Source organism: Homo sapiens, chromosome 1 (assembly GCF_000001405.40).
Source record: "Homo sapiens chromosome 1, GRCh38.p14 Primary Assembly".
NCBI classification, from domain to species: domain Eukaryota; kingdom Metazoa; phylum Chordata; class Mammalia; order Primates; family Hominidae; genus Homo; species Homo sapiens.
Window position 1 is genome coordinate 220,786,579 of NC_000001.11, and position 142,329 is coordinate 220,928,907.

Below are 142,329 nucleotides of genomic sequence, written 5' to 3' on the forward strand. Positions count from 1 at the left end.
TTCAAAATCACGCTTTGTCCTGCAAATGTTGTATATTGTTTATTTTAGGTCAAATAACCCCATAAATACGTAAGTAAATAAATTGGTCACTTGCAGCGATCGTGGGGTGGGGGAGGGCACAGCGCCCTGCAGCGCAGGCGACGGAAGGTTGCAGAGGCAGTGGGGCGCCGACCAAGTGGAAGCTGAGCCACCACCTCCCACTCCCCGCGCCGCCCCCCAGAAGGACGCACTGCTCTGATTGGCCCGGAAGGGTTCAGGAGCTGCCCAGCCTTTGGGCTCGGGGCCAAAGGCCGCACCTTCCCCCAGCGGCCCCGGGCGACCAGCGCGCTCCGGCCTTGCCGCCGCCACCTCGCGGAGAAGCCAGCCATGGGCGCCGCCGGCTCCTCCGCGCTGGCGCGCTTTGTCCTCCTCGCGCAATCCCGGCCCGGGTGGCTCGGGGTTGCCGCGCTGGGCCTGACCGCGGTGGCGCTGGGGGCTGTCGCCTGGCGCCGCGCATGGCCCACGCGGCGCCGGCGGCTGCTGCAGCAGGTGGGCACAGTGGCGCAGCTCTGGATCTACCCTGTGAAATCCTGCAAGGGGGTGCCGGTGAGCGAGGCGGAGTGCACGGCCATGGGGCTGCGCAGCGGCAACCTGCGGGACAGGTACGGCCAAGCGCCGGCGCGGGGCAGCGCTGATCCGGCTCGGGGCAAGGGGGTGAGAAGGGAGGAGCGCAGGGGAGGTCTGCAGAGTCTGCTAACAGGTCCTTCCTCCTATTACAAAGAAACTGGGAGTTGGGTGAGACAAGGCCAAAGAGAAAAAGGAACCCTCACCCCCCAGCATCAGACCCCAGGGCTCTGGGACTCTGAGCGCGTGGACCCGTTTTCCCGGGGTGGGCGGATCTCCACCTCCCACTGGCTCTTTGGCGTCATGTGCTCCTGCTGAGGTGTGGTATCGCTCCCAGGTGTCTGCCAGTGAGCAAACTTCTTAATCTCCATTTAGTGGAGGCGGCTAGCTTGAAGAGGTTGGTTCCCAGTCGCTATTTTGAGTGACTTTCTTGAGATCTTGGAGAAAGCTGAACTGTAGAGTCCAGCCCTCCAAGAGCGCACCAAGGCGGAGCTCATAATAGTAATGACAGCAGTTCAACGAATACCTTCGGGCGCGGTGGCTCACGCTTGTAATCCCAGCACTTTGGGAGGCCGAGGCGGGTGCATTACCTGAGGTCAGGAGTTCGAGACCAGCCTGACCAACATGGTGAAACCGCGTCTCTACTAAAAACAAACAAACAAACAAAAAAACAAAAATTAGCCGGGCGTAGTGGCGCGCACCTGTAATCCCAGCTACTCAGGAGGCTGAGGCAGGAGAATAGCTTGAACCCGGGAGGTGGAAGTTGCAGTGAGCCAGGATTGCGCCACTGCACTCCAGCCTGGGCAACAGAGCGAGACTCCGAATCAAAAAAAGAAAGAAAGAAAGAAAGAGTTGTGGGGGCATTGCAGATGCTATTTTCCCCAATTCTCTCCAATGCTCTCAAGCACTCTTGTGGATAAAGAAGTTGAATTCAGAGCCACACAGCAGCAGAACCAGGACTCTTATTTTCTTTAGCACACTGGGGCTTTGTAAAGAGTGACTTTGTTAATGTCCTGTCTGGGTTCTGAGAGCTGCGTGGATTCCTGGGGTTCAGCGAAGGCTGCAAAACCCGGGAGCCGGCAGCTTTGTCCTCTTTAGGGTCTGGCTTCAGGCCAGCCTCGGGTCTTATTGTGAGGCTGCACTTGAAACTCCTTTCCAGAGCAGCCCTCGCAGTTCAGCAAGTAACACAGGACTAATGGGAGCTGTAACCTTTCTCCTACCAGCTCCCCAGACAGAGGGCAATTCATGACATAGTTGAAAGGTGAGTGACGTATGCATCTTTGCTTCAGGAAGGAAGCCAAGAATCCTAAATATTCCATGTTTTGGGCCAGGCGCGGTGGCTCACTTCTGTAATCCCAGCACTTTGGGAGGCCGAGGCGGGTGGATCACAAGGTCAGGAGATTGAGACCATCCTGGCTAACAGGGTGAAACCCCTTCTCTACTAAAAAATACAAAAAATTAGCCGGGCTTGGTGGTGGGCGCCTGTAGTCCCAGCTACTCGGGAGACTGAGGCAGGAGAATGGCGTGAACCCGGGAGGCGGAGCTTGCAGAGCTCCACTGTGGCAGAGATCTCGCCACTGCACTCCAGTCTGAGCGACAGAGTGAGACTAAGTCTCAAAAAAAAAAAAAATCCATGTTTCGTATAGTAGGCTCTGAAAAGTGGTAGAGTTTTTGTAGGCCCCAGAGGCAAAGGGCACTGGAATTTTACTACTTAGATTCAAAAAGCAGTTTTTGAGCTCATATTACAATAGATGACAAGAAGAGCTGGCCTTTGTACCAGACACTATGATAAATTCTTTATTTTCGTTCATCACACACTCCCAGAAAGTGTGATCAAAAGAAGCCAACACTGGCTTACAGTCCTAGGTTGTGACTAGACTAAACAGAGGTTGTGACACGTGCCAGGGTGCCAGCATAGAGGATGCGACACGTGCCAGGGTGCCAGCATAGAGGATGCAGTGCTGGAAGCTGGCTGGGGCCGTCAGGGACAACATCAGAGAGAAAGTAACAGCTTGAGCTGAAAACTGGAAAACGATTCAGAACTTGCTGGGCAAGTAAATTGGGAGAAGAACTTTCTAGAGAGGGAATAAGCTGGGCAAAGACACTCGGCTTGTGAGGATGGGGTATGCTAGGGGAAAGGCTGGCATAGTCAATGCCAGAGGGGTCCAATCTTTTGGCTTCCCTGGGCCACATTGGAAGAAGAATTGTCTTGGGCCACACATAAAATACACTAACACTAACAACAGCTGATGAGCAAAAACAAAAACAAAAACAAAAAAAATCTCATAATGTTTTAAGAAAGTTTATGAATTTGTGTTGGGCCTCATTCAAAGCTGTCCTGGGCCACGGGTTGGACAAGCTTACTCTAAGGTATTTACCAAAAGGAACTGGGACATAAATAGGATGAATGTTCTTTGCAGCATTGAGTGTTGAATGTTCATTATGATGTTATTCACAGTAGCCAAAAGGTGGAAACAACTAAGTGTCCATTGATGGATGAGTAGATAAGCAAAATGTGGTATATACACACAATGGAATATTATTCAGCCATGAAAAGGAATGAAGTTCTGATATGTGCTACAACATGGATGGCCCTGGAAAACATAATACTAATTGAAATAAGCTAGACACAAAAGGACAAATATTGCATAATTCCAATTATATGAAATGTCTAGTGGATAAATTTATAGAGACAAAGTGGATTAGATGTTACTGGGGGCTGGGGGAAGGGGAAAACGAGGAGTTATTGCTTAATTGGTACAGAGTTTCTGTTTGGGGTGATGAAAAGGTTTTGCAAATAGTGGTGATGGTTGCACAACACTGTGAATGTACTTTACTGCCACTGAATTGCACACTTCAAAATGGTTAAAATCACATTTAAAAAATTCCATTCTCTGTTGATGGACACTCGGGCTGTTACTACTTTTTCAGCATTTTGATTAAAGCTGCAATAAACATTGATACACAAATGTCTGTTTGAGTTCCTGTTTTCAGTTCTTTGGGGTCTATACGTAGGAGTGTGCTAGGTATTTTATGTTTTATATATATTTTACTGCAATTAAAAAATAAATATATAAAAGACTGGCCTGTGTGAAGACCTCGGGAGGTAAGAATGGCTGGAGCAACAGCTGGATCATGAAGGGCTGGGCACGCCCTTGTTTAGGAGTTGGTTTTATCCTGAAAGCAGGAACCATGGAGGGATTTTGAATGAGGGGGTCATAAAGTTAGATTTGCATTTTAGAGCGATGTAAACTGCCATTACCAGGAAGAATATTAGACAGAATATTCACCTGCTAGTCCCAAGGATTTGGGTCAGGGCAGGCCTCTGTCTGTGCAGAAACAAAGTCTGGTAAAAGGGCAGTTACGGAAAGGGCTTATACTAAGCATATTTTTCTAGTGTAGCTGAACAACTCAACCATGATAACCTGCTGGAAGTGATGCAAGAAATATCTTGAACGACCTAAAGTACCGGCCATATTTTTTTCTTATGTCTGGAAATCTCAAAAGCACATGCTCACTTCTATAATTGTAATCATTTGATCAGTGTGTACTGTAAGGATTGAAATGCCAATATGTTTTGCTTCCTTGGTAGCTGAGAGATAACCTGCAAAAACATGTTGTTCTTGTTCTGGAAATGGCTCTTTCTATTACCTTTATTTCTCCATTTATCTTTTTTTCTAGGAAGTACCTGTAGACCAGGAATACTGGGCCAGAAGAAAAAAATACTGTCTAGTTTAGCAAATTGCAGAATGGACAGCACTGAATGTTGGAACATAAAATTTTTAAAAGGTGGGGGGCTGGAACTGGCAGAGTATAAGTGGCACTGTGTGTTGCTCAGCTGAACTCCATGCCCTGTGAACAATATAAGCAACAGTCCTGCTATTTCCACTGACAAGAGCCCGTTGCCTACCAGATGCCAGGCCCTGTGCTTCCTCCTGCCTTTGAGGTCTTCATGTAAAATAGATTCTTGTCATCTGCTTGGGGCATGTTTAATGAAAGTGATCAGGCTTTCTAGAGATTGAGATGAAAATATAATTAACATCTTTGATTTCTGTGCCATCAAAGAGCTCAAACTGTTCTCCAGATATATGTTGGATGCTTGAGTGGTTATGAAATCCTTTGAAATTAAGTGACAGACTCAGTCCTGTGTGCTGATGTTTAGGACAGACAGACACACACACTCAAACTCACACACACCAGGCTTATGGGGAAGAAATCAAAGATGACAACAGTGTCTAATTGAAGCTCCTCCAGGGTCTGGCTTCCTGCCATAATGGTTCACACATATCCTGTGTTTTGAAAACGGCAGGTTTTGGCTTGTGATCAACCAGGAGGGAAACATGGTTACTGCTCGCCAGGAACCTCGCCTGGTCCTGATTTCCCTGACCTGCGATGGTGACACCCTGACTCTCAGTGCAGCCTACACAAAGGACCTACTACTGCCTATCAAAACGCCCACCACAAATGCAGTGCACAAGTGCAGGTAAGGAAAGGGCAGGTCGTAGCCCTTGTGTGAATGAATAGTCATGCAATTTTGAGAAAGCATAAACTCTAGAGGGAATGCTGAGAAACATATCAATAATGAACCGTTGATTGCATGTGTACCATATACAGAATGAAGTCCTCAACATTATGAAGATCTAAAAGAAGGAGAAAGAAGGAAGCAGCTTCAGAAACTTGTGTTGTGGAGATGACAGACATGAAAGTGCTATGTAGAAACCCATGAGAACAAAAGCATATTGACATGTCAGCAAGAGAAAAATAACAGCACCCAAAGATCAAGCACAAAAATGGGGTGGGAGTGGTGGGGGCGAGTGTCCTAGCAGAGGTGAAACTCGATCTACGTATTCTCATAGAACTTTTTCTTCTTGGCTTAGAAAAACTGGGCACCTTCCAAGTCTGAGTTAGGAAAGGAGTTGCAAATGGCTATGTGACCCGTAAGATTTAGTTCTAATGAAAGGAAGTTCCAAAATAGAAAAGAACAACTCTAGCTAGAAGAGTGATCCAGCCAGCGGCTGCCCAGGGGTCAGTGTCAGAATGAGGCTGGGGATGTAACCCAGGAGGATGTTCTGTACACAAGCCCTTCCCTCAACATCAGAAGGGCTGCAATGAAGCAATTCTTCTAGGAAAACTAGTTTTGCCTCCAAGAAGTCATGTCTAGAGTTGATTTCTTATCTGATTATGGGAAAATTAGAGTTGGTCCAGTTATATTCTTGTTATAGTTTCTGCATTTGGAATAAAGATGCAGTGTGAATGTAGTTTATAGCCTATCATAAAAAAATAGCATCACCTCAAAAAATGTAGTTATCTGAACAACGTCTAAAGACCCAGAAAAGTTCACAAAATGCAATACTGATGTAATTTCTACATTTTAGAGTTTTAAACTTGATAATATACTTTTTTGAATTTGGTGGCTTTTCAGATTAGAAAAGTGGTACATATTCATTGTTGAAAATTTGGGAAATACCAAGAAAAAAAAAAAAAAGAAACAAAAACTATCTGTGATAACTAATTAATATTGCAGCATATTTTCTTTCGGTCTCTATGCCTACTACTTAAAAACTAAACTGAAATAATACAAAAAATCCTTTAATATTGTTTATATACTTAAATTGATATGTTGAGTATTTTTTCATATTGTTAAAAAATCTTTAAGGATACCATTTTTCATGTTGGCATAATATTTCATTTTGTGGGTGTCCTCTAATGCATTTTAATATGCCCCATGATTAAACATTTTGATTGTCTTAATTTTTTTCCAGGTATTAAGAAGAATGTGATGAATATCTTGGCATAAATCTTTGTTTATATCATTTGTTGTTTTCTTAGGGAAAAAATTCTAGCAGTGGTTTTGCTTGAAATAAGAATATGGATCCTGTAGGCTTTTGATACACCTTGCTAAATTGTTTGCAGAATGGTTTTACCAATTCCATTTTAACCATTATGTTAAAAAACATTTTGCCATTTTTATGGGCAAAAATGATAATTTCTTGTTAATTTAATTTGTATTTTTCCCTGAATGAGGTAAGCTTTTAAATACTTATATTGCAATCTGTATTTCATGTTTGTCCATGTCTTGATTTGTGTTTATTTGCCATGGTTAGATATTTACCCATATTTTCTTACAGTTAATTTTTTTGTTTAATTTTTAATTCATTTGAAATTGTGTTGAAACTTTTTTCACAGTCCCATATGGGCATTTGGTCCATGCCCAAAAGACTAAACAAGGGCATGCTTGCAAATTGCAAAATGAAAAGGCTTAGACATGCTACGGTAGTATACAGACTCTTCGAGCAAAGATTCCAAGAATCTTCTGGATTCAGGTTTCTTTTGACAGCCCAACCTATTCTCTTATGAGGGAGCTGTAACCTCAGCCCACAGTTTCCTAAAGATTTCGGATGAGTTCTTGGGGCGCTGGGGTCGTGATCACAGGCAGTACACCTGTTTTCATGGTCGAAGATGTTACTTGATTTTCTCACATGCCTTGCCTGCTATTAATAAGATACACAGAATTAGGGACTTTGGCTATGGATTATTCAGACAAACAGCCTCAAACCTCAAACCATCTCAAGCCATGCCTACATTATCTTTGTCAAAGGGTCAAAGGTTATAGGAGCATTTGGAATTTTATTTTAATTCTTCACTTGCACTTTTTGGGACAGTGTGCAGGTGGGGTGCTGGGGCCAAGATACAGCAGAGGCCAATCAGAACTCAGGAGAAATGTGGCAGGAGCAGGAAGAAGGCAGAACAAATTCTACTCGTTGAAAGGCCTCAAGTTCTGGGTGATTATGAACCTGAACCCCAGGATCTAGAAATAGATGTTGCAATGGAAATCAGTGTCAGATTAGCAGGGCAGATGTTTAAATGGCCCAAGATAGATGCAAATGCTTTGACTTTGTAAAAATAATTATTGCCAATTGAAGCCCCAAGGAGTCAAAGCAGCCTTCCTGTCTATATCCTCCACTGTGTGTGCCCTCCCACCCTCCTATAAAAGCAACTAAGGGAAGCCCTGGGCTGCCAAATGGCAAGTTGAGACTGAGAGGGTGCCTTGGTGGGCTGTAAGGGTTTGACTGGAGAAAGGAGGGTGATTTTTTTTTTTTTTCTCATAGGCACCAGCAAAGAGACATCTAACAAGGAGATGACCTTCAAGGCTGTCTCCATACCTAGATATTTGGTAATGCTGGCATTTCACAAGATGCTTCTGAAATTAGCATTTCAGACATTAAACTGCACACACACACACACAGATGCTAAGCCCCCCACATATATTCAGTTCTAGAACTGGTGGATTTGATTTTTTGGGAAAAGTAAAAAATTATTTGGAGCTAAAGCCTGTGAATAAGAAAACGATAGGATCTTTTTTTTTTTTGGTTAAAAAATGAGGTTAGGCTTAAAAGTAGAAATAAGTAGATATGATTAATACTAGGTTAGAATGATTACTTCCCAAGGTGACTGCTCTGAAAGGTAATATCCATTTGGGTGTATAAATTTGGGTATGTTTATTTTATTCATTTTATTTATTTTTCATCTTGATCCAGAAAAGAGTAAGGCAGACACTCCTGGTCTTTGTAAATGGTCTCATTACTTCATAGGCCTTGGGTGCATATTTCAGCCCTCTGATTCTCAGGAGTTAATTTAGAATGGGTGGGGTGACAGTGTGTGAAAAGGTATCAAGTCATATACTACAGCAGTGTACTTTTCTGCATGAGTGTTACGCTTCAATAAAAAGTTTTTAAAAATTTATGAAAACTTTGAATACACCAATCTACTGCTTAATGTAACCCAGACACTGTTAGTAATGACTTCTCATTTTAGATATAAAGCAATAAAATAAAATTATATACAATTATATAGGATACTATACTCAATATATTTTACAATATAAAAATCCATTTATACATTATTATTAGAGAATGGATGCTTTTGTTGGATTAAATGTTTGATTTATGGAGTAACTATACAAAGATAGCTTGAAATAACTTGGTTGGGGGACCCTGGGTCATTACTACCTACTGAGCATATCCCAGTCCTAAGAATTGTTTGGGGACTTCTTACGGATTGTTCCTAATCCTCACAACAAAGTTCTGCTTCTACCCCCATTTTATTGATGAAGAAACTGAGTCTCAGAATAAGAAACTATCACCAAGGCCATGGAGCTAGTCATTTGTGGAAATGGAATGCTCACCCAAGTAGATTTACTTGATCCACTAAGCTTTCTCAAACTTCCAGCATTTGCATAACACCACGATGATAGTAGGCCAAACCATAAACCACCTGTACTCTTGTTTACTTAATATTTCTCTTTAAATTGATTCAGCTTATAAACTAATCTTAAACACATTTATTTAAAAAAGAAACTTTATGTAGTTACCTATATAATTTGCCAAGTATACGGCTTTGTATGGCTACCTATATAATTTATATATATGGGTTTATATATAAATTTATGTGGCTACCTATAAACCTTATATGGCTACCTGTATACAAACTTTATATGGCTACCTATATAATTTGCCAGAAAGTAACCAACACTCAATATGCTAAAACATTACTAAATTCTAGCTAGAAGCTGTTGCCTACAGAGGTCTCTGGACCTAAGGTGTGTTCTTTCTTTGTTAAAAGAGGAGATTATCAAGTGTTGCTAAAAGGTAAAGATTTATTACCACTAAACTGAAATTTCTCTCTGTGCAATTCACTGTTATTTAATGCTATACCCAGGTGCCATCTACAGTTATCTTGAATGCCAGCAGTGGTAATGGTCTTGCATTTTGTGAAACACTGGCCTACACCATAGCATTTATTTTCCTCTCCATAGCTGTGAAATTCATATAACGCCAAACAGCCCTGCACAGGACTATGTGCTGGGGAGTGGGAACTTCAAATCCTACAAAGTTATAACTTGCAATCAAATCCAGTAGATTATTATTGTTATTATTAAATAAATATAATATTATTGTTAATGATTGTTATATATATAGTTATTATCTGTAATGTTTTAGGCTTTATAGAACATTTTCATATTGTTGCTGTACTATACTGGCAAAGCATAGCCAGGCCTGTGAATAAAGATTTCTGGTCGCTATTCAGCTGGGTGAACTAGATTTTGCAGTAATTCTAAGTTTACTTTATACTGATACATTAGTTTTCTTCTGGAGAACTCAGTACATTTTTAAATATATTATTTCATTTCATCCTCCCTGCATTCCTTCCAGGTAGGGAGACACAGTTGTACAAAACTTGATTTTTAAAATGAGGAAAGCAATGCTTAAAGGGGTGCTTTCATTTTCATTTGGCCTTACACAGGTTTGGAGTCAGGACCAGGACTAAAATTACATCTTCTGATAATTAAGAAATGACAGTAATGTTACAGCTAGGAGCAGCTTTTCTGATATAGCTGGCACATATTAGGGTGCATGGATTTTCAAAGCCATGTCTGCCCTTTGCTCCTGCTACCCCTGCAGAGTGCACGGCCTGGAGATAGAGGGCAGGGACTGTGGCGAGGCCACCGCCCAGTGGATAACCAGCTTCCTGAAGTCACAGCCCTACCGCCTGGTGCACTTCGAGCCTCACATGCGACCGAGACGTCCTCATCAAATAGCAGACTTGTTCCGACCCAAGGACCAGGTGAGAGGTTCTGCTGCCTCCATGGGTAGAAAGCAGTCACCCCCAGATCAGGGGGCTCAGGTGGCATCTCTGATGACCTCGGCTCTGTTGTTTTCTGGGGCAGCCCTCTGGTAGCTCAGATCACAAGCAGTAGGCAGAAATAAAGCCCTTCCCTTGGAAGCATTGTTTGTTTCTTTGTTTGGGGGACTCTTGAATTTTTGCCCTTGAGCATCTACCTTCCTATTTGTGTAAGCATTCTGATGCCAGTAGGGTTTCAAAACTGTTCTGCACCAGTGTCTTTTTTTCATTCCATTCTGTAATTGCACATGGAGTCCAGAATTTTTACAGTTTGCAGTTGTATGTCAGATTCCAATTGTGCAAGTTGGCATGGGTATGGAGATACACAGACTCAAATGATCAGCCTTAATGGCATAAAGCTCTAAGGATTCATCATAAAAGCAGGGTTTGTAGTACCATATACTGCTTTTACCATGGCCATAAAAAAAATAAATTATGCTGTAGTCCTTACTGCTAAGGAGGCTGAGGTGGGAGGATTGCTTGAGTCCAGAGAGTTGAGGCTGCAGTGATCTGTGATGGCACCATTGCACTACAGCCCAGGTGACAAGGAGTCTCTGTCTCAAAATATATAAATAAAGAAACAAGCAAATGCATAAATTATGGTCAACATAAATATTAATTTGTAAGTTGCATAAAATAAGTATTCATGGAATTAGTGAACATTTAAATCAAACATAATGAGGTCATCAAACTCAACCACCTTATTAAACATTTGAGAAATGGGAGGCTTAGAAAGGTTCAGTGATGTCCCCAAGGGCACATGCCTTGTGGCAGCTTAGGATTGATTCTGAGTCCTTGTTCCCTTCATTCCACCATGCAGTTTCTGCTATCTGCAAGGCTATTGAAAACTTCTGAGTCACTGTGACTTCTATTAAAAGAACAAGAGAACTACTTTGAAAGATTGTGTGTGGGGTGGGGTGGAGCATGGAGGCTATGTCTAGGAACTAGGCACACCTAACCACTGAAAAGTTGGTGTGCCATGTGTTATAACAATGTCTATTTCCTTATCAGATTGCTTACTCAGACACCAGCCCATTCTTGATCCTTTCTGAGGCGTCGCTGGCGGATCTCAACTCCAGGCTAGAGAAGAAAGTTAAAGCAACCAACTTCAGGCCCAATATTGTAATTTCAGGATGCGATGTCTATGCAGAGGTAACACTATGCCCCTTTGGATCTTTCCTTGGATTTGACTTCTTTTTTAAGGTATGAGAGTCTTTGACATTGGATTAGATTATTCTGAAGGGTGCATTATTTATCAACTCTGTAATACATAACAATTTGATTTTTAGATTTATTCAGCACTTAATAAGTGCAGACTTCTGTGTGGAGGATACAAATGTTGATGGGTCAGAGACTGTCATCAAGGAGGCAGTTCAGTATCTAAGGCTTCTAAGGAGAATTCTGAGTTGACAGGTTCGTTGTTGAGTCACATTTTCTTGCATAGACTACATGATCTGTGTGGGCCATGGAACAAAGAAAGTGTGTGCTCCTGTCTTGTTAAAGGATGGTCTTACTGTTTAGTAGACGGCTCTCTTGGAGAAGACAGGCATTTACTGCAAGGCTGCTGGGTGAGGGTTGGGAGAGGTTGTTGCCCCTAAGCTTCATGGCACTACCCTGAAATGCTTGCAGTGCCACCTTCCATCTGCCCTCAGATGTTTGCGTGGTGACTTAGCTTGAACAGCCCTGAGGCTTGGTTTCTGGGATTCCACAGGATTCTGGCAGCAAATTTACCTTTGTAATAAATGGCCTTTGGCTATTTAACTTGATTCTCTCCCTGGGCTTCCATGAAGGCAGAGGTTGGTGGCCTAGAGGCATGGTGAGTGGCCACCAGCTGTGGATACTCAACAGAAACCCTGACCCACAGCTAGGAATTCAGGAGCTCTGGTTGTGCCTCAAATTTATGTTGAGAAGGGAGAGGTAAAGGGGACCATATAGTGGTTCTTACGTCTGCCCATTTCCTCCATAACAGGGAAAAATGGAATCAAAGCAATTGAGTTTTAACCTTTTATCCTCAGAGGAGCCAATTATATTCTTCACTTTTGCTGTACGGAGGCAAAACTATGCTGAAAGAGAAATAATCTAAGAATTTGATTCCCACATTCAAACCAGAAGATGTGACGGCTGGTTTCAGCTTCTGCACTGGCTTCTGCATGACTTTGAGCAGCCCCGCTAAGTCCCATTTACCTTGCCTGAACAATGAGATGATCATATTTCTGCCTAGGGTTACCTTAAGGGTCTGTTGAAGGGTCAGTTTGGATAATGTAATTTATGAGATGTATAAAAGCAATATCAATCGATGGAGGATAATAAAAGTACGCCCAAATCCACTGCTAATGCTTCATATAAAATACTCATTGCTCCAAACTTCCAAGGGTAGCGTTTCTTCTAAAGATGGTGGAGAACTTCCTAGTGTGAGGCGGGTGGACTGTGTGCATGTCCCCCAAGGTCCTGGGTTGGGCATCTCTCAGTGCTTCTTTGTGACAAGAAATTTCTGCCTGTCCTGCTCCTGTGCACCATGGGCCAGCCTGACTTAGACAACAGGAAAATAATCAGTGTTTGGTTGCCTTTGACCATCTCCTTGATATTCATCTTCCACCAGCTATGGCTAGGAGAGCCATTTCTCCTGAGAACGTTCCTTCTCAGGAAAAGAGAAATGAGTGGGGAGGGTTTTGAATGAATACTTGTGTTGCGCTTAAGTATGTTGTCTCTTCTATGCCTCACGGCAGCCCAGCGGGATAAAGCTATCATTCCTATCTTACAGGAGAGAAGAGAGAGGCTTGGGGAGGTGAGGTGGCCTGCCCTAGGCTATACCACAGCAAGGAGGGGCTGGGTTTTGAACCCCAATTGTACAAGGCCAGAGGAACCCTGAGAATTCTAGGGCATATGTATGGGGCTGGGACAGCTGGATTCTAATCCACCTGCTTCCGCAAGTGACCGTACAAGCCTGGACAGGTCACCAAACTCGCCGAGGCATCTGCTTCTTGCAGTTGTAAAACACGGGCAGTTTCAATGACTCCCTCGCCTGATGGGAGCTGTGAGAATCAAGGTCGATGACAATTTGTGGAAAAGTTCTAGGACATTAAGTACCACAGGGAGGTAAGGAAGAGTTTCATTCCTGGGAGTTTGGCTCAGGTACCAGCTTTTTCCCTATGATCGACTTTAAGCTTTCTTTCTCCCCTGTGTGATTTGTGCACCGAGGGTCATGCTGAAGCCATTTCCACCCCAAAATTCTGTGACAGTAAGATTCGGATGACAGGAGAAGAGGAGATGGCCCAGAGTAGAACTTCAGATCTCGGAGATTTCTTTCAATTGAGTCTTACTCTAAAAACCCGTATCTCTCTCTCTATCTCTGAGTGTTCCCTAGTTGAGAACATTCTGTATGTGAAGCTGGGCGGTAACACAATGGTGGCTGAGCCGGCCTTGTTTTTAGTAATTCACCCATCATCGAGTGGGTTGCTGCCCCTGTGTGGCATGCGCTGTGAATAGACACATGAGAACAAGGGTTGAAGAAATGCACTTGCTTCTCCTAAGGAGCTCAGTGTGGTCAGATAGTGAAAAGTCACAGCACAGTGAGATATGGCCAGGAGGGTGGCGAGCAGCCAGACGTGGGGACGTGACTAACACCTGCATTGTGGGGTGAGCTGAAGCATGGGGCACCCAGGGCTCTGGTCTCAAACCCTTTCTCATTTGTCTGCACTCACTTTTCTGATCTGTTCTTTCTTTCCTTTTTTTTTTTTATTTAATCATCTGTTTTTAAGACCTTCTCTGCCCTGAGGACCCCTAACTATATCCTTCTGCCAGAGCTTTCCCCTGCTTCTCCATATCTCCATGTGGATGTCTAATCCAACGTCAGGATGTCTGAAATTGAGGGTCAGGTATCCACCCCAAAGCCTGCTGTGCTGTCTCGCCCATCTCAGCACACAACAGCTCTGACTTCCGCTGGCTCAGGCCCCAAACTGCGAACCACCCCTTGTTCTTCTCTTTCTCTCACATCCTAGGTTCCTACAGTTGACAGATCTTGGTGGCTGGGCCTTCCCCCCCACTCCCCTCTCTGCCCGGATGCAGTCACCACTGGTGCTGCAGCAGCCTGGCTTCACTGGCCTCCTTGCCCCACCCTTGACCCAGCCCTGCACCATCCATGGGCTGTTCTCAGCACATCCATCAAGGTAACCCTGTTGATGTAAGTCACATCATGTGATTTGTCTGCTCAAAGCCCTCTCATGGTTCTCCACCTTTCTTCAAGTAAAAGATGGGATCCTTATGGATTGCCTGGAAGGCCCAACATGACCTGCACCCCGCCAGCTCCCAGCCCCTTCTCCTCTCACTCCCCTCTGCTCTCTTACTCTGCCCCAGCCATACTGGCCTTTTTTCTGGGCCCCAGCTGTGTCCTCTGCCTGGCATATCTTCCCTCACAGGCCTCATGGCTCACTCCAGTGCCTCTTTCAGTCCCCTGCTGCGGGCTTCACTGACCCCGCTCACCCAGCCCCCCCCACAGCACACACCCCACCTAACAAGCCGTGTGTACTCAGGTATCAGTGTATTGTCTGTTTCCCCTATGCAAGCTCCTTGAGGACAGGGGCTGCTGTATCTCCAGCCCCTAGGAGAGCCCCTGGTACATAGAAGGTGTGCACTAATTATCTGTTAAATGAATGACCTGGACAAAGTATTGTCCAGGAGAAAGGGGGGCACTGAGGGAGGGGTACATACACAGGGCTATGAAGGTATGAGAGAATGGCCATCTTGCAGTGCTGGGGCTCAGGAGAGGAGGGGAGCTGAGAGCACAGGTACTTGGTGTCAGGTTTTGGGGAGTCTGGGAAGAATTTTTGGCCAGGGAGTGACTGAATCCGATTTGCATGATACACATTTGCCTCTGCCAGGAGCCTGGAGAAGGATTAGCGCAGGCGGGGCCAGGGTGCAGCTGGGAGAGCAGGCTAGCATGGAGGAAGGCCGAGGACCTGCATGGAAGTTTCTGGAAAGCAGACCCACTCCTCATCTCGGAAGCTACCTTCTCAGCAACTGTGGCTTTTCGCTGCCTCCCTTCATCATCGGCACTCCCCACACACATTTCTTACACCTCACTTCTCCCTGAAGCCACAGTAGAGACAACCACCCTACCTGCCACAGTCAGTGACCGTTTCTCAGTCACCACCACCCCGCTCTGAGGACACATGGACACTACTTACTGAAACGTTTCTCCTTTAGCTGTACTGCCCTTGCTTCTCTGCTGTTTGTCCTCATCCCTTACTTCCAAAAGTTCTGGCCTTGACCCTTTTCTCTCCCCTCCTTGGTGATCACACTGTCTCCTGCAGCATCGCCCTCTGTCACCTGACATAGGTCCCTCAAATGTCCACCCAGGACTCCCTCTGGAGTGCTGCACCACAGTTCCAACTCTTTGTTGGTTGACAGAGAAACTCAGACTTATGTGCTCCCACCCCAGCCCCTACACCCTCACCCCACCTCCCTAAACTCATTCTTTCTTTCTTTTTTGAAACAGAGTCTTGCTCTGTCACCTAGGCCAGAGTGCGCTGGCATGATCTCAGCTCACTGCAACCTCCGCCTCCCGGATTCAAGCGATTCTCCTGCCTCAGCCTCTTGAGTAGCTGGGATTACAGGCAGACGCCACCATGCCTGGCTAGTTTTTGTATTTTTAGTATAGACAGGGTTTTGCCATGTTGGCCAGGCTGGTCTCGAACTCCTAACCTCAGGTGATCCACCCGCCTTGGCCTCCCAAAGTGCTGGGATAACAGGCATGAGCCACTGCGCCTGGCCCCCAAACTCCTTCTGTTGACTTCACAGTTTCTATCCAGGGCAGCATGTTTTTTTCTTTCACCCAGGCTCAGAGCGTGACAGTCGGCCCTGGCTCCTCCCTCTGCTGTGTTCCTCCCAGCCCCAGCCATGTCGGCTCCCCTTTCTATCCTTAGCCACCAGCCAGATCCTACGTTTGTTACTTTAAGTTTGGACCACTGAGTGCTCCCTCCTGAATGTTGCCACAGCCAAGCCTCCTAGAGCTGATCAGCGTGATCTCTCCCGCTCTAAAAGTTTGTAACAAATCATCAGTGTTGCTGACTTGCTCAGAAGCCTTTAGTGGCTCTCCATGTCACAAAGGTCCAAACTTCCCACTCAATCATTACATTCCTCTGTAACCTTGCCACAGTCTGCTTTTCCAGCCTTTATTACCAACTGTATTAGTTTATTTTCATAGTGCTATGAAGAAATACCCGAGACTGGGTAATTTATAAAGAAAAAGAGGCTTAATGGACTCACAGTTCCACATGGCTGTGGAGCCCTCACAATCATGGCAGAAGGTGAAGGAGAAGCAAAGGCACGTCTTACATGGTGGCAGGCAAGAGAGTGCGTGCAGGGGAACTGCCCTTTATAAAACCATCAGATCTCATGAGATTTATTCACTATCACAAAAAAAGCATGGGAAAGACCCGCCCCCATGATTCAATTACCTCCAACTGGGTCCCTCCCATGACACATGGGGATTATGGGAGCTACAATTCAAGATGAGATTTGGGTGGAGACACAGCCAAACCATATCACGAACGAAAGCTCCAAACTGCAAACTGGTGTCTCCTGGTCACTGAGAATCTTACTCCCTTCCCTACTTAAAACTCTTGACATTCTCTAAAAGCCTGGATTAAAAGCCCCCTCCCCTGGGAAGCCTGCTCTGATTGCTGGACCTCAAAGCGCTCCCTCCCTTCTCTGAAGCTACCGTGTGCTCTGAGCCTCTCCCATACCAGGCTTGTCCTGTTTGAACTGGTCACCTCCAGGTGCTGTAGGAAGACTTTCCTGGGCTCATCAGTGCTTATGACTCAATCTCCAGTAGTTTTTTTTTTGGAATAGAAGGGGCTCTGGAAGTATTTCTTTAATTAATAATAACTTAATTTCCTAAGTGGAACCCTTATTTCTCTCCTTTTATACCCTTTTTATGTGTTTTTTTGTGACCATAGTGCCCCCTTGTGGAGAAATGTTCACAGGACAGGCTGTGGCTGTGCTAATCCGCTGTGCCCAGTTTTCTGGACTGTTGAAAATATGTGCTTGAGATCCATTTTATGATTTACGATAGAACAAAACCCCTGTGTCATATATATCAAGAATAACACACACTATTGGAGTTAAAATTCTGAGCTCATGATCATCCAAGGACAAGGCAGTTTGCTTTTTAACTCCAGGTCTTTGCCTTCCGCCCTCGTGTGGTGGGCAATTCTCTCCGAGGGTAAGAAGGTCAGGACTATAATCAAATGTCCTTTGCCTCCTCAGCGCCCTTCCTTCTTATTGCTGTCCCCTCTGCCTGGAGTCCCCTTACCCTTCTTTTGTGCCTCTCAAACTCTCTGCCCTTTTAGACTCAGCACCCATCTTACCTATTCCTTATAAAACTTCCTGTAACCAGACCAGCCTGGAGAGTCATGCCTCTGAATCCCCAGAGTAAGCATTGCCAGCACAGTTAAACCAACACATGACGTGCTGCCTTGGAGTGCTTTTTGTGAATATTTCTGGCATTTAAAAATAAAATATTTATCTTTAGAATTCCATGTATGGATGGCCTATCTTGGCTGCTGGATTGGAGGGCCTTGGTCCACTAATGCGGTTTGTCGTGGAAACTAGGCTCCACTGACCCAGCCCACAGCTCCCCTGGCTGCAGTGCTTCGTAAATACTTCAGCAAAAATCAAAGAGGAATGAGGCTGCTGGTCCTGCTCCTGATGTGTCCGTATCTGGCTAGGGGAGACATGCACATACTCAGTGACTTAAGGCTCTTGATCCATATAACTTCAGGCAGGCACTAAGGGATCTGATATAATCTGAAGTAATGAACAATGCCCCCATCTGTCCCCCTCCCCACTTTCACCCACCCCATTCACTTTGTGCACCCCACCCCCCACCACCAGTCAAAGTGGGATCATCAGGGAGCCTCCCTGAGCGAGGCGAGTTTCCATGACATTTTTACAAGTGAGAGGAGAGGGAAATCTCATCTCAGGGGAATCAACTGGCATATCAAAGCCAGAGAGAGGGAACGCCAAGGTGTGTGGGTATCACTTGGCAGAGCAGGGCTGGGGGAGAACAGAAGGCTGCCATCACTGATGTGGGTGACATCGTTAGGTGCGAGGGCTCCTGGGAAATCTCTACACACGTGTCAGGGGCAGGGCCCAGAGATGCTCATGGGAATTTGTGCTTTGTCCCCTAGGATTCTTGGGATGAGCTTCTTATTGGTGACGTGGAACTGAAAAGGGTGATGGCTTGTTCCAGGTAAGGTGCTTTCCTGTCCCTGTGGGGTGGAGGTGGGGATAAGTTCGCTCTGCTCTGTCCCCCTTATGATGCTCTGTGTGTGTGTCCAGATGCATTTTAACCACAGTGGACCCAGACACCGGTGTCATGAGCAGGAAGGAACCGCTGGAAACACTGAAGAGGTAGGACTGGGCAGACGGGGCTCATCCTCGGGTTTAGGTGCCGGGAACGGAAGCAATATTTGTTGCTTAATGTTTATAAGAGGAAGCAGTGAAAACACCACACACATAGTCTTGAAACTCAAGAGGGTCCCATTAACGAGATAATTTGGGAAACATTCCCTGGTGTTTTGGACACCAACATGTCTGCTTAAACAAGTACTTTTATTTTTCATTTAGAAATCATAATTCAAATAAATCAATGTTTAAAAATTGCTTATGCATTTTGACAAATTTTATTACGGGCTAAGTATTAGATGATACCAAAAAATGTACTAGGTGTCCTAATGGCATTGTGGTTGTATAAGAAATGTCAATATATTTTAGAGAAGCTGATTGAAATATGTGTGTAGGAGTGAAGTGATGTGACATCTGGAACTTGCCATATATTATTTTAGCAAAAAGAAAAAAAGGATAAATGAGTACATTTTAAAAATGTGTCACAATCTTCATAAATAGAATCTGGGTGATAATTACGTGGGGTTTATTGCACTATTCTACTTTTATGTTTACTTTAAAATTTCTTAAGGAAAAATTTTAGGTGAAAGACACAGTACCGAGAATCATTTTAAATTGTATATAAAGATAGTCAAGATGCTGTGTTGATTTTACAAAGTTGATTATAAAATAGCACTATTTACTTTTTCATTTTTATTTGATTTTACTTTTTAAAAAACATATAAATGCACATGAGTAGATAAAAGGCTGAAAGGATATAAAACAAAATGGAGATACTCTTTTGGTATAGTCATAGAATTATGGAAAAGGGTTATTCTCATATGCAGTCTCTAAACTTTCTATAATTACTCTGCATTACTTTCGTGAAAACAACAATAACAGTTTAGCATACAAGCACTTCAGAGCTGATATCTGCCAAATTTGGGACCCAGGAAATTGCTGAAACTCTGAAAATGAACTAAGGGTGCTTCTCTTCATTGGTCCCTTTGACATTGAATGCTGAGTCACAGGCCAGGTGTCAGGTCTCTTCTCTACAGCCCCTGAGACCCTTCCTTGGCTTTGTGTAAGACCCTTCCTTGGCTTTGGTCCTGACTTGGCCTCCCCAGGTGTATCTTGTAGAAGGGAGGGCCCTGGGAACCTTGAGGAAGGAATGCAGTTGAGATGTGACTATCTTGTATCCAAACCATCATGAACGAGCGCATGACAGAGAGGTTGCTCTAGGCTTTGTGGAGCAGGACTCATTCCCTGTAACGTGAGGTTGTCTGCCTCCCCTTCCTTCCACCTCTCACCAACCTCATGGCCTTTTTGGGGGCCAATGATTCAGTCATCTTTGATCAACAACCAATCCCTCCCTGACAATTCTACTGTCCCAGATCTGGCCCCATCTCTGGGCAAGCTGAAGCCCTGGGCTGGAGGGCTGTCATCCCCGCTGTCACCTCACCCCTGAGCATGAGGCTGTGGCCTGACCTCTCTGGCCAGCACCTGTCATCCTATAGGAGATAAGTCCCAGAGTGTGGGCCAGGCTGCAGCAAGGTTAGCAGGTGGCCATGAGGGCCTAGGCCACCTGGCAGAGAGACAGTGGTCAGCAGGGAAGTCAAACAGGGTGGGTGGAGGGAATTACGGAGAAGGGGGTTTGTGGTACTCAAGGAATCCTTAGGTGGATAGCAAGCAGCTGGTCTCTACCTGGCTCCAACAGCGTTGGGTGTGATTTGCATCAACATTCAAAGAGGGGGCTACAGACCAGCCTAAGGGAATCCCAACATTTTGAGAGATGTTTCTCAATACTCAAAACATTAACAACTTTTCTGTAAAAAGCTAATATTGTGGAGCATTTAAGATTGGTATATTTCATTCCATGTAACTTTCACCTCAAAAAAAAAAGCAAATAATGGTTTTTACTCTAGGTAATAATATTCAAGCTGAACTGTTCAGAGTTGAAATGTACTGGTGTCTGCAACTTACTTGGAAATGCAAAAAGACAATACAGTGGATTGATGGATAGATACATGTGTGATAAAGAAAACATAGTCAAGGGCAGGCACGATGGCTCATGCCTGTAATCCCAGCACTTTGGGAGGCTGAGGCTGGTGGATAACTTGAGGTCAGGAGTTCGAGACCAGCCTGGCCAACATAGTGAAACTCTGTTTCTACTAAAAATACAAAACTTAGCTGGGCATGGTGGTGGTCACTTGTATTTGCAGCTACTCGGGTGGCTGAGGTAGGAGAATCCTTTGAATCCGAGAGGTGGAGGTTGTAGTGAGCTGAGATTGTGCCACTGCACTCCAATTTGGATGACAGAGTGAGACTCTGTCTCACAAAAACAAACAAACAAACAAAAAAACAAATATATATAGTCAAGTGTTAAGCTCAGAATTCAAGCAGCGGGTAAATGGGTGTTTGCTGTAAAATTATTTCACCATTTGCCTGCTTGAGAATTTTCATAGTAAAATTTTGGGGGGAAATGTCACTATATGTGACAGAACATTGATGAGAGGACCAGGGTTATAGCTATTCTTTGAAATGCGCTCACTCACCATCAGAACAAACCAGAATTCAGTCTTCCTGTTTTCCATGGCCACAGAGGAGCTACTAGGGGCAGAAAGCAGGGTGGGCCAGCGGGAAGATCCCGGGCTGGGAGTCAGGAGACCTGGATGTGCAGCACACCGACTGCTGTGCTCCTACCCCTGCCCGCACTCAGACCCTGAGTGTTCTTCCCTATAAAATAAAGGAGGCAGGACAGAAATAGATGATTCTGTGTAAATCAGCCAAGTGGTTTGGGGAATTGGCTGTCATCCTTTTTTGTCCATCTTGTTCTTTCTCTTCCCCCTGTGTGTTGCTCGGTGTGGGGCATCCTTCCCTCTGGATTTAGAAGGTTTATGCTCTTGCAGAAACAGCCTCCGCAAAGCACTTCACGTGTTTGGGCTTGTTCTCTGCATCTTCAGTGCCCCCCTTCCTCCATTGGGAGCCTGTGTTTATAGAAGGAGGATAATTGACCCTAAACACAGAGTGAGGGTGGGAAGGCGGGGGGCGCAAGGAGCCAGCACACCCCCCTGATCTTCCGCAGGCTTTGTGAAGCCCAACAATCTGGCCCTAATTGCTTCTAATACCCCAGGAGACAGTGCGGCCAGCCTAGGTGTCTTCTCCTATCTCTTACTGAGATTTAAATTGCCATGGATGTGTAATTTATGTTCTTCCCAAGACAGGTGGTCATAAATCGGGAAGAGAAAGGCCTGGCCACATCCCATAAATCATGGGAAGGGAAGCAAACAGTGGTGTCCACAGCCTCTCTGCTATTGGGCAGGTTGCTCAGAGCTACACCACTTTCTGCCTCTGGGCACTCATGGTGCCCATGGCTGGGGTTGCTTCTGGAATGCCAGCGCTCAGCTGGGAGACCTCTGTGCCTGACCAGCCCTGCCTCCTGATGTTAGTCACCCACAGGCAGAGCCCGCGGTGGTACAGCAGTGGGAGGAAAAGAAATACAGAGGCATAGGGAAGCCTTTGTCTGTAAAATGCTCACAGCGGGAGGCACAGTGGAGGCATGTCTGCTAACAGGAAGATATGAAAATGGAATTTTTCTTTTCTTTCTTAAGGGAAAGTGACGTACACACTGATCCCCATGGTTGAAGGAATGGCTGGAGTCTGCCGTTGTTGCTTCCATGACATTTTGCCCCTAATGGAAAGAATATAGCACAGTTACTGCATGGGTACTCAAAAAAAAAAACGTTTTGCTGGATGCACGAATACTGTGACAGTAATGACATTTGCCAGCAGCCACTTGTGTCAGGCTGTGCTCTGCTGAGCTAAACACAGAATATATAGCAGTGGTAACTCCATGGGAGGAGGCAGACTCTCCACCCTAGTCTGGCTCTGTCACCTCCTAATTGTGTGACATTGGCAAGTCGCTTAGGCTCTTCAAGTCACAGTTTCTTTATTGGTATAAACTGGACTTGTAATACCTCTTCTGGTAGACTGGAATAAGGCAAGATATAGGATTTTTATAGATGATAAAATACTGTACACAGTGACCATGTAAGCTGCGGTCATTGAGAGTCACTGTTTATAAACTTGACACCTTCTGAGAGGAGGAGAAGCCTGACCACACTTCTTCCCATACTCAGAGGCTGCTTTAAATGAAACCTAACACGAACTTGCCCAGCGGCCAGCCTCTGGAGGTTCAGTGTGGCACCTCTCCCAGGAACGTTCACGATGCCGTCTAATTCTTCAATTTAATTTAATTTAATTTAATTTATTTATTTATTGAGACAGAGTCTTACTCTGTCACCCAGGCTGGAGCACAGTGGAGCAATCTCAGCTCTCTGCAACCTCCGCCTCCTGGGTTCAAGCAATCCTCATGCCTCAGTCTCCCAAGTAGCTGGGATTACAGGCATGCGCCTCTACGCCTGGCTAATTTTTGTATTTTTAGTAGAGACAGGGTTTCACCATGTTGACCAGTCTGGTCTCAAAGTCCTGACCTCAGGTGACGTGTCTGCCTTGGCTTCCCAAAGTATTGGGATTAACAATGCTGTTTAATTCTTAACCTGGCCATAGAGATAGGCAGTCATGAGGCCTCAGGAATGGCTTCTGCCGCTGGTGACTTATGGTCCCATGAACGCCAGTGGTGGGATCGGGCAGTGACCAGATACTCTGCCTGGAGTCATGGCCTGGACGTTGACCAGTGAATGCGTAAACCAGGCAGGGTAAACAAGGATCAGCCCTCTGTGGTGCACAGCACTTTAACGGTAACAAACTGTTTCCATTTACATTGCACCTTGTAAATAATAGAGACCTCGGTTTTAAGCTAAATAAAGTGTCTTGGGCTTCCTGCTCATTAGAATAGTTATGTTTCATGTTCATTTAAGGAGAAAGTGCACTAAGGAAGATTTTAAATGAGTTTTAATTTATTAATACCAACAGGAATACATATATGAAAAGTCACATATTTAAAAAATCGTAGAAGACCCATGTATGAAAGAATACTGTTTCAGAGTGTTGAACTTAGTGTGCGCACGAATTCATAGACTGCTTGCAATACCTCTTAGTGCCACAAGGCGCCGCTAGTGACCTCGTTGAGTCTTCCCACAGCCTGGAGGCGGGCTTCCGCAGCAGTAGCAAGAGGAGGTGGTGCAGGAGGCGGTGAGAGCCCGCAGCAAAACCAGGCAGCTGTAGGAAAGCCCTGGCAGGCCGGCCCACCGAGAACCCCTTTTCCACTCCCATAGCTCTTCCCGCTTCTACTCCTAGACAGCGGAGTGGACCGCCACCTGTGAGCCGGTGACCACACCTGCACTTTCACAAAGCAGCTCCCTCACCCCGACCTGTGCAGTTTAGGGAGGCTGTGCCGAGAGGGGCAGCCGCTCTTTACGGTCCTCTGCTCCTCATTACCTGGTGGGGGAGTGAGTGTGTCTGTGCTTGGTTGGCAGGAAGGGATAGGTGAAAAATGTAAGTGGCTAGAAATTGGTGTAGGTGACTAAATTGTGAGACCCCTCGGTTCTTCTCAGGCCTGTGGGTGTACTCAGGAGGATGTCGACGACCAGGGTTACATCCTGGGTGGGAAGAGTCCACTAGACTCTGAAGTCAGCCAGGCCTGGGCTCTGGCCCCAGCTGGATCCTTTAGATCTGTGATCTCAGGCAAGTCTGTTACTCCCCCTGAGACTTAACTGTAAAATGAAGAAAAGGCAAATTCCCACATAAGCAGGTTGTAAGGATTAAAAAAGAGAACATGTGTAAAGTTCCTTATAAACTATCCATGTGTGATGCGCAGAACTCCAACTCTCAATTTCTCCCCAAGATAATGAGAGTCTGGACTCTTAGACTGCAGAGCTTGGCAGCAACGGAAACACCCATACAAGCAGCTGATGTGTCCCCTGTTCCTGAAGAGGTCACCCTCTGACAGATAGATCTCAGAATGTCATGAATGTTGCATGCTGAAAGAGGAGAGCCAGGCTAGGAGAGATGCCTGGTTTGTCAGGTCCAAGGGCATTGCAGAAACCTGATTACAGAGAGAGGAAATACTCTTGGCAAGGCAGGGAAGCCTGCATCAGCAGCTTGTTATTTTCATTCATCCATTCATTTGTTCATTCATTGTTCAACCAACATTATTTTTGAGTGGTTACAGTGTATGTGTGAGGCACTGTTCCAGGCCATGAGAATGCAACAGAGAACAAAGTGGACACAGTGCTGCCTACAGGATGTTTACAGTCTGGGGAAGGAGCTGCAGGTCTCCAGAAGGTGGTTCTAGATTTGACTCTCTGTTTTCTCCTTAACAATTTCTGATTTGAAGAACAACATTAGAACCAAGTTGTTGCAGTCACTTTTTCACTTTTTTTTAAAGCAAGGCAGAATAAAATGAATGATTTATCTAAAATGTTTTAAATATAAAAATGATGTAAAATTAGGGTTAGATTAAATAAAAAACTGAAGGTTAACTTCTTCCCAGTGGGGAAGGTGGGGGAATCTTGCCATGTGAGTCCCACACATCTGCTCATGTACCCTCTCCCTGCGTCTTCTTTAATTTTCTGCTGGACAAAAATATTCATATTTATACTGCCTCTGACAGACGGTTTTACTCATGAGCATACTAATCCAGCCAGCAAACAATGGTGGGTCACAGGTGATGTAGGAGGCCCGGCATTGGGCGTGAGCAGTACAAGGGCATTAATCACAGTTCCTGTTCTCCAGGGACTCTGCCTTGTAGAACAGACAAACTTGTGCCCTGACATTACAGGACAAGATGTGTGAGTATTGGAGGGGCAAAGAGAATTGAGGAGGGGGAATTACTCGTAGCTGGGGGAACCTGGGCTTCCTTCCTGGGAGATGTGGTGTTTGATTTGGGCCTTGAGGCAGGTACAATTCTAAAGCATGGGGACCTGGAGGAGGAGCATCCCACAGGAATCACAGAGGACTTACCGAGTCAGTACAATGCAAAGCAAGGTGAAATCCAGCAGAGAGCTGCAGAGGCACAGGTAAGGAGCAGATGGCAACAGGTCTGAAAAAGCAGGCTGGGGCCAGGTAGAGCCCTACATACCAGGCTGAATAGTTGGAATGTTATTCTTTAGGCACTGGAGAGCCACGGAAGGTTTGTGAGCCTAGGAATGATAAGACCAGAACACAATTAAAACAGTGATATAGTGCAGTGTCAACAATGAATTGAAAACAGGTAGAGAATGAGGAAAAGAGGTTGGTTAAGAAGTTATTATGATAGTCTGAGCATGCTGGAAGCAAGATCGTGACAGTCGGAATGAGGAAAAGCAAGCCAAGTCAAATGATGTTGTACAGGAAGAACCTTGGAACTCGGCAGCTGCGGACAGGCTGTGGGAAGAGAGGACAGTGGTGTAAAGGATGGGCTCCCAGCCCAAGTGACGGCTAGGATGGTGGTTCAGGTGACAGACATGGAGGAGACAGGAGGAAAGATGCCTAGGGCAAAGGAAGATGATAAAGTATGTCTAGACACATTGAGTATCTAATTTTTTTTTTTTTTGAGACGGAGTCTTGCTCCATTGCCCAGGCTGGAGCGCAGTGGCACAATCTCCGCTCACTGCAAGCTCCGCCTCCCAAGTTGATGCCATTCTCCCACCTCAGCCTCCCGAGTAGCTGGGACTACAGGCACCTGCCACCACTCCTGGCTAATTTTTTGTATTTTTAGTAGAGATGAGGTTTCACCGTGTTAGTCAGGATGGTCTTGATCTCCATCCTGGTTGTGATCTGCCAGCCTCGGCCTCCCAAAGTGCTGGGATTACAGGCATGAGCCACCACACCTGGCCAAGTATCTAACGTCTTAATGCCGAAAGGGGGAACATGAAGGTAGAGAAAAGATGTGGGGATGTGGCCATTGCTTATGCTTCTGTCGTTGTTTGCTGGGCAGGCTGTTCACTGCCCCACTCCAGGAGGCGCTGTTCTGTTGAGCTTTGACGGGATGGTGCCCTCTCGAGCTGTGCGTGCGGAGGCCCTGTGTGGGATGGAAGCCACGTGCTGGTTGAGCTCTTGCATCCGCTTGGCTGTGACTCATCATGATCTTTTCCTATTGCAGTTATCGCCAGTGTGACCCTTCAGAACGAAAGTTATATGGAAAATCACCACTCTTTGGGCAGTATTTTGTGCTGGAAAACCCAGGGACCATCAAAGTGGGAGACCCTGTGTACCTGCTGGGCCAGTAATGGGAACCGTATGTCCTGGAATATTAGATGCCTTTTAAAAATGTTCTCAAAAATGACAACACTTGAAGCATGGTGTTTCAGAACTGAGACCTCTACATTTTCTTTAAATTTGTGATTTTCACATTTTTCGTCTTTTGGACTTCTGGTGTCTCAATGCTTCAATGTCCCAGTGCAAAAAGTAAAGAAATATAGTCTCAATAACTTAGTAGGACTTCAGTAAGTCACTTAAATGACAAGACAGGATTCTGAAAACTCCCCGTTTAACTGATTATGGAATAGTTCTTTCTCCTGCTTCTCCGTTTATCTACCAAGAGCGCAGACTTGCATCCTGTCACTACCACTCGTTAGAGAAAGAGAAGAAGAGAAAGAGGAAGAGTGGGTGGGCTGGAAGAATATCCTAGAATGTGTTATTGCCCCTGTTCATGAGGTACGCAATGAAAATTAAATTGCACCCCAAATATGGCTGGAATGCCACTTCCCTTTTCTTCTCAAGCCCCGGGCTAGCTTTTGAAATGGCATAAAGACTGAGGTGACCTTCAGGAAGCACTGCAGATATTAATTTTCCATAGATCTGGATCTGGCCCTGCTGCTTCTCAGACAGCATTGGATTTCCTAAAGGTGCTCAGGAGGATGGTTGTGTAGTCATGGAGGACCCCTGGATCCTTGCCATTCCCCTCAGCTAATGACGGAGTGCTCCTTCTCCAGTTCCGGGTGAAAAAGTTCTGAATTCTGTGGAGGAGAAGAAAAGTGATTCAGTGATTTCAGATAGACTACTGAAAACCTTTAAAGGGGGAAAAGGAAAGCATATGTCAGTTGTTTAAAACCCAATATCTATTTTTTAACTGATTGTATAACTCTAAGATCTGATGAAGTATATTTTTTATTGCCATTTTGTCCTTTGATTATATTGGGAAGTTGACTAAACTTGAAAAATGTTTTTAAAACTGTGAATAAATGGAAGCTACTTTGACTAGTTTCAGATCTTACTAACTTCTTGGCACAAAGTTAGACTGTGAAAGCTGACTGAGGCTGGGCACAGGGGCTCATGCCTGTAATTCCAGCACTTTGGGAGGCCAAGGTGGGAGAATGGCTTGAGCCCAGGAGTTTGAGACCAGCCCAGAAAATATAATGGGATCCTGTCGCTACAAAATGTTTTTAAAATGCACTCGGTGTGGTGGTGTGTGCCTGCAGTCCTGGCTATGGCTACTCGGGAGGATGAGGTAGAAGGATTGGTTGAGCCCAGGAGCGGGAGATTGAGGCTGCAGTGAGTTATGATTGCACCACTACACTCCAGCCTGAGTGATAGAGTGAGACCCTATCTCTAAAAAAGAAACAGGAAAAAAAAAGAAAGCTGACTGAGGTGAATGGGCAAAGCCAGTAATTCTGACACCTGACCACAGCTGGGTCTTCTGCATAATGGACCTCCTCACCCACAGCCTCCCAGGCAAGCACCCATGTTTGAAGGACTATCAAGTCAACATGCTTTTTACCAAAAGCTGCACATTTTTCACTTTGATTTTATAAAAGAGGTCAGTAATCGCTGAAATCTAGCTGAGCCCTGAAGTAAAGTTCTGAGCAAAGAGGTGCATGTGCTTGTTTTATGGTTGGTGAATTATTACAGTTTGTTTTCTGCATGCTTGGCATGAGGTGAATAATTACATCAATTTTCCAGAGAACCTGGGCCATCACCTTCCCCAACAAGTCCAGTTGATGTTGAAACTACAGATAGATTGAGACAAAGCGAAGTGTTCAGCAAGTAGCATTACTAATGGGACCGGGGGACCCGTGGGAGAGTGAGTGTACACAGGATTTAGGAAACCATGTGAATATGGGCTCTCTGGGAATAGCCAATAGGTAGGGAGCAATCAGAAACCCAAGGTTTGGTGGCTCTTCCTAGGTATTTATAATTAGTGGCAAGTGAAAGCCTTAGTCCTGAATTTCTAACCACTTGTAAGAACTAACAGCCACTTCTCTGTGCCCCGTCCGGGCAGTAACCATCATTCTCCATGGACAGGCTCTCGGGGTAGCTAGCTCTGCAGGGCAGCACCCACGTGGAAGGGAGCACCCAGAAACCCTCCTCACTGGGCAGACCTGTCCTTCTGTGCCTCACAGTGTGAGGAAGATTCCTGTTTGAAGAGAGAAGTTCCAGTGACCTCTAGAATCTCAGAGTAGTTGCCAAGCTTTCTGTCAGTGAGATTTAAAGGCCATTTACTTGTGTTTATTTTATATTTAATGAGTTGGTTAATGCCAGAGACAAAGCTGATATCCCATTTATTTTGGATACTGAGCATTTGCACACTATTCCACTTGAAATATAGAATCAGGAATGTAGGCCATCCCAGACTTTCAGATCTTACAACAGCAAATGACAGATGTTTGAGATCAGGCCAAAATATCCACCCTCGGTGGGCATCTCCTCTGTGTGGCAACTTATGCTGCAGCCACAGTGGGGAGTCACAAACTCAGAGCTGGAGGTCTTGAAAAGGACAATGTGGGCCAGGCTCCGGAGGGGCTGCCTAAAGGCTTGCTTTTGTGACTCTCCTGCAGAAAATGTTAGAAACTTCCAACCGAAAGACGAGGGCAGCAACTTATACACACGAAGGCAGAAAGAAATTGGGGAAGGGGAGGCTGTTGGAATTCAGGCCGTTGTCCTATAGGGAGAAATACTCCTCCTCTCCTTCTCCCTTTACTGATAACGGGGCATGGTGAGGAGATGAGCTTGTGAGGGTCTGCCAGTTTGGTAAGAGTGCATGGGGAGGTTGGGTAAATTAGACTAGCCAAATGGGACTTCGGGAAACCATTTATGAGGCTGTCACCAACAGTGATGGCAGGCTGAAATTCCAGGCAAGTGCTCCCAGCATTCCAAGAGTGTATCAAATTAAAGCAACCCATGATGGTGGAGAACAGATACATTAAAGTTCCTTGAAAATGACAGAGTGGCTCTCAGACCAGACCTTGATTGTGGGTATAATCGGAGTGTTGCTACCACACCCTAACACTGCATTTCCCGTGTTTTATTGGTCCATGGAATTCTGAAAGTTTGCCTTTCGGGATGCTTCTAAAAACAATTCCATGGACCAGTAAGTTTGGAAAGTCCTGCGTGCCTCACTTCTCTTCAAAGGCAAAAGGCTCTGGAGAGGCCTTCATGAAGACATCTGTGTTTAATGCTGCCCTTCCCAAAGGTCTGTTTTTGACTGTCTTTTGAGAAATGATCCTCTGATCTCTAGGCAGAATGCCAGTGAGCCAAGGAATCCCAGTTAGCAGGAGGGGTGCACTCATGGGAAGACTGAAGAAGTTAAAAGTTCCCGCCAAGTGAAGGAGACCTATCTTGGGACACTTCCCCTTGTCCTCTCCCTTGCCCCTCTTGCTGGAGTAAAAGGATGGAACTGGGACTTGATAGGTTAAAGGAGGTGTGGAGAAGTGTCTTAGACCAGCTCTCCTGTTGTGGGCCTTAGGGAGAAGCACTCTCTTTCTTCGGGATCATTTTCCAAACATGCATTTTTGGATGGATAGGGTGGATCAGGGTGAGGGAAGGGAAACCAAACTCTCTCTAACCTTGCCCTTACAGCAATACCTGTGATGTAAGTTACAAAACCACCTGTGATGAAAGTGCTCCAGGATGCTTCATGCACCAGGGAGGGGTGCCCTGTTTCTCTTCTGCTAGCTTCTCCTTTCTTTTTTTTTTTTCTTCTTTTTTTTGAGACAGTGTCTCACTCTGTTGCCAGGCTGGAGTGCAGTGGTGAGATCTCAGCTCACTGCAGCCTCTGCCTCCCAGGTTCAAGCAATTCTTCTGCCTCAGCCTCCCGAGTAGCTGGTGTGTCTGGAGTTGGTTCCTTCTGGTGGGTTCTTGGTCTCGCTGACTTCAAGAATGAAGCCACAGACCTTCGCAGTGAGTGTTACAGCTCTTAAAGGTGGCACGGACCCAAAGTGAGCAGTAGCAAGATTTATTGTGGAGAGCGAAAGAACAAAGCTTCGGAAGGGGACCCAAATGGGCTGCTGCTGCTGGCTGGGGTGGCCACCTTTTATTCCCTTATTTGTCCCTGCCCATGTCCTGCTGATTGCTCCATTTTACAGAGTGCTGATTGGTCCATTTTACAGAGTGCTGATTGGTGCATTTACAATCCTTTAGCTAGACACAGAGTGCCGATTGGTGAGTTTTTACAGTGCTGATTGGTGCATTTACAATCCTTTAGCTAGACACAGAACACTGACTGGTGCATTTATAATCCTCTAGCTAGAAAGAAAAGTTCTCCAAGTCCCCACTAGACCCAGGAAGTCCAGCTGGCTTCACCTCTCACTGGGACTACAGGTGCACACCACCACACCCAGCTAATTTTTGTATTTTTAGTAGAGACGGGGTTTCACCATGTTGTTCAGGATGGTCTCGAACTCTTGATCTCGTGATCTGCCCGCCTCGGCCTCCCAAAGTGCTGGGATTACAGTTGTGAGCCACCACGCCCGGCCCTAGCTTTTCCTTTCTGTTGCAAGTCCTCTCAACTAGTGTTGCCTTCCACCCTACAAAGCAGAATTACCTCAGAAGTCCTATGGCCCTGACTCTATCTATGTCTGCACAAAGCACTACTGTGCTTTGCTGTCTGCAAGAACAGAGATTGTTTGCTTCAACCACTTTCTCTGAATGGATGAATGAGTTATGATGATATCTAAAGTTACCCAATTTCAAGCAAGAGGAAGAATCTGGCTCGGTACCACAGATGTTCTTGGAATTGGGATAGTAAAAAAGTCCCTGAGGCATCCCTTGGTCTGCTCTGACCACACTCTCTTCACAGGAAGAGGCTTGGGCCACAGCTCTGACTATAACTCTGCTCTTCCTCCAAACACAGCTGAGGAATTGGGTGGTGGGGCACCTGCTCCCATGCTCTGTGGCCTGGCTCAGAGAGAAGAGTTGCCTTAATTACATTATTATTCTTCCTGGACAGGCTGTAGGTTGTGTAAAGTAACAAAAAGGACTGAGAAGTGACTTCCCATTCAGCCTCTTCCAAGGCCATTTTTGATAGGCAGGTCAAATTCACTCACATTTGGTTATTTGTTGGCCAGTCTAGTGCATTCACCCTTGCTGGTCCTCAGTCATGCTCCTTTACCTTTACAGAGCATCCTAGACTGCTCTTCCTCTTACCTTCCTTGTGAAACCCACAACCCCTAGTCCCTCCCCTTCCCTGGCATTTGTTATGCCCTCTACCAATCCCTGACCTGGTATTGGTCAGTCTCCAATCCTGGTGGATCCCTGTGGGAACTAAGTTAAGTCTAACTTTTGTCTCCCTCTTTAGAATTTACTGGGAGTACTGTAAATAAACTATTGTTGTTATAATTATTTCTGATTAACATTTTTACACCTAACAAAGTCTCAGAGAGATTGAATTTACTGGGTTGAAGGGAGGAGCACCTTCCACATGACCTGCCCAGCAATTAAAGCCGCTTGTTAGTCCGAGGCCCAGGACGGCCGAGGACAGCTGGAGAGCTCTTCGTTGCAGGCAGCTCTGGTTAACATCAACCGGGAAAGCTCTTTGTAAACACATGAATAATTGATCGTCCAGCGCTCACATAGCTACCGCGGATCTGAGCCCGTATGACTCATTTGCGAGCCATTCCTGTCGTCTGGATGCCATAACATTGGAGGAATGATGATCGTTTCTTGGAGGTTCTTCTGTGGCCAGAGTTGCCAAGACCAAGGCTGTAATGGTTTGTTATGATGACCTTTGTTATTCCATTAGGCTCAATTGCTTTAAAAAATGATGTGTGCATACTTTAGGAACGTTTTTACCCTTTATGTTGACCTGACATCATAGTTTATATTATAAAATGTATTAATGACAGAAGAGTGTTTTCATGTCCCAAGGACAAATTTTAACAACCATAATCTGCCCTCAGTCATCATAAATATAAATGTATTGGTCAAACAGATCTCGTTAATGTGGCCAAGATAAATGCAAGTCTATATTTTAAGGCAGTCGAAGTCCTAGAGAATATATCTGGAGCTTTTGTGGGGCTAAGAGATCTTGTATATATGCTATCAAAAGGCTGAGAAAATTAACATGTTCCCCCCTCTGATTTTGCATTGGACAGATATAAATGTCTTGGGGATGTCAAGTAAGATTGTTCACATAGTTTCTGGACACCATTAATGCCTGATGGGGTGAATCTTAGTTCTTAAAGCTATATTCTGCTCATTATGCTCACAGGGCTTTTGAAAAGAGAACAAAATAAAGATTTCAAGTCTTAGCAATGTGCTGCCCAGCCAACATTTTTCTGAGTTATACTGTGTCTTAAATTTCTAATTATATCATTCTCCCCATTCCCCAATAGCTTGTTTCCTGTGGGACGAGCCCCTTTTCCACAGATGTGGGTCTGACATTTGCATCATTCCAGTTGGCAAGCCACATGTTGGTAGACAGTGTTCTGGGCATGATCTGGAGGACAGGATGAGTGCTTTGTTTTCTCTTTGTTATGCCATACTCAGCAGCTTTGGTCATTATTTGTAGTGTCCACATTAAGCTTCTTAGGGAGAAAACAAATCCTTGTTGAAGAAACATTTTTTAATAGTGCTATTATTTTGAACCATGAAAATGCATTTAAAGCAGTAATGTCTCAAATGCTACTGTCAGAGCAGACTCTTTACAGGAATGAGTTCATTTCCCCCAGATATGGTAAAAAAAAAACAACAAAAAACAAACAAACAAACAAAAATGGTGCCATAATTAGCCTCTCCAAGGATTATGGTCACCTGGCAATGAATGAAGAGCACTTCATTTAAAACCATTTACCCTTTTTCCCTTTGAAGAATCTTCTAAAGCGATTTTCCCTTCTGAATCTGCTGTCGTTTTTGGCAACACCAAGTATTGGGCTTTAGGAATGAGTTTTGCCTGGATAAATTTTCTGGGACTGGGGACTGGATTATTTTCTAAATTTGTGCTGTGATCATCTCCTGTGTTGTTTGAACTTCTTGAGCAATTTAAAAAGTGAGGTACACGCACCCATTTTCATAGCAGCGTTATTTACAATAGTAAAAGAAAAAAAAATGGAAATAGCCCATGTCCACTGACAGATGAATGGATAAACAAAATGTAGCCTATACATACAATGGAATATTATTCAGCCTTGAAAAGGAAAGAAATTCTGACACATGCTATAACATGGATGAACCCTGAGGACATTATGCTAAGTGAAATAAGCCAGTCATATAAGGACAAATACTATATGATTCCATTAATATAAGGTACTTAGAGCAGTCACACTGTTCTAGACATAAAATAGAAACAGAAAGTAGAATGCTAGTTGCCAGTGGATGGGGGAATGGAGAATGAGGAGTAGTTGTTTCATGGGTATAGTGTTTCAGTTTTGCAAGATGAAAAGAATTCCAGAGATTGGTTGCAAAACAAAGTGAACGTGCTTAATACTCCTGAACTGTACACTTAAAAAAAAATGGTTATGGTGGCCAAGGCAAGAGGATCACTTGAGGCCAGGAGTTCAAGACCAGCCTGGGCAACATAGTGAGACCCTATGTCTACAAAAAATGAAAGTATTAGCCAGGCATGGTGGCGCATGCCTTTAGCCCTAGCTACTTGGAAGGTTGAGGTGGGTGGATAGCTTGAGCCAAGGAGTTCACAGTTACAGCGAGCTATGATCACACCACTGCACTCCAGCCTGGGTGGTAGAGTGAGGCCCTGTCTTTAAAAGAATAAAAAAGGAGGTTATGGTGGTACATTTTATGTTACATATATTTTACCACAATTAAAAAATAACTTAAAATGGTACAACACTTCAGAGACTTGGAGTTGCGTTAATCCCAACTCTAAAGTCCCTTCCTGGAAAGGCATCCTAGGCTACTGCTGCTGAAAGAACACCGATCCCACGCAGCCCATTCAGAACTCTTCTTGCTGACACCAAAAAGAATAAGAAATTGCAATGTAATGTTTTTGAACTTGAGAGTGAGATGATTTAACTTCAGATTTTAATTTCTCATTTTGCCTTTTTTGGCCCTTAACTTGGAATTTAATTTTGGACTTCAGACTCCTTGGTAATTTGGTGTTAGAGGGGTTTATGTTCAAATCTAGAGCATCTTATTGTCATTTTATTGTTGAGGTACCTTTGTGATATCACTTGATTTTGCTGCACAGTCTCTGATAGGTTCTGTTGGGCAGTGTGATGTCTGGACATAATTTGAGATGGAAAATAGAAAAGGATCGACAATTTTTATCTTGACTACAGAAAGGCCTTGAAGAACACAATGTACTGTACTGGCCCATCTCAGAACCTTATGGGGCAAAAACACACAGTACCTTTCTAGAAAGATCTACATGGAAGTGACACTGGAGATGGGGGTAGGAGTTTATTCCCTCTCTGAAGATGCTATCCCTATAATATATATACCTATATATGACTGGGTATAATGTGTAAGCACAATGGGCTCAAAGAACAAAAAATTGAGGAATTTGGGGATACAGATAACTTAGCTACAATAAATGTGTTATAATCACACTCATCCCTCGTATGTCCAAATGAAGAGACATTCCTTAGTCTTGGCCCCTCTCTGCCTCCTCACACTCTCTTGTTTGGGGGAGATCTGATTGGTAAATTTGGAAGCAGTGAGTTTGAGCTCTGCTCTTTCTCCTTCTCTTTTCTACTTGGGCTCTTGCTGCCTTCAAGGTGCTAGGACCCTGGTCCCTTTGGTCCAAGTGGTGATTTTGGCAGAAAAGACCCTTCCCTAGTTGGGAGATACCTGTAGTTCTCCAGTTTTGTGCAAGGCTGGGGAGATAAATTCAATATTGGGATTCAGTATTATTGATAAAACCTAGGCTGGAGGATGTAGTTTAGGAATACAAAAGCAATGGAATTTCTATCAGAAAAAAAGCAGATATTTTGATCTCAAAACAAAACAAAACAAAACTAAAACCTGCAAACAAAACCCAGTGTACCTTGCATTTGTAAAGTGCCATGAAACCTGCAGTGCACCTTCATCCACTCTATATGATTAGATCTTGCTGATGACCCAGTGAGGTAGGATAGATGTGAAAGTCTTTTGTAAGCTGCTTACGTATCATCATTCTTCTTCTGAATGCATAACGCATGTCACTGAGCTTTGGGGAGGTTAACTAACTTGTCCACATTATAGGTGATGGGCTAGAGTTAGAACTCAAGGCTTGTGCCTTCTGGCAATGCTACAAAATAAGTTGGCAAGAATGAATTCAAAGTGTGGTAGTACCTTCATCCGGAAACTGGTTTGATCCTACAATCTTGTTTTAAAACAATTGCTTATGACTTACTGAAAGGACCTTTAAGACTGGTGTGTGTATTTGTATCACCTGTGAACCATGGGTAGATTCCTGTGTCAGATTCTCAGATATCCTGATTTAGTAGTTCTGCAATGGAACCTAGAAATTCTCATTTTTATAAAGACTCCAAGCTCTTCAAAACTTTTACTTGATTTTCTGTAGACCAAGTTTCCATCACTCCTACTCACCCCACATTAATGTTGACATTCTTCTTAGTGGTATGTAAAGAAATACTGGAGGAACAAATTCTGGCTTTCTGAGAAAAATGGAACCCATTAGACTACTTCATGGTTAAGCATGGATGTGCTCATTTTGAGTGATGGGGTCACACTGATCCAAACACACCTCCCCCAGCCCTCAGGGGACCACAGCCCCACTTTTGGATGCAGCAGAGGATCGTGTATGCCCTGAAAGGGAGTGAAGCTCTGAAGGCACCAAACCCACAACCTGAGCCTCCACGCAACAAAGTCAATGACCACATCATTAACGAATCCTGAATTTGTCAGCCAAGCAGAGGCAATGCTTGGGGCTTAACGATTGTCCACATATCATGTAACAAATGACCGTGTGTGCATGCATGTGTGGGGGAGTAAATGAGAAAGCATGTTTTGTAAGAAAATTTAATTTCCTTATAACAACCAACCAGTTTCTTTTAGTGAATCAACAGATAAGGGGGTCCCAAATACAGCATTAACGATTTTAAAAGCATGAGTGCCAATGGTATTTTCTTTCTTTTTCTTTCTCTTTCTTTCTTTTTCTCTTTCTCTCTCTCTGTCTCTCTCTCTTTCTTCTTTCTTTCTCTCTTCCTCTCTTCCTTTCCTTTCTTTCTTTTTAAAGAAAGGCAAGGTAAAGATTGGGAATGTTGATGAACGATGGCCCCATTCTCTAAGAGCTCAGTGAGAGTCTGTGTCAACTTGTTTTCCTCTCTTCCTCCCTCCTAGCCAAGCTTCAGAGGAAACTCTTTTCATGTGAAATGTAAGGGATGAATTTCAAGCTCCACTGAGAGCTTTAAAACCTTAAATTCTTGAAATAACCTGCCTCTCAGGAATCATAGGTCCCAAAGAATTGTAAAGCTTTCCCTTAAGCTGTGGAATGGCTCCATTGCTAACTATGATTACTTAAGTCTCAGAATAGAAGGATGTAATAAATCTGACAGTATTTGTTCTGGTTTGTGACTAAGCAAAACTGTATAATATTAAATCAGATGTTGTTATAAACATATGAAATGGCACATTTTTTTCCAACTTGGGGCATTGTGGCATGAAGCATCCCCCCAAAAATGTTTTTGCATTCTTGGATACCAGCTCTGGTTTCTGCTAGATTTCCTTCTTTCTGAGCATGGATGCTAAATAACAGTGCTTCTTTTTAGCCATCTGTATTTCCTGTGAGTTAGCAGGGCTGAGGAGACCTATTCTCATTTCTTTGTGTGCTTCTCTATGGGGTGGAACTGGAGACTCAGGCAGAGCGTGTGGATTTCTGTGTGTGTGTGTGTGTCTGTATGTGTGTCAGGTGGAGGAATGAATGGCATCCTAACACCCTGGAATGTTTGGGTTGGAAAGGCTCTTGGATACAAACTAGTTAACTCACCTCCTCATTACCCAGGTCATATTTTTAAGCTTAGGTCCAAATGTGTGGGAGAGAGAATGCTGGAAAGATCTGGAGGTTGGAAGGTTGGAAGGAGTTTTGAAATGGGAGGGAATTCAGCCATTGCTTTCACTCCTCTTCCCGCCTGAGTCCTCAACAAAAGGGACATTTCCCCTTCTTTTAAAGACTTCCTGATAAAAGGAGTCTTCATGGACACCCCCATAAGCATAAGGCAGCACAAGGGAGGGAGCTCCGGTGGTGGCGGAGTTGGGACACTCAGGCACATGGTTGCAGAGGCGCAAAGGTGTGACCGTTCTAGGTGTATCTTCCACAGGGCCCTCGTGGAAGGGACCAACTGCATCCCCTAAAACTGCCAGGGCAGCTTCCCATGATGCTGGGCTGAGTCCAGATTTCTAGATTTGGCTGGTGCAAGCTCCTGGTTTGCTAGAAAATTGCTGATGAAATAGGAGGGTTGTCAGGCCATGGGACAAATCTGCCGCTGTCCTCAGGGGTCACCCTGCCTGGCTTTGTGTGCTGACAGTCATGACCCTTTGGACGTCTGCATGTTTGTCTCTGGGTGAGTGGCTGTGTTGGCATTTAGTTTTCATTTGCTATATGATGAGCAAAGAACCACAAAGAAGTCCTAAACACACCTGGTGCTAAAAAGTGATTACCCTTGCCCTTGTTTTAGGACTTACAGCTACTTTTTCTTTCTGTAGCTTCCAAATATTTTATTTTTTATAATTAAGAAAGTAAATTTATATTAAATTTCTTTTCTGAGACAGAGTCTCGCTCTGTCACCCAGGCTGGAGTGCTATGGTGCAATCTCAGTTCACTGCAACCTCCGCCTCCAGGACTCAAGCCATCCTCCCACCTCAGCCTCATGAGTAGCTGGGACCCAGCTCTGCCTGGCTAAATTTTGTATTTTTTGTGGAGATGAGGTTTTTTATGTTGCGCAGGCTGTTCTTGAACTCCTGGGCTCAAGTGATCCACGTGTCTTGGCCTCCCAAAATGCTGTGGGATTACAGTTTTGAACCACTGTGCCCAGCCTATGTTAAAATTAATTTTTCCATTTAAAATGTCGTTAATTAAAATTCATAAAATTTATATCAAAATCATAGCCTAGAATCTCTGCATATGTAAGAATCACTTTTTAAAAAGATGATTTAGGATGTTGATAGCATCTTATGAATTGTTTAGAGCTGCACTGTCTGACATGGTAGCCATTAACCACGTGTGGTCATCGAGTGCTTGACACGTGGCCAGTAGAAATTAAGATGCGCTGTGTATGTAAAATACACACCCAATTTCAAAAACTCAGTACAAGTGAAAATGTAAGCTATTTTCGTAATTTTTGTATAATGATTACATGTGAAATGATAATAGCTTATATAATATTAGGTTAAAGAAAGCATTAGAATTAATTTCATCTGTCTCTTTTCACCTCTTAATGTGGTTACTAAAAAATTTTAAATTACATATGTGAGTGTTGTATAAAGAAGAGAAGGTTAGCATTCCCCTTGACAAGGATGGAAGAGGCCTGTACAACACTCATATAACTTCGGCATTGCCACCTTCTTTGTAGCATCTAACCATGGTTTTGAGGATGGAAAATGATTGTGTAATTGGTACGAGGTTTCCTTTGTGATGATTAAAATGTTCTGGAACTAGATAGTGGTGTCAGTTACACAATATTGTGAATGCACTACATGCCACTAATAGTAAATGTTATGTATCTTTTACTGCAATAAAAAATTATGTGTGTCTCACATTATATTTCTATTGTGCAATGGGTGTTTAAAGAGGTAGAGGGTGTGGCTTTGCTTACAATAGTGTCTCTAGAATGGGGAAGAAATTGAAAGATACAATGATGGGATGAAGACTGCAGGAAGGGGTTGGAATTCTTTTCTCTCTCCTTTTGGTAAAAGTATGAGCATATATTTAAGTTTCCTGCCTTCTTTGCAGTCTGTCCCTGGGGGCCCCGACCTCTTGCAGCTCCTGACTCTTGACAATGCCTTCTTGTTGATCTCATCTCACTTTCCTCCACACTTGGCCGGCTGCCCACCGCTGTGTTTCTCTCTGAGATAATCCTGTCCCTATGATTCCTCTGGTTTACGTGGTGTTAAGGTGTTAGGGATCTTGACAGTTAAAAGTAACACAGAACACCCAGATCAGGCTCCACAAGCCTCCCCAGCCTCAGGCATTGCTGATGAAGAAAAAGTAAAGTCTTCTGTGCATCTCTGGAATCAGCTTCTAAAGAGTGACCCCTGGGAGGCAAGCCTGATGTGTGGTGCTCAAAGTCGGGACAGTGGTTACACTGGGTGGGAAGGAGGTGGGCGGTGATGGGGCCAGGTGCAGACAAGAGATTCTGGCCATGGGAAATACTCTGTTATTGATCTGGTGCTGATGACCCAAGTCTGTCCACTTTGTGAAAATGTATTGAGCTTGCGACTTGTGTACTTGTCTGAATGTGCATTACACATTAGTAGGAAGTTAAAAAACAGAACACATCACCCTGTAAGGCACATATGTTTCTGAGTGAAAAGCTAGCAGCCTGTGGTGAGCGAATGTGGTAGGGTGGGGACATGTTCTATGAGAATGGCCATCAAGGGTCCCCTTCCTGTGGGGACCTGGATTGACGATGCCTGTCAGAGTCCTGGAGGGGTGGGTTCTGCAGGTCCGTCCCACAATCCAGTCCCCAGATTAGAGATTTGTAAGTGGGTGACCCGCCTTGGAAAATTCCCCTCAGCACCTCTTATGTCTCTTGGCTCTCCATGTGGGGCACCCATACACATACAGAGCAGAACAGACCTGATTTTACATTTATCTTTTACTTTTTTTTAGAGACAGGGTCCTGCTCTGTCACCCACGCTGCTGCAGTGCAGTGGTGTGATCACAGCTCACTGTAGCCTCGATCTCCTGGGCTCAAGCAATCCTCCCGCCTCAGCCTCCCAAGTAGCACATGCCTGGCTAATTTTTAAAAATTTTTTTGTAGAGATGGAGTCTCCCTGTGTTGGCCAGGCTGGTCTCAAACTTGTGGCCTCAAACGATTCTCCCATCTCAGCCTCCCAAAGTGCTGGGATTACAGGCATGAGCCACTGTGCCCTGCCTTTTTAAAAAAATGTAAATTCTCAGTCCACAGTGTTGAGGATGTGAGAGTGAAGGGCTGCTCATCAAGAGGCTTGCTTAGTTGTTGAGTGTAGGTAAGACACTTAAAGAGAGTCACATTCTTGGGAGAAACTAAGATTCTTCCCTTGCTGTAAGAGGACACCATAAGAAGCCAAGGGTTGGCTCTGAACAGAGGGTCAAGCCAACCAGGCCCTGCTGTTATCACCTACGGAAATCCTGTGTGGCAGTAAATACAGTCCTCAGCAAAGCCTGGAGAAGAGATTACAGGGGGCACAGAGGGGCTGGGGATGCTAATGTGGAGGTTATTGGCCAGATAGTGGCCAGGAAACCAGAGACTAGGGGGGGTTCAGTTGGAGGAGCATAGGCGGAAATGGGAGAGAAAAATAAATAAATGAGATAAGCAACTTCATTTGCTTCCTCCCTTATTACTCTTTTGTTTTGTGTTTAGGACTCTGGTCTCCCCTGAGGTTGATCTCTTCTTCTGGGGACAACAGCCTGCAGGGTGATTTTGAAAAGCAGGCTCTGACTTCTACTTCCTTGTCCTGTACTCACCCCACCTGGTGTAATTCACCGTAATGCAGTGAACTTCCACATGGCTGCTGGGCATGCTTCCCAAAGCCAGCCCCTGGGCAGGGTTTCCCTTAATTTAGACCCCTGTCCCTACCTCTCCAAGTGCAAAGTGTACAAGGCTACACGCCCAGCTGCCCCCCACCCCCATACACACACTGGAGAGACCAAATGTTTGAGATCACTGTTGGGTAGCTGGGTCAAGAGAGCTTCATAACAATGTTGTTGGCATGTGGAGAGCTTTTCTTTTTCTTGGATCCCAACTGGAAATTATCAGCTTCGCCCCATGCTGACATGCGAATGTCCAGGCCTGCCTTTCTGCTGCAGGGCAATGCTCCAGGTTACAACATCGACACCAAGCAGTTTGTTGAGAAAACTTTGGACCTCATGAGCTGGGCAAGAGCGGCCTGGCAGGTGGTAGGAGAGCAGCCTGTCCATGCCTCAGCTGTGGCTCCACTGGCTCTGTGACTGTGCAGATTTTCTAACTTTTGAAGACCTCTGTTTGGATATCCATAAAATAGGTAAGATGGTGCTAATACCTACCTGTGATGTTGTGAAGATTTAATAGCATAATACTTAAAAGCACTTTGCATACATTAGCAAAGTGCCTAAATATTAGTTATTTGGCGGAGGCTATTAACCAGTGTGCTATGAGGTGCAAAGTAAGTTGTTACCAATAACTCAAAGAACTCCAGTTTGCAAATGTTTTACTTTTACTTAAGAGAATCTTTGCGGGAGAATTAAAACCAATTAATTCCCACCACTGGCCAAGAGCTCATGCTGTAATTATCCAAGACAGAATAGCTCAACAGAAAACCAAGTCATGCAATTCTGAGCACTTGTCCTTGGGATGCCACTTTGGGGCTCCCATATCTGAAATCATTTTGTTCTCAGTCCACCTGTGTGACATTTCTGTCCTGCTCAGCCACGGGTTCACAATAATCAAGGGAATGACCCAAGGGATTCACTTCTTCCAAGCAGCCGATGCCTTTGGAAGTTATGTTGACATTGCTTGTTTAAACCTAGGGCAAGAAATCCTTTCTCTGCCAGACCTGACTCTTCAGGCACACTCCTCAGTTTGGAGACGTGACTTGCCATGTAGTACTGAGAGGGAAAACAGGCCAGAAACAGCCTTGTTGAAAACTTCTTTTCTGCTTAGCTGCCCTCTGAACAGTCACCATAAAGATTGTGAGGTGCTGGAGCCAGGGATGACCTCATAAAGCCCTTTGCTAAATACTTAGTGAGCTGGTACTGTGGGCCAGGCACTGTGCTCATCATGAACAAAACCAAGGCAGACAACACTGTCATTAATGGAGCTTATCATGTAATACGGAAGCCTGGGATAAGCAACAAATTACACAAGTGACAAATGTGATGAGTGCTGTGAAGCAGAGTGCGGGGTGCCCAGGGAATCAGCAGAGCCCTGGAGGATAACAGCCTGAGCTCCAGGAAGGAAGGTTGTGGTGGTGCTTAGGGTCAGAGTGGGGACAAGCATTCCAAGCAAAGGGAAAAGCACATACACATGCTATATTAGTCAGGTTTCTCTAGAGGGACAGAACTAACAGGATAGATGTATAAATGAGGGGGAGCTTATTAAGTAGTATTGACTTGCATGAGCACAAGGTGAAGTCCCACAATAGGCTGTCTGCAAGCCGAAGAGCAGGGAAGCCAGTCCGAGTCCCCAAACCTCAAAAGTAGGGAAGCTGACAGTGCAGCCTTCTGAAGGCCCCAGAGCCCCCGGCAAACTGCTGGTGTAAATCCAAGAGTCCAAAAGCTGAAGAACTTGGAGTCTGTTGTTCGAGGGCAGGAAGTATCCAGCACGAGAGAATGATGAAGGCTGGAAGACTCAGCAAGTCTACTCCTTCCATGTTCCTCTGTGTGCTTTTATTCTGGCTGTGCTGGCAGCTGATTAGATGGTGCCCGCCCAGATTGAGGGTGGGTCTGCCTCTCCCAGTCCACTGACTCAAAAGTTAATATCTTTGGCAACACCCTCACAGACACATCCAGGAACAATAGTTTGCATCCTTCAATCTAATCAAGTTGACACCTAATATTAACCATCATACATCCCCTCCATGGGAAGGAGCATGATGCCTTATATAGTCTACTACCCTCAAACCAATCCTACTCCCTCATCCCCAACACCTTCTTCCCCTGGAACTCTAGATAGAGTTTCTTGACTAGACACATAAGCACAATTAGGCTATGCCTAATTATGAAGCCATCCCGGTTTATACATTTTCTTGTTATACTTGCCTATTTACAAGTTTTTCTTGTGAAAACTTGCCTATTCTTTTTGCTGCCTCCTCTCCACCCTAAAAGAGAAACTCTAAGGAAACACTCCCAGAGTTTATTATAGTTATTATGACTCAGATTTGAAGACTAGAATTTAATGGAGGTTTTCCTAACATTCCTTGGGGACTTGAAGGACTTTTTTTCCCACCAGCCACAGAAGTAAGATTATAAAACATTTATTTATTAAAAGAAAAGAAATCTTCTGGGCTCAAAGTTCTAGTTATTCTAAAAGCAGAGCACTTGTTCCATGTTTTCATATCGCCTCCCCACACCTACCTCTCCTCTCCCATTCTCTATTTCTTTATTTCTGTGCTGTAGTAATAAGCAAAACAGAGAAGCAATTGGTTTTAGTCTTGGATCTTGACCTTGCTGTGTGGCCTTGGCCAAGTCACTTCCCCTTTCTCAGCCTCAGTTTCTTCAAGTGTAAAATGAGAGATTGGATGGATCAGAAGATTCAGGCCTCCTTGAAAATCCCCATGGGTGAACCCCAACACACAGGCTATTCAGCCAGCAGCCCCAAGTCCTTTATGAAAAGCCAAGGTTGATTGAAACTCTCCCTTCTCAGGAGAGAAACTAGAGGCAAAGCTTCCTCATCAGCAGAGATAAACTTGGCAGGAGCCAATTCAGGTACCAGTAAAGGATATCTTCTTCTGCAGGCCAGCCTCCCTCTCTCCAGCTTGGTTCAATCCTGCATTCATTGACACTGCACTTCTATAAGCCCTTAGAACTCTGGGAATTCTCTCCTAGTTTTCCTAGGTATGCTTGCTGTTTCTACATGGGTTTCCTGTGAATGACCAGACCAATAATCAAATGCCTCCAGGACCCATAACACAAATGAGAAGAGTTCTCTCATTATGACAGGTAGGACCATGGCCAACTCAGGGCTCGTGCTTGATCGAAGGGGATCTGTGTTAGTCAGCATTCTCCAGAGAAATGGAACCCATTGGATAGATATGTAAAGAGATTTATTATGGGAGTTGGCTCATGCAATTGTGGAGTCCTAGAAGACCCACCACCTCCTGTCTGCAAGCTGGAGAAACAGCAAAGCCAGTGACGTAATTAAGTCTGAATCCAAAGGCATAAGATCAAGGAGAACTGATGGTGTAAGTCCCAAAGTCCAAAGGCTTGAGAACCAGGAGCTCTGATATCTAAGGGAAGATGTCCCAGCTCCGGAAGACAGAATTCACCCTTCCTCTGCCTTTTGTTTTATTTGAGCCCTCAATGGGCTGGATGATGCCTATTCACATTGGTGAGGGTGGATCTTCTTTACTCAGTCTACTGATTAACACCTGTTCCAGAAACGCCCTCACAGGCACACCCAGAGATATTGTTTTCCCAGCTATCTGGGCACCCCTTAGCCCAGTCAAATCAACACATAAAATTAATCATCATAGGCTCTAAGTTCTACTTAGCTCCAACCAGTTGGAGTCATTTTGGAATAAGTGTAAAGTGTTTTCAGATATTCTGATCTTACAAGTGAAGCTGGAAATTAGCATTTTTAAGTAAAGATGACTCAATTAAGAAAAAACAAAAACAAAAACCATGGCACGAGCAGAAGACGGTGCATCAGATTCAGGCCTGTGGTTGCTGGTTGGTTACCTGTGGGTGTAAGCAAAGTACTGGGTCCTTTCCCATTCTAGACTATATTTACAAAATCAGTAATGCTTAGCTATGCATTCTTTCATTTAACAATTATTTGTCAACTACCATGAGCTGGTATTATGTAGAATGCTGGTAAAATAGATAACTAAGACCCAACACATGTGTAAATGAGAATGAGTGTGATATAATCAATGTCTCCTGGGCTAGGTGTCTCTTTTTTGCTTCCACAGCACCTGTGTATACTTCCATTATGGCATGTAACATGCTGGCAAGAAATTGATTCATTGGGTTGTGTCTTCTCAGCTGCCTGAAGAATGAAATCATATACTCTAGTTTCATATGCCCAGCATTGTACACAACTTGACACATCACAGCAGCTCTAGGAAAGCACATAGGCTGACAACTGAGTGAACAACCCACTGACTGTGTGTCGTTCAGGGTTGGGAAAGCAAGGGCAGGTCTCTGTGCCCCATCTCTAGCTTTTCCTCAACTTAGGCTTTATAAACCCTTGCATCAAAAAATAAAAGCTAAGGCTAATTGTTTCAAATTAGGCTATCTTATTTCTACCCAGTAACTTCCCCACCACCAAGAAAGGAGTAATTTAAAGGAGCAAACTGTAGAAATAAATAGGAATAAAAGCATTACCTCTGAAAGCCAAGGCCATTAATTCATTAAAAAAAAAAAAAAAATCAAAGCCCGGGCGTGGTGGCTCATGCCTGTAATCCCAGCACTTTGGGAGGCTGAGGTGGGTGTATCACCTGAGGTTAAGAGTTTAGACCAGCCTGGCCAATGTGGTGAAACCCCATCTCTACTAAAAATACAAAAAAGTTAGCCAGGCGTGGTGGCAGGTGCCTGTAATCCCAGCTACTCGGGAGGCTGAGGCAGGAGAATCGCTTGAACCTGGGAGGCAGAGGTTGCAGTATGTCGAGATCACACTATTTACATTCCAGCCTGGGCAACGAGAGCAAAACTCCATCTAAAAAAAAAAAATCAAGATGAATAACATACTCTTATGTAACAGGTGAAAGTCTTAAAGGACTTAAAGGAAAGTCTTAAAGTAAAGTCTTAAAGGACTTCACTTCATGTGTGAATTCTCAGTGTAATGGAAAATCCATTGGTTTAGGAATCAGATCACCTGGCTTTTAGTCCACTTCTGCAACTGTGAGATCTCAAGTAACCTACTGACTCCATCTGGGCCTCAGTTTCCTTCACTGTAAAGTGAGAGGTAATTGGAGGATCTCCAGAGTTACTTCTGGGTCTCATAGACTGTGCTTCCTGGCAACCAGTTGCCTCTTCTGAGACCACCTGGCCTGGTAGGAAGAAAAACACAAAGAAATATATGAGTAAACATAATCATGCCTCCTTCTGCAACAGTAGCCATAACTCTGCTCTCCACAGGACAAAGGAATGAGTAATAGTGCAGTTGAAATCTCATCTACTTCCCTCTTCTTCAAGAACCAAGGGGCTGCTCCAAACATCTTGAAATGCAACATAAAACACAAACAGACCACACCAGAGACCAGATCCAGGTTTTAACAGCACTTTGATGCTTGGCAGATTTCTCTGGATTTGTTTTTTAGGCTGACACACAGCGCCTCTCCGTTCACCCTGCAGCATTCTCTAACTGGGACTTCAGAAACCCATTAGGAAAAGGAGTGCAGGGTGTGGAGTAAGGGAAGGTTTGGATGAAAGGCTAGGAAATGCTCCCTCAGGGGAAGGGAAATCTGGCACCATCAATAACTTTAAGTCTATAAAATTATTTTCTTCTGGGACTAAAAGCTCACATGATACACTATATTTATCACTCACTGAATCTCATTGTCTTATTCAAAATTTCCACTTCCTACAGTTAACTTCTTTTGGCCCATGACCTGTCACATTTCTTTTATGGCTAGTATATTGAATTTCAACTATCAGCAGTCATTTATTAAAAACAAAACACATCCACAGAAAACCAGGCAGACACAGCTTGATTAATAACAAGTCGGTGCTTTCCTCTCATACTTCTTTCAGGTTAGAGAAGTTGGAAAACTGCTAATGAGTCTTCTGTACCTTTTAAAGAAATGTCTTAGAGTAATCTTACAATTAGGAGTTTCCTATGTCAGGTAGAAATTAAATGCTTTGAAAGCTTCCAGTTTCAAAAAAGGTGGTGAGCTAGCACAGGATATTGGCTTCCTCCCAAAGCCCAATCTTGAAGTGAGAGGAAGTTGCCAGATCCTGAAAATGAAGAGAAAAGCTGTAGAGATTTTCATGGTGAGGGTGGGAGACATGGTAAGGGTGAGACTGGGGGAGGGCAAAATGTCACAGACACTTTGGGTGTGATGAGTAATTTTATGTCAGCTTGACTGGACCAAGGATGCCCTGACATTTGATCAAACATTATCCTGGGTTTGTCTGTGAGGTTGTTTCTGGATAAGGTTGGCATTTGAATTGGTAGACTGAGTAATGCAGATTGCCTTTCCTAATATGGGTGGGCCTCATCTAATCAGTTGAAGGCTTGGCTAGAACTGAAGACTGAGAAAGAGGAAAATTCTTCTGCCGGACTATTTGAGCAGGAACATCGGTCTTTTTCTACCTTTGGATTTGAACTAAAACATCAGCTCTTCCTGGGCTTTGAGCCTGCCACCTTTTGGACTGGAATTTACGCCATCAGCTCTCCTGTTTCTTAGGTGTTTGGACTCAGATTGGAATGACACTTCGGCTCTCCTGGGTCTTCAAGTTGCTGACTACTGACCTTGAGACTTCTTGGCCAGCCCCCATAATCCTGTGAGCCAATTAGTCTCCTGTTGGTTTTGTTTCTCTGGAGAACCTTGACTAACATACTGGAGTTATGCCTGGAAAGTGCTTGCCAGTTGGTTTCTTTCTTTCCTTCATATTTATCTGGATGGATCACTGCCCACCACATTGACCCTATAGGACAGGAAAATAGTTATGCCTCTCAAAGGCAACAGAATAAGATCCTAGATCCTGACCAGGATAGTCAATAGAGATTTGCTGGACAGGCCACTCTGAGGATTCCCTTACCAAAACCTTTTTAACATTCCATTTTACCTCCTCTACTGGTTACTTACCTCTTTCCATTTTTTTTTTAGCAATTGTTCTAGGGATTGCATATGCATCCTTAACTTATCACTTAGAGCTAATATTGCATGAAATATAAGAGCAATATGCAATATGATAGCAATGTCCTGCTGATGCTTTGGGCTTAGAGATTACCACAGAGAAAGACAGCCTCTGAAAAGAGCAGTGCCTGAGTGGAGGTTCTGGGCATTACTACATACCTAGGAATTATAGCAGAATGCAACATCATCCTGAAGTGCTTAGAAGCGTGCCCCTTTCCCAACTCACTTGGAGTCTATACAATCTAGGCATTTGACTCTCCTCCAAGGTATATACGAACAGTAATGGTAGCTGATAGGATTTCAGAAGAAAAAAAAAAAAAAAGAGAATTCTGAGGAACACAAACATCAGTAAAGAAAGGCCAAAAACTGAACAACATATACCAGAGGAAGCAGAGTTAAGGGTCTGGGAAGAACAGGAATATAAATAAATGTAATAAGTATTTTCAAAATTCTAATAAAGGATGTTGGAAACAAGAAGCAGATATAAATTATGAATAGGAGCCAAATGGAAATACAGGGTAGAAAAAATATAATAGTTGAAATAGAGAGTTCAGTGGGATGAAAGTATTTTTTCTTCCTTCCATTTCTTTAAAATATATGAGTGTTTAAAGCAAAAATTAGAGTACTCTCTTTGGGGTTTATAATGTATTGAGATATAATATGTATGTAACAATAGCACAAAGGCTGGGAGTGGACAAATGGAATTATACTGTTGCAATATGCTCTTATATTTCAGGCAATATTAGCTCTAAGTAATAAGTTAAGGATGCATATACAATCCCTAGAACAACTGCTAAACAAAAAATGCGAAGAGGTAAAGCTAAGTAGCCAGTAGAGGCGATAAAATGGAATGCTAAAAAATATTCAGTCATTCGGGTGCGGTGGCTCATGCCTGTAATCCCAGCCCGTTGGGAGGCCATATAAAACCCAAGTTTCTACTTTATGAAACTAGAAGAAGAAGAGCAATTAAACCCACAGTAAATATAAAGAAAGAAATGCTAGGGATAAGAGAAGAAATCAATCACATACAAAATAGAAAAATAATAGAGACAACTAACAAAATCAAAAATTGGTTATTTTGGAAGATTAATGAAGTGAAACATATGTCCACAAAAAGACTTTACAAGAATGTTTATAGCAACTTTATTCATAATAGACAATAACTGGAAACCAATGTCTATGAATAGAAGAATAGATAGATCAATGTGGTATAGTCATACAATGGTATACTACTGAACAATACAAAGGAAAGAACTGTTAGAACACACAACAGCATGGATCAATGTCTCAGACATGCTGAGCAAGAGGCAAAACAAAAGGGAGTAGATACTTTATGATCCCATTTATATGAGGCCAAGAACAGGAAAACAGACAAAAATCTATGGTGAAAAAAATAAAATATAAGAAATGGCTGCTGGTGGGAAGGTGGTTGACAAAAGAACTTTCTGGGATCATGGAAATGCTTTATATCTTGATAGCTGTGTGGTTAGATGGGTGATTTCATTTACCACTACTCATCAAACTGCAGTTAAAATCTGTGCATTTCACTTCTGAAGATTGTATATGAAGAAGAACTGTAAGCAAACATTAAACTTATTATGAAGTTTGCTTGTTGAAGTAGTAATGGTTAGCAAAAGAGTAAAAATATTGAGGATAATGGGAGCCAGATTTCCCATTGTTGGAGTTACAAACACAGCAAGAAGGATGAGTAGAATGTACTCTGTGTTGTTGAATTGAGATTAGGGGTATCAGTCTGAACATCAGTATAATAAAATACATGATATATTATATATATTTCCTAGCCATTGTCACCTGAAAAGACCTAAAAGCCATGCCACATCGGCGGCAATGGTTCTATCTAATGCCCAGATCCTGGTTTCTAAATACCACCTTCCATTAAAAGAAATCAGCGTTCTTTGGAGAAAAGGCTGATTCCAGGGCTGGGGCAGAAGTCAACAATGAGCCTAGAACATCTTGTTTGTGCTGGAAAGTCAGGAAGTGCTTGTCCAGTAACGAGGATATGTTAAAACCATATTGGAGCTAGCCTGAAGTGGCTGTCACAGGCCAAATCTATTATAATTTTATAATTGAATAGTAATAAATTAAACTCATTTGACAAAATGAAAATCCATTGATCCATATTGATATTGTCAGTCAATGAATAAATAAATAAATACGGGTAAAGAACAAGCTCTTCCTTACAGCAGAAGGAATGTTGGAGTTAGAAAATTATCAATGGGTGCTAAAACTGAAAAGTGAAAATTTAGGGAAGAAAAGAACATTTACATTGTCTCAAAGGATCTTGCAAAATATTACTTATTAGTTACGAAGGTGAAAATACTACCCTTACAGTGGAGAAATATGGCAGTTTTCACCTTACATCAAGAAGCTTTAGACAAACCCAAATTGAGGAATATTCTACAAAATAACTGATATGTCCTCTTCAGAAAAGTCAAGGTTAAGAAAAAAGGCTGAGAAACTGTTCCAAATTAAAGGAGGTTAAAGAGATAAGCCAACACAGCACAGTGCATGATCCTGGACTGGATACTGGTTTGGGAGAGCAGAATAGCTCTGTGCCCAGTACTGGGACAAATGTTACCATTTGAATATGCAATGTAGATTACATAATCATATTGTATTATGTCAGTGTTAAATATCCAGATTTTGATAATGGAACTGTGACATATAAAAGAATGTTTGTGTTTTTAAGGAAATAAACATTGAAATATTTAGGGATAAAGGGGCTGATATCTCCAGCTTACTCTCAAATGATTAAAAATGCCTACATATAAATAGATAGAAATAGGAAGTAAGGAAGCAAATGGGGCAAAATATGAAATGATTAATAAATCTAGGTAAAGAGTATATGGGCATTTCCTGCACTATTCTTTCAATTTTTCTTTAAATTTGAAATTGTATCAAAATTATAAGTTACCAACAAAATCCATGGGGAAAGGATTGTTTAGTAGAGGCAATCGAAATAGTGAGGAGTTAAAGGCAACCATAAATCTCTTCCCAAGGAACGAATAGTTATGTCAGACACAAATAATGGAATACAATGCAGAGTCAGAATTTTTAAATTATTTATCTGTCATCTATCTTATTTATCAATCAATCTTGAAAGGACAACATGACTAAATCTCAAAAATATATTTTTGCATGAAAAAGTAATGAATATAACGAGATCCACAGATAAATACGATTTGTGTACATTAATCACATATATGCAATAATATCATCATATTTACAGGTATGGACCTAACTAAGAACATAAAGTAGATACCCAGGAGTGGGTGCTTATGGGAGAGAAATGAATGAAAGTCAGGCTGGAAGAATAAAAGGAGAAAATAATAAAGTAAAATAACATAAGAAAGGAGCCTTGCAAGGGATGATGATGATGATATGACATGGACAGAAAAATATGATTAAGTTAAATATTTGCCACTGGTGTCCCAAAAATAGGAGGTGGTGGAAGAAAGGAAACAAAATGTGGAGTCCCTTTCAAGATGCCATTTAGACTCAGGTTTTTAGTTGATTCATTCATAAAACACATACTTGCCTGTGCACCAGGCACCTTGCTAGATGCTGGGAAAATAGTTTGAACGAGATAGGAACTAGGAACATCTTACAGTCCAGGAAACTAACCCCAGTGAGTGTTAGTATGTCACCGGAGAAGGCCAAGGATGGTATTTGCGATGAGGAAAGTTCAGAATAACTACCTTTTGCTGAGTTTGCCCAATTAATTCTGCTTCTATGAATGAATCATAGGAAGCCACTTTACCATTTCCCTTCAATTTATGCCTCCTTGCTATTTGGAGAATTTCCTTTAATTCCTGTTCTCTGTAATGTATTATCAATTTTGTTTTGACTAACTTGATCTGTTAAACTAGCCCTATGCACTGTTAAGAGTAATCCTCATAATCGTGAAGCCTGTCTATACCATTCATTGGTCCCTTGTTACTGTTCTTTTCCGTAATACTTGGTAGACATGTCGGGCCCTTCCTATGAAAAGCATAGGCTCTTTCTGCTCCCCTCAGGCCTATCATAATACTTTGCATTTGTTACACTCTCAGTTATATGGAATTAATAAATAAAGATATGCTAAATTAACTCAGGAGCAATCTAGTTGTGACATCTTGACTCTTGGGTTTCTACCCAAGTATCTAATCATTGCTATTGTATTTTAGAAGAAAAAAAATTTGTTAAGCATTTTTACAAACCTTAACATGAATTACTATACCTTTAGTCATTGGCAGTTCAGGATCCAACTAAGGAGAAATATATTTTCCCACAGATGGTCTAGGACGCAAACCACATTGTTTGTACTTTTGAAAAATAAAATAAAAATAAGATATTGCAAGAGCTTTGAAGTGCGTGGGTAACAATGGCAGGTTCCTTTGTTGAGCAGCGGATTTTCCTAATGCCACTCAGCTAGATTCTTATCAAACATTTCTGATCAGGAGACAATGAAAATGACCCAGCATGAATAAAAGAACAGATGAGAAATGTGCTGTGATAAAGGCTGAAAAGGAGGCAGGCAAGTGCCTGGGTCTTCATTGAAAACAAATAACCCGAGGTGGGGAGAGAGGCTCGCTTTATCTTTGGCATTCTTTTTATAGCTCTGATCCGGAATTGTTTTCCCTTGAAAATGAATGGAGTGCCAGGGAGAGCTGCTTGATCTTATTCTCTGGCCTTTTCATTGCACTGTGCAGCCATTTTAATGAGTTATTTCTCACAGTCGCCCTACCAGGCAGGTCATCATCAATATCCTTGTTTTCCAGGCAAAGCCTAAGTGAGGCAAGGGCTGAGGGTGATTCAGTAATGGGTCTTAATTATGTGAGGTTCATGTGGCTGAGGATGGCGAGCAGCTGTTTTGGGGAGTCTCTCCTGAGTTCAGAGGAGAAGGTATGAGCAGAGCTGGGGCAGGGGCAACATTACAGCAAAAGGAGTTCTGGACTAGGAGAGTGTTCCCTGCATTATCATGGAGGTTTCTGAGAAGAGGAATCTGGCTTCTGCCTCTTGGTTTGTACCACCAAAGCATCTACTAGATGCTATAGATGTACATCTCCCAGAAAATAAATGCTCAGTTGGTCGATTGATGAATGATATGAACAAGTCTTTATGTAGGGATATTTCGACCAAAGCTAGGGACAGATTGATCCGGTCCAACTTGACCTACCAAGAAGAAAAGACCAAAAGATTCTACGAGGTCACTGGCATTTCTTAGGATGCATAAGTAGTACTTATCTGCCATTAACACTGTTCAATTTAATTCAAAGTTCAGTCAAGTTAATGCTTTTGATCATCTGCTACATGGAAGGTGATAGACAAGGCTCTGGGTGGATTGCAGAAATAAATCAATTATGGCTCCTGCCTCATAAAGTGAAAGGTAGAGTGGGAGAGAAAGAAATGCATGCAACTTCTTACAATACAGGTATCTGAGAATATGAGAAGTGCTATCTTAGAAATTCAATTAGTTCATGAGACTATGGAAGAGGAAGTGAAGAATTCCAGTTTGGGCATTGGGAGTGAAGGGATAATAACTACACGTATTAACATTACTATGTGCCATGCAGATGATAAGTGCTTTACCTGAATTATTTTATTTAATGCTTACAACTGTATACAATAAGTACGAATGCGATTTTAATTTTCTTCATGATCATACGGAAGCAGAGAGCAGTTAAGTAACATACTAGCAAGCAGCAGAGGCAGAATTGAACTAAGGCTGTCTGACAGCGCTTAAGCTAAGTTTAAAGAAAATGCATGGATTTAGCACATGTTATATTCCAGTCTCTGGGTTAGGTGTTTAATATATATTATTTATTTACTTCTATAAATAACTCTAAAAATTATATTATCTCCCTTTGACACATCTGAGATTCAAAGAGTTTAAATGACTTGATCAAGTTACATGGTTAATAAATATCAAAAGGCACTTTCCTGCCCAGACTGGTGTGGCCTCATGCTGTGTCATTTCCACTCTCCACAAGGCTGCTTCAAGTAGAAAATAGTCAATGCTTCCTCAAGACCTCAGGAACCCCAGGCAGCTAGCCACGTCCAGCTGAAGGCAATTGACAGATCTCAGGCACGGTCTCTTAAAAGCCTCCAGCCCCCTGTAGGTTCAAGCCCATGGATAAACTGCCATCTGGAGCCCTGCAGCATCAACAGACTCAGGTAGAGCTTTCAGCCCTTCAGAACTGGTCATGTTGTCCCCAGGGTAGTTGTATTAGTTATCTATTGCAGTGTAAAAAATTACAGCAAGTTTAGTGGTGTAAAACATACATTACTATCTCATGGTTTCAGCATTCAAGCATCTGGCCATGGCTTAACTAGGTCCTCTGCTCAGAGTCTCACAAGGCACAAAGTATTGGCCAGTTGCATTTTCATCTGGAGCTTGGGCTCCACTTCCAAGCTCATGTAGGCTATTGGCAGAATTCAGTTCCTCCCAATGGTAGGACTAAGGTCCTCAAGTCCTAGATGCTGCCTCCCTCCAGAGGCAGTTGACAGCATGGCTGTTTGCTTTTTAAAAGCCTGCAGGAGAGCATCTGTTATGGACTGAATGTTTGTGTTCTCCCCCAAATCTGTATGTTGAAATCCTAACCCACAATGTGATCATATTAGGAGATGGGGCCTTTGAGAGATTATTAGGCCATGAGGATGGAGCCCTCATTAATGGGATTAGTGCCTCTATATAAGGAACTCCAGAGAGCTCTTTGGCTCTCTTTCTGTCATTTGAGAAGGCAGCTGTCTACAAAACAGGAAAAGAGCCCTCACCAGAACCTAAACATGCTGGCACTCTGATTTTGGTCTTCCAGCCTCCAGAACTGTGAGAAATAAGTTTCTATTGTTTACAAATCACTCTGTCTGTGGTAATTTGCCATAGCAGCTCCAAGGGACTAAGGCAGTGCCTCGTTCCTGAGGAAGGACACATGCCTCCTTTAAGGACTTTCATTTGATTAAGTCAAACCCTTGCAAAATAACCTCATTTTTGGTTCACTCAAAATCAAATGATTTGGGACCTCAATTACATCTGCAAAATCTCTTCATTTTTTGCAATATAATGTAGACAAATCACAGGAATGATATCCCACCCTATTCACAGGACTTGCCCACACTCATAGGGAGGGAATTATGTACAGCAAGTACACCATGGAGCAAGAATTTGAGGATCGTCTTAGAATTCCACCTGCCATGGGGCAAGAATTTGAGAATCGTCTTAGAATTCTGCCTGCCATGTGAAACTCATTCCTAGCACCGTGGATGCTTTGATCTCCTTCTGGCTAAAACAGGACCTCGTTATCTAGGCAGAGCCAGAGAAGAGTCTATATATGAGCCACATGCATTTTGGAATTGCCTGTCTCCATTTGCTTTTGTGCAGGGGTCACACACCACCATCAGTGAGGTTTGGCCATGGGTCAGCATTTCTGATGAAAGATTTCATGGGAAAAGGATGACATTTATGTCAAAAGTTGATTTGGTGGTTAGCTTTGGTGATTATCTTTTAATTATCTCTGCTTCCCCTCTCCCCCATTGTTGTTAACAGTCAAGACTTAGTTGTGCATATTATTTATTGAAAGAGCTAAAGAGGAAAAGGCCAAGGCTAAAGCCTAATAACTGAGAGGAAACAAGTCAGAAGACATCTAAATGTCAATTGATGGAATTGGCTTCTTGACTTGAAGATTATATCTTTAAACAGTCTTGGGAAACACCATTTTAATTCAACAAAGGAATTCTTATAAATACAATTTAATTGCTTTTTCAAGGATTGTCTATTGAGACCCCACATTAGGTTTTGTTTTGTCTTGTTGTGTTTACCATTTTCTTGCTTGCACACTTAGCCCCAAAGGGACTGGAGAATAAAAGAAGGCTAAGCCTGCAACACTAAGCACATTTGTAAGAAAGCAATTTAGGGAAAGCAGTTTTCAGTTTCATTCAAAAGTGTCCAATATTTCAATATTCCTAGACATTTCTTGCCATAGCAGTGCCAAAATAGAGACAACTTTTGCCCTGTAGTCAACTCTGATGATGAGCCATTTTTATTGAATCAAAAAGCCCCAAAACTCCCACCACAACTCTGATCAAAATCTGATCCTTAGAATGTCGTTAAGACTGAATAGGAGTTTTATTTCTACCATCTTCCACCGCTTTATTGATTAACTCTGCTCAGAACACAACCAGCTCACAAAGGCTCAGCTCCTAGAATTGGATGAGAAAGGTTTTTTACCAGAGAGAAGGGCAGAGGGATTTTTGTGGACTGACATCTGGGGCCCAGACTGGGACCACTGTGAGCCTGGAATATTCTTTCAGTCCTCCCCTCCTCATCATCCACCCATTTAAGACCGCCTCAAACTTGAAAGTCCTGATGACTTCACATATCTTGCTGGGTCTGTAATGAAGATGCTTATAAATATTACAAAAGATTTATCACTTTAGCGTGAAATTCTCTGATACCAGCAGGGAGTTTTTAAACACAACTGGCAACAAGAAGCATATGGTCAGAGATTCAAGTTACTGCTTTCTTTCTTTCTTTTTTTTTTTTTTAATTGTTGTCTGCCAAGGACAATATATTTTTTTCCCTTCTTCAAAATAAACATTGTGCAGGAATGTGCCTCAGCAAATGGCTGGGGCTCTATTATATTTCATGCAGCTTTCTAAACAATTTTCAACCCTGGGCTGGCCTGGTGTCAAACAGAAGGCAACCAACAATAGCAAAATCCCATTAAAGCCAAGAAGGTTCCTTCCTGAGGTGAACCTGGCCAGAAATAGTCATCTTGGCTCATTCTCCAGTTTGGCACTGGGGACTAATAATGCACGGTCTCCTAATGGAAATTATCTAATTTCATCCAAGAGCTCCTCCAGAGAGAGCCGGGCTGACGCACTAACAGTCAATATAACAACATTCTTCTTGAAGTGCTGAACAATAGGCCTTTGGAGAGACTGTGATAAACCACGTCAGACTCCGGACAAACACGAGTGTAAAAATAGGCATCAGAGGCATTGACACAGCCACCTAATTTCTCAGGAGGGAGGCCCACAGAGGAGGGATTGTTCAGAATGCTTGTTGAGAATACTTCATCAGAAGTAGTGGGAGAAGGATAGTGAAGAAAGAAAGAAAAGGGATGGGGAGAGAGATAAAAAGAAGACTGAATAAGATCAAGAATGGGGAAAAAATAAGAAAATGATAAATGAAAGAGAGGAGTTAATTCTTCATCTGTGGTACAACTGTCCATGGTCTGCTAATATAAATCAAACTTTGGGTGTGATTCCCATTAACATCATGGGGCTGTGTTTCAAATGCTCTGTGCGAAGAAAAGCCAGCAGGAAATAATGCTCCATTTAAGGAGATATATGTATGTATATGTGTATATATATATATATCTCACATATGTATATAGGAGTTCTGTGAATTTACCACTATTCTAAGACCAACAGGATCATCCTGAGGCATACATTTGGTTTTAAGTTTCCTCATGTTATTACTTGTTTTCTGAATATTTTTAACCTCCTCTAAATTTTAAGCTTCTGAAGAGTAGGAACTGGCTTGTGTCTATAACGATTATCCACATCAAGACAATAAGTATCAGTCAAAAGTGTTGATTGGTTGATTATTCATTGAGCCTAATAGTCTTGAAACATCAGAGAGTCTCTCATGAGTGGGTATTTCAAGAAATAAATTTCTCCAAAATGGGTAATTTCAAGGCCCAAATCCATGTCAACACCTCCCTGATTCTGCACCCACTACCACCTTCCTACTTCCCTTCCCCACCAACAAGCTAGAAAATGGCGTGGGTTCTGGAATACAGAATGGCTTCCCTAGACTACAGGGCCTAAGATAGACCATGGGACATTCTCCTTGGGCCCAACATGTGAATTTGCAACTCTAGGCTGATGCAAGAGAACGTATTCTAGCTATATTCACACCACTGGAATAATATTCACAGTCTGAATCAAGATGGTGGCTCAAGCACATGCCTGCTTTCCCTGCCCAAACCCCAATCCAGATATATATTCAACATACAGATAACACTGTGTCTTGGGAGGGAAATTCTGTGTCTGGGGGATACCAGAGTGAAGAGCCTACTTCTTTAGATATGCTTTTGTACATTTTCAAGGTTGAACTCTGTGAATATAACACTATTCAAAAATTTAAAATTAAGTTTAAATAAGCTAATTTTAGAGTATCAATATAAAATAAAATGGAATTTAAGGCCAAATGCATAAAAGGAAAAATGAGACATATTTATATTGATTAAAAGTATACTTCATGGCTGGATGTGCTGGCTCACGCCTGTAGTTCCAGCACTTTGGGAGGCTGAGGCAGGAGGATCACGAGGTCAGGAGTTCAAGACTAGCCTGGCCAACATGGTGAAACCCTGTCTCTACTAAAAAAACAAAAATTAGCCAGGCATGGTGGGCACCTGTAATCCCAGCTACTCAGGAGGCCATGGCAGGAGAATCACTTGAACTTGGGAGGCGGAGGTTGCAGTGAGCTGAGATGGCACCACTGAACTACAGCCTGGGCAACACGAGTGAAACTCCATCTCAAAAAAAAAAAAAAAGGACAGTTAACTAAGAAGTCACTTAACTTCATGAATCTAACAACTTCGAAATATACAAAACTGATAGAAATATAAGGAGAACCTAATGATGCATAAAAAATAAGACTACACAAAAAGAAGGTATTATATAGTAATAGCATTTGAATAACATACACATATCTCATAGATATATGTAAAAGTTGGTATTCAAAAAGACAACACATTTTAAAAAACATACAGAAATTTACAAAATCAGTTCATATGTTGAGCCACAGAGAAAATATCAACAAATTCCAAAGTAAACAGGGTCATGCAAGTTGCATTCTCCTAGTGCAAAGCAATAAAAATGGAAATTAATGAAAGTGCTAGCCACATAAACACACACATATAAATCTGTCCACTTGGAAGTATAAAATATCCCTCTATGTTCTTGGGTATAAAAGCAAAGCAAAACTATTTAGAAATAAATTATGAGAACTCTTATCAAAATAAATGGGACATAATCAAAGCAATACTCAGAAGAAATTTTGCAGTTTTAAAATGCATTTTTCTTAGAAAATAAAAGATTGAAAAATAATGAAAGCATTCAACTTAAGAATAATAGCAAAAACAAAATTAATAAAGTTAAAAAAGAAAAAATAGAAAATATTATGTGCACATATATTAAACCATTTTAAAAGGAAAATATTGTGTGTCCTTGGGATTTCTTTTGTAGAATACATTAAACTGGATAGATGTTGTCAAATATTTATTTAAATAAAGTATTGGCCAGGTGTGGTGGCTCATGCCTGTAATCCCAGCACTTTGGGAGGCCAAGGTGGGCAGATCACGAGGTCAGAAGATCGAGACCAGCCTGGCCAACATGGTGAAACACCACTTCCACTAAAAATACAAAAATTAGCTGTATGTGGTGGTGCATGCCTGTAATCCCAGCTACTCAGGAGGCTGAGGCAGGAGAATCGCTGGAACCTGGGAGATGGAGGCTTCAGTGAGCTGAGATTATACCACTGCATTCCAGCCCGGGCAACAGAATGAGACTCCATCTCCAAAAATAAAAATAAATAAGTATCAGTAAAGATGATTTCTGGTGTGTTTTGCATAAAATATTGCTAGGATTAAATTACAACACAAGTAAAGGATTTGATGCAGTGCTTGTACCAGAATAATTACTATTTAGCTGCTATTATTACCATTAAATATCTTTTTGTGACAGGAAAATCACAGAAGAAGTTCATTTTAGTGTTAAAAAATTTTTTTTTAAATTTACTGGACTAAAACCTGCTTTCATATTGTCTTTCTCTCATTCGCTCCGTTAATGGTTACCTTACTCCTTGTCTCTACTCCCCCAATCTTAAAACCTGAATCACGGTACTCTTTTTCATACAGGACACATTTTCAAATATACGGTGAAGAAGGATGGGCCATTACACATGTGCATAGTTTTCACTTCTCTTATCAGGTGAAACATTCCCAACTGTTTATTTTTCCTTACTTAAATGAAAAGGAATCTAGGTCTTCCACCTTCTTTTAAAAAATATTTTATTTTTTATGGATACATAATGGATATACATATGGATGTACATGTGGTAATGTAATACCTTAATATAATTTGTAAAGACCAAATCATTGTAATTAGGGTATCCATCACCTCAAATATTTGTCTTTTCTTTATGCTAATAACATTCAGATTATTCTCTTCTAGCTATTTGAAATATATAATGGGGTACTGTAAACTGTAGTCGTACTACTCACCTATCAAACACTAGGTCTTATTTCCTATGTCAAACTGCATATTTATACTCATTAATCAACCTCTCTTCATCTGCTCCTACTCACTACCTTTCCCAGCATCTGCTAATCACCAATTTACTCTCTATCTTCATGAAATTCACTGTTTTTGCTCCCACATATGAATGAGAACATGTGATATTTGTCTTTCTGTGCTTGACTTACTTCACTTCACTTCACATAATGACCTTCCATCCATGTTGCTGCAAATGACAGAATTTCATCTTTTTATGGCTGAATAGCATTCCACTGTTTATATATACCACATTTTTTTATCCATTCATTCACTGATGGGCACTTATGTTGATTCCATATTTTGGTTATTGTGAATAATGCTGCAATAGACATAAGAGTGCAAACATCTCTTCAATATACTGATTTCATTTCTTTTAGATATATACCCAGTAGTGGAATTGCTGTATCATATGGTAGTTCTATTTTTAGTTTTTTGAGGAAACTCAATACAATTGTTATACTGGCTGTACTAATTTACATTCCCAAACACAGTGTACGAAATTCCCATTTCTCCATATCCTTGCTAGCATTCATTATTCCTCGTATTTTTGATAAAAGCCATTTTAACTGGGGTGAGATGATATCATATTGTGGTTTTGGTTTGCATTTCTCTGATAATTAGTGATGTTAAGCATTTTTTCATATACCTGTTAGCCATTTGTATGTTTTCTTTTGAGATATTTGTGTTTAGGTCTTTTACCCATTTAAAAATTGGATTATTTGTTTTTTTGCTACTGTGTTGTTTGAGGTCTTTATATATTCTGGCTATTCAATCCCTTGTCAGATGGATAGTTTGCAAATATTTTCTCCCATTCTATGGGTTATGTCTTCACTTTGTTGATTATTTCCTTTGCTGTGCAGAAGCCTTTTAGCTTGATAATCCTATTTGTTGATTTTTGTTTTAGTTGCCTGTGCTTTTGAGGTCTTACACAAGTAATCTTTGCCCAGGCCAATGCCATTGGGCATTTCCCCAATATTTTCTTTGAGTAGTTTTATAGTTTCAAGTCTTAGATTTAAATCTTTAATGCATTTTGTTTGAGTTTTGTATATGAGGAGAGATAGGGCTCTAGTTTTTTTCTTCTACATATGGTTATTCAGTTTTCCCAGAACCATATATTGAAGAAATTGTCCTTGCCTCATTGCATGTTCTGGGCAACTTTGTTGAAAATGAGTTGGCCATAAATGCATGAATTTATATCTAGGTTCTTTATTGTGTTCCATTGGTCTACATATCTGTTTTTATGCCAATACCATGATGATTTACTTACTATAGCTTTGTAGCATATTTTGAAATCAGGTAGTGTGATGCTTCCAGCTTTCTTTTTTTCACTCAGGATTGCTTTGGGTATTGGGGGTCTTCTGTGGGTCCATATAAATTTTAGGATTCTTTTTTCTATTTTTGTGAAAAACGTCATTGGTATTTTGATAGGGATTGCATTGAATCGGTAAATTGCTTTGAGTAGAATAGTCATTTTAACAATACTAATTCTTCCAACCCATAAACTGGAATGTCTTTCCATTTTTGCATTTCCTTTTCCATTTATTTCTTCAGTATTTTATAGTTTTTCTTGTAGAGATCTTTACTTCTTTGATTAGATTGAGTCTTAAGTATTTTATATTCTTTGTAGCTATTGTAAATGGAATTACTTTCTTGACTTCTGGGGTATATAAGTGCTACTGATTTTTGTATGTTGATTTTGTATCCTGCAACTTTACTGAATTTGTTTATTAGTTCTAATCCTTTTTTGGTGGAGTCTTTAGGATTTTCTAAGTATAAGATCATGTCAACTGTGAACAAGGCTAATGTGACTTCTTTCTCTCAATTTAAATATGATTTATATTTCTTTTTTGCCTGATCGCTCTGGCCAGGATTTCCAGTACTACGTTGAATAAAAGTGGTGAAAGTTGGCATCCTTGACTTGAAGTTGGCATCCTTGACTTGTTGCAGATCTTAGAGGAACGGCTTTCAATTTTTCCCTGTTCAGTATGATCAGTTAGCTGTGGATTTGTCAATGTGACCTTAATTACTTTGAAATATGTTCCTTCTATACCCAGTTTGTGGGTTTTTTCCTCATGAAAGTATGCTGAATTTTATTACTTTTTCAGCATCTATTGAAATGACTATATGGTTTTAGTCCTTGGTTCTGTTAATGTGATGTATCATATTTATTGATTTGCATGTGTGGAACCGTTCTTCTATCACTGGGATGACTCCCACTTGATCACAGTGAATGTTCTTTTTGATGAGTTGCTGAATTCAGTTTGGTGGTTTTTGTTAAGAATTTTTGCATCTATTTTTATCAGTAATATTAGTCTACAGTTTTCTTTCTTTTTGTGTCCTTGTCTGATTTTAGTATCATTTTAGTATCAGGGTAATGCTGGCCTCACATAATGAGTTTAGAAGGATTCCCTCCTCTTCAACTTTTTTTGGAAGAATTTGAATAGAATGTTTGGTATTAGTTTTTCTTTAAATGTTTGGTTGAGTTTGGTAGTAAAGCCATCAGGTCATGGCTTTTTTAAAAAACATTTTTTTTAATAGAGGCAAATCCTTGCTCTTTTGCCCAGGCTGGAGTGCAGTGTTGTGATTATAGCTCACTGCAGCCTCGAATTCCTTGGCTGAAGTGATCCGCCTGTCTCAGCTTCCCAAGTAGCTAGGACTACAGGCATGCACCACCAAACCCAGCTACTTTTTTTTTTTATTTTTATGTTTTGTAGAGACGGGTTCTTGCTGTGTTGTGCATGCTGGTCTTGAACTCTTGGCCTTAAATGATCCTCCTGCCTTGGCCTCCCAAAGTGCTGGGATGACATGCATAAGCCACCACGCCTAGCCTGGGCTTTTCTTTGTTGGGAGACTTTTTTATTAAGCCCTCTATCTCATCACTTGTTATTAGTTTGCTGAGGTTTTCTCTTTCTTCATGGTTCGATCTTAGTAGGTTTTATGTGTCCAGGAATTTATCCAGTTCTTCTAGGTTTTCCAATTCATTGCTCTGTGGTTGTTCATAATAATCTCTAATGGTCTTTGTATTTCTGTGTTCTCAGCTATCATGTCTCCTTTTTCATTTATAATTTTATTTATTTGAGTCTTTTGTTTTTCCTTAGTCTGGCTAAAGATTTGTCATTTTTATCTTTTCAAAAAATAGACTTTTAATTTTGTTTATCTTCTGTATTTTTTTAGTCTCAATTTCATTTATTTTTACTCTGATCTTTAGTATTTTTTCCCTTCTATTAATCTTGAGTTTGGTTTGCTCTTGCATTTCTAGTTCTTTGAGGTGCATTGTTAGGTTATTTATTTGAAGTCTTTCTGCTTTTTTGACATAGGCTTTCATTGCTATAAAATTCCTTCTTACTATTGCTTTTGCTGCATCCCATATTTTGATATGTTATATTTCCATTTTCATTGTTTCAAGAAATTTAAAAATTTTGTAATTGACCCTTTGGTTCTTCAAGAGCACGTTGTTTAATTTTAATGTGTTTGTGCATTTACTGAGGTTCCTTTTATTATTAATTTCTAGTTTTATTTCATTGAGATAAGAAAAAATACTTGATATGATTTCTACTTTTTTGAATTTGTTGAGACTTGTTTTGTAGCCTAAGATATGTTTTTGTAGCCCAAGATACAGTCTGTTCTTCAGAATCTCCCCTGTGCTGATGAAAAGAATGTGAATCCTGCAGTCATTGGGTTAAATGATCTGTTATTGTCAGGCTTATTTGTCTAGTTTGTAGTTTAACTCTGATTTTCTTTGTTGATTTTCTGTTAATGATATCTCCATTACTGAGAGTGGGTTGTTGAAGTTGTATACTATTATTGTGTTGAAATCTATCTCTCCCTTTAGATCTATTAATGTTTGCTTTATATACTTGGGAGCTCCTATGTTGGGTGCATGCATATATTCTCTTGGTGAACTGTCTCCTTTATCATACATAGATTTTCAGTTTATATTCTCTTGCTGAATTGTCTCTTTTACCATATATGGTGACCTTCTTTGTCTCGTGGACTTGTAGTCTGTTTTGCATGATGTAAGTATACCTATTCCTGTTCTGTTTTGGTGTCCAGTAGCATGCAATATTTTTTTTCACTCTTTCACTTTCAGTCTATGCATGTCATTATAGGTGAAGTGGGTTTCCTGCAGGTAGCACAAATTTGGGTCATGTTTCTTTATCCATTTAGCCACTTTATGGCTTTTAATTGGAGAATTTGAGTCTATTTAAGTCAGTATTTTTATTGGGCAGTAAGGACTTACTAGTGCCATTTTGTTGCTTATTTTCTGGTTGTTTTGTGGCTTTTCTCTTTCTTATTGTCTTCATTATTGGTTATTTTCTCTGGTAGTATGTTTTAATTTGTTGCTTTTTTCAAAAAGTGGATCTATTATAGGTTTTCACATGTGGTTATCATGAGGCTTACAAAAATCATCTTATAGACATAACAAGTTATTTTAAAGAGATGATAACTTAGATTACAAAGAAAAGAATAGAAACAAACAAATCAAGAAAAAATGAAAAAACTCTCTAATATGTTAACTGCAAATGTGGGGACGTCTATATTTTGACTTTATGTTGTCTTCATTTACATATTCTTATGTTGCCTATCTCTTAACAGGTTGCTGTAGATATTATTATTTTTGATATATTTGTCTTTTAGGCTTCATACGAGAGCTATGAGTGGATTGCACACCAAATTACAGTAGTAGGGTATTCTGGGTTTGTCTGTGTCCTTAATTTTACCAGTGGATTTTATACCTTCAAATGTTTCCTTTTTGGACTTCAGTGTTTTTTGTTCTTTCAGCTTGTTTGAAGAGGTCCCTTTACCATTTCTTTCTTTTTTCTTTGAGACAGAGTTTCGCTCTTGTTGCCCAACCTGGAGTGCAGTGGTGTGATCTCGGCTCACTGCAACCTCTGCCTCCTGGGTTCAAGTGATTCTCCTGCCTCAGCCTCCTGAGTAGCTGGGACTACAGGTGTGCACCACCACACCCCGCTAATTTTTGTCTTTTTAGTAGAGACGGGTTTTCACCATGTTGGCCAGGATGGTCTCGATCTCCTGACCTTGTGATCTGCCCACCTTGGCCTCCCAAAGTGCTGGGATTACAGGCATAAGCCACCGTGCCCAGCCTCCCTTTAACATTTATTGTAAGATGAATTTATTGATTATGAATTATTTCCATTTTGTTTGTGTGGGAAAGACTTTTATTTCTCCTTCATATGTGAAAGTTATGTTTGCTAGATACAATATTCTTGGATGACAGTATTTTTCTTTGAGCACTCTGAACATATCTTACGTCCTCCTGGCCTATATGGTTTCCATTGAGAAGTCTATTGCCTGAGGAATTGAAGACTCTTTATATGCTATTTGTTTCTTTTCTCTTGTGGTTTTTAGGATTTTCTCCTTGACCTTGACAGTTTGATTATTATGTGGCTTTGAGTAGTCTTGCTCAAGTAGAATCTCTTTGGTGTTCTCTGATCTTCTGGTACCTGGATATTTATCTCTTAAGTTTTGAAAAATTTTCTATTATTATTTCTTTGAATAAGCTTTCTACCTCTTCTTGCTCAGCTCCCTCTTGAACACAAATAATTTTTAGATTTGGCCTTTTGAGATAATTTTCTATAACTTATAGATGATTTTCCTTCCTTTCATTTGTTTTTCTTCTCCTGTTTTTTCAAATAGCCTGTCTTTGAGGTTACTGATTCTTTCCTCTGCTTTATCCATTTTCCGTTGAGAGCCTCTAATAAAATTTTCAGTCCAGAAAATTTATTTCTCAGTTCCAAGATTTCTGTTTGGTTTTTAAAAATTATTTATGTCTCTTCATTAAATTTATCTGATAAATTTCCAAATTGCTTTTCTGTGTTATCTTGGAGACCACTGAATTTCCTTAACACTGCTATCTTGAATTCCTGGTCAGAGAGTTAACATATTGCCATATTGTTAGGGACAGTCACTGGTTCATTGCTCTGTCTGTTTGAGGAGGCCATGGTTCCCTGTTTGCTGGTGTTTCTTGTGGATGTGTATCTATGTCTTTGCATTGAATAATTAGTTATTTATTCCAATTTTCTCCATCTGGCTTGTTCTGTTTTTCATTAGATATATTTGCTTAGAGATTCTTTGCAATTTTCCTGTTAATTCCCTCCCACCCTCCTTCCCTCCTTCCCTCCCTCCTCCTTCCTTCCTTCCTTCCTTCCTTCCTCCTTTCCCTTTCCCATTCCTTTCTTTAATGCTAGGTCACTGCCTCTTTTCTGGCACCAGTTATGGTGCCTTAAACCCAGTTTGCCTCAGTTCTAGTAAATAACCAGAGTATTGCCAGTCCTGAATTGGAGTGTCAAATGGTATATCCCAGTCGTGTGGGAAGGCTGGTTAGGGGTTTGTGCCCAGGTCAGCTATGGAACAAATCTCCTACAGCATGGTGCTGCTGAACAGCCACTCTGATTTAGCATCTCCTTTGGCTGAGTTACAGAGCCAAGTTTCCCGGACTGGAGATGGTAGTCTTGCCTCCTCTTTTTGTCTCTGGCTGTCTTCAGGGATATTTCTCACTTCAGGCTTTCCTGGTTCTTCCTATGAGATGAGGCAGGGCAGGTGTTCTGCCAGGGAACTCAAGATGGTGTGGAATCTGGATGTCCATCTTGATCTCACTTTTTCCAGTGTAGAAACCATGAGTCATGGGAAATTTTGCATGCATTTGGTACTGGTCAGATTGGGAGGATGAGTGTCATGGATACAGAAGTCTCATTTTCTTACCATTTGCTCAGAGATTTTTCATTTCTCTGTGGCCCTGGGAACTGTTGCATCCTCATGTTTGGGTTCTGAGATATTGCTGGTGACAATCTTGGTGCTATATATTTGTCTTTTGTTTCCTGGGGGGTGAACAGGGGGAGGAATGAAGCCAGCTTTCTTCTAAATCACCATTTTTGAACTGCAAGTGTTTCTGTCCATATTCTGTGTTATTTCCCGGGTCCTCCATATTTGTTGTTGTTTTCCCATTTTTGTAGGAATTTATCTAATGGTTTGGTCAGTGTACAATCCAGGGAATCACTTTTTCACTCAATATTTTTAATGCAATCAGTTTTGTTTTTGTTTTTTGGGGGGATGCCGACTCCATTTTTTATCAGTTTGATGGGACTATTGCCTCAATAAGTCATTGAACAACTATTTACTCAGCATCACTCTTTGTCAGTCCATGTACTGGGTATGAAGGATACAGAATGAATAAGAGCCTCTGCTGGAAAGGACTCTTAGCTAGGAGTGTGTAACTTAGGGCAATTACAACATAGTATGCTAGGGGCTGTGACCAAGGTAAATATGGATTTCTCTGGGACTTCAGAGGAACTATCCAAGTATAAATTAAATAAAGAGTGAGTCAGGGAAGGCTTCCATGAAGAAATGTTATGTGGGATGGATTCTGAAGACTAGCAGGGTATAGCAAGGAACACAGAGTATTGGGTGAGGTGAAGGATGCTCCAAACAGTGAATACAGTATATACAAATGCAACAAAATGAGGAGAAAGAAACAATATGCTTTCAGGAATGTCACACAGTTGGCTTATTGTGGTTTTGGTTTATATTTCCCTAATGACTAATGATGTTGAACACATTTTTGTATAATTATTGGTTATATGTATACCTTTGGAGAAATGGTCTTTGGAGAAAATAATCCTTTGTTCATTTTTAAATTTGTTTAGCTTTTTATTGTTGAGTTGTAAGAGTTCTTTATGTAATCTTTTTCTAATTTTTAATTTCTGTGGGTACATAATAGGTGTATGTATTTATGGAGTTCCTGACATGTTTTGATACAGATATGCAATGCATAACAATCACATCAAGTAAAATGGGGTATCCATTTACCAAGCATTTATCCTTTGTGTTACAAAGAATCCAATTATAACCTTTTAGTTATTTTTAAATGTACAGTTAAATTATTACTGTCTATAGTTACCCTGTTGTGCTACCAAATACTATGTCTAATTCTTTCTTTCAATTTTTTTTTTTTTGAGACGGAGTTTCACTCTTGTTGCCCAGGCTGGAGTGCAATGGCGCGATCTCGGCTCACTGCAACCTCCACCTTCTGGGTTCAAGCAATTCTCCTGCCTCAGCCTCCGGAGTAGCTGGGATTACAGGCATGTGCCACCACACCTGGCTAATTTTGTATTTTTAGTAGAGACGGGGCTTCTCCATGTTAGTCAGGCTGGTCTCGAACTCTCGACCTCAGGTGATCCTCACCCGCCTTGGCCTCCCAAAGTGCTGGGATTACAGGCATGAGCCACCATGCCCAGCCTCTATTTTTTTAATACCCCATCTCCCACTCACCCTCCCATTACCCTTCCCAGCCTCTGTTAACCATCTTTCTACTCTCTATGTCCATGAGTTCAATTGTTTTGGTTTTTAGATCCCACATATAAGTGAGAACTTGTGATGTTTGCTTTCTGTGCCTGGCTTATTTCACTTAGCACAATCACCTCCAGTTCCATCCATGTTGCTACAAATGATAGAATCTCATTCTTTTTAATGGCTGAATAGTACTCCATTGTGTGTAAGAACCACATTTTTTTTTATTCATTCATCTGTTGACGGACACTTAGGTTGCTTCCAAATTTTAGCTATTCTGAACTGTACTACAACAAATAAGGGAGTGCAGATATCTTTTTGGTATACTGATGTCTTTTTTTGAGTATATAACCAGCAGTGGGATTGCTGGATCATGTGATAGTTCTATTTTTAGTTATTTGAGGGATCTCCAAACTGTTCTCCATAGTGGGTGGTACTAATTTACATTCCCACCAACGGTGTAGGAGGGTTCCCTTTTCTCCACATCCTTGCCAGCATTTGTTATTGCCTGTCATTTTTTTAGCAATACAAAAAGTAAATATTTATTCAGAACAAAACTTTTAACAATTGATTTTACATTCTAAGCCAAAAGGAAATAGTAAAAGGTGTAGCAAAGAAAAGACAAAAACTAAAAGAAAAGCAGTGCACTGTCTTTTCTACATGATAATGCTTAGGTGACCCATGACCTCTCGCTTGGCCTTTCTCCCAAGTACATTTTGGAGTCAACAGCTCACTCATAATTTTGGGTTAAAACCCACCTTTCTCCTGAGAGTCAGGAGTTGCAGATGAGCCCTGGCAAGCTGCTTCTCTAGGGTTACTAGCTATTGAGGCTAAGGTGCAAATGTAAGGCTTCGGTATCTTTCTTTACACAGGGGCACCCCCATTTCTTACTGGTTATTGCCTGTCTTTTGAAAAAAGCCATTTTAACTAGGGTGAGATGATATCTCATTGTAGTTTTGATTTGCATTTTTCTGATGACCAATGATGTTAAGCACCCTTGTATATGCCTGCTTGCCATTTGTATGTCTTCATTTGGGAAATGCCCATTTTTAAATCAGATTATTAGATTTTTTTTTTCTGTAGAGTTGTCTGAGCTCCTTGTGTATTCTGGTTATTGATCCCTTGTCAGATGGGTAGTTTGCAAATATTTTCTTCCATTCTGTGGGTTGTCTCTTCACTTTGTTGATCATTTCCTTTGTTGTGCAGAAGCTTTTTAACTTGATGTGATACCATTTGTCCATTTTGGCTTTGGTTGCCTGTGATTGTGGGTATTACTCAAAGAAATTCTTGCCCAGACCAATGTCCTGGAGAGCTTCCTCAATGTTTTCTTGTAGTAGTTTCATAGTGTGAGGTCTTAGATTGAAGTCTTTAATCCATTTTGATTTGATTTGTGTCTATGGTGAGAGCGAGGGGTCTAGTTTTATTCTTCTGCATATGGATATCCAGTTTTTGCAGCACCATTTATTGAAGAGATTGTCTTTTTCTCACTGTGTGCTCTTGGCACCTTTTTTGAAAATAAGTTCACTGTAGGTTTGTAGATTTGTTTCTGGGTTCTTTATTGTGTTCCATTGATCTATGTGTCTGTTTCTATGCCAATACCAGGCTGCATTGGTTATTATAGCTCTGTAGTATAATTGGAAATTAGGTGCACTGATTCCATTAGTTTTGTTCTTTGTTTTTTCTATTTCTGTGAAGAATTTCCTTGGTATTTTGGTAGGGACTGCATTGAATCTGTAGATTGCTTTGGGTAGTATGGACATTTTAATAGTATCAATTCTTCGAATCCATGAACATGGAATATCTTTCCAGTTTTTGGTGTCTTCTTCAATTTCTTTCATCAGTATTTTAAAAGTTTTTTATTATAGAGAGCTTTCACTTCTTTAAATTAATTCCCAGGTATTTAATTTTATATGTGCCTATTGTAAATGGGATTACTTTAATTTTTTTTTCAGATTGTTCACTGCTGGCATATAGAAAAGCTACTGATTTTTATATGTTGATTTTGTTGATCCTGAAACTTTACTGAATTTATCAGTTCTCATAGTTTTTTGGTGGAGTCTTTAGGTTTTTCCAAATATAAGATCATATCATCTGCAAACAAGAGTAATTTGACTTCTTCATTTCTAACTTGGATGCTCCGTATTTTTCTCTTGTCTGATTGCTCTAGCTAGGACTTCCAGTACTGTGTTGAATAACACTAGTCAAAGTGTCTATCCTTGTCGTGTTCCAGATCTTAGAGGAAAGACTTTCAGTTTTTCTCCATTCAGTATGACACTAGCTATGAGTCTCATGTGGCTTTTATTATGTTGAGGTATGTTCCTTCCATATCTAGTTTTTTTTGAGAATTTTTGTCATAAAGGGATGTTGAATTTTATTAAATGCCTTTTCAGCATCAAGTGAAATGATTATATGTTTTTTTCCTTTGTTCCATTGATATGATGTGTCAAGTTGGCTGATTTCCATATGTTGAACCATCCTTGATTCCCAGGGATAAGTCCCACTTGGTCATCATAAATGATCTTTTAAATGTATTGTTGAATTCAGTTTGCAAATATTTTGTTGAGAATTTTTGCATCAATACTCATCTGATATATTGGCCTGTAGTTTTCTTTTATTGATATGTCTTTGTCTGGTTTTGGTATCAGGGTAATACTGGCCTCATAGAATGAGTTTGGAAGTATTCCCTTCTTATCTATTTTTCAGACTAGTTTGAGTAAGACTGGTGGGAAGTCTTCCTTAAATATTTGGTAGAATCCAGGAGTGAAGCCTTTGGATCCCATGAATTTCTTTCCTGGGAGACTTTTTATTATGGCTTTGATCTTGTTACTTGTTATTGGTTTTTTCAAGTTTTGGATTTCTTCATGGTTCAATCTTGGTAAGTTGTATGTGTCTAGGAATTTATTCATTTCTCCTAGATTTTCCAGTTATTGGCATGTATTTACTCATACTAGTCACTAATGATCTTTCAAGTTTCTGCTGTATGAGTTGTAATGTCTCATTTTGCATCTCTGATTTTATTTATTTGGTTCTTGTCTTTTTTTTAATTAGTCTGTGTTTTTTTTATATAAGTCCTTTGTCTCATGTATAATTTGCAAATATTTTTTCTCCTTTCATAGTTTGTCTTTCTTTTCTTCCTTTTTTAAAATTATACTTTAAGTTCTGGGGTACATGTGCAGAATGTGGAGGTTTGCTACATAGTTATGTATGTGCCATGGTGATTTGCTGCACCTATCAACTACATTAGGTATTTCTCCTAATGCTATCCCTCCCCTAACACCCCACCCCACGACAGGACCTGGTATGTGATGTTCCCCTCCCTGTGTCCATGTATTCTCACTGTTTAACTCCCACTTTTGAGTGAGAACATGTGGTGTTTGGTTTTCTGTTCTTGTGTTAGTTTGCTGAGAATGATGGTTTCCAGTTTCATCCATGTCCCTGCAAAGGACATGAACTCATCCTTTTTTATGGCTGCATAGTATTCTGTGGTGTATACGTGCCACATTTCTTTATCCAGTCTATCATTGACGGGCATCTGGGTTGGTTCCAAGTCTTTGCTATTGTGAATAGTGCCACAATAAACATACGCATGCATGACTCTTTATAGTAGAATGATTTATAATCCTTTGGGTATATACCCAGTAATAAGATTGCTAGGTCAAATGGTATTTCAAGTTCTAGATCCTTGAGGAATCGTCACACTGTCTTCCACTATGGTTGAACTAATTTACACTCCCACCAACAATGTAAAAGGGTTCCTATTTTTCCACAACCTCTCCAGCATCTGTTGTTTCCTGACTTTTTAATGTTGCCATTCTAACTGGCATGAGATGGTATCTCATTGTGGTTTTGATTTGCCTTCCTCTAACGACCAGTGATCATGAGCATTTTTTTCATATGTCTCTTGGCTGCATAAATGCCTTCTTTTGAGAAGTGTCTGTTCCTATCCTTCGCCTACTTTTTGATGGAGTTGTTTGTTTTTTTTCTTGTAAATTTGTTTAAGTTCTTTGTAGATTCTGGATATTAGTCCTTTGTCAGATGGATAGATTGCAAACATGTTCTCCCATTCTGTAGGTTGCTGTTCACTCTGATAACAGTTTCTTTTGCTGTGCAGAAGCTCTTTAGTTTAATTAGATCCCATTTGTCAATTCTGGCTTTTGTTGCCATTGCTTTTGGTGTCTTAGTCATGAAGTCTTTGCCAAAGCCTATATTCTGAATGGTATTGCCTAGGTTTTCTTGTAGGGTTTTTGTGGTTTTAGGTCTTACATTTAAATCTTTAATCCATCTTGAGTTAATTTTTGTGTAAGATGTAAGGAAGAGGTCTAGTTTCAGTTTTCTGCATATGGCTAGCCAGTTTCTCCAACACCATTTATTAAATAGGCTCACTGCTTGTTTTTGTCAGGTTTGTCAAAGATGAGATGGTTGTAGATGTGTGGCATTATTTCTGAGGCCTCTGTTCTGTTCCATTGGTCTATGTATCTGTTTTGGTACCAGTACCATGGCTGTTTTTGTTACTGTAGCCTTGCAGTATAGTTTGAAGTCAGGTAACATGATGCCTCCAGCTTTGTTCTTTTTGCTTAGGATTGTCTTGGCTATGTGGGCTCTTTTTTGGTTGCATATGAAATTTAGAGTAGTTTTTTCCAGTTCTGTGAAGAAAATCAGTGGTAGCTTGATGGGAATTTTGTTGAGGGCCTTTTCTGCATCTATTGAGATAATCGTGTGGTTTTTGTCATCGGTTCTGTTTGTTTGAGGAATTACATTTATTGATTTGCATATGTTGAACCAAACTTGCATCCCAGAGATGAAGCTGACTTGATCATGGTGGATAAACTTTTTGATGTGCTGCTGGATTTGGTTTGCTAATATTTTATTGAGGATTTTCACATAGATGTTCATCAGGGATATTGGCCTGAAATTTACTTTTTTTGTTGTTTCTCTCCCAGGTTTTGGTATCAGGATGATGCTGGCCTCATAAAATGAGTTAAGGAGGATTCCCTCTTTTTCTATTGATTGGAATAATTTCAGAAGGTAAGGTACCCGCTTCTCTTTGTACCTCTGGTAGAAGTCAGCTGTGAATCTGTCTGGTCGTGGACTTTTTTTTGGTTGGTAGGCTATTAATTACTGCCTCAATTTCAGAATGTGTTATTAGTCTATTCAGTGATTCAACTTATTCCTAATTTAGTCTTGGGAGGGTGTATATGTCCAGGAATTTATCTATTTCTTCTAGATTTTCTAGTTTATTTGCATAGAGGTGTTTATAATATTCCCTGATGGTAGTTTGTACATCTGTGGGATTGGTGGTAATATACCCTTTTCATTTTTTATTGCATCTATTTGATTCTTCTTTCTTTTCTTCATTAGTCTGGCTAGCGGGCCATCTATTTTGTTGATCTTTTCAAAAAAACAGCCTGGATTCATTGATTTTTTGAAGGGTTTTTCATGTCTCTATCTCCTTCATTTCTGCTCTGATCTTAGTTATTTCTTGTCTTCTGCTAGCTTTTGAATTTGTTTGCTCTTGCTTCTCTAGCTCTTTTAATTGTGATGTTAGGGTGCCGATTTTAGATCTTTCCTGCTTTCTCTTGTGGACATTTAGTGCTATAAATTTCCCTCTACACACTGCTTTAAATGTGTCCCAGAGATTCTGGTATATTGTGTCTTTGTTCTCATTGGTTTCAAAGAACATCTTTATTTCTGCCTTCATTTCGTTATTTACCCAATAGTCATTCAGGAGCAAGTTGTTCAGTTTCCATGTAGTTGTGCAGTTTTGAGTGAGTTTCTTAATCCTGAGTTCTAATTTAATTGCACTGTGGTCTGAGTCTGTTTGTTATGATTTCCGTTCTTTTGCATTTGCTGAGGAGTGTTTTACTTCCAATTATGTGGTCAATTTTAGAATAAGTGCGATATGGTGCTGAGAAGAATATATATTCTGTTGATTTGGCGTGGAGAGTTCTGTAGATGTCTATTAGGTCCACTTGGTCCAGAGCTGAGTTCAAGTCCTGGATATTCTTGTTAATTTTCTGTCTCATTGATCTGTCTAGTGTTGACAGTGGGGTGTTAAAGTCTCCCACTAACATTGTGTGGGAGTCTAAGTCTTTTTGTATGTCTCTAAGAACTTGCTTTATGAATCTGGGTGCCCCTGTATTGGGTGCATATATATTTAGGACAGTTTATTTAGGATAGTTAGCTCTTCTTGTTTCATTGATCCCTTTACCATTATGTAATGCCCTTCTTTGTTTCTTTTGATCTTTGTTGGTTTAAAGTCTGTTTATCAGAGACGAGGATTGCAATCCCTGCTTTTTTTTTGTTTTCCATTTGGTTGGCAAATATTCCTCCATCCCTTTATTTTGAGCCTCTGTGTGTCTTTGCACATGTGATGGGTCTCCTGAATATATCACACTGATGAGTCTTGACTCTATCCAATTTGCCAGTCTGTGTCTTTTAATTGGGGCATTTAGCCCATTTACATTTAAGGTTAATGTTGTTATGTGTGAATTTGATCCTGTCATTATGATGCTAGCTGGTTATTTTGCCCATTAGTTGATGCAGTTTCTTCATAGCACTGATGGTCTTTACAATTTGGTATGTTTTTGCAGTGGCTGATACTGGTTGTTCCTTTCCATGTTTAGTTCTCCCTTCAGGAGCTCTTGTAAGGCAGGCCTGGTGGTGACAAAATCTCTCAGCATTTGCTTGTCTATAAAGGATTTTACTTCTCCTTCACTTATGAAGCTTAGTTTGGCTGGATATGAAATTCTGGGTTGAAAATTTTTTTTTTAAGGAATGTTGAATATTGGCCCCCACTCTCTTCTGGCTTGTAGGGTTTCTGCAGAGAGATCCACTGTTAGTCAGATAGGCTTCCCTTAGTGGGTAACCTGACCTTTCTCTCTGGCTGCCCTTAACATTTTTTCCTGCATTTAAACCTTGGTGAATCTGACGATTATGTGTCTTGGGGTTGCTCTTCTCGAGGAATATCTTTGTGATGTTCTCTGTATTTCCTGAATTTGAATGTTGGCCTGCCTTGTTAGGTTGGAGAAATTCTCCTGGATAATATTCTGAAAAGTGTTTTTCAACTTGATTCCATTCTCCCCGTTACTTTCAGGTACAACAGTCAAACGTAGATTTGGCCTTTTCAGATAGTCCCATATTTCTTGGAGGCTTTGTTCATTTCTTTTCATTCTTTTTTCTCTAATCTTGTCTTCTCACTTTATTTCATTGAGTTGATCTTCAGTCTCTGATATCCTTTCTTCTGCTTGATCGATTTGGCTATTGATACTTGTATATGCTTCACAAAGTTCTCGTGCTGTGTTTTTCAGCTCCATAAGGTCATTTATATTCTTCTCTAAACTGGTTATTCTAGACAGCAATTCACCTAACCATTTTTCAAGGTTCTTAGCTTCCTTGCATTCGGTTAGAACATGCTCCTTTAGCTCAGAGGAGTTTGTTATTACCCACCTTCTGAAGCCTACTTCTGTCAGTTTGTCAAACTCATTCTCCATCCAGTTTTGTTCCCTTGCTGGTGAGGAGTTGTGTTCCTATGCAGTAGAAGAGGCGTTCTGGTTTTTGGCGTTTTCAGCCCTTTGTGCTTGTTTCTCCCCATCTTTGTGGATTTAACTACCTTTGGTTTTTGCTGTTGGTGACCTTCGGATGGGGTCGCTGAGTGGATGTCCTTTTTGTTGATTTTGCTATTTTCCTTTCTGTTTGTTAGTTTTCCTTCGAACAGTCAGGCCCCTCTTCTTCAGGTCTGCTGAAGTTTGCTGGAGGTCCACTCCAGACCATTTGCCTGGGTATTGCCAGCGGGGGCTGCAGAACAGTACAGATTGCTGCCTGTTCCTTCCTCTGGAAGCTTCGTCCCAGAGGGGCACTTGCCAGATGCCAGCGAGAGCTCTCCTGTATGAGGTGTCTGTCCGCCCCTACTGGGGGATGTCTCCCAGTCAGGATACATGGGGGTCAGGGACCTACTTGAGGAGGCAGCCTGCCCCTTATCAGAGCTTGAACGCTGTGCTGGGAGATCTGCTGCTCTCTTAAGAACTGTCAGGCAGGGATGTTTAAGTCTGCTGAAGCTGTACCCACAGCCGCCCCTTTCCCCAGTTTGTCTGTCCCAGGGAGATGGGTGTTTTATCTATAAGTCCCTGACTGGGGCTGCTGCCTTTTTTTCAGAGATGCCTTGCCTAGAGAGGCAGTCTGGCTGCAGTGGGCTTGCTGAGCTGCGGTGGGCTCTGCTCAGTTCAAACTTCCTTGCGTCTTTGTTTACACTGTGAGGGTAAAACTGCCTACTCAAGCCTCATCAATGGCAGACACCCCTCCTGCCACCAAATTTTAGCGTCCCAGGTTGACCTCACAATGCTGTGCTAGCAGCAAGAATTTCAAGCCAGTGGATATTAGTTTGCTGGGCTCTGTGGGGGTGGGACCCCCCGAGCCAGGCACCAGAGGGAATCTCCTGGTCTGCCGCTTGTGAAGACTGTGGGAAAAGCACAGTATCTGGGTCAGAGTGCACTGTTCCTCCCGGTATAGTCTCTCATGTCTTCCCTTGGCTAGGAACGGGAAATCCCCTGACCCCTTGCGCTTCCCAGGTGAAGTGACACCCTACCCTGCTTTGGCTTGCCCTCCATGGGGCTGCACCCACTGTCCAACCATTCTCAATGAGTTGAACCATGTACCTCAGTTGGAAATGCAGAAATCACTTGCCTTCTGCATCAATCTCACTGGGAGCTGCAGACTGGAGCTGTTCCTATTCGGCCATCTTGGCAGCAATGATAGGTTGTCTTTCATTTCATTAATGATGTCTTTTGAAACACAGAAGTTTTAATTTTGATAAAGTCCAATTTGTCTTTTTTATTGTATTTTGATGAATGTCTAAAAAATCAATGCCTAATACAAAATCACAAAGATTTACTGCTATGTTTTCTTCTAATAGTTTTATAGTTGTATTGTTTATATTTAGGCAAATGATCCATTTTGAATTAATTTGTATATATGGTGTGAGGTAGGGCAACAGCTTCATACTTTTGCAGGTAAATATCCAGTTATCACACACCATTTATTAAAAGGACTATTCTTTCCCCATTAAATTGACCTGCAAATATTGTAAGAAACCTATTGATCAGTGTAAGATTTTATTTCCATACTCTCAAATCTATTGTATTCATTAATATGCCTGTCTTCGTGCCAGTACCACACTGTCTTGATTTCTGTAGCTTTGCAGTAAGATTCAGGAAGTGTGAGCACTCTAACTCTGTTTGTGTTTTTCAAGGCTGTTCAGGCTATTTAAATAATTGTTTGGGTTTTTTCCTTTATTCTATTAAGGAGGTGTATTATTTGTTTAATTTTAGTATGTGGTAACAACCTTGCATTCCTGGGATGAATCTCACTTGGGAATAGTGTATAATCTCACTTATATGTTGCTGGATTAAATTTGCTAGTATTTTGTTGAGGATTTTTGCATCTATATTCATAGGAAATATTGTGTAATTTTTTTGATTGTGTCATCTTTGTCTGAGTTTGATATAAAAATACTGGCCTCATAGAATAAACTGGGAAGTATAACCTCTTCTTTTATTTTTTGAAGATTTTGGGAAGGACCAGTGTTAACACTTCTTTAAACATTTGGTAGAATTCACCCGTGAAGCTATCTGGTCCTTAACTTCGTGGCAAGATTTTTTGTGGGAAGTGTTTTAATTACTAATTCAATCTCTTTATTCATTATGTGTCTACTCAAATATTCTGTTTCTTCTTGAGTCAGTTTTGGTAGTTGTGTTTTTCCAGAAATCTGTTCATTTAATCTATTTTGTTTAATTTGTTGGCATACAATTGTTCATTATAATCATAATTCTTTTTATTTCTGTAAGTTAGTATTAGTGTCTCATTCCTGATATTGGTAATTGAGTCTTTTCTCTTTTTTTCCTGGTCAGTGTAGCTAAAGGTTTATCAACTTTATTTATCTTTTTGTAGAGTCAACTTGGTTTGATTAATTTTCTCTATTGTTTTTCTATCCCCTAATATACTTATTTATACTCTAATATTTATTATCTTCTTCATTCTACTTGCTTTGGATTTAGCTTTCTCTGCTCTTTTATTCTTCAGGATCTTTAGGTGAAAGGTTTGCTTTTAAGAGATTTCTTTAAAAAAAAATAGGTGTTTACCTCTAAGCAGTGCTTTCGTTAAATTTCGGAAGTTTTGGTTTGTTGTGTATACATTTTTTATTCACCTTAAAATATTATCTAATTTCCTTTGTGATTACTTTTTTGACCCATTGATTACTTAGGAGTATATTGCTTAATTTTCACATATTAGTGAATTTTCCAACTTCTTTCTGTTATTAATTTCTAATTTCATGTGGTTGGAGAACATACTTTTTATGATTTAAATCCTTTCAAATATTTTGAGATTTATTTTATAGCTTAACATGTGATCTAGTCTGGAGAGTGTTCCATGTGCACTTGAGAAGCACACATATATTCTGCTGTTGTTGGGTGAAGTGTCTCATAGAAATGTGTTGGGTCTGATTGGGTGTGGAATAGTCTAGTCTTTAATTTTCTCATGGATCTTTGGTCTAGCTGTTCTATTCATTATTAAAAGTGGGATATTGAAGTCTCCAACTGTTATTGTTTAATTATCTATTTCTTCTTGCAATTCTGCCAATTTTTTGCTTCATGCATTTTGGAGCTCCGTTGTTAAGTGCATATATGATTATAATGATATCTTCTTGATGGATTGACCTCTTACTCATAATAAACTGTTTCACTTTGGCTCTAGTAATAATTTTTGTTTTAACTTCTATTTTGTGTAATGTTAATATAGCCACTACATCTCTCTCAATATTGTTTTCATGCTATAGCTTTTCCCATTTTTACTTTCAATCTTTTTGTGTCTTTAAAACTCAAGTGTGTCTTTTGTAGATAGCATAGTTGGATCAATTTTTTAAAATCCATTGTGCCAATTTTTACTTCTTTATTGGAGTATTTAATCCATTTACATTTAATGTAACTAAGATTTATACCTGCCATTTTGTTGTTTTCTACATGTCTCATGTTTTTGTTCCTCTGTTCCTCCATTAGTGTATTATTTTGTTTTAGATATTTTCTAGTGTACCATCCTAGTTATATTATCATGTATTTCATATGTATATTTGATTACAATTAGCATCTTGTAACAATCTAATTTGAAGTAATATTAACTCAATTTTCAATAGTGTACCAAAACTTTACTCCTATATAGCTCTCCTTTGTGGCATTATCATCATACAAATTACATCTCTATATATCATAAGCCCCTCAACACAATTTTATGATTATTGCTTTATGCAGTAATCTTTTAAGTAATATAGAAGAATTACAAACCAAAATTACATTTATATTGTCTTTTATTTTTACTTATGTAGTTGCCTTTACCAGTGCTTTTTATTTTTTTCACGTGAATTCTAGTTACCATCTAGTGTCATTTTATTTCAGCTTTAAGAACTCCCTTTACTATTTTTTTTTTGTAGGGCATGTCTGCTAGTGATGATTCTCTCAGTTTTTGTTGACTTAGGAAAGTTTTAATTTCTATTTCGTTTTTGAGGGATATTTTTGGTGTCTACAGTATGATTTTTTTGACAAGTTTTTCTTTCTACACATTAAATATGCCATCCCATTGTCTTCTGGCCTCCATGGTTTCTAAGAGAAATAAGAAATTTGCTGTTTATCTGATTGAGAATTCTTTATATGTGATAAGTTGCTTCTTACTTGCTGTCTTCAAGAATGTCTTTGTCTCTCAACAGTTTAATTATGATATGTCTAGGTACAGGTCTCTTATACTTCATTGAGCTTCAGCTACATTGGCTGTGTGGATAAATGTTTTTTCCTAAAATCAAATTTGAGAAGTTTTCTGTCGTTTTTCTTCAAATATTCTTTGTGCCATTTCTTTCCTTTCCTTCTCGGACCCTCATTATGCACATGTTGGTGCAATTGGTGATGTCCCATAAGTCTTTGAGTTCCTGCTCATTTCTCTTCATTAATTTTTATTTCTGTTCTGCAGACTGGATAACATCTACTGACCCATCTATAAATCCACTGTTTTTTTTTTTCTGCCAGCTCAAATCTGCTATTGAGCTCCTCTAGTGAATATTTTATTTTAGTCATTGTACTTTTTGACTCCAGAATTTCTATTTGGTTCTTTTAAATAATTCCTATTTCTTTATTGACATTCTTTATTTGGTGATACATCATTCTCACATTTTCCTTTAGTTCTTTGAACATATTTATAATAGCTGATTTTAAGACTTTTCATAGTAAGTCCAATGTGTGGACTTTCTCTGGGACAGTTTCTATTGACTACTTTATTTTCTTGAGTATGGGGCATAATTTCCTGTTTCTTTGTATGTTTTTTTTTTTTTTTTGAGATGGAATCTCGCTCTGTCGCCCAGGCTGGAGTGCAGCGGCGCGATCTCAGCTCACTGTAAGCTCCGCCTCCCGGGTTCAAGCAATTCTCCTGCCTCAGCCTCCTGAGTAGCTGGGACTATAGGCACCCGCCACCACACCCAGCTAATTTTTTTTTTTTTTTTGGATTTTTAGTAAAGATGGGGTTTCACCGTGTTAGCCAGGATGGCCTCGATCTCCTGACCTTGTGATCCACCTGCCTTGGCCTCCCAAAGTGTTGGGATTACAGGGGTGAGCCACCGCGCCTGGCCTGTTTGTATGTCTTGTAGCATTTGTTTGTTTTAGAGATGGTATCTTGTTGTGTTGCCCAGGCTAGTCTCAAACTCCTGGCCTCAAGGGATCCTCCCTCTCACCTCAGTCTCCCAAGTAGCTGGGACTGCAGGCACACTTCACCATGCCGTGTGTGTGTGTGTGTGTGTGTGTGTGTGTGTGTGTGTGTGTATTTAACTCAACATTTTAAACAATATAACGTGACAACTCTGGAAAGCAGATCCCTCCCCTCAACAGGGTTTGTTATATTTATTATTTGTTATTGTAGTTGTTTGTTTAGTGACTTCTCTGAGCTAGTCGTATAAAGTCACTGTTCTTTTTCACATGTAGCCACTGAGGTCTCTGTTTGGTTAGCTTACCATTCAACAAATTATTGGACAGAGATTTCCTTATGTGTCTTGCATCAATAACTCTTACCACCTTTGTCAAGAGACTCTGTGTATGTGTTCGGAGTGCAACTTTAATGGTCTTGCAAGCAGATTACAAGTAAATGTTAGCCTTTATTGTGTGCCTTTGCATAGCCTCAATTTCAGTCAGAGGTGAGTGATTAGGGCCTCTTTAGGTTTTGGGTGGCATCTGCACAGCTCTGCATATGTACATCATCTTCTAAATTCCAATGAATATGTCAGAATTTTACAAAGCCTCCTCGGGACAGTTTATTCTCCAGCCTATCTTTTTAACTTTTTTGTCAACTTCTTGTTTGTCCTCAACTGTTATTGCAGCCACAGGCAGCTGCAATGTGAAAATCATTGCTCATTATTTTGACCAATGCCCCTAGGCTCTGAGTTAGGTGAAATAAAAGTCAGTCCTGCAAGTGAGGGTCTTCAGAGAGCTGCCAGAGAGATCAAAGACGGACAATTCTCTGGGGATGAGACTTTTGGGTACCTCCAAAACTATCCCCCTCACCCCCATCTCCCGGCTCTAGTTACTGCTAGGCTGCTGGTTTTCATAAGACCACGATGGTGAAGCTGTTGGCTTTCAGATTTTCATGATACCATGACGGTGAAGCTGTTGGCTTTCAGAGCTATCACTAAAACTGAGGAGACAGAAATCAGAATACAGCAGGTGAAAATGCTACAAATCTTATCACTTTTACCAAGATTCTGCCATTTTTCTCGAACAAACACTTTTCAAATTGTTACGAGGTTTTGGTTAATTTCCAGAGTTCTGAAAAAGTTGATTCCTGACTCTACTTCCAGTGTTCTTGTTGCTTTTATAGAGGACTGGATTTGTTTTGTCCATTGGCTTTGTCCCATTATTCTTCCTAGCTTTGTTGCACTGCATACTTGGTATATGATATTAATACCTTCTACATCTCCATCTAAATTGTAGACACCAGTGTTGCCCAAGAGTGGACCAGCAACAGTTTGAGGCATATTCCTCAGATTGAACCAACCCCTCTGGGTTCATGTCAGTTACCGGGTGTCAAGGTTGAAGCATTCAATCAATGAGCGTCACATCATTAATCCATATTTCATCATCTTCTCCTAAAGTCTAATATGCAGCCACTGTTAAGTGTTTTGCTTATGTCAAAATGCAGTTTTCAAGTGTTATTACTCTTACTTCTTAATTCTCTTATCCTGCTTTATTTTTCTCCCAGCATTTTTTCCCTATTAACACATATCTAGCCACTTTTTGCCTGCTTCACCACTAGAATGCATGCTTCTTGAAAGCCAGAAGTTTTGTTTTGTTTTACTCGGTTGCCAGTATCTAGATGAACTCCTGGCATATAGTACCTGGCTCAATACATTATTTGTGAATGTAATGAATGAATTAATGAACTTAATAAACTTTTTAGAAAAAAAGTTATTAATTTAACATAACTTGTTATTTAAAAACAATCTGTATTGCTTCAGTGGAATCCTATAAACCTTTCAAAAAGCAGACAATTAATGTACTTGATACTCCAGTCCAAAATTTCCAGGGAACAATATATTTACTAATCTGAAGTTTAAAACCCCTTTAAAATTAGGCCTATTTTTTGGCTCTAGGTTTTGGCATCTCTCTTATTCCTCACAAATTCCCAAAGATATAGTTAACAGTGAATCTAAGATCACATCAGAAAGTTTTTTAGTACTTTGGGATTAAAAAGTAGTAAACCAGAGCTCTCAAGGACTAAACTAATTTAAAGCAACTGCTTTTTCAAAAAAGTTCTTTCAAGGAAGAGGGAATAGTAAAAGCATGTACTATAGTGAAATTTCAAATTTACCTTCATTGTTTAAAAATTATTTATAATTTCAAAAACATTCTCCCTGAATAAGAAGATCTAAGTAAACTAAGAGTTGGATAATTCTTATTTCTCTCTGTTATCAGCGATCGCATCATTTTCACTGAAACCTGGTACTTTTTCATCCTTCTGTGTAGGCACAGATTTAAAAGTCCCATTTGCTACCAATCACATACTTTACAAGTCTAACTTCACTATGGGCTCTAGGCATTCTGCAAGTACACTTAGAGGTTCCTGCCACTCTCTTGACTTTGTCTTTGTAAACTCCGGTTTTGCTTTTTTAAAGATTGAAGCCTATTGAAGAGCCCCCTATGCAGCCATGTGGGCTTCTTTGGATGCCTCACTTTTCCACTGGGATTATAGACAGTTGTTAGGTCTGGATTTGGGTTTGAGAATCCCCCAGTCTCTCCAAGACCTATTCCCCATTACTGTCTCCAGCCATAGGATTAATATTACATCGTTCACATGATAGCTCTGTAAACACCCAAATTTTTCTCTATTTCTTAAGTAACATCCAACATAACAAGTCTACTGAGGTATTCCTGCTTTAAAAAATCAAACTGCTGGCCGGGTGCCGTGGCTCATGCCTATAATCCCAGCACTTTGGGAGGCCGAGGTGGGTGGATTATTTGAAGTCAGGAGTTCAAGACCAGCCTGGCCAACATGGTGAAGCCCCGTCTCTACTAAAAATACAAAAATTAGTCAGGCATGGTGGCAGGCGCCTGTAACCCCAGCTACTCGGGAGGCTGAGGCAGGAGAATCGATTGAACCTGGGAGGCAGAGGTTGCAGTGAGCCAAGATCATGCCACTGCACTCCAGCCTGGGCGACGGAGTGAGACTCTATCTCCACAAACAAAGAGACACCAAACTGCTTTCATAATGGAACTTATGTTGAAAGCATTAAGAAGAGGAATTTATTGAAAATAACACAGTGAACACAGTGAAAATAACACAGTGAATACAATAAAAATAACATTACAACCAAGTTTATCAAATAATTATATTAAACATGTTTCAGTTGGGCACAGTGGCTTACGCCTGTATTCCCAGCACTTTGCAGGGCTGAGGTGTGCAGATCACTTGAACTCAGGAATTTGAGACCAGCCTGGGCAATGTGGTGAAACCACTTCTCTACCAAAAAAAAAAAAAAAAAAAAAAATTAGTCAGGTGTGGTGGTGCATACTTGTCTCTGCTACTTGGGAGGCTGAGGTGGGCAGATTGCTTGAGCCCAGGAGGTCAAGGCTGCAGTGAGCCTTGAGCATGCCACTGCACTCCATCCTGGACAACAGAGTGAGACCCTGACTCAAAAAAAATTATTATTATCATACGAAACATATAGTTCAAGGCAAACTATAATGAAGAGTTGTGATTATCAATTCCTGCTCATCATAGAATCAACCACGGATATTTGGTTGCAGATAAGTGTCACTGCCTCTACTTCACCATTTTTTTTTTAACAGTTTTAACTTATTTGGCCTTGGGAGGGTTAACTGGGAAGAACTGAAAAGGAAAGCAAACAGAGTGAGATCTCAGCTGTCAGGAAAGGTAGGTAGTCATGTGCACAGAGCAGGCCATTGCCGCATGCAGAAACTGGGATCTCCTGCTAACTATAGAGTTTGCTCAAGCAATTATGGAGGCTGAGAAGTTTCATGATCTGCTGTCTACATGCTGGAGACCCAGGAGAGCTGATGGTGTAGTTCCAGTTTGAGATGGAAGGCCTGAGAATCAGGAGAACTGATGGTGTAAATTCCAGTCCCAGTGCAGGAGAATACCAATATCTCAGCTTGAAAACAGGTAGAGAGAGTAAATTCTCCTTACTCAGCTTTTTGTTCTATGTAGGCCTCCAATGGATTGGATGAGGCCTACTACCCACACTGGGGAGAGAAATCTGCTTTACTCAGTCTGCCAACTCAAATGTTAATGTCATCCAGAAACACCCTCATAGACACACCCAGAATCATGTTTATCTGGGCATCCCATGGCCAAGTCAAGTTGACACAAAAATTAAACATTAACAATGAGCAAGGAGCCTAGTGGCTAAAAATGCAGCCTCAAATCCAATGTGCCCTACTTACTGTGACCTTAGGTAAGTTACTTAACCATTCTAAGCCTCCCTTACCCCCAAGTAAAATGGAAATAATGATAGCACCTTCCTGAGCTTGTTTTTAGAAGCACATGAGAGAGGGTCAGGTCCAGTGGCTCATGCCTGTAATCCCAGCACTTTGGGAGGCTAAGATGGGAGGATCGCTTGATGCCAGGAGTTTGAGACCAGCCTGGGCAACACAGTGAGACCCCATCTCTAAAAATAAAGAATAAAAAAAGTTAGAATCACATGAGATAATGTCTGTAGAGTGCTTAGCAGAGTGCATGGCCCTAGAACTCACCATTTCTCTCTATCTAGGCATGAAGAAAGGAGATTCTCAACCAGGGAGGTTGGCAGTAAGTTTGAAAAATTCTAAGAAATTTCAGAAGATTCTATATGACCTTGATGACTAAAATCATATTTGTTATAGGGGAGGGAAGAGAAGCAAAGGAGTGAGGAGAGCAACTGAAAGCCTCTTACTTTCCAGCAGACCAGAATAACAAGGAACACTATGTCTGCTTTGAGGCTCCCTGCTGTCAAGGATGCCTGCTTCTGGGGTCTGCATAGAAACCTCTTAAAATCTGCTCACAGGCTTCTTAAGCTCCTGCCTCTTGAGCACCTCACATGTCATGCTTCCTGTGGAAATCTCCATTGCACATGGCTGCTGTGGGAAAAAGTGTAGGGTGGGGAGATGAGGGTAATACTAGAGAGAGCGATGAAGCATTGGAAGCTGAGAGGCATTCTCAGATCCAGAGGGTCATAGAGATTGAAGTCAGGGCTTTGATGGCAACCAAAATAGACTGCTTTCCAGCTGCAACGGAAAAAGGTGACTGGGATGTTATGATGGAGGGCAAGGAGGGTGGGTGAGAAGGTTTAGATAAATGCCTTCCTAGGCAAACTGCATCTAGTTGGTTGGATATTTTAAATAGTCAAAATGATTTACTTTTATTAGTGCAAAGACAAAACTGAATATAAACTGAGGGATTTATTTTCATTTGCAGATGTGAATTGGACACAGTATCATGCTACTTGTTGAATTCTGATTTAGAGCATCCACCCAAATCAAATTTGGGCCTCATTTGGGTAGATGCCCAAACTAGAATTTAACAAGTGGCATGATACTGGGAGGCAAGGAAGTCTCCACATTTAATGCTGAGGAGAGAAAGAAATTTCAGGACAGGGAAGTGTGTCTGAGTTAGACATACTTCTTTTCTACAGCTCCTTGTTTGAAATCAATACACATTCTGATTAAGGGCAGAGAGTTTTTCCTCTGAATAAACCATTTCCCCTGAAGAAATTGGCTGGATGGTATAATACCGGTTGATGAACCAGAAAACCTAGCCTCTGTTCCCTCCAACACCATTTCCCAACTACGTCACCTTGGGCAAGCCACTTAACCTTTCTGAGGATCAACTTCCTAAAGTCAAATGGGATAATAATCCCTCGTCGGCATCCTACAGTTGGTTATTTTAAAAAAGTGAGATAATAAATGTGAATTGACCTTGAGATCTGTAAAATGTACACAGTATTATTCCTGAACCATGACTGCTTCCCTTGCCCGGTCTAGTGATTTTAAGCACACAATACAAGATCTTCCCATATTGTTGCAATATGGAAGGAAACAGCTGCTAGTCAAAGCCAGTTTTAGAAACCTGCATTTTTGCAAAAGGAAGAGTCAACTTTCATCATAACAATGTTGCTGGCACAGGATGGTTACTGCCATAAAACAATGTAGAGATGGTCCAGCAGGTGTCAGCAGAGAACCAACTTTCAGTACTAGGTGGGCTCCTCCAGGGAGGGAGATGCCCGGGCCTGGTGGGCTGGGACAGGGCTGGGGGGACTCCGTCATTAAATCCAGGGCTGTCCCAGTTCTGGCGGGTGCTGGTAGGCAGATTGGGACCACTGAGATGGGGACAACAACCCATTGGCTTTATCTGCAAAATCCCTCTCATTGGCTCCAGGATCCTCTCCCTTCAGAAGATCCCTTCCCATGACTGTTTTTTAGTCTGGGCCTGAGTCCCTCTTCTGGCCCTAGAACCTGTGCTCTAACTTGAAAACCTGTCTCACAGGGAAGAAGGTTTATTTGTTTGTTTAGAGAAATACTGCTTTGGGAATGCCTTTCATCCCTGTCTGTTTTGGATATATGTTTTTCACCTACTCCTCCTTCTCCTACCTTAACAACCAGCCATTCAGATTCAATAATTCAGGCAACAAATCCAAGGTGAGTGGCTAATGTATGGGAAGTGGGAGAGCACTGTTTACAGCTACTAAATAGAAGCCCGTGCAATGAAGTATGTAAGCTCATATATGCTACAGATAGTCTCTCATATTTTACTCTTATGATTTCATTGCAAATGTATATGAGTCTGTTATAATGTGCCATGTTGAAATGGGTTCTGCCATAGGTTTTATGAGATTTGGGGTCTTTCTTGGCTGGATGTAGAGAGGATGACTTGGAGAGGCAGAGAAGCAGCTCTTTGAAACAGGAGCAAATCCCAAACTGCCTGCCTCCCCTCCCCTCCACATTTCTAAGATTCCCAGAGAGAGAGAGAGAGAGAGAGAGAGTGTGTGTGTGTGTGTGTGTGTGTGTGTGAGAGAGAGAGAGAGGTACATATATGTAAAGTGGTATATCTTAGTAGTGAGGAAGGGAAATATGTGAGAAGCCCTATGAGAGGAAAGGGCAAATGGAATCAGAGCCAAAAGGCTGTCTGAAACTTTGGAGCAAGACCTATGGATAAAGTTCAAGGGCAGGGCCACAGCCAAATAGAGAGCTGGCCACCTGCAAATCTGCCACATCTGGGAAATGGAGAAAAGGAAAAAGAATAAATCAAATAGCTATGGATGTTTGTAGCCCTATTGCATTATTTGCTTTTCCCACCCCATAGCAAAGTCCAATTCTTCTCAAAAACTCAGAAATTCTGGAATAACTCTAAGGTCTCCAAGGAAAGAGAGTTGTGTCCTACTTAGAATAGGCCAAAGTATGCGTGTGTGGGTAGGGGGTGTGTCTATGGGGGATCATTAGAGTCCTAATCTCTAGTATCTGGCACCCACAAAGAACAGAACTCCCATATCCACCACTAAGTATGACTGCTGGGACCAGTGATCCATAAGTCTCCAGCTGGCAGAAAGACAGGCACAATATACACAGATTCCTACGTTGCTGCAAATTTCTTGAATTCTCAAGTAGCTGGATAAGCTGTGTTTCTTTTTCTTTCTGATTGTAAATATTTAATTATTTACATCTCTTTTCTTGAAGCCAGTAGGTACCATGTTTGCAAGAATATTTGAAATTAAGAGGAGAGGGGTTCCGAAGTCCACAGAGCAACTGCCTTGCACATTATTTTACCCAGAATGCACAAGAAAAAGCAACACAGATAGCAGATATAGCCAGTTCAAGTCCTTGAAGAGTTATGGTCCTGTAATATACAAGGCCCAGCATTCACTATAATTGACCTGTGCTCAGTGTGGATCTGTGACTCTGGTTTTGGGACAAAAGTCTGCACTGATGATTTAAATATGGAGGCTCCAAAGACAGGTAGAACCAAAGGATGGTGAAACCCATCTCTTGCCTCAGTCATTGCATAAGCCCCTGATTCAGGACCCTTTTAAACCCTAAATCCCCATAAGCTATATTGTTAAATTATAAAACGAACCTTCTCTGATCTTATCCATTCCCAATATGGTGAAATCGTCTTTGGCTGTGTTTAACTAGGAAAAGTGAAGGGATGAGTTGAAAGCATTAAAAACAGCAGTCAGCATGATCAGAAACCCCAGCCAATGCGATATTTTCCAAAGAAAAGAGGCCACAGTTAGGGTCTCCGCTGCGTAGACCAAGCTCAAGTTAATTCGGTTTAGCCAGGCCCTTTTCTTTCCTGTTAAATTCTCAACCCCCATGGCTACCAGCCCCTGGGGAGCCCTCGCCTCTACCCCCAGGACCTCCCTGCCCGGCTCAGTAGCTCTGGGCCAGTTCATTTCGCCACAGCCCGGAGCCTCTCGGAAAGCAAAGATTAAAGGGGAAAGTCGCAGCTGTATATTTATATTTTCATTGCTAGAAGGGAATTGATTTCCGTGCATTTATTTTGGTAGTTGTAATACATAAGGGCGGATTTGCGTCACCCGAGCAACTTGCCGGTGGAGATAAAGTTGCACAAATATTGAAAGGGGAAGTGCTAGGAGTCATTATAGAGTTTTTCTCCGGAAGAAATAAGGATTTCTGCAGTATCCTAAAATACTAAGGCCGCTTCTATTTTGAGACCAATCTCGCAGGCACATCCGCTCATTTAGTCCCGAGTTTGAGCCCATCAAAAAACAGGAGATGACCTGAACTCCGGCGAGCCCAGGGTTTCCTGCTGCTTTCTTGGTTCTGAAGAGTGGGGAGTAAGGAGGGCGGGAGTCTGCGGGCTCAGAACTCGGCGAGGGGCCTGCAGGGGCCAGGCTTGGGCCTGGGGAAGGGGTAGAGGGGGCGGCGGGGGTCGCTCCAAAGACTTGTATTTCGCGTTTGCCTCCGGGAGCTGGGAGTAAGGCCTTGGATGGCGCCGACGCGGTTGCGAGGAAGCTGAGGCCTGGGAGAGCAAGGGGCGCGCAGGCGAAGTTGCAACTTGCACTCCAGCCGCGGGCCTGGCGGAGAAAGGGAGGCTCGCGGCGCCGCGAGGAGTCGGCGGGCCTCGGGGCCTCGCTTTCGCCGCATCTGCCCAGCGCTCCGGGCCTTGAATCTCGGCAGATGCGAGTTGTGGGCACCTAGGGAACCCTGAGGACTCGCATTCCCCCGGGTCTGTATCCCGTGCCCACCCCGGAGCGTCGCAAACCTTGGAAAGGGTGAAAGCTGATAGGGGAGTCTTATTTCTTAAGAGAGAGGGTGAGGGCGCGCGGCGCTGCCTCGGGTAAGGAGTAAATGCACCTCTTTCACAACCGTGAGTTTGGGCTTAGGCTGAGGTCTAAATGTTTGCAGTCAAATTAGAAACGCAATCAAACTGGAAGTGGCACTAGAAAGCAGAGGGCTCACGGCCTCCGCTACGCACACTCCCACCGAAGGCTCACCAGAACCCTCAGCCAGCGCCTCAATTGCCCATGTTGTACTTGTCGCTCCTTTGCCTTCACCTTGACACAGAAAAACTGGTCTTAATACGTCTCTCGCCCCAGGTACCCCTACCTTCAGCCAAACACACCCATCTATCTCTGGAAATAGCACCTCTCTCCTGGTTGCGTGGAGCAGGGGAAGAAAACCTTTCAGTAAAAGAGAGATGGAGAGCGAGAGCGGGAGAGCTGGAGGGCGGGAGGAGGGAGAGAGAGAGGGAGAGGGAGAGATCTTAGTGCTGGCTGATCAGAAGTGATTGATAATTTTCCAGGAGAAAGTCAAAAGCTTAAAAGGATAGCATCTGCATCAAGGGGCTAGAGAAAACACCAGAAATTAATTTTATAAGCCCAAACCCTGAACTCGAGATAGGCATGGCAAGTTCACTTGCTTTTCTGGGTTTATTTGGTGAGGAGCCTTCGTGCTGAAGGGAAATAAAAATGTCACAGAATCCCTGTTAGGAGATGCTTATTAGGGCAATCGAAAACAAAAGTTTTCGTGGTTTCATTATTCGTATTATTTTATTTTCTTCCTGAAAATGTGCAAGAACAGCTCATCTGGGTGGCCTGTGGTTTGTTTGGGAGAGGGGTGGGGAAATTCATTCTGACTATAATTTAAAGAGAAGAAATTCTTAAAATAGATATGTCGATGTTGCACAAAACCTCCACCACCACTACCCTGCGTTCTAAAGACCCAAGGCACGAATGGAAGACGTTGACCACCACGCAGCTCCTCCTGCAACCAGGCCCAAGGGGTTCCTGGGGAAGCTGTCACAGAATTGAAAGCAGTATTGAACCCCACGGAAATCTGCTCTTGTGGGCACTTGCAAAACAACGAACCCCACGTGATCCGGAGATGTGGTGGAGGGGTGAGGCTAACATTTCCTACAACCTCCTGCAAAGGATGGAAGCGCGTGCCGCTCTCCCGGGTTTCGGGAGGCAGCCTGTTTTGTAGCCTCTGAGGCTCCGGGGAAAGGTTTGGCTGCGTCTAAGAGAGACGTTTGGAGCCATCCGTCTTATTTTGTTTGAAAAGTCACTCGTTCAATTTGTCACTGTGTGACAGCTCAGAATAAAACCAATTTGCGGCCGCCCCTCCTCCTCGCTTCCCGGAGGATCTCCTGGGAGGCACGAGGCGGACGCGGTGCTGAGTTGGGCCGGGACTCAGGGCGGCAACATTTGGGCAAGGGCCCAGGAAAGATGAGGGGCTTTGCCGAGGACACGGACTCCTGGAATAAAAGCAGAATGAGGTCAAGAGAAGGGAAGCAAAGGGGCCAAAGCGCGCTCCGCTCTCCACCGGGAGGCGGGCTTTGCAGAGCCCTAAAGAGTGAGATTACCGTCCCTTCCCCACGCCCCCAACTCGCCCCGGGTGACAAGCGCTTCAGGAAAGCTCCTGTGATCAACCCTCCTTGCCCCGTGGCGGTTCGGAGCTGCAGAAGTTAGAAGAGAGTCAGAGCCCTCCGGAGCGGCTGCCTGGCCCCTACGCAGAGTAGCAAGAAGCACTGCGATGTGCGCTACTAAGCCCACGCGGCCGCAGCAAAAACTTTGGCGTGGCCGGGGCGTGGCTAGGGTCCGGCCAGGCCCCCTTGTTCCTAATTCCCCTCCACTCCCCGCTCCCATTGGTCACGAGGATGACCAATGAGCGCTCGGATCGAGGTCCTACCCCGGGCCTGACTCGAAAGCTCCTGCCAAAACTTTGGGAGTTTTTAGAGACGAGTTTTTTTTTTTTTCTATTACTTTTCCCCCCCCCTAACTAACGGACTATTATTGTTGTTGTTTTAAATTTAGCTCTTAGGGCTTAGCTATTTGGGTTTTCTTGCGGTGTCCGGCTCCCGTCTCCCTGGCTCCCCCGCCCGCCCTGCGGCCCCAGCGCCCCTCGCTCTCATCCAGCCCGCGAGGAGTGCGGGCGCCGCGCCGCCTTTAAAGCGAGGCCAGGGAGCGAGGCGGTGACCGGCCGAGATCCGGCCCTCGCCTCCTCCCTCGGTGGCGCTAGGGCTCCCGGCCTCTCTTCCTCAGTGCGGGCGGAGAAGCGAAAGCGGATCGTCCTCGGCTGCCGCCGCCTTCTCCGGGACTCGCGCGCCCCTCCCCGCGCGCCCACCCACCCAGTCCGGCTGGACTGCGGCAGCCGCGCGGCTCACCCCGGCAGGATGTTCGCAGCCGGGCTGGCTCCCTTCTACGCCTCCAACTTCAGCCTCTGGTCGGCCGCTTACTGCTCCTCGGCCGGCCCAGGCGGCTGCTCCTTCCCCTTGGACCCCGCCGCCGTCAAAAAGCCCTCCTTCTGCATCGCAGACATTCTGCACGCCGGCGTGGGGGATCTGGGGGCGGCCCCGGAGGGCCTGGCAGGGGCCTCGGCCGCCGCCCTCACCGCGCACTTGGGCTCGGTTCACCCGCACGCCTCTTTCCAAGCGGCGGCCAGATCCCCGCTTCGACCCACCCCAGTGGTGGCGCCCTCCGAAGTCCCGGCTGGCTTCCCGCAGCGGCTGTCTCCGCTCTCAGCCGCCTACCACCACCATCACCCGCAACAACAACAGCAGCAGCAACAGCCGCAGCAGCAACAGCCTCCGCCTCCGCCCCGGGCTGGCGCCCTGCAGCCCCCGGCCTCGGGGACGCGAGTGGTTCCGAACCCCCACCACAGTGGCTCTGCCCCGGCCCCCTCCAGCAAAGACCTCAAATTTGGAATTGACCGCATTTTATCTGCAGAATTTGACCCAAAAGTCAAAGAAGGCAACACGCTGAGAGGTAGGTCTTGGGCGGGAGGCTGCAGGCCTCTGACCACTGACCCACTCCCCGGACCCCGGGCTGGCTTGGGGTGCCTTTGAGTGTTTTTACAATTAAGGACAAATCGGTAAAACGGGAGAGAAGAAAACGAATTGTAAGAAAACTACAAAACATTAGGTCTAAAACTCACCTGTTCTATGTAAAACAAACAAAAAATGACTCCAGGGATTCTTTAAAAACACGTCTTAGAATCAATATTTATAAAAGTGGTTGGTGTAATTATCTGCTAACATGACTTTGATCTCTTTAATAATGTATCTAGAGACAGAATTATATTTTCTGACAGCTAAAGCATTTTTGGGAAACACTTTCGCACTTATCTGATTTCTAGTAAAAATTTCACCCAGGAAATGTAAATAATAAACAAAACCGCCTAGATGAGCGGGCAGAGTGGGGCCACCTTGGGGCGGAGGTTTTGCGTCTGTGGCGTTCTTGGAAGACACGTGAAAGTGAGGCCGTAAGCCGATTTATGTAAAGCCTTTACTTACTATATACATGCATATGGACGTGAGGGACACACAGGAACTTTTCGTGCGTCGCTCCTTGGCAACTGTTGGGAGAGAGAGGTTTCAGCGCCTAGACGGGTTCTCTCTTGACTTCGCTCAATAAAAGTGAATCCAGGGCAAGGGGAAGGGGAGGAACAAATCAGCGGAGAGTGTGAGTGTGCCCGAGATGTAACCTGCTATCCTTTTCCCTTGTCCCCAGATCTCACTTCCCTGCTAACCGGTGGGCGGCCCGCCGGGGTGCACCTCTCAGGCCTGCAGCCCTCGGCCGGCCAGTTCTTCGCATCTCTAGATCCCATTAACGAGGCTTCTGCAATCCTGAGTCCCTTAAACTCGAACCCAAGAAATTCAGTTCAGCATCAGTTCCAAGACACGTTTCCAGGTACGGAAAAACTCCAGAGTACTGCCTAACGGGCGAGCCGACTAACAGTCAGAAATCTCAGGACTGACGCCTCCAGGGCTGCCACGGTGTCGCAATCTCACAATTGGGGCGGGAGGCTACGGAGTCAGGAGAGAGAAACCGAAAGATTTCTCAGCGAGCTAGCGCTCGCTTCGGATGGTTCCCCTTGAAAAGGGGTAGAGGCGCCTGGAGATCCCAGAAAGTGTGTGCGTGGACGGTGGGGTGGGGGGCTTTCTCGAAGTCTTTTCGCCCCAGAGGGCTTGAAAAATGCAGCATCAATGTTGCTTATTAGCATATACACATTTTGGGATGACCTCAAACACTTGTGCTTGGCGAGTTTATGTCTGGGTGCCTGGACACATGCGGGAATAAACACACACACACACACACACACACACACACACACACACACACACACACACGAGATAATTCAATTCAGGGCTGTCATCATTCAGGCCCAAGGGACATTTTTGTCTACTCTTCGTAGGCCTGATGGCCACGCATGAGGTTTATGTTTTTCTCTTGGAATTAAAGGACAAGCCGCCAGGCTTCTCCACTCCACGCTCGCTTTAGGTCTTCCGACTGTCGTGTAAAATTCCTCCTTAGAGGGGCCATTCGGTGTATGTGCGAAGGGCTTTCTGAATGAGGGTGGAATCGACAGTTAACACGAAACAGTTTCAAGCCTTACGGGGACCCCCAGGCTGGCAGGTCAAGGACTGGACACTGAACGGCCCTCTTGTCTTTCTTCCCTCTGGCTCCCGTTCTGCGGCAGGTCCCTATGCTGTGCTCACGAAGGACACCATGCCGCAGACGTACAAAAGGAAGCGTTCATGGTCGCGCGCTGTGTTCTCCAACCTGCAGAGGAAAGGCCTGGAGAAAAGGTTTGAGATTCAGAAGTACGTGACCAAGCCGGACCGAAAGCAGCTGGCGGCGATGCTGGGCCTCACGGACGCACAGGTAAGGCAGTTCTGGCTCCAGCGCACAGCGCCCTCGGGCGGGCAGCAGCGCACGGCCTAGTCTGGTAGGTCCCCTCCATCCCGGCCGACTGGCCTCCTGCGGTGCAAACGCAAGATCTTGACTTTCAAGAGGCTTTGTGGACTACGCAACTTGAGGCAGGAGAAGAGGAGGGTGGAGATGGGGTGAGGGAGAAGGACCGAGAGAAGAGCTCATCCCCAAGATGTGTGTCAACAAGCACTGCATGTTTATTTTGGCCAACAGGCTAAAGAACCACGGAGAAAGCAAAAGGGCCGCTGGAAATAACACTGATACACTCAACTGTAGTGCAATTCGCTGTAGGAGGCAGTTTATTTCAGAAAAGATAAAAACCCAAAGGCAAGAGATTGTTGTTGGGTTTTTTTCCCTCTCACCCTCCCTCCTTCCTCCTCCTCCTGCTGCTTCTGCTGGATTGTGAAATCCCCAGTTGTGAGGAAGTGAAAATATAATTTCAAACGGAATTAGTTAGCTCCAGGAGGGCAGGGAGTCTGCTTGGAGTGGCCACACATTACAAGGCTTAGGCTCTGAAGAAAATCTGAAGGAAGGGGAGAGGTGAGGGAAAGAAAGAAAGAAAAATGATTCTCTTAGAATACCCAAGAGCATTTCAGCAGGTTCTGCCTATTTGAATTTTTTCAAGACAATAGGAAATGTATTGTGGCTGAAATAATTTTATTCTTTTTCTTAAATTTAAGAACTGGGCTTCCCCACCCCCCACCACCCGAGCTTTGACTGTGGAAGAGTCACTCTTGTGCACCCCATAGCACTGGCTCTGGCTCTGGGGTGCTGATTTTCCCCAGCAGGTCAGAAGCCAGAGGCAGGCTTCTTTTTCTTAGCTCCTTGGTCCCCAAATTGCTGTCTCTGTTTCTTTCTGACCTCCATTACACAACTCTTCTCCCCAGTACACACACACACACACACACACACACACACACACACACACACACACACGAGGAGCCCAGCCGTTTTCCACCAGCTGTGGATGTTATTTTTAAAAGGGAAGCTGGAACTTGTGTGAATGCGTTGGGTCCCCCAGGGGATCGTATATATCTGTATAGATTCTCTGCCCCATCTCTATCCCCTTCCTTAATTTTGCACACATTTAATTCCATTGTTTTCTGAGCCCCCAGGAGAATTTGTTTATCCTTAACAGGGGCAAGGTCCTTATCAGCTCTTGCGTACAAACACACCAAAGAAATGCTGTCTTACTGAAAGCCCAACAATGCCCCCACCCTACTGTGATTAACAGTTTAAAACCCCTTTCCCTTTCTGCTTCCCATGTTTCCTTTTTTGAAAAAAGTATTGCTTTGGGTAGTGGCAGTAGAGGAGAGGGCCAACTTAGAGCAGGAATTCTTAACACTGGCACACCAAACCCTTGACATTGTAAGCAATATCTTGGGCATATGTGTATTTTTCTGGGCTAGGAGTCCATAACTTTAATCAGATTCTCATGGGGGTCCTGGCATAAAAAAATTACATGGATTTAGAGTAGAGAGAGAGTATGTTGGGGGTCGGGTGCAGGAATCTGCCTTTCCAACAGTCACTCAGGTCATTTTAGTCCTGGGGCCTGAGGGTTGCATTTTGAAAACGGTCTTAGTGGGTTCCCTAGGCCAGGATTCCTGGCTTCTTGTGTTCCCCTGGGCTGCCCCTTGGCTCCTGCGCCTACCACAGTGTCTGGTCCTTGGTAGAGTCGCCAAGTAAGCGTTGCTTTTTCACTCAGGGAGGTGGCTTGAGGGTGCACGCGAGTCGGATAGGAGCAAACCTGGGTCTCATCTCGGTGTCTCTTCTTGTCTCCCGGTGTGGCGCGGCGCAGGTGAAGGTGTGGTTCCAGAACCGGCGGATGAAGTGGCGGCACTCCAAGGAGGCCCAGGCCCAAAAGGACAAGGACAAGGAGGCTGGCGAGAAGCCATCAGGTGGAGCCCCGGCTGCGGATGGCGAGCAGGACGAGAGGAGCCCCAGCCGTTCTGAAGGCGAGGCTGAGAGCGAGAGCAGCGACTCCGAGTCCCTGGACATGGCCCCCAGCGACACGGAGCGGACTGAGGGGAGTGAGCGTTCTCTGCACCAAACAACAGTTATTAAGGCCCCGGTCACTGGCGCCCTCATTACCGCCAGCAGTGCTGGGAGTGGTGGGAGCAGCGGCGGCGGCGGCAATAGTTTCAGCTTCAGCAGCGCCAGCAGTCTTAGTAGCAGCAGCACCAGTGCGGGTTGCGCCAGCAGCCTTGGCGGCGGCGGCGCCTCGGAGCTTCTCCCTGCAACACAGCCCACAGCCAGCAGCGCTCCCAAAAGCCCCGAGCCAGCCCAAGGCGCGCTTGGCTGCTTATAGACTGTACTAGGGCGGAGGGGATCCGGGCCTTGCGTGCAGCCTCCCAACCATGGGCTGGGTTTTGTGCTTACTGTATGTTGGCGACTTGGTAGGGCAGGAGACGCAGCGTGGAGCCTACCTCCCGACATTCACGCTTCGCCCCACGCTGCTCCGACTGGCTGCAGCGGACACTGCCCAAAGCAGAGGGGAGTCTCAGTGTCCTGCTAGCCAGCCGAACACTTCTCTCCGGAAGCAGGCTGGTTCGACTGTGAGGTGTTTGACTAAACTGTTTCTCTGACTCGCCCCAGAGGTCGTGGCTCAAAGGCACTTAGGACGCCTTAAATTTGTAAATAAAATGTTTACTACGGTTTGTAAAGGCCGCTTGGCTTTGCTGGGGGTTGTTAAGGCCAGAGATCTACAACCGGACCTTAGTCCCGGGGACACTGTAGAATGCAGCAGCTGAAGGTGGTGGGGCTGGAGTTTCAGGGGAAGTGGCTCAACCTCAGAGCCATCTTGTTACAGACATCAGAGATGGGCGTCTGGGTTTAGAGGCTTCTAATTAAGAGATTTCTAGCGCCAACTGCCACTGAAAGTGCCCTCTGAGACCCTGAGTAGCCTGAGAGTGGAGCAGGCCATAGAAACTGTTAGGCCAGTGCAACAGATGGTTTCCCCATTCACAGTATGGACGAAATGAGTTCCTAGAGTACTCAGAGTTGGAATGGGGAAGGCAGTGATGCCAGGCGGGGTCAATCTAGGCACAGCTGTAATCACTATGTGGACGCGAAGCGCGGGCCCAGAGCCCTGCACAAACTTTTCCTTGTTCCGGGATGGGGTAGAGGACAGGTTTGCAATGTTGCTGAGGAAAGGACAGACATGACACAGTGGTTAGAGCTGGAAGCTTGGGTCTTAGAGTGCCAGGGCCCTGGTTGTAAACATGCCAAACAAAGAGGTGACTTCTTCAAGGTGAAGCAGAGGCACAGCCCAGATCAGAACTTGGACTTCCTGGCCTACATGTGGCCACGGATAGAACTATGAAGTTGCATCCTCCATTCCCTCATCCACGCAAAAATTTTCCTTTGCAATTTGGCCACTGGAGGTGCCTAGATGAGCTCTTTCTCCCCAAAGCTGCTGAGAGTCGTGAGGCAGTTTCCCCATCCCACTGCAGCTGGAAAATATGTAGTAAACCTTGACACTGCTACTAGGATGGGCAATTCAAAGATTTTTTGTTTGTTTATTTCTTTTAAAGGTGAAAAGTTAAACCTCTCTCCAGGACCTGTCCTCCTGCTTGTAACTGTGAAATGTCTGGAGTTGCTAAAAGCTCTTTGGGGGGATTTTATAGCAAATAGATTTCTTTGGGAAATCCTGATCAGTCTCAGTGCCAATCTCTTCGGCACTGAGCAAGTGAAGGACACAAGGTCTCTGGCAGACCCAGCATCCAGGCGGGGTGGCCAGTTCTCAGAATGAGTTGAGGAGAGGTGCTGAAGTCAGAGAGCCTAGGACACACCTCAGTCCCTTGGCCAGAGTGGGAAAGTTCTCAGCAGTCCTCTGTCTTGCTTATCTCCTCCACTTTTAGACATTCCCCTGGAGCTCATTCCAGGATCTCTGTTCTCGACTTTTCCATCCAGGGGTGAAGTAGAGGCAGCAGATTGAGCCTTCTTACACTTGCATAGCCAGATACAAGATACAGATAACAAGTCCCAAAGCCAACACATGGATGCAAAGATGATCATTTCCTGACCCAGCCAACCCCCTAAGTCCCCAAATCGAGATGATTCAAGAGCAGTGAGAATGGAGTAGGGGCAGAATGATCAGAGATGTACAATTTAGTCAAGAGAAAAGAAAGAGCATACCACAAGGGACCCCATCTTCAATAGGAACATGAACTAGCTGTTATCCCTAATTGTGTCACAAGAGTTTCCAGGCCAGGGCAGCCTCCCCACCTGGCCTGGGTGCGGGCCAGGGCTGGGATAGTTCTTCAAGCCTTCTGTAGGCTCTGCTGCCAAACTTCAGGATTCCCTCTGTACCTCAGTTTTGTCTGCATTATCGATATCAATTTCCCCTGACCCCACATATCGAAATTCTGGAAGCAGGATATCCCAAGCACATCGAATTTTGAGGTGCTTCAATCCAGCTCTGGCGTTAAGGAGAATAACGCGTCGGCACGCACACTTAGCTGAGGAGCGGAGTCTAGGGAAGAAAGGTGGGGAGGATGCTTTATACAAACCGCACTTTCCCCTGCTCCTCACCTGGCCCTGGAGGTTTCCGCTACCGCCAAACCCAGACCGTAGGTCCACGCCCTGGCCCCGGGGCTTTGAACGTGAAGAAAATCATCATCGGGGAATGTCATGATGTGATTTCAGGTAGAATTCTGCCTTATTTAGGCCACCTTTCGCCAGGCCAGGGGGCACGGCAGAGCTGGGGGGCTCAGGGATGAAGTGAGCCGGGGGGGTGAGCGCCTGAGGGCGGGAGTCAGAAGGACGAATACCACCCTAGTGCTCGCAGGAGGCGCCCCTGCTTCCGCCACCCCCACCCCCAGTTCCTAGTCAGTTATCACCTGAAGTTCTTGCGGGGCTTTACCCTAGCAGTGGAGTTCTTCCACATTTCATCAGAATCGGAATATCACAAGCCCCGGAAAAGTTACAGTTCATCTGGAAGAAGGGTAGCCACAGGTGGCCAGGAGGAAAGGCTAAAATTTGGCCGGATAGTCCCATCCCAGGGCTGCTCTCTCGACCCCGGGTACTGGGGTCTTCTTGGCAGCGCAAAATGCTAGCAAAGGCGGCCAAGCAGCTCGAAATTCTTCAACCAAGACCTAGAGTTTTCAGACCCGGAAGAGAAGGCCCAGCGCGGACCGTGCGGGGCGCTAGAACCGCTCAGGGTTGAGGCTTGGAGCAGGAGAGCGCGCGGGCCCCGGAGCAGAGCAGAGCAGAGCAGAACAGAGCCGCGGCCCCCGCCCCTCCTGCACACAACCCGAGACTCCAGCCAGCGATTGCTCTTTGAGCAAAGCTTTGCCTAGCCCGCTGAAGTCCCCGCTGCGCGGAGCCCTCCGAAAAAGGCTACCAAGGTGCACAGAGGCTCACAGAGGGATGGTGACCACGGTGCGTTTCCTTTGGGGCGGGGGTAGGGACTCAATACCCATCACCCATCCCCTCCAACGTGGACGCACACAGACCTGCAGATTCATATAGACACACGAGAGACAGGCAGTATACTGGCTATTTCAGCACTTTGCGGGTAAAACCACGCTAATAAATTTCCCCATTCTCCTCCATATGGCAAAGCAGAGAGGAGCCTCTGCCGCCTTATTCAGCCTGTGTGGGTGGGTAGGGCGCTTGTTTCCACAGAGAATTTGCCTAGCGCCAAGTTCCGCGGACTAAACCACTGAAGGCTGGCGCCGCGTTTCTCTCCCTTTTGCCCGCTTCAGTCGAGAGTGGGCATAGACATCCTTGCGAGCAGTGTGTCTCCCTCGCCTTCCTGTGCCCACCCCCCCGCCCGAGGCCAAAGTCGTCAGCCCCCGGGGCAGGTCCAGGCGAGGTCCTGCTTCCAAGGGAGGCTCAGGTCATTATACCAGCCAGGGAGATTTCCCGCTTCTCTCCCTCTACTCCCTGCAAAGAGTCGTGTGGATTGTAGGCGGGCTCAGACTCTGCTTGCCACAAATCCCTCTGACATCCTTTGCACCTCAGAGGCAACCATAAAGGAACTCCAGTCACTCTGGGATCTTTTCTCTGGCTGCCCTCTCTACCCAGGATCTGGAGTTTGATGTTGGCAGGGGATGAACTAGGTTGTGGCCAGCGCAGGGCAGGCACAGTAAGAGCGCCTAGGCTTCTTTTCAAGGTGTCAGAAGCCGAAGAAACAGGAGAGTGAAACCTGGGTTCTCCTGTCTGGGAAGGCAACCGCCAACGAAAGCTTCGGAGTCAGGAGAGGGGTGTGGTAGAAACCAGGGCTTGTAGCAGTGGATTTTCTGCGGGCACCTGGACTTGACTTGATCTGTTGAGCTTTAACCTGTTGAGCTTTAATCTGTTTCCACAGATCTGAACCCACCTCTGCTCAAGCCCACGCCTACCTGAGACTCTCAGTGGGCTGGATGGAGCACGAAACGGGGGAAGAGAAGTCAGAGGCTGAGGTTGATGCAGTCTCCCATCGTTTTCAGGCATCCTAGTCCCCTCTCCGGCTTCTTCCTCCCTTAAGAAGAAAAAGTAGGCAAGCTCAGCCCTCCCCCACGTGATGTAGTGACACCGCTTTAAAGATGACCAAGAGGACCCTAAACATGCTGGGACATCACATTCTCCTTCTTTAGCCTTGTGAGTTGGAAAGGACTGATTGCACACTCCAATGTATTTGTGAAGATGCGAGTTTTAAGGAGGATTTTAACTACAGGTATTTGGGCTAGGGAAGATTTTTTAAAATCCGAAATTTTGATTTAACTCATGCACTCATCTAGCTCACAGCCTCCATTTTTGAGGTCATGATGAGATTGGCTGGCGTCCCAAAGACAAACTAGTTGGCTTTCTCTGAAGCTTCCCTTCACACACTGGGATATTACAACCCACAGTGCCTACCCTCTGCCAGCCACTCTTGGGGAATCCAGACTGCTTACACAGGGTGGGGAGCACTTTCTAAGATTCCCTTCAACTCAGGTTCTAACAGAGCAGCAGCCTCCACGAGGATCCCTGGGCCCTGAGGACAGGTGAGCTTAGAGAACCCCTGGCCCTTTAATCCCTTCCCTGTCTCTGCCCCCTGTCATTTTAGAAATCAGGAATAGAAGTCTCCACAGTTATGATTGTTCCCAACTTCCTCGTTTTTGGGTTGAAGTAACAGAGGCTGAGAGATGTGAGAATACTTGCCCAAGGTGCCCTGGAGAGTGAGTGCAAGGACCAGGATGGGCCTTGTGTCAGGGCCTCCTGCAGTACACAGGAACATGAAAGCTGGTGCCAGACACTCCTGAGCAACCAGATTCTGATCCAAATTATCAAAGCTCAATAGGTTTTCAAAAAGAGCATGAGGTTCAACCACTGCCTGGGATGTTGGGCTCCCATTAGCTCCTTCTCTTTCCCCTTGGTGGTTCCTGAGGGGTCTGGGAGTCGCAGGTCTGGGACTCCATTGGGTTGATACCCTGCTCTCCACCCTGCACTGACCTAATAGCAATGTTAGCTTTGCTAATAGTGTGTAGGATCCCAGCCACACTGTGCTCACGAAAGGAAGCGACATCCATGGTGCTTTTTGACTTCCATTGATCATTGCTGACACTTAGGATTCTGGGCAGAATGTGGAGATCGAGGCCCAATCATGCCTGCGTGGCAGCCCCTGCGCTGGATCCTTGTTTCTTCCTCTAGCCTCAGATTCAGCTGAAGCCATGGCAGATAGTAAGCCTCACCTCTAGCACAGTCCACCCTGCGCAACACACGAGGAACCAGAAAGAGACCTTGGAAGTGGCAGCGGCAGCATCGCCTGACATGCGCTCCGAACTTGCCTCTCTGGAGACCCTCAACGACTCTCTGGGTTGGGGGGGTTATTCGAGGAGACCGGCAGGAGGAGTGTGCAGGAAAAAGCGGGCCTGATCCCAGCCCAGCATAGGAGGTCTGAACTAACCCCAGAGGCATTCATTCATTCATTCCCTCACCCACCAATAACTAGCTACATGACCTTGGAAAATTCATCTAATCACTTGGTTTGTTTTCTCGGTGAAATGGGATATAATCAAAGGTATGTAACTCATAAATTGGTGTAAGACTTCATGACAGTTAAAAAAAAAAAGCCAAAATGAGAACAGTGGCTGGTATACAATTAATGCTATAGGCTTCGATGTTACTGCATTCCTTCATCCATTCATTTTTTTCATTGCAGTATTTATGGGGATCCTTGTGAGTGTTTGCACCATAGAGAAAAAAAGAATGCAAGACAACCTTTACTCTCCAAGAAATTATATCATTAGATGAAAATGAGGATGCCTTGTCACCAGGAAATCCTTTAAGGAGTAGCCCAGAGAGTTAGGATGTGCTGCCTGGCTAGGTCAGGGGTTGCTGCATTTGGAAGGCCTTCTTCATCTTGATGCTCCTGGCACTATGCACAGGAGCACCTCAGTCTGCAAATTTCACAGCAGGCAGGCCATACAATGCTTGTGGGTGTGGTGGGGACTTACTCATGGGAGTTAGAAAGGAAGAAGTTAGTTTTCTGATACTTAGTTTTCTGAAGCTTAAGCAAGTGTCCAGGGGCACAGAAGGGAAAATTATGTTCCAGCTGTTGAGATTATGTTGGGACAAATAGCACTTGGGGAGTTTTATTAAGTTTTTAACTAATCACAATGAGGGAGGGCCCTCGAAACGGAAACAGGAGATTAACGATTCCTTCGAGGAAAAAGGCACCCTCGGCTTCTTGAGAGCAGGGCTGGACTCTGCTGCATGGTTGGAGAAGCTCTAGCACCTAGCTCAGTGCTTGGCACAGGAAATGCACCCCCAAAAGTGTTTACTGAATGAACGACAAGTATAATTATTGTGGCCCTTGTGGTTATTTATAGCATCGCAGGGTAGGTAGCATTATAAACACAGTAGGAGGCTGTGCAACACGACCCAGAAGTACCAGGTAGTAACCCCGGGAGTGGACCTGGAGCTGCGAATCATCTGGTCGAGGACCCATTAGGATCCCCGATGCTAAGGTCATCACAGAGAGGCAAGAGAACGCGTTCACAAGCAGGACTCGATGCAGGCGGCCGAAACTCTGGTCTGCGTACCATTTGGGCATCGTTGTAGGTGGAAACCAACTGGTAGGGAGGTTGAATGACTCACTCAAGGTCACTTCCCTAGTGGTCAACGTCAAGAACCAGGACAGAAGTCCAAAGCTTTCTGTGCTTTCTCCAGTCCCTCACTTATGCGGGGGTGCGGAGCGCTAAGATCTGCCCGAGCCTCTCTTGGAACACGGAAGAGCACCGCAGAGCGGGTAAGAACGCTAGGCGAGTTGGTCTTAGTGCGTCTGCACCCCGCCGCCTCTCTCTGCGGAGCAAAAGTGCCTGTTCTGCGGAATTCCCTAGCCACCCTCAATCCCCACTGTCCTCGACCAGAGATTTCCCAGTCTGCAAATTTTAGCCTCGTTTTAATTTGTCGGGGCTGTTTATTTTTGTTTCTCAGAATCCGCGTGACGAGTGCACCCAGCACGTGGTAGAAGCTCAAGAAATGAGCAAGTGAACGAAAGATCAAAAGAATGAACTAATGAGCGAATAGGATCCCCTATCTGGCAGTCCCGACTTGCATCCGTCATCACAATCCGGCCACTGTTGAATTTCACTACCTGCTGAAATGCGGGCCGCGCACGCCTCCAAAGAGGTGTCCCTGAGACTCTACGCAGCCAGGCTCTCGTGGTCTGGGGCTCAGATCTCGCTCCAAGGCCTCCTACCTTCGGGGGTCACAGGGTCTCGCCCCGTTCTCAATGGCTTTGGGTGTAGCATAGGAAGGTCCTGGGTCTTCCGTGGTCTCGGATCCCCAACCTGCCCGCCGAATATTCATTCAGTTCACGGTCAGCGCGGGCCCCTTGGCCCCCACCTCCCCCAAGCTGATCGCTACGTCAGTCGGTTGCCGGTCGGGAGCGCCCAGGAGATGACTCTTTGAGGCCACTTTGGGTCAGCTTCAGCGATCTAAGCCAGGTCTCCTTTTTCTTGCCTCCATCAGGGACCCTGCAGCCTGTGCTGACTACTCTTCCAGGCCAAGAGCACAGTTTTGTAGCTGAAAAAAATGGGGGTGAAAAGCTATAAAGAAAGAGTCAAACTAAAGACTTGCTGTGTGACACACAATTTTTAAATGGAATGTCACCTGTAATTTGAATTTTCCCATATCCATTGGTCTTCACTCTCCCTTGCTTTGTATGTCCTCACCATTTCTCACTTTTCATTTTTTCCTCTTTGCTCATTGAGCCCTGGGCTTCCTTTCGTCCTGGTACTGTTCAAGATTCCGTTCAGAATTTTAAGAGGAACGGGACTCCCCTGGCTTGGTTCCAGATGACCACCGTGGAGGACATGGAGGACAGAGTGTGTGACCTGAGACAAGGGATGACAGGGCTGCCAGGCAGCTCCAGAGGTGATGGAGGACAGCCTATTAGCTAAAATGTAATGAAAGGAAGAGATTTTTAAAAATTAGAATAGATCTGCATAATTTTTTTTTAAAGCCCACAAAAGTGCCATCCTCCTCAAAAGCATTGCTCAGAGCCAAGGGAGACATGCTGGGGACAGAAGGGCCACTCACAGCCTCGATGTTACTCATCTACAGATGTGCACATCATTTGAGCCTCTACTATATGCTGGACCGGTTCTGGGTTAGGGACCGTCAAGGGTCTCCAGCTGAAACGATCCAAAGGTGCTCTGACATGTGCCCTCCAAGCTAAAAGTTTTAGCAAAATCGAAAACTTTCTTTCCCACCTCTTTCCTCTTATTTCTCTTTTGCTTTCCTCATCGCGGAGGAATGGTGGTGAGGAGACCATCCCACCTCCCTGTGTTCTCTCCAGCTAGCTCTCCAACTACGCCTTCCCACTTTCTTCTTGTCAGTTTGTTCAGCAACCCAGAGGCAGTTTTTAGGTTAGGGGCGCATATCTGATACAGGGCACAGTCACAGACAGAGTTCTGGCAAACAGAAGGCGCTCAGTAAGTGGAGATTGTTATTAAACTATTACTACGATGACACTGCGAGTTCATTCTGGCTGGAGAGAGTGTCTATACTCGTTTGAAATCACCTATGGGTGCGTGCAAGTAAAGAACGGAGGAAAGAGACACAAGTCTTTTCCACTCTTTGAACAAGAGGTGAAAGTCTTATATCTCATGTAACCATCACAGCAACTCAGGGCAGAAGATATTCTTCCTCTCTTACAGATGGCCATTTTGAGAAGCAGAGGGGTTGGGTAATTTGATCAAGGTACTTGGCGGGTAAGGGGCGTGGCCGAGCCTCTGACAGAAATCTGCCTTTCTTACTCCAATCTCCGAACTTGTGGTCTGCGGCGATTTTCTACAGTCAAGGAGAAAAAAAGTTCAAAGAAATGATTTGTTCTTTTTGACGAATTATTCTGATCATTATTTCAAATATTCACCTTACAATGTTAGTGTATACCCAACCATAGAGAAATCTATTAAAAGTCATCTCGCTGCATCCCCAGGGAAAGCGCATTCATGGTATGCCCTGTATGGTATGCCCTGTACGGTATGCAAGGTTCACAGCCGAAGGAAGAGAGGGCCCAAGTGCAAAAACATCTTTAAGCGAACGTCGGTCGCCACGTGCACTTACTGTGTACCTCCCACCCCAAACCTCAGGATAGAAAGACATAAATGGGTCCAGAAGCCACAGAAGCGTCTTCCTCCCTGCTCCTAGTCATCCCTTTCGCTTTCCATTCTCACCTGGCCTCCCCCAGGCCTCGCCTTCTTCCCTCTTTACTCCATTCCCTAACTCCTGCCTCGTAGGCAGCGGTGGGGAGCCGCAGGCTGCTCCCCGAGTCCCAACGCTACTAGGGTGCTGTAACAGTGATGAGGCGGCGTTGCAGTCTGGCTAGGCGCTGCAGCGGGCACCAGCTACGTTTTGCTGTCGGCGGCAGTTACCCGGACGCAAGTTAAGGGGTAGGCGCGCAGAGGCGGTTGGAGGCGGGCGGCCGGCCCCTGACCTCGGAGAGCTGCGCCGAGCAGGGCGGAAAATTTATGGTCTGTGTACACTTTCTGGCTCCAGAGCCCCGCGCACCAGAAGGATGGGGCCCTGCGAGCGCGCCCCAGGCCGCGAGCTGGGGCCGCAGGCGCCACGGCCATGTATAGTGCCCACCCGACTCTGTTCTGCAGCGCTGTGGTCATAAACCTTCCCTTAGAGGGCGCGGCTGTAAACGAAAGTCCGGGCGAGAGGTGGATGCAGGCCTTGCCGCCCGGACCCTCAGGTATAATTCTGGAAACTTGCACGGAAGCCTGGGTCCCGCCATCTTCCCTGTTGTGGTGGGGTAAGAGGATAGTTTATACTGGCTGTTTGGAATCCCGCGCGGTGGATGCAAGGTGGGATTCCAGCCCAGCGACGCGCCGCGTGGCCGGGAGTGCAGACAGGTCACCGGTCCCCGGGTGTCTGGACCGCGCCGCTTCCTACTGGGCTTACTTCGGGATCTAGACTTCGGCCTCCGTCCTTGCAAGGGCCCAGATTTGATTCCGGTTCGTCGAGGCGGTCTGTAGCAGATAAAGGGCCCATTAAAAAGCTGGACCCTGTGGGCCTTCGGTGCCAGAGGAAGCGAGAAGATGGCTCGGGAGTCAGTCCGGAGGCAGGAGGCCCATTTCGGGTGGAGGCCAGAGGTCTAGCTGCTCGCACTTCATTCCGGTAGTGGTAGTGTTAGCACGAAGCATGTCCACGCTGTTTTCCCCGCCTGGGCTACACCCACACAAAGGAGCTGTAAGTTAAGCTGGGCGGTCAGGGCTACGTAGGTCCCTTTACTCACGTTGTCACCAGAACAGGTGTCACGGAGTGTAGCTGCATAACAGCTTAATTTTTAACACCAGTCACGACTTTTCAATCTGTTCTTAGTAATCGTTGTGCCCATATACCAGGCACTGTTTTCACAACCTTTATATGTATTAGCTCATTTGCCTTTTACCAAATCCCAGTTAGGTCATTACTTACATTATCCCCGTTTTACAGATAAGTAAACTGTGGTAAGAGAGTTAAATTAACTTGCCTAAGGACATGCAGTTAGCAAGTGGATTTGGGAATAACTCGCATCTTCTCTGCACGGCCTAGATTACCTAAATCATCTGTAGCACACTGACTCGAGCATCAGGCGTCCCGCAGGCGACAGTGGGCAGAATTCCCAAAGAACCTCGGGTCAGTTTACCCACTCGCAGACCTTCTCCCGAGGGGGAGCGCGCCCCTGCTCCGGCGCCGGGAGTAGCTGGCTGTAGGGATCAGCCGAGCGAGGTGGCCGAGTCCATAAACACGGGCCATTTAGCAATTACCCCCAGGGCGTGATAATTGCGCTGGGCAGTAGTGACTGTGAGTCGCTGTGACACTGGCTTCTCGCCGTCTGCTGTCTTTTGATTTACTGTCGCACTGGGTCTCAGCACCCAGTCGCTCAGGGCTGCCAGGGTAAGCGGTGAGGCGCTAGCGCGGGTGCAGCTTCTCTCCGACGCCATCCAGCTCTTCTCGCGGTCTTTACCCTGCATGGGGGTGCAGGGGAGTCGCACTTCAGAAGGTTTTAGCCCCTCTAACTGGGAACGTCCAGAGACTTTTCCCTGGGGTAGGGACGTGGCATTGAGGAGTTGGCGATTGATTTGAAAATAGAAGAGGTAGGATGAAAAGGATCAGGATGGACTATGAAAGCACAGAGTGAAAAAAGAAGAAGAAATAGGAACGGGAAGAGGGAAATCATCAAAATAAGTGGAATTTTGAAGCATTTCTCACATTGTTTTAGAGGGCGGGTGGAGTTGACACAACTGCTTTGGGTCTGAGCCATAAATTAATAGAAGATTTATCCCTCAATCAGGAAAAAGCCATTAAGATATTCTTGGCTTCGTCTGTGGGAAAATAATTTCTTTGATTGAGTTGCCCCAGAAGACCCTGCGGAGCCTTCTCTTCTCCGCCTCCGATGGCCTCCTCTTTCCTGCCTGCCGGAAGGAGGGGAGAAGCGGGAGACTCCAGGGAGAAGAGGCCTTTCCATCTTTTCCAGCATCTTGAATTTCACTTTGCGCGTTTCTTTCTACTTTTTGGTTTGATCTGCCTGCCTTGGGGGCTTGGAACCTCAGAGGGAAATTCCTCCCGCAGCAAGCCGAGCTTGCTGTGGCTGCCCTTCTTCCTTCAGGTCCGCTGCGTTGGAGAGTGGGTCCTCGGCCTCTCGCAGGACCCAGCACGTCAAAGGCCTTTGGTCTGTTAACAAGACTACAAACTACCAGGGCGGGGGCGGAGGTGGGGCAGGGAAAGTGGAAAGCCCCTCAAAGTGGGAGGCAGCAGTCCCAGAATAGGGTGACCAGTTGTCCTTCCTGGGCATGGAGGAGCTGAGCTCCCCTTGTTGGTCCTGGACTCAAAGTGTGGTCCCCAGTTCCTTAAGGGTCCTTTCAGAGGGTCCCTGAGGTCAAAACTATTTTCATAATAAAAGGTTGTTGACTTTTTAACAAGTGTACAATGGAGTGTTCCGGAGGCCACATTCGGTGTGGTGATGTCAGGGCTCTGATGGCTTAGGGAATGCGTGTGCATATTGCAGTGTTTTACAAATGTTTTGGTTTTGTATTTTACCACAATAAAAATGCATTTTAGAAATGTGTTTTGGGGCCTGCACAGTGGCTCACGCCTGTAATCCTAGCACTTTGGGAGGCGGGTGGATCATCTGAGGTTAGGGGTTTCAACACAGTGAAACTCCATCTCTACTAAAAATACAAAAAAAAAAAAAAATCTGGGCGTGGTGGTGGGCGCCTGTAATCTCAGCTCTCCATAAGCTGAGGCAGGAACATCACTTGAATGCTGGAGGCAGAGGGTGCAGTGAGCCAAGATCATGCCACTGCACTCCAGCCTGGGCGACAAGAACGAGACTCCCTCTCAAAAAAAAAATGCATTTGGTTTTATAGCTCTACCTATCTTATCTGGTTATTCACGTGTGAATTAATTAATATGAAACAAAATGAAAAATGTTATTTCCTCAACCACATCAGCCACATTTCAATTGTTCAATAGCCATATGTGGCTAGTGGCTGTCATATTGGACAGTGCAGACACAGAATACTTCTATTCTCACAGAAACTTCTATAGAACAGCACTAATCCATGCCATAAATATAAATAGATATAACCAAGCAAACAACATTTAGCATCCTCAATAAATTTTTTATTATACTTTAAGTTCTGGGTTACATGTGCAGAACGTGCAGTTTTGTTACATAGGTATACACGTGCCATGGTGGTTTGCGGCAGCCATCACCTACATTAGGTATTTCTCCTAATGTTATCCCTCCCCTAGCCCCCCACCCCCAGAGGCCTCGGTGTGTGATGTTCCCCTCCCTGTGTTCATGTGTTCTCATTGTTCAACTCCCACTTACGAGTGAGAACATGCAGTGTTTGGTTTTCTGATCTTGTGATAGTTTGCTGAGAATGATGGTTTCCAGCTTCATCCATGTCCCTGCAAAGGACATGAACTCATACTTTTTTATGGCTGCATAGTATTCCATGGTGTATATGTGCCACATTTTCTTAATCCAGTCTATCACTGATGGACATTTGGGTTGGTTCCAAGTCTTTGCTATTTTGAATAGTGCCGCCATAAACATACGTGTGCATGTGTCTTTATTGTAGAATTATTTATAATCCTTTGGGTATGTACCCAGTAATGGGATTGCTGGGTCAAATGGTATTTCAAGTTCTAGATACTTGAGGAATCGCCACACATTCTTCCACAATGGTTGAACTAATTTACACTCCCACCAACAGTGTAAAAGGGTTCCTATTTCTCCACAACCTCTCCAGCATCTGTTGTTTCCTGACTTTTCAATGATCGCCATTCTAACTGCCGTGAGATGGCATCTCATTGTGGTTTTGATTTGCATTTATCTAATGACCAGTGAGGATGAGCATTTTTTCATATGTCTCTTGGCTGCATAAATATCTTCTTTTGAGAAGTGTTTGTTCATATCCTTTGCCCATTTTATGATGGGGTTGTTTGCTTTTTTCTTGTAAATTTGTTTAAGTTCTTTGTAGATTCTGGATATTAGCCCTTTGTCATATGGATAGATTGCAAAAATTTTCTTCCATTCTGTAGGTTGCCTATTTACTCTGATGATAGTTTCTTTTGCTGTGCAGAAGCTCTTTAGTTTAATTAGATCCCATTTGTCAATTTTGGCTTTTGTTGCCATTGCTTTTGGTGTTTTAGACATGAAGTCTTTGCCCATGCCTATGTCCTGAATGGTATTGCCTAGGTTTTCTTCCAGGATTTTTATGGTCCTAGGTCTTACATTTAAGTCTTTGATCCATCTTGAGTTGATTTTTGTATAAGGTGTAAGGAAGGGGTCCAGTTTCAGTTATCTGCATATGGCTAGCTGGTTCTCCCAACACCATTTATTACATAGGGAATCTTTTCCCCATTGCTTGTGTGTGTCAGGTTTGTCAAAGATCAGATGGTGGTAGATGTGTGGTGTTATTTCTGAGACCTCCATTCTGTTCCTTTGGTCTATATATCTGTTTTGGTACCAGTACCATGGCTGTTTTGGTTACTGTGGCCTTGTTGTAAAGTTTGAAGCCAGGTAGCATGATGCCTCCAGCTTTGTTCTTCTTGCCCAGGATTGTCTTGGCAATGCGGGCTCTTTTTTGGTTCCATATGAAGTTTGAAGTAGTTTTTTCCAATTCTGTGAAGAAAGTCAGTGGTAGCTTGATGGGGATAGCATTGAATCTATAAATTACTTTGGGCAGTAAGGCCATTTTCACGATATTGATTCTTCCTATCCATGAGCAAGGAATGTTTTTCCATCTGTTTGTGTCCTCTGTTATTTACTTGAGCAGTGGTTTGTAGTTCTCCTTGAAGAGGTCATTCACATCCCTTGTAAGTTTTATTCCTAGGTATTTTATTCTCTTAGTAGCAATTGTGAATGGGAGTTCACTCATGATTTGGCTTTCTGTCTATTATTGGTGTATAGGAATGCCTGTGATTTTTGTACATTGATTTTGTATCCTGAGACTTTGCTGAAGTTGCTTATCAGCTTAAGGAGATTTGGGGCTCAGATGATGGGGTTTTCTAAATATATAATCATGTTATCTGCAAACAGAAACAATTTGACTTCCTCTCTTCCTATTTGAATACCCTTTATTGCCTTCTCTTGCCTGATTGCCCTGGCCAGAACTTCCAATACTATGTTGGACAGGAGTGGTAAGAGAGGGCATCCTTGTCTTGTGCCAGTTTTCAAAGAGAATGCTTCCAGTTTTTGCCCATTCAATATGATATTGGCTGTGGTTTTGTCATAAATAGCTCTTATTATGTTGAGATACGTTCCATTGATACCTAGTTTATTGAGAGTTTTTAGTATGAAAGGCTGTTTAATTTTATCAAAGGCCTTTTCTGCATCTATTGAGATAATCATGTGGTTTTTGTCGTTGGTTCTGTTTATGTGATGGATTACGTTTATTGATTTGCATATGGTGAACCAGCCTTGCATCCCAGAGAGGAAGCCAACTTGATGGTGGTGGATAAGCTTTTTGATGTGCTGCTGGATTCGGTTTGCCAGTATTTTATTGAGGATTTCGCATCGATGTTCATCACGGATATTGGCCTAAAATTCTCTCTCTCTCTTTTTTTTTTTGTTGTGTCTCCGCCAGGTTTGGTATCAGGATGATGCTGGCCTCATAAACTGAGTTAGGGAGGGTTCCTTCTTTTTCTATTGATCAGAATAGTTTCAGAAGGAATGGTACCAGTTCCTCTTTGTACCTCTGGCAGAATTTGACTGTGAATCCGTCTGGTCCTGGACTTTTTTTGGTTGGTAGGCTATTAATTATTGCCTCAATTTCAGAATCTGTTATTGGTCTATTCAGAGATTCAACCTATTCCTGGTTTTGTCTTGGGAGGGTGTGTATGTCCAGGAATTTATCCATTTATTCTAGATTTTCTAGTTTATTTGCGTAGAGGTGTTTATAACATTTTCTGATGGTAGTTTGTATTTCTGTGGGGTCAGTGGTGATATCCCCTTTATCATCTTTTATTGTGTCTATTTGATTCTCCTCGCTTTTCTTCTTTATTAGTCTTGCTAGCAGTCTATTTTGTTGATCTTTTCAACAAACCAACTCCTGGGATTCATTGATTTTTTGAATGGTTTTTCGTGTCTCTATCTCCTTCAGTTCTGCTCTGATCTTAGTTATTTCTTATCTTCTGTTAGCTTTTGAATTTGTTTGCTCTTGCTTCTCTAGTTTTTTTAGTTGTGATGTTAGGGTGTTGATTTTAGATCTTTCCTGCTTTCTCTTGTGGGCATTTAGTGCTATAGATTTCCCTCTACACCCAGCTTTAAATGTGTCCCAGAAATTCTGGTACATTGTGTCTTTGTTCTCATTGGTTTCAAATAACATCTTTACTTCTGCCTTCATTTCATTATTTACCCAGTAGTCATTTAGGAGCACTTTGTTCAGTTTCCATGTAGTTGTGCAGTTTTGAGTGAGATTCTTAACCCTGGATTCTAATTTGATTACACTGTGGTCTGAGAGACAGTTTGATGTGATTTCTGTTCTTTTGCATTTGCTGAGGAGTGTTTTACGTCCAATTATGTGGTCAATTGTAGAATAAGTGCGATGTAGCATCCTCAATAATTTTTAAGATTGAGATTCTTGCCTTAGAACATTCTCTAGATTGTGCTCTTGACTAAGGCATTGGAACTAGAGAGGCTAAATATGTGTCTGGACTCTGTACTTGCTAAATATGTGTCGGGACTCTGCACTTGCTAGTTTCATAATCTTGGGCCACTTTTTAAATTCTGAGCTTCAGTTTCTGCTTCTGTAAAATGTGTGTAATGGTTCCTGATCACAAACTAGAGAGAGGCAACAGAGCTTCTTGGGAAGAGTATGAACTTTGGGGAGAAATTGAATAAGCCTTTATCTCAGCTCAGCCCAGATGACCCTGGGCTAGTTTAACAACCTCTCCATGGCTCTGCTACCTTATCAGTGAATTGGAAATATAATAAGAGTAATAATAATGGTAATATCTCCCTCAGGTTTGTTATGAAGGGTAAATCAAATAAGTGAAAAACACTTAAGAAATAGTAACTGGCATATTATAACTACTTCTATATGTGTTAGATATTATTACTATCTAAAGTGTAAACCTTACTGGGCAACAATAAAATTTAATTCCCCTCCCCTTTCAGTAGTATCTATATCTACATCTATATACATATCAATATATATAGTAGTCAAATATACATCACATAAAATGTACCAGCTAAATAAGTTTTAAGTTTACAGTGCAGTATTGTTAAGTATTGGTTGTATTGTTGTGTAACTAACATCCAGAGCTTCTTTCATTTTGCAAAACCGAAACTCTTTACCCATTTAACAACTCCCTCCATCAGGAATATTTTTATGTTGATGTGAATCAGACTCCAAGCTTTAGATCAGAAGTATTTGACTAAGCATTAACCATTCCAGCTAAGAGATCAGTGTTTGTCATTCAAAATAGCTGAGGTGGTTGGGAGAGGACAGCCAGTATTCCCCAAATGTAATCAGGTTCCAATGAATATACAGTTACCATTTATTCCTCTTCTTTCCCCACTGTGAATCCTAACAGCTCCTCCTCACCAAGCAGTGAGTACACCCTTGGATTCCCCAAACGATTGCTGATTATGGGTCTAGAGAGTCAATGATGGCTGGCGAGTTAGGTCACTGAGTCTTTGAAATGATGTTTTCTGGGAAATGCCTGAAAGGTTGATGGTACAATAGTAGATAAAAATAAACTCAAGATTAGTGTCTGGTTGCATAGAAAGTCTTGGTGATGGTGAGTAATCAGGAGGACAAAAATCAGAACAAGTCATCCAGGCTCCTCACTTAGCAATTCTTTTCATAAGGCAAGCAGGAGGAGAGAAAAAAAATCCCCTAAATAACAGTAGTCACTAAAAAAAGCATTAAGTGCTTCTTTTTGGTAGAGTTTATCCCTCTCCAAGGATGTATTTTCCTGTAACTTTTCCTATAGGTGGATTTTGAAATGGAGACTATTAAATAAATACAACAGCCATACTGCATATGATGCTTTCAGATGCAAGTAAAAGAAAACCCAACTGAAGATGGCCTACCCAATACAGAAAATTATTGTATTGTATGATTGAAAAAAATGAAGTGGTGGAGTAAGTTTCATGCATGGTTGGATCGAAGTTCTGTCTGTTTTCTGTGGGGTTCTTACCCCTGCAATGTTCTCTGCATCTATTTTATTCTCAGCCTGGCCTCCTTCCTGGTGTCAAGGTCTCACTCCTGTGCATACTATACCATCTAGAATAAAAAGCTGACTGTAAACCTGGAATATCTAGAAAAAGGCCCAATTGGATTGGTGTAGTTCACTACTTTTCCTTGCTGCAGTCATTACAGGCAGGGGAATAAAACACCTCGATTGCCTTAATCTCAGTTGCCTGTTCACTCCTGACCACAGAAATCCCTGGAAGGACATTGGGAGCTTATCTAGAAAGGAGAACAGGGAATGGAAACCGAAGATGCAATGCAGGAGTCCACTACAGTATGTATCTTCATTTAGAGCACAGTTAAGGTGTAATTTTATTTTTCATGATTAGATCACTTACTTTTGTCACCTTATCATGAAGCTGTATGCTGCATGGGCACTGGAGACAGTGCTTGACCACAGCTGGAAGAGCACACAATTGGAGACATCTTTCTAGTCCTGAGATGATGGCTTTTTTCACATCATTAACACTATTGCTCTTGTGAACAACCCCCATGTTTTTTTCTTATCTTACACAATTTGTGACTCATCTAATTCATCTTGGATATTTGTTCCAGATTCTTACTGCTTCCCTAGTAGGTTCTGATTTGACAAGTCTTGGATGAGGTGATGACTGGATATTTCGATGTTTGGCAAGGTATTCAGGTGATTCCTATTATCAAGCCAGTTTAGGAAATAGTAAACTCTAATTGATCATGCTTTTTAGTGCTGGCTGCTAGGGAACTTAGAGTGGAAGCTGCAGGCTAATTCTTGAAAAGTGTTCAGGCCTGTATGGCATGAATTATGGATACTAATAATTGTTTTGGCTTCCTATTTTTTTATCTTTATTTTCTTTTTCTTCTGCATTTTCTCATTAGGCACAATTTTATTGTCTCGTTAAAAAATATGCTATCTTACATTCTTTTTGGAAAGAAGTAGAATATCTCAGGATTCCAGCAGAAAACAGAAGACACACTCAGTGAGGATTTTTGAATAGACTCTTTCATAAAGGACTATTTACAGAGGTGTGGGAACCAACAAGAGATGTTGCCATGATCAACAGCAGGCTGGAGAGGTTTATTAGTTTCCTAGGCTGCTGTCACAAATTGACACAGACTTAGTGACTTAAAACAACAGAAATGTATTCGCTTACAGCTTGGGAGACCAGAAATCCAAGGTGAGTTTCCCTGGGTTAAAGTGAAGGTGTTGGCCCGGCTGGTTCCTTCTGGAGGCTCCGATGGAGACTGTTCTTTGCTTTTTCAGCCTCTGGTTGCTGCTGGCATTCCTTCGTTTGTGTTTGTGTCACTACATTCTCTGCTTCTCTGGCACATGGACTCTTCTTCTGCATCCAGTTTTCCTCTGTCTTCCTCTCATAAGCATGCGTGTGGTAGCATTTAGCGTCCACCCAGGCAATCTAGATTAATCTCTCACCTCAAGCTCCTTAACTGAATCACATCTGCAAGTACTTTTTGTCATATAAGGCAACATTCACAGGTGCCAGAGATCAGGAGCTGGCTATCTTTGGGTGCCGTTATTCAGCCTCCCACAGGAGGAATGTTGCTGCTGAATCCTGGAGCTGAGGTTGAGGCAGAGAAGGCACCCAGCTGTGGCTGTGGGTAGAGGGCACAGCCACTGCCATAATGGTGTCCCTTATCACCTTAGGGAGGGAGCAGGAGGAAGAAATATGCTCTTTCCTCAGCCACCTCCCACCACCTGCCCCAATCTCCTGCCGGTGCATCCCATCAGCTAAAGCAGAAGATGAGATCCACTGAAGTCAACCCCCTGGGTACAGCGTAGGTCAGAAAAGAGCAAAGAATGGATCTAAAGGAAAGCCAGTATGCAGATGGGCATAAATACCAGACCACTGTCGAGCTGTGGGCATGATCACAGTCCTGGGCTCTGAGCAGTGTTTCTCAGAGGAGCATCCAGTGCTAGAGTTGGCTGCTCGGTACACAGACACATGCTCCAGAGTTTTCATGGCATCTTGGGTCTGGGCCCTTCCAGTTAGGAGGAGACAGTCTGAGAGATTGGAGGCCGAGTTTCAGTCCAGGTTTTGGGTTTCTCTTTGTTATCCCCAGTGCCCCAGTCTATGGTGGAAAAGGCTATTTTGTTGATGCTAAAGGGAATGAGCAGTAATAAGATCCCAGGCTTTCAGGAAACTACACTCTGAAATCAGCACCACCTCTTTCTGTCAGAAGTTTCCATTCCCAGGAAATTACACTGGGAATGTACACTTCTTCAGGAAGCCCATGCTGTTCTCGAGGCAAGTGGAATTGTGATATCTTGCATGCCATAGCTGCCATCTCCCTATAGAAATTTTAAAAGGGAGCTTGCATCAGCAAGGGACAGGGATCCGACCGTGGTAGTGCTGGTGAGCCCAAGGGCTGCAGGCCCAGTCTCTGTCCCGAAGCTTTGGTCCACTGAGTCCACAGCTTTTCTTCCTCTCTGGCACTTCCTAACATGCACCCCCTCCCTTCCTCTCCTAGGGCCACCTGTCAGCCATGCCTGCAGCCATCAATTCAGCCCTTTATCTCCTCCTCCCCCATATCTCTCCCAGTTGAGACTTGATAGGCCATTCCTGGCAAACCCAGCTGGGATTGACATCAGGTGTTTTGGGAAGTGCCCATGTCCAAATTCCTGCCTTCTAATGATTGCCCTGATTTTTTTAAATAGACATTTGAAACTAAAGACAAAACCAGCTGCTTCTTGAGAGCAAAAAAGCAAAACATAAAAAGAATCTCCCATATAACTCCCTCCCCCTAAAGCTCAAACCAATAAAATGAATCCAGCCAATAATTCAATCTTCCTGCCTTGTTCACTGTGACTAAAGCAGACAGAAGCAGCACAGCAGGGACCCCTCATTGACGAGGAATGTATCATTAGTAATTTTATTAGCTTTAATATAGCCAACAGGGGCTACTGATAGTTTCGGTATTCTTTTCCTGAGGGATTCCCCCCCTCCAAAGGACAAATGCTCTACAGCCCTGACATTTAATTGCCTTTATACTTTAGTGTAGCTTGGTTGAATGAAAAACTTTTCAAAATTCCATCACTGAAAAAGGATTCAACAATTTGTAATATATATAAATTTGCCACTGGTACTTTTCTTTTACAAATTTCTCAGTGCTTAGAAGCATACCTACTATAGTTATTATAATAATTCTGGGCAGGTAGACACTCATTTGTCATGGTTGAAAGCAATTTATTTTCAGTGGGAATGCTTTAAAATGTTTTGTTTGGACAGAAATGGCCATCCATTAATTGGTAATTTAAGCAAGTTACTCAAAGTCAGGCAATTAGGTTAATGAGAAGTTGGCCTTTGAAGTTGAATAGGAGCAGGGATGACCTCACCACTCCTTAAGAAGACATCAAATCAATTTGGTGTAAAAGGTAGAGGGACTGAGTCCCCTCCTCCAGTTTCAAGGAAAGATCATGCACATGCATATTTAGCTCCAAGCATGGAAATTGGATGGTGGGCCCCTCAGGCTTTCTGGCAACCACCCCTCTACTATCGAGGAAGAAGCAACAGCTGCCCCAGCTATATCACAGGGAAAGATGACAGCCTGGATTAGGCCATGCATGGAGGCCAGAAACCGTTGAGGGAGCAACTCCAGAGAGACATGACAGAACCACAGACACATGGAGTGCCCCAAATTGAAGCAGATGGAATTGCTGATAAATGAGTTGAAATGGTAGAGGTCCCTACAGTGGATTTACTTGAGAGCTACTCCATGGAGGGGCAATTTCAGGGGGGCCCCGGCTGCCTTTAGATGTTAATCAGAGGTATTCATATGTTCTGTCATTCACCTTTCAAAGGAAGGTGTCAAATGTCTTGATGAAATGCCTCCCATGCTTACCTAGACACGGGGAATCAGCCACTCTGTTGACAAATGACTCAGGGCGAATCAATAGAATGAGGGTCAGGCTTGGCTAGACTCATGGTCAGAGGGCAAGAGTAATTATGTCATAAGAAGTCTATGGGGCAGAACCCAGCCAAGGCCATGGTCCACTTTTGAAGGTAAAATCTGGAATCAAGGGATTGTTATAAGGGATGGGAGTATAGGAGTGAAGAACTCAAAAGGACCAGACTCTGTTATAGCAGCCAGCTCTTGCCAAATCCACTTATTGCAACAGTCCCACCACCATGTATAGATGCCTGGGTATAGTAAGTAGCAGAACTGCCTAATACCATCAGTGCCTGCAAAATACAAGTGATCTAGCAGTGTGGGAGGTTTTCTGGGAGAAATGGGCCACCTAGGTCATGCTTAGCTGCAGGGAGGGGTAAGCCCTGTGGGGAAACAAATGATGGGTGAGTTCACATTATTAAATAACTGGGCTGAATTTAAGGAGGAGGGAAAAATATTACTGCAGAAACCAGGTTGATTTTGAAGTCTGCTACTGGCAGTTGCCACATGCCTGTGACATCTCTCATGCACCTCAGAATAGACTCTCCCCTCTGGAAGGCACCATCGTGCATCCTCTAGATTTGGGGAGATAGATTTCTTTATGTTGCTGATAGGAGGAGGAAGAAGAAGCTGCTGTGAGGGAGGAGGTATTTACTTTGGCAGGCGGCTGATGCTAGAAATGCCTGGGGCCATGTACAAATAGTTGGCTGGTGCTGCCAGGCCCTCCACTGTGGGTTACTCATCTCTCCCTGCTTTAATCCTTTCCTTTCCTCCAAAAACTGCCCAGTTGACTTCTTTCCCACTCTAGGGCTATCCTGGATGCCTCTTTTAACCTGATGTCACCTGGAACATGTGGAAGTGCCCAATGTGACTATCTAGGGCTCTGGGCTCTGAGTCCTGTGAGGGTTAATCCTTCATGCCTCATTCCTTCATGATTTTCTCTTCTTTTTGTTGGAGTTAGAGAATCAGGGTGAGCTCTCCCTAGAAAACTATTGTGCATGGCCTTGTTTATCTTGGTCAGCCTTGTGTTTGAGGCACCATACCCAGTTCAGTTACCCAGGCTGTTCAACATATGGAAGCATGCTCAGAGTGTGGTGTAAGGTGTGGGATAACTTGGATCCCCATAAACCTATGACAGGTGGAGATATTGTGGCCAAAGTCGGCCCTGCCAAGATGGTGCTAGACTGAACGACAGCACTACTCTGGACCAAAGAAGTGTCAGAGGCAAGCTTCAGGGAGCTGAGGTGGGCACTTCTAGGGGAGCTACCTCCCCTCCTGAGTTGCTTCATTTGTAGGCTACTCAGATTAGGGTTTTTAGGACATCCTGCTAATTTCAGCTTAAATCGTTATGGACCTCTAATGTGCCAGGCACTGTACTAGGTTCTTGGGAAATAGCAACCAACAAGAGAATCATTGTTTCTGCTTTCATGGAACTTAGAGTCAAACCTAGATACAGGTAAGAGGACGACAAATCATAATGCGATGTGGTAATACATGCTAGGACTGTAAGAGAATTACTGAATGCTGCAGGAAGTCAGAGAAGACTTTTTGGAAGATGCCATGTCTCAATTGGGACCTTTAGAATATTTTTCAGGCATAAAGAGAAACATCTTTAAAGATCTGGAAGAAAGAGAGGGCATAGCACATCCCAGAATGTAGAGTAAGGATGCAGAGTAGAGAGCTGGGTTAGAAACTTAACTGCATAATACAACCTCTGATCCCTACCAGCTGGGAAAATCCACTTAGCCATGTACGGAGCTTCTTCCAGGTACTGAGCTCTGAGTTAGGTATTGTCAGGATCCCCAAGATGGGTCAGACAGGACTGCTGTCTTCAATGAGCTCTGCCCATTACCCATATGTCTGAGGAGAAACACATTTCCACCCTTTCTGGAGCTCTACAGGGAGGGACTGCTCTTTGCTAGAATGATCTTACCTGCCTCCAACACCTGTCCATTAAAGCAAGCCCTGAACAAGAGGCCGACATCCACAAGTTAGAGATGTTGTGCTTTGAATACTACCAGCTGGTTGTTGCAACCTCCTAGTGAGTGACTTACACCCAGTCCTCCCTCCTTGTTCTTCTGTGATTAAAGACCCTAAAGGCTTAACAGGCATGGCTGGGCTAAATGTTCCAGTTGACATTATTTGCCACCAGGACCTTCCTCTTTTGCTTCCGACTTTTTTTCCAATTGTGCAGAAAATTGTTCTTCATTCTTTCCAATCTGTCCACATCCTTTTTCCTCCACTTACATTTCAAAATAAGGTGTACCTCTTCCAGGAAGGTTGCCCTTGTTAATTCTACCCATCATCCTGGAGTGGCCAATGGCCTCTATCCCAGAATAATTGTTGTATTTTTTGTATGATGCATTCAGTCATTTGTGTAGTTTCATTTTGCAGTTTCCTCAGTGGAAGTTGTATTTTCACCTTTGCTGCCGCTTATGCAGTTTTGAGACCCGTACACCAGGTGGTGGTAGTTTCCTCATGCTCTGATTGTACATTCTGAATAATTTGCAGAGGAGGAAAATGGAAGGGGTGAGCTAATTTTTAATCAAGTATCTTTCATGTGCCAGGCCTCTGCACAATGTTTGATTTAATCATCAGAAATAATCTATATGAGGCAGATATTGTTTTCATTTTAAAGTTAAGGAAACTAGGTTTTGAGGGGGAAGTAAAGTAACTTCCCCAAACTCACCATCCTTCATGGTGAAGATGGAATTGGTATCAGGTCTGGGCCCTCCAGCTTTGGTTTTAAGACGAATACATGTATGTCTTTTCTATGTGGTTATACAAACAATAATGAAGTCAATCACCATTGCAGAGCAACTGTTCTAACAACACCTCAGGTATAATTTGGTATCTTCTTCACTAATTCTTGAATTGTGATAATCCAAGTATTTGTAGGTGGGCAGAAAAACTGACATGAACAGTCCTTCTTGGAAGAGGAAGAAAAATAAAAGCCTTTAAAGCATCTTATATCCCGAAAGTATGTTTCCCTGCAACCACATTCTCTGTAATTTCTAATTTGCCATTTGCTTTACTTTGAGGAAGGAATTCCCTCTCCCAATGAGTTGAGAGCTGGGAGACTTGGGTTCTAGACCCAAGTAACTGAGTATATTCCTTGAAGTATGTCTCTTCTTTCCTCTGGGTTTCAACTCCCCATTTGTGAAATACGGAGGTTTTAATAACACCATTGCAACCCTCTTCTGTATCTGGTTGATTATTTGGCTGTTGTATGGCCACCACTTAACTCACTCAAAAATATGAAGACATGGCACCACCAGGCACTGCCTCTTCTGGGGTTGGTTCATGTCGTACTTCAATAATCAAAATAATCAAGCTTCCTCTAAAAGAATTTGTTTCACAACTGATGATAATTTTCTGGATATCCTACCCAAGTCCCCCTCCCCCAGTTTTGGCACTTTGTTTCCATGATCAAATTGTGTCACTTCTCTGGTGAATACCTTCTTTGTGTTTTTGGTCATTCTCAGACCAGGGAGAGTATGTATGTATGCATTTGTTCATTCATTCATTCATTCAGTCTTTACAGTTATGTTCTCTATCTTGCAGCAGGAATGTCTGCAATTCTCATTTTTTCCCTGTCATTTGACTATGAGTTCCTATCCTCTGGCTTTTTTGGTAGGGATTCTTGAACATACCAAAGGGGTTAACTGCCTCAATGAAGCATCACACTGGCCATATACCAGCCTCTGTGCCAGGTGCTGTGGGAATTAGATGTGGTTTTTTGCTTTCCAGGGGCTCAGAGCACAGTGGAGAAGAGAGATGAGCAGACAGCTGATCATAGCACACCAGTGAATGCCACAACATGTGGGGGTTGTGTAGTGACTGTGTGCCTCAGGGACACTAGTCAGAGCTGCAGTGAAATCTGCTTGGCCTGTGGAGAAGCAGAAAGGACGACGGTGGCTTCAGGGAGGCGACATGGGCGCTGGGCCTCAGAGGATACGAGGTACTGCTGACCAGGTGGATAAAGTGTGGAATGGCTCTAAGTCACCTGGGGGGTCTGATTAAGGCCTGCGTCTTAGGCTGGGTCTCTATGTCATATGAGTAGACGGGACAAAAATAGATCCGTATTATGAATTTGCTGTATTTTCTGTCAAAAGGAAGGATACTCAAAGTGATGGATGCCTCAAATACTGACTTGATCATTACACATTCTACATATGTAACAAAATGTCACATGTACCCCATTAATATGTAAATATTATTAAAATAAAAAATAGTTATTTTTATGTAAGAAAAATAATCACAACTTCTCTTATTTGAATATCACAACCAATAAACATTCTGCTCCCAGTAATATTTCCTGTCACATTACTTCCTAGTTACTTCACAAAATTGACGCATGCACCTAACAAAGATAGGATGCTAACACAAAAAAACTATATCCTGCATAGATTCTGGTATTCCGTACAGATCATTCTGTACTAAGGTATCAGTCAGAGAAGAAACTTTATTGAGTATGATTCTGAACATGAGCTGTATTTTCAGGTTCCCTTGCTGGTCCTTGGCATAATGTTAAGGAGAAGGGCTTCAGGTGATGAGACACTGGAGACCAATTTGGCAGTTCTGGCTGAGCTATGATCTCCTGCTTGACTTGACTCCTACACAAGGCTTTGTGTCTAACCATGCTCAGCCCTGACCCATTCTGGCTCTCTATGAATGCTGTTCAGCTGGCCCACCCTACTGTAAGAGGAAGGGGCAGGTCTGAGCTCCGCTTTCCTATAGTTGGGGAATAGAGGCAGAGAGAGAGAGTCCAGGAGACCCCTTCAGGGGCATATGCAATGCCAGGGGCTGGGGGCTATGCAGAGACTGGAATTGGCTCTCAGGCTTTCAGTTCCTGGGGCCATAGTACTTGAAAACCATGCAGGTGATGGGACTCACTCAGGTCCATTCTTCCTTCATCTATAATCTTGCATGAAGGCCAAAGTGTGCAGTGAAGCCATTGGTCCTCAGGTGTGGCAGTTATTATTTCCTCCCCTTGACAAGTCACTTAGACACCTTGAGCCTCAGTTTGCTCATTCTCCCCCTTAGAGGGCTCTTGTAGGGTTATACAAAATAGTGTCCATGTAAGCCATTGTGGAGATGGACATTTTCTCAGTTTTATTAACGGAATTTGTTCAAAAAAGTTTATTATTAATACAGTACGACTTCTTTTTATTAGCACTCTATCTTTGTTAGGTGTATGTGTCAATGTTGTAAAGTGACTAGGAAGTAATGTGTTATGACTTGAAATATTATTGGGAGCAGCACATTTCTTGGCTAGTGGTATTCAAATAAGAGAGGTTGTGATTATTTTTCTTACATAAAAATAACCATTTTTATTGATATACAATATTTTACATATTTATGGGGTACATGTGACATTTTGTTACATACGTAGAATGTGTAATGATGAAGTCAGAGTATTTGAGGTGTCTCTCACTTTGAGTATTTACCATTTCTATATGTTGAGAACAATTCAAGTACTCTGTTCTATTTTGAAATATACAATACATTGTTGTTCACTGTAGTCACACTACCCTGCTGTCAAACAATAGATCCTATGCCTTTCATCTAACTGTATGTTCATACCCATACCTCTTTTTGTCCCCCCTCCTATCTACCTTACCCTTCCCTGCCTGTAATATCTATCAAAAATAACAATTTTTGTTTATAAACATAACACATATAATTCACAGAAAACTTTAGAAACTTTAGAATAGACCCCACCAAAAAAATTCTCTGCTTCCATTACCTCATTACCAACTTCCATTTTCATGTGAAGGTGCCTGTGCTATTTCATGACTTGCTTATTTTGCTTGTTCCGTTTACCACTAAGGTGGGGAGCATTTCCCTGTAGCAATATTTGCTGTGTAGCAACACTGAACAGCTATACAATCATTTAACAAACATTTAAAAGTTTATCAAACTTTTAAACTTCTTAATGCTGCAATAAGTATATTTATAGATAAATCTTTGTATTCATCTTAAAAATATTACCTTAGGGTACATTCTGTAAAATAATATTATGGCCCGATAATATTATGGTTTTCTTTTCTTTTTGCTATTTTGTTTGCTGTGAATTTTTATTTTCTGTTTTCTGGTTCTAGCAGGAGCTTATGAATTGCACATGTTTCCAACCTCTCCCAAATGCTTGATATAATAATGAAAAGAAATCTTTCCCAATATGATAGGCAAAAGTGGTGAAGGAGATCTCATTTTAATTTGAATGTCTTTTGTTACCAGTGAGGTTCTATATTTTCATATGTGTATTAATCGTTGGTATTTTTATTTTATTTGAATCAATTTTGAGCTAATGTCTTCTGCACATTTGTGACTGGGGTGTTGTTTCTTTCATGATTTCTTGTAAGATTCCTATATAAATTAAGACATTAACTCTTCATATGCAAATACTTTTTCCAGTGTTATTTCTCCTTTAATTTTGTTTATGTTTTTTTAATATTCAGAAAATGTAACTTTTTATGTAGTCAATATTTCAATTTTTTTCTTTATGATTTCTGCTATACAAAGTTCTTCCGAAGCTGACATTATATAAATATTTATTAATAGGTTCTTCGGATTTTTTAATGAAGTCCAGTAATGATTTACCTTATAATATAGTGAACTGTCATTTATCTGGAATTTATTCTGGTGTGTAGTACTGAATCTTATTTGATATTTTCAGATAGTTATTAGATTATTTCATCACTTATTGAATAATTTATCTTTCTTTTACTGATTTTGAATGTCACCTTTAAGAGATTCTATTTTTAAATAAGAAAAACATCTTCATTGCAGAAGCGCATTACTTTTTCAATGTTATAAAAAACATGTTTTTAGTTGTTGAGATATATGGAAATAGTGAGAACAGTTCTAGGAAGGAAGGAAGAGTAATGGTAGCAGTAATAACAATGTTAACACAGAACCAACTGAAATCTCAGCAAAGACCCAAAATTCTACTTCACTGGTTCTGACAAGTTCATCACGCTAAGGTCTATCTGTTAGAAGTACACATTTAGTTCCTTGTTGCCTTTATTCTAGCAAACATATATTTAGTGACTACTTCTGGACTAAATTCCAGAGGGGTCTGAAACATAAATAAAATATAGTCTCTGTCCTTGAGTTTCTCATCAACTGGTGGGGAAGCATATTATCTCGGAGGGCTTTTACCTCCAGTAAACAAAATGCTCAACTAAAAATGGCTTCAACTAGACGTATGGTGGAATGCAGTTGCTGATGCTAGTTTAGCAGCTTAAAGATAACAGGGCTCTGGGTTGTCATCTCTTGGATGTTTTTGGCCTTCTCTGTCTTTACTGCAAAAAAGTTGCAGCTGCTCTGGTCATCACACCCTCATTAATCCATGATGGAAAGCAGGGGACAATAAGCAATGTGTTGCAGGAAAGTTTCCCCTCATGGTGCTTCCCTCTTATCATAGAGGAAAATCTTTCCAGAAACCCTCTAGCTGACTTCCTCTCTCATCTTATAGATCAGAAATGGGTCATATGCCCATTCTTAGACCAGAAGTTGGGTCCACTTCCAGACACCAGTGCATCTCTGGCCATACTAAATAAAATTCTGGTTCTGTGACTAAGGGGGCTAATGACTTTTGAAGAGGCAAGTAATAGTGTCTGCCACAGAGAGATACACACGTATACAAATCTCTCTCTCTCTCCACAAAAACGTAAAATAAGTACTTACAGAGGGATTCTAATATCTGTTGTGCTTCCTGCTGCCTTAGTACACCTAAACCCTCTGAGTCTCCGTTTTCTCACCTGTAAACTGGAGAAATTAGTAACTTTGCCCAGACACAGGGCTAAATAAGAATCATTTTAGATGAGTGCTTTGTGAATCATAAGGTGTTAAACACTTATTCTTGTTAGTGTCTTAATGTAAACACTGTCCCTTATGGGACAACCTATGTGGTCCTGCTGATCTGTAGTTTGGCATGGTGAATTTGGGCATGGAAATGGGGCAAAGGGCAGGGCTTCAACAGGGCTGGGACCAGGGTCAGTTTAGGCACAAAGCTGGGACATTGGAAAGAGCTGGAAGCTGATCATTACATTTCTGTGCACAAATCCAGAGCCGGATCAGGAACTGGGAAAGTGGTTTTCCTCTCTGGCAATGGTCTGTGTATGGTGGATGTTGACAATGAGGAATGGTGAATTTGCAGGCATTTACTTGATGCTTTCTCTGCTGGGTGTGGGCTTCTGAATAGAAAGCTCCCCAGAGATAGATAGCCTGCTCAAATCCTTCCGCAGGCTGGTGAGGGTAGTGGCAGAGGACTTGCCTCCCCTCAGACAAAGCGCTGTAGCTCAACCTTTAAAAACAACTTGGACAGGAGGAAAAATTGAGTTAGTTGGAATGGGAGGTCTGTCAAGGGAGGACTCAAAGGGGGACCTTGGTGATTAAGTTCAACCGTTTCCTTTTTGTGGGTGTAGGAGAGAAATATTTCTGAATTTGCCCTGACCTTTTAAACTTTAGCCTGCTTGCTAAGCTGGTTGAAGCCCAAGTTCCTCTTCTAACCACAAAAGTCCTTTGCTTTCTTCCTGGAAATGTGGAGCCCTGCCATTACCCACATCTGCCAGAAACTCCCCTCTGTAAACCTTGCTTGAACCTTGGTTCACGTTTAACCAACCCGCTTCCATTTACTGAGGCAGCTTGGTAAACAGACGGCCCTAGGTGCAGTTAATAATCTTGTCATTTTTACCTTGTGGTCTCTTATATCTACCTTACCCATCCAGTTAAATTAAATTACCATCAGTCTCTTCCCCACTAGGGTGAAGATTAATGGGCCTTCAGCTGTCCCCTTAGAACATATGCAATTGTCACGTACTGAAGAGAAATGCAGGGGCTAATAAATTATGCGCTGTCATCATAGAGGCTGGTGGGCAATCCCAGAGTCCTTCTCAGTTCACGGGGTTTTGAGCTAGGCATGTGCAGGGTCAAGGATGGGCACCTTGTTACAGTACCCATGAATGTTGATACCTCTGAGAGGTGCAGGAGAGGCTGGGATATTGTGACCATAGGAAGGGTATAGACTGTAAGCAGTTTCTAACGACGAGGCTCTGGGGGACTTGGAGGCAGATAGGTAGATTCCCAGAATGGATGACCTCTAACTGGTTTCTAGGGAACAGCCACTCATTGCTACTACCTATCCCAGTGACTGGAAAAACATGGTTTCCCTGTCCCAGGGACTTGTCTTCTGATTCCCCAGTAGGCTTGCTCCCTCTGCCCTTTAAATGTGGCTTTCTTGATCCTACCAATTCATTGAATCCTGAGTTCCCACCTAGCACCTGTGAGACTCCCAGGAGTTTTCCAAAGAATCACCATATCACAAGCTCCTAACTGGGCTTGGAAAATGTGTGGTGATCCCGATGTCAGTGTCCCCCGAACACTCACCTATCCCCACCCTCTCCTTCTGACCAGTTGTTGGGAAAGCTTGCAAAATCATCAGTGGAAATAAACCCACTTCTATTTTAACAGAATGGATTTCCTTTGCAGTTGTCCATTCTTTTCTTGATGGATGGAGTTCTAAAAAGACGTAAAACATTTTAAAATAGAAATCTTATTGATACCAAATATCCTTTCTGATGTCCCTAAGTAGAACCAGTTGGTAAAGCAATTCTCTTAATTCAGTTTGTGCAGTTGAATGCTTTTCCTCATTTCCTCTCTTGATTGTTAAATCTCAGGGAAACACTGACCTTGGCTAATGACATACTCTCTCTGTTCTGGGAACCATTTCCTCTGCTGGTTGAGTCTCTCTGAAGGGAAAACTGGTTCCTGCAGGGAAGCAACCTTTAGTTACAAAACTGAAGAACAACTAGCTATTACTTTATCCATTACTCATCAACAAATAATATTATGCTATAGAATTTTAATTAGAATGTTCCTAATGCTGTATTCTGGGGTGCTATGTTCTTACTACTATATTCTGAGGAGCTATGTGACATTGAGTAAGTAACTTTGTTTTATTTTTGACCTTTAGTGTCTTCATATGTTAAGTGAAGATAGGAAGACCTGCCATATTTCTTCACAGTTCGGTTAAAAAAGTTGTGAAATCCTATCTAGTCACAGCATCCAGTACTAGCGGGATACATGGAAATTTTGAGGAGCTGTCTTTAGTTCAGGGGTTTAGTAGCATTTGAATAGCAGATTGCCTTGTACAAAGTGGTTATATGCATTGTCTTATGTTAGTTCTGACATTACCTATTTGTTGTATGTATGATTCTTTTACCCCCTTTACATAATATTAATTACTTTTATTGTTTTCTAAATGCCAAGGATTAGTTGAAACAATCTACATTTCAACCCATTTAATTTCCACATCAACCTTGTGAGGTATAGGTACTATTTTGATTCCATTTTATAGATAAGGACATCAAGGCACAGAGAGGTTAAGTGTCTTGCCCAAGATTATACAGTGAGTAAAGAGCAGAGCTGGGAATCCAATGCAGGTGGTACGGCTCCAGAGTTCTCACTTGTAAGATGCTAAATTATATAATTAGGGTGAACCAGATGGTAAGGGAGAGACTCAGATCCTAGCTCAAATCTCAAGCTTTTTCTCTACTCATGCTACTTTTTCTTGACCCAATATCCGGGGCATTTATAAATAGTTTTAAAAATCGTTATGGAAACTATATGTACAGATGGCACATAAACACACACTTATCTCCATATATTTAGACAATGTCCCTCAAATATGTTTGTACTAAGAACCCAGAAGACACTCCCAATTCTGATTAGAACAGGGAAAAAAGTGATAAAATACCTCAAACTGGAAACTTCACCATCTTGACAGTCACCATTTATGCTGAAGTGTGCACTGTTTTCAGCAAGAAGTATGATCCCGGCTTTCAAAGGTCAAATAAATCACCTTTAAAGTCGTGAAAAGGTAAACAGACTGATGCCTGGGCAGCTTTCCTGAGTTTATGAGGTCTTCTGGCAACAGGGATATACAAAAGCCCCATCAATCACCCCCTCCCCGCCCCACCCCTGACTCCCAAAGCGTTTATTTCTAGAGGGGATCAATCCACCATCCAGGGTAATTTCCCGTAAAACTATTATTAGGAAATATTAAATCAAATGAAAATGGAAACCCCCAGAGTAAACATACCTTTACAGAAAAGCACTTTCCCTCTAGCCAAATTTTAAAACTGTAGCTGTGTTTCAAAGGAGGCTGAGAGGATGGTAGGAGCATTGGGATGGGGAAGGGGAGGGAAATGAGGAGAGAATGGTAAGGAAGAGGAGTGGGGAGGTATCTAGGGCAGGCAAGTGTGACATGACATAAACAAAATAGTTGTCACTGATGACAAATAATTTCACAGTGCTTTGCAAGGCATGTTTGCCTGCCAGTCATTTTTCACATGCCTAGTATCATCTTTTAAGGTCTCTAAAAGGGGCCTACAAGCCTTCTTTCAGCACATTCTAAAGTTATACACATATATAAAAAACTCACTGTAAATCTATAAGTCATCCTGGAAATGACTATTCCGTACAAAAAAAAAATGTCTTTTAAAGACCTTTTTTCATCAGAGCACTTAAATTCTGTGCTATTATTTCACCATCATGTAATGAGAGCCTGCTTGGTGTAAACAAAAACCCTTTAAAGAAGTGATTACAGTTGTGCTTTGCAAGCTGCCGAATGGATCCTAGACTGTCCAGCCATATTAAAGTCCACACCAAGACCCCTCAGTGATTTAGTCTCTCCTGTTTTTCTTCTGGGTGCAGTAACAGCCCAACACAAGCCTTTCCTTTTAAAGAAGCTTCCCCAACCTTAGATGTGCTGAGGTGTTTTCTGCAACTCTAGATTTCATGGGAACGTTTGTGGAGGAGGCATACTGAATGCTTTTGAATTTTATAAGAATCTGATTTTAGAATTTTATTTGTTTACTCATTTATTTTTAAGATAAGAAGAAAAGTAAAGAAAAAAGTTGGGAAGAAAGATGAAAACTCAATTTCTTTCAACTCTTGCTCCTTTTGAAATCAAGTAATGTTCTACTGAATCAATCTCATTTAAATTTGATTTTTGATTTCTTTTTTTTTTTTTCATGTGAACTTAGCCTGGAATTTGTCCAAGTCAGGCTGGAGAGACCACCAAGTGTTCTCATCAGCCAGAGACCTAATTGTGGTCATTTATTATAGTCACTTATCTGATAGTAGTTTCATTATCTGTGATAGTTTTACAGGGACAAAATCCACCAGGCATCCAATGGAGTATATAAACATGTTACCTTGTGGCAGGGTGTCTGTTACTTACTGTCAACACTAACTGGCCCTAGCCACCTATCTGCAGCTTATATGAAGTAACGATGAGTTTAATAAGCTCCAGTGAAAGCTGCAATGTAAACATCACATCAGGAGCATTTGCCTTGTCAGGCCCCTTAAACAAATAAAGGTGATGGAGAAGTACAAACAGAACAAGATTGGAGCCTAATGAGATTCCATTGCTGCTTCAGTGCAGACTAAGTTATCATTACAGACAATACATTGGAAGGGATGCTGTCCAGAAAAATCTCTTCAACTGAAGTTCACCCCAAATTCTGATTTTGGGACTTGGGTGAATTTGCCATCCATTTGGGAGCAAATATATACTTAAAATGGGTACTGATTTCTCAGGATTATTATTTTTAGAAAATACTTAGTACAGTAAATCACTTGGTTTTGAGAGCACCATATTCCAATGGCATCTTCCGTTGGGCATTATACAGCCACCATTACATGGACCCACGTTTTTCATTAGAAAAATTTTATTTATGGTGGACAGTAGGTTTCTGTTTAAACCTACTGGAATAAAACCACAAACTGAGCTATTAATAGATGGCAATGCATGTGGGCTCCACAAATCAGCATATCCAAAGTTATTTTTATGTAGCTCCATTCCATAGCTGTGCCTCCATATAGATATGTGGCTGTTTGCATATCCTTACAACCTTAGCTTGGAGGAGGATAGGAGGTTCCCTTGCCCAAGCAGGCAGAGCTTTCATTGCACTCATGAGGAGAGGGGACTGTGATCTGAAAGACATAAAGGAAGACTGACTTCCCCAAATTCTCTCTCCCTGGCTTTTTGAAAGTCTTCCCTGATTCCCATTAGTGGGGATTAATTTCATTCTTCTGGTATTAAAGTATTTTTTCTCTTTGACTTTAAAATGTAAACAGCTCTGGGGAGGGGAGTATATTAACTTCTTGTTTACAGAATGGCTAGTATTAAAACAGTCATTGGAAGATCGGGGGCTTGAATCCCAACTGAAAACCTACTGCTTGGGTTAGACTCAAGGCAGTTCCTTACCTTCTTTAAGTCTCAGTTTGTTCATCTGTAAAATGAAGACTGCTGTCTTTTATTCCATTGTATTTTTGAGAACAGGAACTAGTACCAAACAGACAATCAATGTGTGCTGTTATTATTAGCTCAGCATGTCATGATTAGTTCAATTGTCTAACTTAATCCTGACAGAATGAAACATACAATAGGGGAAATTTGATGGGGGAGAAGATCAGAAGAGAAAACTCTTCTGCAGCAGTTTCTCAAAATGTATTCTGCAGAATAGCAGGGTTTTTTTTTTTGCCATGATTAGGTATTAATAAGAAAGAGGGCTGTGGTCCAATGCATTTAGGAAATTAAGGTTTAATAAGTTTTTCTAATACAGGACTTCTCAGAGCCTTTAATAAAGGAATGTGATGAGTAAATTCTCTAAGAAGAGGATCTAATATGTAAACTTACTTAACTATGAACTCTCTTTTTTTCCTTAATAATTTTTCGAAGATAAGTAATCCTTAGAGCTTGCAGTTGGAAATTCTGGCCTAGAGCATCAAGTTTTCGGTAGAAAGCACAGGGCCTGGTGGTCCTCTTTATCCAGAGTCTAAGGTAGCCAGGGGTAGAATGTAGGTAGAGTTGATGCATGGTGGATGTCAAAAGTGAGGAGCAGTACCTAGGAAGAGAAAAGAGGGAATTGAAGGCAAACACTGTCTTCTTTAGAGTTATAATTAGGCCAGTTTAGTGACCTGGCTTGAATTCTTGGAAACAAGTCAGCAACCTCTAGAAACCACCCACAGGGCTACGCATGGCCTTAGGAGAGAAATGCATTTGGAAATAGTGGAATAGATACGTTTCTTTATTGAAGAATTTCTCTTTGGTGTGCTTTTTGAATCTCTGAGAGGGACACACAAATCCTCTAAGGCATAGTTAAGTGAGAAGCAAAAGAGAATAAAGGGAATGAGGAAGCAGGGAGAGGAAGGGAAGGAAAATGAAGTGAGTGACCTAGGAATTGTGGAGAACCTAGTGGACTCTTCAGAGACATCATTGCTATCATTTCCCTGATTGACTCCTCTACTGGCACATAAGCTTTGCCTTATTCCTGCTCCAGAAAACCGACTTGTAAGTATGGTTCCATGGTCAACAATCTTGAGTGTAGATGGCTCAGTGAAAAACTGCCCTAGCTAGTAGAGAAACCCTAAAGTATTCTACGTGGCATTGATGGGCTGGAGGTGGAGAATGCCATGGTGCTGGATACAAGGCAGTTGCACAGTTCCAGGATGGGTAATTGCCATTTGGATGCACTAGTCTGGTTCTGTGCAGCTTCCAAGCACAACCTCAAGACTCATAGGGTTTGGGGTAGAGAGAAGGAAAGACCTTTTAGTGTGGCAAATGATCAACTCCCTAAGCCTTCGCTTTGTCAGTGCCTAGAATGATCTTTGACCTGTTGTAGCTGCTTAGAAAATATTGGCTGAGTTGAACAGGATATATGTGGACTTTGAGAGGCAGATGTAACCCTAGCCTTTTCCTCTCCATGGCTTTGGAGCACTATTTTTCTTTAAATGAAAAAAAATGGAGCTGTACAAAATAACTCTAAGAATAAAATCACCGATGAAGAGCAGGTTGGCCTTGTTTTAGTAATGGAAGGATTCCCAAAAAGTAGGGTACAACTCAAAGTTCATCTTTGTCCTGCTTTACTATTTTAATTCCTCTTTATGTTCATTTCTAATAACTCTCTGATGGGCTGATATCTCAAACTCTTCTCACTCAAATATTCCTACCTCTCTTAATTTGTAAAACATGTTATCAGAGAAATTCTTTGATAAAGTGACAATTCCTTTTAAATAATAAATCTGAATACTGATAAAGAACTCTTACAAAAGCCTGTGACCACAGAGGAGGTGAAAACTTGAGTTCAGGACTTCTAGTAAGCCACAGACCCCAGGTCACTATGTCTTGTGGTATGCAAAACATGCTAAGGATGACTCTACCCAGGGCATGGAAAGCGGCTTCAGATAGAGTTAGCTCTTTACCAGTGCTGTGGATTGAGTTGTTTCTCCCCGAACTCCTAGTTGAAGCTTTAAACCCTATTGTGACTATATTTGGAAAAAGAGCCTTTAAGAAAGTGATTAAGGTTGAGAGAGGTCATAAGGGCCCTAATCTGATAGGATTAATGTCCTTATAAAAAAGATACTGGAGAGCTGTGCTCTCTCTCTCTCTACCCATTTCTTTCCCTGCCATGTGAGTACACTGCAAGCCAGGAAGAGGGCCGTCACCAGGAACTGAATCAGCTGGCACCCGGATCTTGGATGCCCCAGCCTTCAGGACTGTGAGAAATATATTTCTGTTTCTTAAGGCATGTAATCTGTGGCATTTTGTTATGGCAGTCTGAGCTGACTAGGACAAGCAGCAAAGCCGCAGTTTGCTTTTGAAGTTTGCCATGAAATCATCAATTCTGAAGACCCTTCTTCCTATCAGTGCTGGCCTTGAATGACAACAGCTTGAATGATAATGGACCACACTGGGCTGCACTTTGCTTGGCCTTTCCCCAAATTCTTTCTCTTACTTTTCTCAGTTCAGGAGACATAGCACCGCGGACACATACCCTTTTAGCCTGTGAAGGAGAACTTTTTCCCTCCATCTGTTTCCCCTCCTTCCGTAGTCTATTTTTCCACTACTTTCAATTATATCAACCCCCCTATAGTAAGCACATAGGAGAGAATATGCCAGAGACATATGGATGCTTTGATGTATGGGTAACATGCCACGTTTTTAGACTGGCAATAAAAAAACATGTGTGGAGGCTCTTCCCTGACAAGTGGCAAACTACCCATCCTTCCTAGCAGGAAGCCTAGGCCGAGGTCGTGGTTTAAAACTCAGGAAGGACATCTGTGAAGGCAGAGCTCAAAAAGCAGATGGTTTTTTGAGTTGCTGGGAGACTGCGTTGATTATTTATTAGGTAAAAAAGTATATATTTATATATGTGGAAATGGTCAGTTTTAAAAAAATTTATTAACAGCAGCAAGTATACACCATGCTCTGCAATTTGAATAAATAATTGAGCTTGACATTTTCTTCAGGGTACTTGTATCTTCTTAGGTCCTTTGTTCACCTCATGCTTGGTCAGGGAATTTGGGTAATAGATGAAGATCTGAATCAAGAGAGAAATGCCAACATCTCCAAAAGTTTTTAAATTTTTTTATTATTTATTTTAATGGCAGTGGACAAAAAGAAATTCAAGATGGCACTCAATGCCATCTGTTTCCACATAAATGTCAGGTCAGGGTCCAAATGGCTTATTTTTAACAGTGCAAATTGTTGACCTGTCTCCAGAGAACCAGAGTTTTCATCGGAATTCTCAGGAGCGGGGCTTAAGGAGGGGGAGGGAGAGAGGAAGACTGGATGTCCTTGGCAGCTGAGCTACCACGCCAATTTAGACTTTGGAAGCCTTAGGCAATTAGCAGATCATCGTGCCATCTGCAGGCATTAATTGGCTTCCCTGGCCACCTGCTGCTGAAGGTTCGCTTTATTTGACAAGTGGCAAATGAGACTAGGTTAAAGAACAGTGATGACTATTACTAGCTTCTCATTTACTGAGTGTCTACAGCAGGCCAGCTATTGTACACAACTTTTGTCTAAGCTTTGTAACAAGATTTAGCATTGTTATTACAGTGTTGTATAGCAATGTAGGCATTACCATCATGCCCATTTTTATTTATTTCTGAATTCTTTCAAAAATGCTTTATTTTAATAGTTTTGGGGGCAGAAGTGGGTTTTGGTTACAGGGATGAATTATATAGTGGTGAATTCTGAGATTTTAGTGCACCGTTCACCTTAGTGTTCGTTGTACCTAATGTATAGTTTTTTTATTCCTAGCCCCCTCCCGTCCTTCCACTTCTGTTTCTCTAAAGTCCATCATATCACTGTATGCCTTTGTGTATTCATAGCTTAGATCCCACTTATAAGTGAGAGCAAAAGGTTTTTGGTTTTCCACTCCTGGGTTACTTCACTTAGAATAATGGCCTCCAGCTCCATCCAAGTTGCTGCAAAAGATATTTCATTCCTTTTAATGGCTGAGTAGTATTCCATGATGTATATATACCACATTTTCTTTATCCACTCATTAGTAGATAGGCACTTAGGTTGGTTTCACACCTTTGCAACTGTGAATTGTGCTGCTATAAACATGCATGTGCATGTGTCTTTTTCATAAAATGACTTCTTATCCTTTGGGTAGATATGCAGTAGTGGGATTGCTGGATCAAATGGTAGATCTACTTTTTAGTTCTTCAAGGAATTTTCATACTGTTTTCCATAGAGTGTAGTAACTATTCACATTCCCGCCAGCAGTGCATAAGTGTTCCCTTTTCCCCATATCCATGCCAACATCTATTGTTTTTCTACTTTTTACTAACGACCATTTGTCATTAGGAGTAATGTGGTTTCTCATTGTGGTTTTAATTTGCACTTCTCTGATGATTAGTGATGTGAGCATTTTCTTCATATGTTTTTGGCCATTTGTATATCTTCTTTTGAGAAATGTCTATTCATGTTTTATGCCAACTTTTTAGTGGGATTATTTGTTTTCTTATTGGTGAATTGTTTGAGTTCCTTATAGATTCTTTATGCTAGTCCTTTGTTGGATGCATAGTTTTCAAATATTTTTCCCATTCTGTGGATTGTTTGTTTACTCTGCTGATTATTTCTTTTGCTGTCATGCCCATTTTTAGATGAGAAAACTGAGGCTCAGAAAGTGACTTGTCCAAGACTATGTGGCTAATGAGTAACAAAACTGGGATGAGTGCACCAGTCTACTTTTTCTACCCTGACACATTGCCACTGTAAATAAGCTGAATGACCTGTGCATTATTCACTATTTTAACAGTGCATGAAATAATTAAAAGTCCTGTTTTTTTTTATTCTCCAAAGTTTTCAGACCTTATGGAAACAAGATCCACTTTTATAAGTATAGTATAGGAATATTTACATACAATAGAGACAATTGCCAAGTCGCAGAGTCTAACAACACAGGCACTGGCAGAAGCGACACAGAGCATAGGATGAATAAAACTCATTGGGTCTTGGGAACTGAAAGCCATGTGGTCACACCCACAACATGTAAATTCTATAAGGGCAGGGACCTCGTCTTATTCACTAATGTAAAATGATGTAATATATACAGCAGATGTTCAAAAATTAATTATTAAATGAATGAGTATATGAATATAGATGATCTCCTAGCTGATTCTTCAGTTGCCTTGATAGCATTTTGTTTGCATGAGTAACATTTACTACAGTGTCGACCTAGTGCTCAGTCTTTCTGTGTTTGTGGTACACTCCAGAATACTAGAATATTTGGCTGTACACTTGAGGGGATTGAATGTTTTAAAACCACATTTGATGAGCTAGTAATAATTACTACACAATTACTACTATAGTACACCCAAAACAGTGTTTGAATAAGCATCCACAATTTCTGGATACTTCACTTACTCAATATGCAGACATTCTTGGTTACACACTTTTCTGGTGCAACTCATCTCCCATCTCCCAAAAATTCCAGACACTTGTTTTCCTTGAACAAGTGGCCTTGAAACTAGGACGTGGCCATATGGTTCAATATTGGCAAATGATATGTTAGGGAAATGTGACTCCATAGAAGACACTCATGGCACATTGTTTGCTAAACATTACCATGTTTACCTGGGACTATGGCAGCCATTCTGTAGCCATGAAGATAGATGCTTAAGGACTAAGTCAATGTGCTTAGGTTTAAAAATTGAAAAAGTGGAATGAACCAGGGATTTAAGGACATAATTGAGCTGCTGAACCAATATTGGAATTGCCTTCCTCAAGGCATTTTGTTATGGAAGATAATAAATGTTCTTATATTTTATCCCTTCTAGTTGGGTGTGCTGTCAATAACAGACAAAAAGTACCCTTGGGTACTTTTGCTGTTTAAACAGAACTATTTGTGGCCCAGTAACGTTTTCTTATGTGACATTTTCCAGTAATATGTGATTTTTCTTTGGTGCAAACTTGACATTGTTCCTTCTTTATACAATATTGTCTCTCTATTCAGCTCAGTGATTTAGCTGATGAACATAGCTGTTGGAGTACTTATGTTCAGTGTAGCAAACATTCCTATTGTCCATTGTTCACAATGGGACAGTGTACCTTTGAAGCGCGAGACATATATCAGTGTGTCATTGCAGACTGATTGAGAAATACTGCTGTGTTGAAATGCTCTGCTTCAGTCTTCTCTTCCATAGATTGCATTTTCCTAGAGGGCTGGAGGATAACTTATTGACCATTGCATCCCCAGGGCCTAGCCAAGAACCCACTGTGTAATCACAATACTGACCAATATGTATTCAGTGTTTATTTTGGGTCAGGCACAGTTTTTAACCATCTTGGATGTATTAATTCACTTAACTTTACAACATCCAAAGGGCTGTTGACCCAGGATGTGAACGAGGCAGAATGGCTCAGAGCTCATTCTTGAGCCATTATACTTCACCTCTCACTAATAAAAGCTCCCCAGTAAATCTTTGCTGAATTAAGCACACTGACATGGCTCCTTCACGTCATGCTCTCCATGTAATAGGCACTTGCTAAATATTTGTTGGTTGGAGTCCAGTCCCTGCTCGATTACTCAGGATAAACCAGAGAAGAGTCTCTGGAGAGCCTGTGCTTTGAGCAGGGCTCTGAAGGAGACAGCTGCTCCTGGGCATACTGGAGCCATTTCCTTCAGGGTCACCAGCTCAGGTTCAGCCCGGGTCCTGACTCAGCAGACTGGGATAACTGTGGCAAACCAGGGGGAATAAGTGGTGACTTTACCCTAGAGCCTAATGCCTAATGGAAAAAAAACATCTTTTGGCAAATCTAACTTCTCTGCTGGCAGCCTGATCAGAGGGCAATAAGAAATAGACAGTTTTCCCTGTTGCCTAGGGTTGGGATTTCTTTAAATTCAACTGAAGTGTGCTCTCACCTTTTTTGTCTATGCCAGAAGGCTGGGAGAGAGCTATGGGTGAGAGAGAAGAATAGGAGAGACTCTCTCCTAGTGTACCCTACTCATAGCATCAATGGGGAAGGTGGCAGGGGCTGTGTGTTCATACTACAGCAACATAAGGGCAGAGTTAGGGATGGAGAAGCAAGGGCTTTATTCATTTTGTTTTTGGTACTATATTTTGTATAATACTAATTAAATGTCATACATGGGGGCTGAATTTTAGGAGCTTATTATACAAGGCAGATAATGACACAAGGAGGATAATGACACAAGGTACTTTAAAACACCTATAGGAAAGATAGATATACTATATTTAGTTGGAGAGTATTTATTAGAAATAAGATGGAGGAGGTCACACAATGGTCAGTGGTTGACTGAGATGGAGAAAACTTGTTGCTAAAATAATACATATTTTTACTCCTACCTCCCCATGTCTGACAAATAGAAGTTGTCTTGTACATTCTTATTTTTGTCCTTGGAGGGTGGGTGGCATGCGTCCTGTCATATGGTTGCACAAGTCAACAAGATGTCCCTTCTATGGTTTGAACATAGGGATGAGTAAGCCCCAAAGGGGTCCTATTATTCCCTCTCCATTTATTATGACCTCCTTAGTGCCAAACAGCTTTGATAGCTCTTCCATTTTATACATTACTGGAATGATTTAACACCTTTGAAATATGTGACAGTGGATCTAGCCACAAGTGACAACCCCCTGAGCTGGTAAGTGATTGCACTCGTAGCACTTGAGTGGTTGGGGCTGTTTTTCCAGGACGAACAGTACATTTCTATTTCCAACGCACCGTCCAGGCAACCCCCCAGTGGGGACTGTGTAGGCACAGGTGATTCCAGGTGCTGACCGGCAGCCCTGCTTGTGACCTTCCCTGCTGGGCTATTGTTTCCTCCCCCATGTGACCACAGCCTCTTTCTGTCTGAAGCTGATAACAAGACCATAAATCTCCCTTCTGGCTGCAACATGGCACCTGAAACCTCAGCCCAGGCTTGATGTGAGAAAACAAGATAAGACATTATGATGGGGTATTTTCAAGTTATCCAAGGAGGTACCAGGAAATCTTGGTAGGTTGCAGGCAGCGATAGCATTCCTCAAGGCACTGTCTATCCTGCCAGGTAGATCTCTGTGTGAGATGAATGGCATTATTTGTTGATAGCATCTACCTGCTGGCACTGCATTGGCTTTCTAAGCTTGTCAGCAGGTTTGTGGATGCTTCTTCCTGAAATAATATCAGGCAGAATCAGAGAACTTGCATGAACCTGTGCTGGCCTTGCAGAGAGCTGGGGGACTGATGGGTTGCTACTACCTACAAGATGCAGTCCAGATGTCTTGACCCAGTCTCTAAGGACCCTCGCCATCTGGCCTCTTTCTACCATATTCAGAGGAAAAACTTCTAGCAGCCAGGGCTCTCTTTAATGGTGTTGGCTGTCTTTGATGGCTGAGTTGTTCAGGTAGAAGTCAGTTGCTTATTTTTCAGGGTAGTGCTGGGAATTCATGGCAAAGAAGGGGGTGTTGAACTGGAAAAGTAGTCAGAGGCTTTTCTGTTGTGAGATTTCATGACCTAATTCTACAGCTGTATAAATCTTGAGGCCTTCATTAGCCTTTCTCAATTAGGGTTCAGTGAGACAACTAAGCCCTGATGTGTAGGGCATACATTGTATGCAATGATGCAATTTCTTTCCTATGCATGGAGAATAGTACTAAATATGAATAGGACTAATTAGGTACTTTTCTTGAAAGAGAGAAAGTAGTCACTCAGAGCTACTGTTTCTGCTCTGTGTTGTGTATTTCAGAAGAGGAACCTTGATTAAGAATGTCATGGTCTTTAGGGGAAAAGGCAAAGCTTTATCAAAAAGAGGAATTGTTACCAAGGATAGAACTTCTTGTAAGAGCCCAGCTGTATGGGATGGGTGTAGATAGAGAGAGAGAGAGGAGAGAGTAAAACTATCTTTAACTTGGAGGTTGTCTCAGTCTCTGAAACATAAACACACACACACACGTAGTCGTAGAGTTTGATGATCCCATTCAATGGCAAAGTATGGTCAGTAGAATAGCCTCCTGGTGGGTTGATTACTGCTGAATGTGACCAGCAAAGATTCACTAAACTCCAGGTCATGGCATCTTCTCATGTTAATACTTACTGTTTATTCCTTCTGCCCACTGTGGGTCTAGCCCATCATGACAAATAGT

The 142,329-nt window shown here is 42.9% G+C and overlaps 2 protein-coding genes, 2 long non-coding RNA genes and 2 pseudogenes across 12 annotated transcripts, besides 8 other annotated features; 5 read left to right on the forward strand and 1 right to left on the reverse strand.

Moving 5' to 3' along the window:
- The first annotated feature begins 334 nt into the window (after positions 1–334).
- Positions 335–33,081, forward strand: MTARC1 (mitochondrial amidoxime reducing component 1). 8 transcript variants are annotated; one of them, XM_011509900.4, is made up of 7 exons: positions 335–641; positions 4,913–5,086; positions 10,065–10,227; positions 11,296–11,487; positions 18,474–18,535; positions 18,625–18,696; positions 26,714–33,081. In XM_011509900.4, exons 1-7 carry the CDS (start codon positions 367–369, stop codon positions 26,838–26,840), a joined length of 1,065 nt encoding a protein of 354 aa, XP_011508202.1. In that variant the 5' UTR covers positions 335–366; the 3' UTR covers positions 26,841–33,081. The 8 variants fall into 8 exon arrangements, 5 of the variants coding, with proteins under 5 accessions (XP_011508202.1, NP_073583.3, XP_011508206.1 ...); NM_022746.4 differs by having other exon boundaries at positions 11,296–11,436; XM_011509904.4 differs by lacking the exon at positions 335–641 and adding an exon at positions 1,761–1,864.
- Positions 26,139–27,338: an enhancer, noted in NCBI's record as "BRD4-independent group 4 enhancer chr1:220986059-220987258 (GRCh37/hg19 assembly coordinates)". NCBI's record gives its function as "activates an origin of replication core promoter dependent on BRD2, P300/CBP, MED14 and CDK7 cofactors, and independent of BRD4, by STARR-seq in HCT116 cells {active_cell/tissue: HCT116}" and the evidence as "EXISTENCE:reporter gene assay evidence [ECO:0000049][PMID:35650434]".
- Positions 31,951–32,642: an enhancer, noted in NCBI's record as "NANOG-H3K27ac hESC enhancer chr1:220991871-220992562 (GRCh37/hg19 assembly coordinates)". NCBI's record gives its function as "activates a minimal SCP1, AML or CMV promoter by ChIP-STARR-seq in naive H9 embryonic stem cells {active_cell/tissue: H9 hESC(naive)}" and the evidence as "EXISTENCE:reporter gene assay evidence [ECO:0000049][PMID:30033119]".
- A 4,611-nt stretch (positions 33,082–37,692) lies between the features above and the next one.
- RNU6ATAC35P (RNA, U6atac small nuclear 35, pseudogene) lies at positions 37,693–39,485 on the forward strand (annotated as a pseudogene). Its single transcript, NR_157260.1, has one exon. The product of NR_157260.1 is annotated as an RNA, U6atac small nuclear 35, pseudogene (transcript).
- Positions 39,198–39,315, forward strand: LOC124900455 (uncharacterized; annotated as a pseudogene).
- Positions 39,486–42,676: 3,191 nt separating the features above from the next.
- LINC01352 (long intergenic non-protein coding RNA 1352) lies at positions 42,677–45,851 on the forward strand. The gene is made up of 4 exons (NR_110797.1): positions 42,677–42,864; positions 44,115–44,329; positions 44,564–44,805; positions 45,535–45,851. It is a non-coding gene; the product is annotated as a long intergenic non-protein coding RNA 1352 (long non-coding RNA).
- A 333-nt stretch (positions 45,852–46,184) lies between these two features.
- Positions 46,185–93,562, reverse strand: HLX-AS1 (HLX antisense RNA 1). Its single transcript, NR_046901.1, has 3 exons — positions 93,271–93,562; positions 46,440–46,614; positions 46,185–46,280 (listed from the first exon to the last, which is right to left on the reverse strand). It is a non-coding gene; the product is annotated as an HLX antisense RNA 1 (long non-coding RNA).
- Positions 92,422–92,471: a silencer, noted in NCBI's record as "silent region_1827". NCBI's record gives its function as "represses an Ori minimal core promoter by ATAC-STARR-seq in GM12878 lymphoblastoid cells {active_cell/tissue: GM12878}" and the evidence as "EXISTENCE:reporter gene assay evidence [ECO:0000049][PMID:35858748]".
- HLX (H2.0 like homeobox) lies at positions 92,865–98,481 on the forward strand. Its single transcript, NM_021958.4, has 4 exons — positions 92,865–93,871; positions 94,616–94,795; positions 95,586–95,770; positions 97,617–98,481. The coding sequence occupies exons 1-4, from the start codon at positions 93,280–93,282 to the stop codon at positions 98,124–98,126; spliced, it is 1,467 nt and encodes a 488-aa protein (NP_068777.1). The 5' UTR covers positions 92,865–93,279; the 3' UTR covers positions 98,127–98,481.
- Positions 93,590–94,198: an enhancer, noted in NCBI's record as "H3K27ac-H3K4me1 hESC enhancer chr1:221053510-221054118 (GRCh37/hg19 assembly coordinates)". NCBI's record gives its function as "activates a minimal SCP1, AML or CMV promoter by ChIP-STARR-seq in naive H9 embryonic stem cells {active_cell/tissue: H9 hESC(naive)}" and the evidence as "EXISTENCE:reporter gene assay evidence [ECO:0000049][PMID:30033119]".
- Positions 105,047–105,592: an enhancer, noted in NCBI's record as "H3K4me1 hESC enhancer chr1:221064967-221065512 (GRCh37/hg19 assembly coordinates)". NCBI's record gives its function as "activates a minimal SCP1, AML or CMV promoter by ChIP-STARR-seq in primed H9 embryonic stem cells {active_cell/tissue: H9 hESC(primed)}" and the evidence as "EXISTENCE:reporter gene assay evidence [ECO:0000049][PMID:30033119]".
- Positions 105,593–106,138: an enhancer, noted in NCBI's record as "H3K4me1 hESC enhancer chr1:221065513-221066058 (GRCh37/hg19 assembly coordinates)". NCBI's record gives its function as "activates a minimal SCP1, AML or CMV promoter by ChIP-STARR-seq in primed H9 embryonic stem cells {active_cell/tissue: H9 hESC(primed)}" and the evidence as "EXISTENCE:reporter gene assay evidence [ECO:0000049][PMID:30033119]".
- Positions 107,225–107,864: an enhancer, noted in NCBI's record as "H3K27ac-H3K4me1 hESC enhancer chr1:221067145-221067784 (GRCh37/hg19 assembly coordinates)". NCBI's record gives its function as "activates a minimal SCP1, AML or CMV promoter by ChIP-STARR-seq in primed H9 embryonic stem cells {active_cell/tissue: H9 hESC(primed)}" and the evidence as "EXISTENCE:reporter gene assay evidence [ECO:0000049][PMID:30033119]".
- Positions 109,522–110,450: an enhancer, noted in NCBI's record as "H3K4me1 hESC enhancer chr1:221069442-221070370 (GRCh37/hg19 assembly coordinates)". NCBI's record gives its function as "activates a minimal SCP1, AML or CMV promoter by ChIP-STARR-seq in naive and primed H9 embryonic stem cells {active_cell/tissue: H9 hESC(naive and primed)}" and the evidence as "EXISTENCE:reporter gene assay evidence [ECO:0000049][PMID:30033119]".

Excerpts from the sequence above, each read along its gene's own strand:
- MTARC1 (XM_011509900.4), top strand. The coding sequence starts at position 367 with ATGGGCGCCGCCGGCTCCTCCGCGCTGGCGCGCTTTGTCCTCCTCGCG. Across the intron at positions 18,536-18,624 it reads AGGGTGATGGCTTGTTCCAG|ATGCATTTTAACCACAGTGG; the intron begins GTAAGGTGCTTT and ends GTGTGTGTCCAG. Across the intron at positions 18,697-26,713 it reads CCGCTGGAAACACTGAAGAG|TTATCGCCAGTGTGACCCTT; the intron begins GTAGGACTGGGC and ends TTCCTATTGCAG.
- HLX (NM_021958.4), top strand. The coding sequence starts at position 93,280 with ATGTTCGCAGCCGGGCTGGCTCCCTTCTACGCCTCCAACTTCAGCCTC. Across the intron at positions 94,796-95,585 it reads GTTCCAAGACACGTTTCCAG|GTCCCTATGCTGTGCTCACG; the intron begins GTACGGAAAAAC and ends GTTCTGCGGCAG. Across the intron at positions 95,771-97,616 it reads TGGGCCTCACGGACGCACAG|GTGAAGGTGTGGTTCCAGAA; the intron begins GTAAGGCAGTTC and ends GGCGCGGCGCAG.